Raw genomic sequence first — 144179 nt, 5'->3', positions numbered from 1 at the left:
TGTCTGATGGTACCCCACTTGGCCTCTTTTTAAAGCTGTGGCCACATTCCCAGATCTCTGCAATGACTTTGATGAGTACAGTGTTGTTGGAACTGATACAAACGATGGCCACGCCTTCTTTCTGACAGCTGGCACACCCCAACCACAAGGGATTCAAATAAACTAAGGAGGCCAACAGAATGCAGCTCGCTGAGTACAGCAAGCCAAACATGGTAACTGGTCAAAAAGTGTAACAAAGGACCCGTACCTGGTCAGCCACTCTGTAGACTTCATTCTTGTCGCTGCAGTCGCACAGATAGTAGTGGACTCTGGTGGCTCCGTTCTGTTTGGCCAGTTTAGCCGTTTCCTTCATCCCCTCCTGGTTAATGTCCCACAGCACCACCACAGTGCCATGAGATGCAAACTCCTGAGCCATGAGGCGGCCGATCCCACTGCCTGCCCCCGTGATCAGCACCACCTCACCAGATATGTTCTTCTTCTTCATGGGCACAAAGAGGTGGATGAAAGATTCCACATTGTACCAAATGGACAACAGGAGGACTTGGATTGTTTCCAGGAAGAAATTCATAATGGATCTAGGAAGGAAGGAAGGAAGAGAAAGAAAGGGGATACATTAGAGAGACACATAATGCGAGGGCATGGTATAACTGAAGTAATGGGTTTTAACATTTACATAATGTTAATGTTTACTTTTCTACTCTCAACTAATCAATCTTTAGCAAACATGAACCCGCAAGTGGTCACAAAAACTTACATAACAGGTCCTGACACCTGCACACAGCACACTGAATACACACACAGTGTTTAGCAGCACCAACACAATCATCACTCCACAGCCTCCTGAAACAGGCGTGGACTGGCCATTGGAAAATTTGTGAATCTTCCCATTGGGCTCCCAGCATTATACAGCCTATATATTTAAATATTCAATTCATAATCACTTACTTGCAGCAACATGGCTGGTGCAATCTGTAATATCTAGCATTTGAGCAGTTAGTAAAACAGTGGCACACTCCAAATGCTAATCTTTATTTTAAAAAAAATAAATAAATAAAATCAGGAAATATCACGCAAGTCCCAGTTCATGGAAACAAAACGGTGTAGGTGGACAAGCATATTGTGTTGTACTCTTTAACAACTGACTTTTTCCTGTCTTCCGAAAGTTTGTTGTAAGTGTAGTGTGTGTAGTCTGCTGGTTGCCATTTAGTTCCATGTTGAAACACTACTGACTGACTGATCACTGATAATGAAACCAGGCTTTTAAGTCAAATTAGGTGTCACGTGATTATTGCATTAATTCAACTCTGAGTTTTTGCTCTCTGTGCACATGAATATGAGGAAGAAAACCTTGGAAAGTGAATTTCTTTTACATACTGAACTAAAACAATACAATTCAACATTTTTTTTACAGTTCTTTCCCGGTCACAAAAATGCGTGAGGGATGAAAAGTTGATGTGAACAGTAGTAGAGGTCTAAAACGCGGTCATTTAAATGACAAACTAACAAACAAAACCAAAAACGAGCTGTGCATTTTTACGTCTTTGGGAGGGATTAGCCTCGTTTGGCTGCCTTTAAAAGCTACCACATGCCGCCAAGTCCTTTGACATTTACCACAAAGGACAAACGAAGCGTTTTTTTTTTTACGAGAAACCGGAAATCAGCTGAAAGATGTTTAACGGACTCATCCTGATAATACGGCGGTTTAACTGATTTTAATAAGCGTCAAACTTACCGAGATGCGAGTCCTGCCGAGCTAACGAGTACGGTTAACCCCGCTGCCTGTCCCCGCTGCCACCCAGTGCATCAGCTGTAAACAGGACCTTTGCTCTCCACACAGGCTAACGTTACAACACACAGGCTCCTGCTCTTATCAGGCGAGTGTTATCTCATCCAGGTTCATACAACCAACCAACCAACACACCGTGTGTGTTTACAGCTCCCGGAGCCGGTGAACCTTACCGTGGTGTTTGCTCTGTCAGGGTGAAAGCGTTATGTCTGACAGTGCTGTGCTCGGTCTGTTGGTCCTGGCTGAGGCTCGGCGGTTTCAGTAGCCTGCAGGGGGGGGAAAAAAAAACAAAAGCTGGATGTCAAATCAAACACAGGCAAAGCGGCGCTCTACGGGGGAGACGCCAGATGCATCACGTGACACGCAGTCCACCATTGCCCTGCCACGCGAGATATTATGGGACTTTGAGGGTGTTTTTTTTTTTTTTTGTTTTTTTTTTGTTTTAAATTTAAGTCAATTGAACTAATTAAATGAAACACGCATAGCGCACGACAGTGTAACTTCACAATATGGAATGTGTTTTCAAAACTTAGCGAACAAGCGGGAAAGACGTAATAATTACTGCTGTGAGAAAATGTGATTGAATAATCTTTGAGTTTTACAACCTAAGACTTTATTGCTTTTTATGTAGTGATCGGATTCATTCACAAGCACTATGAACAACGCTGTTCAATCTTACTGGTTAAACCCCATAATTGTCTCAGATCTATCAAAATGATAAAATCGAAAATTTTATTTATTTATATATTTTTATTAGAAAAGCCAAATCAATAGCTGCTAAAGACATCTGTTGAAGAATGCCAATATTATTGAGTATTTATGGGTAATCAGCATCTTTTTCCTTTTTAAATTGCATTTCATAAGAAATTTATAATGCAAAGTAGTACACCGAATTCCTGCATAGTGGTAACACAGGCGGTAAACAAAAGGGGGAGAGGGAATACTGACGTATCTATATATATAAAAAGAACAAATAAATAATCACTGTAGCCCACCACTGTGCAGTGGTTACCACTGTCGTCTCACAGTGAGACAGTTCTGGGTTCGGCCCTGAACCAAGACTTAGTTGTGTTGTATTAATATACATCATGTTTATGTATTTATTTACTGGTTTGGACCTTATTTAATGATCATACTAATGTTTTTTATCTTTAATGTACTGACCTCAGGAAGATTATGGGCCAAACATTTAAATAAAACAAACGTTGATGGAAGAGAAAAGGCAGTATATGAAGTATGACAGTCATGTCAAAGATAGATTTTCATGGCCTTACAATGGACAATAAGGTTTTTCTGATTCTGACTCACCTTTAATGAAGGTCAATATTTAGTCACATTTTAGATTTAAGAAATTACTAACTTGTTTCACAAGATTGAGGTTTAGTATTTTGTCAATATGCTTTTATTGGGGTGAATGTGGTTTCATGTAAAGATTGGACAGTTCCCTGTAAAGGAGGAAGTATGAGCTTTACTTCCTCTTTTCCATACGGACTGTTTCTGGGGAAGGTATTTTCTTTTTTTACTTCATGTGTTTTTGCTCAATATGGGATGTGAAGTTAGCTCATTGACATTTTTACATTTTGAACTGCACTTATACTATAATTAGTACTATTATTATTATATTTTCAAGCATAAATCTTCTAATTAAGGGGGAAGATTTTTGTGGCACGTGCCAACCTCATTCCCATGATGTCAAACACTGATGCTTTGTCAAACTCACTAGCGTCTCACAGATACACACCAGGAACCCTTTGGGTTCTATATACTGGCCCATGGATCCTGAGTGTCTTAGTGAGATGATAATATTAGTGAGAATCTAAGTTGCTAACCCTGTATTTCACATACATACCTCTGGGACCTGTAAGGCCTGTGTGCAGGTGCAGGTGCAGCTGTACGTCACCAGGATGAGAAGGGCGAACAAGGTGTCAGTGCTGTTATGAAGTGGTGCAACATCACATTTTGTATGCAGTCCTGTCCTTACACCCTCAGAGTTTATGCAAGGGAGCTTGAATGGGTTGTAACAGTGCATCAAAAAAACCCCCACATCATTAAGGAAGCGCTTTACTCGGTTGTTAATTATTTAAGCAGTGATCCTTTCTTTCTTGTACTGGCTCTGTAATTTAGCACATTAACTTTGAAATGAAATGATAACTACGGTGTTTAGATGCTGACTGTGACGTTAAGGTGCTGAATCAACACCACAGGCTGAGTCCTAGCCCTTTATAGAATTAGCTCTGTAATTTCAGGGGACCATATAAAGATGAACTAGAACTGTTTGACTGGATGACAAATTGATATCTGCTGACACTTGAAACACTTGCTATCCTGGTGATGGGACCTCTGTCTGGTTTTCAGCAAGTGAAACACCCACTTAGGTGGAAAAACACCAAGCCTCAGGTTCACTAGGAGGAGCAATGTTTGCTCTTAAGTACTGCACATAGGCTATGATGTAATATCAAGTGACTGGGAGAACTGGCAGCATGCCTGTATATTCATGTTTGGATGATGTTCTCATATTTTGACCTGATCTGGTCTGGTCAGGTCTATTCACACCGTCATGGTTACAGCTACAAAGATGACATTCACATTGCTTAACTAAAAAATGTTACTCTAAATAGAGAACATTTATATACAAATCCCTAATGATATAATGTAGGGATTTGTGTAAAGATTGTGATGAAGTAAGTGTGGCCCACTTACACTTTTCCACATTCTGCAGTCTGTTAACAAAAACTTTGAATCACAAGAGGAATGGCTTTGTGGGTGGTTACTTATCATTAAAATCAGTTTACCTTAACCTTAACTGTGTTTTGATTGAACAGTTAATATAAAGTTATATTGGTAGCAGCTGATATCATCTGTTCAAATCCAGACTTAATGTCAAGATAGGAATTAATATTCTTTTTTAATGATGATCATTAATCTCCAGCTCAACCTCCAGATGTTATGAAGAAAGAGCCAAGTGACTGATTTATAGGATACATTCAGATCCTATCAAGGCACTTGAAGTATCCATTATATAATTTCAAATTAAATAATCAGGCTTTGGACAGACTCACTCATCTTCTTATTAGAAACACAACCAGCAGTGATTGCATAGACAGACTTTGAACCTCTCTCAAAAATCATGTTGCTATGTGCAAGATTTGAAAACTTCTGACTCTGACTGTTTTTCTAAGCCACAGTGGACTTATAAAAACAGCACACTGATCCAGGTGGGGGACACAGAATTGAAAAGCAACATGCAGCCTGCTCCAGTTTTCATAGATGATCTCGATAGATAGCAGTTTTTCTACCACAGCTAATGCTGGGTGTGTAAGTTAGAAGTGATCAAAGTGCCAAGTGGAATTATTAAAAAAGTTATCTGGTGTGATGGTGGTGTGATAAAAACTAGACATGACCTGTTCTCATAACAGAGCAACAGGAAAGAGCTGATGAAGAGAGAGCAGGTGTAGTTCTATGATCTGGACCAAAAGGGGAACAGATACGGCTGCTACATATGAATGTGTGATGATATAACTAAGGCACAGCTGTAGAGTTATAGCCACAATATGGATTTAGCTGTACACCTCCAAATTAGGCAGAAAGTTGATTATCCCACTGCAAGTGCTCACCTAGCATTAGTGCAACATACTGTCTGCACTGCTGTTTTTCTCTCTTTATTTCCAACACAGTTGGCCCAATCCCCATTGGCAGTTACCATAGAAACCTAGATTGAGAACAGGCCCTTGACCCATAGGACAAGACAGAGCCTCTGGTGAATAGCCTTAACGCCCCATAACGGCGACACCCCTCAAGCTAGCAAAAGTACTGAGACGATTGTCAACCAAACTGGGTGGAGGAGTAGGACATGGGCCACAGAAGAATCCATTAAAGGTTGGTGTGGATCTGTTCTTTCCTTAACTTTGCAATCATGCATCAGACATTCTTCACCTTGGTTGAGGGATACACTCAGCTGAGTATCACTGTAGCTTGTATGGTGTTCCCAATAAAGCACACTGAGTTTAAAGTTTAAAAAATCCTTGGTGGCTGTGATCCTTTTCCTTAGACCTTGTATGTGTGTTTTTATTGTCACTTATTTTATTGTGTTGTTGTTTTTAAAGGTGAGACAAAGACAAATTCCATGCTGTGGTGGGATAATACAGTTGTATTTTATTCTAAATCAAGGCCCAACCTGCAATTTGAGAATTTAAAGTATTTATCATTCTGGGATAGCAGCAGTAAAGCTCACAACATTTTATTTACTTCCAAAAACACCAGAAGCAGAATAACGTAAACTTAAACAGTTCAGTTTCAGCAATAACATGAGCAATGACAGCTGTGTACAGTTAGCTTACAACTATATATAAACTAACACAAACACATGGATGAATCATATTTGTGACCTATCAAATGAGACAAAAGTTCATTGTCTTCACCGGCTCTCACTCCGATCCACACAGACCAACACTCTCTGACTCACAGTAATTTCACAAGGCCTCACCTAAAATAAACACAACACAAAAAAAAAAAAATCAAGCCTTTCTCCTTGTTGCTTTAATGAGAAGGAGAACAACGGCTCATTTCAGTGTTGTTTTAGTGGAACTCGGGCCGCTGTTATCATCAGGACGGAGGACACGGACCGTAGATGTATTAAGAAAATCGAACAGTGAGTATTTAAGCAAAAATCTGTTATGTTCCATCCCAGCAGGACTTAATGAGCCCCCATTTCACAGATGAAAGTTAAATGAGCAGCTGGAGAGAGAACTGGACGAGAGGAAGAATGAAGGTTGAGAGAGGGAGAGATGAGAGAGAGGGAGGGATAATTGTGATCCGTGATTGAAAGGCCTCTGTCTCTATCTGATGTTCAGAGAAATAACAAAATAAATTCAGAGCTTTATTCTGTTTTTTTGCCAGAAAACATAGGGCATCATGCGAAAAACCACTCGTACCAACAGATCTGTTCTGAAGTCAGGTCACGTTTATTCATATAGCACCAAATCATAACACAAGTTATCTCAGGTCACTTTTCATAAAGAGCAGGTCTAGCTGTTGGTACAGAGGCAAGAAAAAAACTCCCCTTTAACAGGAAGAAACCTTGAGCAGAACCTGGCTCAGATGGGGGACCCTCCTGCCGATGGACGGGCTGGGTGAAAGGAGGAAAAGGAGGAAGATAGGACAGCTGGGAATGGAGGAGAGGAGGAGAAGGACATGCAGCATATAAAACATGATACAAACAGAGTTGGCAGTGAACAATGTTAGAGGGCCAGCATTCAGATTACAGAACAGTTAGTGGATACTGTGCTCAGCAGGTTACAGTTATGATAGGAAACACAACACAGAAGCAAAAAGCTGTCATGATTGGTAATTATTTACATTACAGTCTGCAAAGAATATTAATCCAACATGTATCTGTAGCAGAGTGGAACATTAAACATAGTAATTTGTTAGAAATGGATCATTGTAAACAATAAACAGCAGCAGGTGGGTGGAGCCAGGACCACAGACCACAGTTTTCGATCCTTAGCAGGGAGGTTTCATTAATCGGTGATAAAAACTGACAGGGAATATAATGGACCAATAGAGGAGCAGCAGAAAGAATCCCTGCCCCTAAAATACTGTCTATTTACCGTAAAGACCAAACTCTGAGGCACTTTCCTGGTTAAATAAAATGATAAGGTTGTGCAGTAAAAGTGATGTATTCAATAAACATTTATTTGACCTGAAAAGCGTTCCTCATGCCTTTGTCACGGCAGGTGATGAGGACGTGGCCCAGTGAGCCGGAGGAGCTGGTTACAGCGTGACTGGCTCTATCTCCGGTGAGCACGGTGCCCTCCTGGCAGTGGCTGTGTCCTGACCGTCACAGATCTTCAAACGCACACAATCTAAGCAGGAGGGACACCGCACAGCGCACACACACACTTTGTTTCAGACCGATCACTGGGTGGTACAAAAAGCCTGCCACCTGACACATTCACAGGCTATGCCGTGAGCATTTCAGTAGCCCTGTGGTGTAGTGACAGCTGAATTCACCCAGTGTGGGCATCATACCTGGTGCCTTTCTTTTGCACTCTCAGAGTTTGGAAATAGGTTGAGGAGCTGATGCCTTCAGGGACAGCCAATGTAATCTGAAAGTTCTAACTCTGATCAGTGACGTACCCATTGCACACAGTACCTGCCAGCTATTTCCTTCACTGCTATGTGTCAGAACAAAGGCCATTGTAGTATTATATTTTGCAAAGACTGTATCGTCTGACACCCTTCAGAGTCCTAGCAACCTGTGTCTATGTTTAAAAAAAAAAAAACATAGTTTCTCCCAAACTGTAAGGAATCATCATGAATCATCATGGACTGGTTTATTGAATGGCTTAAAAGTTAGTTTAAGTCAACACTACAGGCATCATTGAGCTCATGGATGTTTGTCATATTGCTGAGTTAGGATTTTACACCGTATTTAATATTCCTCAAATGGGACCAAACAAACTACCTGTCAGCTCATTTCTGTTAGCTTCCATCCATCTAGTCTTTTTAAGTCATTAGTCTTTGAGCAATGGCAGTGCATCCATCATGCAGCAGTACACACTATTCTGCACCCCCCCCCCCCCCCCCCAAAACACACACCCCAAAAAAAGCCTTCCTTCAGACAACAGCAGCAGCAACATTAAATGTCTGTCTTAAACTTGTGTCTGTCTCACAGCTCAGCATCATGTCTTCTCTCACAGAATCTTTGGTTTCTTTCTCAGACCCTGCACTGTAAAAGGATGCTAGATCCATGAAACTGTGTAAATACAAAAATCTGTGGATTTCTCTTCAGATGCACTTTGTTTTTAACTCAGCTTCCTCTCTTTCCTGTAGTTGTGTTCTTTCTGTCCTCTCTTCTACTCTGCTGTCGCTCTCTGCAGCTTCATCTGCCCTCAGAGTGTGGGCTGATGGACGTGGGCCACCTACTGCCCCTTAATTAGTCTCATTAATGATTATTACTAGTCCTGTTAATAGTCTGACTATTTGAAATGTTATTGTTTGTACTATTAGTCTTATTTCTAATCCTACTATTGTCTTCTTATTGTTATTTCTAGTGTTGTTAGTGTTAATCTATTGTTAATCAACAGCATTTTATCAACAGTACTAATCTATATATACAATCTAGCTGCGTGTTACCAACTTGGAATGAGAAACCAACTATCTTACAATCAAAACACAGCAACCTTAGCCTGAGAGACAACAAACAACCATATTCAACACATTACAATGGCATACGAAACACATTAATTAACAGGAGCTTCTTACAGAACCAAAACCAGAAACAGTTGCGGGTAGGGTTCACTACCTGGACCCAGTGTGCCATGCGTCGCCCTGTTAGCCTCATGCTGGCTATCAACCTTAGCACCGTCTTATTCACAGTCTTACAACATTTCTAAGCACATAAACGTTATGGGTCTTCAACTAACACTATCACCTAACATCATTATGCTTCATTTCCTTACCACCCAGAGGGCTTTTAAACTAAACTAACCTGTTAAACAGCTGAAGTGAAGAGAAAGAAGCGTTTTGTTGTCATTTGCTCTCGGCAGAAGTTACAAACGTCCCAAACTGCCCTCTACTGGCCATGACAGGACACAACACTGAGGTATTTAAAGATGGATAAACAAAATGCTAATACCAAAAAATAAAATTAATTCTACACCAAAATATGACAAACACATTGTCGTGTTTGGTCAAGACAGTTTGCAGAGTCTAACCCTAGACCTGGCTCGGACAGTTATATCTCTAGTTCCAGTGGTACAGACAGGTGCCCAGTACCAGCAACAGTTTACTACATGACACATAATACCACACCATTTAACAGCTCGGACAAATTAGTATTACAGAAAACTACTCCACATCTTCTAAGTCTTTTGTAATTGTTAGTTTAGTTTCTCTTAAAGATACATAGATATATAGAAGTTATATAAACTCTTTGCGTCTTTCAATTTGTCCAAATTTTGTTACATGAAATGCCAAAAGGATCAAACTAGTCCATTTCTAGAGGCCTATTTAGTTCCCATTGTGTGAGTTGCCAAGCACTCTTTCCAACATTACATCTCCACGTCGTAACATCCAGCATGCGGTCTTTGTTCCACTTCTCCCATGGTCTCACCTTTTCACTTTGGGTGCTTGTGTTTCATAGTAAGTGACAAATGGAACAATAACAGTACAGAACATGTCTTTGTTCTTCCAGGTGAAATTTACCCCATCAAAACTGACATGCTGTGTCAGCCATGGGAGCACACGTCAGACAAAATGTCATATTTGTGAACAGTGAATCAACATCCATCCATCCGTGGATGCTTTTCCCTACCCCTCTAATAATTTACTGTAATATGTCTGTGATGAGCAAATTATTTTTTTGACAGGTTTGACGCACTTTTGTGTGGTGTCAGTCCACTTAGAGCCAGAGCCCTGTAGCAGGAGAAAAAGTAGATCCTCAGTGGATCCTCTCTGGCAAGCAGGGACGCAGCCAGAACACGATGCAGCCATGGTGGGCACAAGGTGTAGAACAGAGACATGACCATGTGCAGGATTAGCTTTCCTGAGAGGAGAACAAAGATGCACATCCTCCTGGGGGTGCTAACACTTGAATTCTTCACCTTGCTTCCGTGTTTGACTTTTAGAGTTCAGCTTTGAAATTTAAACCCTCCTTGTGTGTTGTGATCTTTCAATAAGTAAACAATAAACGTGACTTAAAGAGGCACTATAATACCACAGTACATCACAGCTGGGTGTGGTCAGTAAAACTGACCATGTTGATGTTGGTTGTAGTCATAGGTTCAGGAGATTTATACCTTTCAGTCCATAGAGACCAGGGAAGCTGTGTTTTCATTCCTTCCACAATCCAGTGTGGGCTTACCCTTAAAGGATAGGTTCACATTTTTTCAAGACAAGTCTGTTGTCAAACACAGCTCATAAAGTATATGTACACTGAGAAACTTTTTTTATGCAGCTCATACTAGCAACAAAGAAATTCCCTCTTGGTGTTACTCTCCCTCTACTGTGGCTCAGCAAGCAAACACTGAGGGAATTATGTGCTGATAACTAGCTTCAGCTGAACTTAAACCCGTGCTTCACTCTGCATTTGCTCACATGATCAGCTCAATGAGCTGTGCTCATGGCATGGTGAGGTGCAGAGAGCCTGACTGACCGCAGCTGTGTTTATCCCTGAGAGGAAAGGGATGTCTCCTTTCTTGTTACTTCACGGTGGTTCCCTTGATTCCTTCCTCTTTTCCTCACATCTTCAGAGGACGGGACTGAGACAAAAGCGAGGGAAACAAGAAGACAATTTAGACAAATGAAACATGCTCAGTGGGTGGCTGGAGACACTGCCCTAAATGCTCAGGAGGAATGAGAAGCTGGGAACAGCTGGGGTGGAGGCTGTGTACCTTCCTTTCCGATTTCTTTTCCACTAAATGGTTTATAGATAGTTGGTTTAAACTCTTCTTAAACTTTTCTTTAAGTTTGCTTGATCACTTGTAAGATCACCCCGATTGCTCTCTTGCGAAAGTTTTAAAGCTGCGTCTACCTGCGTGGTGATGTCATATAACAACCAAGAGAAATTACAGCAGAAAAAAAATTGCAGATTTAAGTTGTATGAAAAAAAACCTCTTTCTACTCTTCTTAATGATGTAGCTGGTATTATCAGATAAATGGAAAGAGACAGAGTCTGATCCGTATCCTCCAATCACAGCGATCAGGTTGGCATCTTTCATCTAATTTGTGCTAGTGACTGGTTTAAATAATCTAATAACAGAAATGAAGAAGTGGCAGAGAAGGATGATATACATAGGAAAACAGAGATTGTCCAATGAAAGAGAATCTCTCACTTTATTAAAGATAAAATGGCTTAGTTAATAAATATTTCTGCCTTGGTATAATTTGTAATTAGGCAAAGATACTCCAGTCAAAACACCGCGTCATCCAGTAGAGCTGGGGAAACACTTCAGAAAATTAAATGAAAGTATTAAAAGTTCATCCGAATTGTGAGGTAGACAACGATAAGCATTCTGGTGTCTTAACTCCAAAAATGCAAATCTTTCTGGTTTGTTCATGGCTCCTAAAAAGAAAAGGTCAGCTCCTACACGTTGCCCATTTTCTGGATCAAAAAGCATGAGAGGGATGTGGAAGACTTCAGGGTTTTGGGCTACTTGTTCGACCATGGAGGAATCGACCTTTACACAAGAGAAGTCAACAAAATTTTTGTTGTTTTTTCCAAAGACTGGGATCAAGAAACAACATTTGTAGAGAGCTAAGTAATTGGAAAGGAACGCACACATCATGGTGGGATCGATTGTCGAGAGACCCATCGTGTAGAAACAGGCTTGGAGATCTATGATCCTGAATCCTGCACATTCTGCAGACAGTGTTTGGACAACACTTTTTCATAACATGAGGAAGAGCACACCAACGGACATAAACTCCGCGCTCTGGTTTACCACTGTTTGCTTCAGCTTGTGAAGCAGAAGTTTGTCTTATATTGTTTCCCTTTTATGGTACATCACAGTAAGACCCCTGTACCAGTGTTACAGCTTGTTACCAGCATGTATGATGCCAACAGACCCTCCACCGACAGCATGTGTGGGTTCACTGCTGTCTATGGAAGCACAGAAAGAAGAAAGAATATCTGTTCATTAAAGAACAAAAATATTTAGATGTTAGTATCTAGAAATGAAATACAGAGTATACTTAGAAACCAGATTTATCTGCAGTTGTACCTACATGGCCCTTATGAAACAGTGTAATGTTCCAGTAACACTTTTAACAGTTTTTATGTCACAGCACAGATAGTACTGGTAAAATTATTTGCTTTTAGAACTAGTAAATTGAATGAGTGCTACACTTTAATGCTGTACCAGGTATGAGAAGGCCATGAATGTAGAAATACTTTGTATTCCAACCCAATGAAGGACGCAGACCTTACCTGAAATCTAGGTGAGTTATCTATCCTTCTTTTCACTTGTTCCCTACAGTGTCATCGGGGTGTGACTGCTGAGACCAGCTCATTCAGGTCTGTCTTCATGTGTCAACAGCCATGCATGGAGCTTCAGTTCATTACTCTTTCCTTTAAGTCAAAGTTGGAGGCAATGACTTGCCTCTTGCCTAAAACCACTGTTGCATCAACCAAATGGAAAGAAGACAAAAACTGTCCAAGAGAACTGTCCACTTGTATCTTGGTGTTAGTGACTGGACAATCACTAATATAACCTATCAGGATGAACACAGGTCCAGTTATAGTTGCCTGGGTTTAAGTTTATCTCTGCATTTTACCCACACCAAGTGAATGAAACACTCACACAAGCATGCATTAGAGACGCTGGGGCAGGGGGCTGCCTAATAGGGCGCCCAGGGAGCTGGGGTGGATTGGTGCCTTACCGGTGACCTACCTCTACCTCTAGAGGGGGCACGTCTCCCTCACCACCCATATCGGCTGTTGCACCATGGCCACCCAGACACAGAACATCTGGATTACATTAGCATGGTATTTTCAAAGTGACCCACATTCCAATACACTGAAGTAGACACTTTGTCCAAAAGATACACAATTTTAACAAAGTGAATGACTACTTTTACTTTTCCAGTATCACAGTTTATGTGGTGAACTTGTTAGCAAACAGCCACATGCAAATGCTGCATTCAAACCTAAACCAAATGAACTGCTGAGGCCTGCTACCAGGCAGCTGGGCTGAGCTCAGTCAATGTGTTTAGTAGTTTGAAACTTTGAAGTAGTTTGAAATATGTTTATTATGGATTTATTATGGATGGGGGAATTGAATCAGAGCTATTTTTCCATTTATAACGCCATTTACTGTAAAATCTAATGTAAAATCTAAACACTGAAAGGCCTTAGATGAAGTCAAATTGAACATTTTGGTAATGAGTTGTTTTGACTTATCTGACATATTGTTATTGTGGAAAAATAAAAATAATTATGCAGTCCTGCATTCTTACAGGACTGGTGCTGTCCTTATTTTCAGTTTGAGACACACACACACACACACACACACACACACACACACACACACACACACACACAAAGGTATATTTTGTACTTGTGATTACTCACTGCACATTTTTTGGGATATAAAAAAAATCTTGTATCTATATTTTGATTTTTAGGTGGAAAAGTGTAATTAGAATTTTCTCACAAAAATCTCTGTAAAGATGCAAATACAATGTGATCTGTCATTAAGTATCAGGTCCATCAGGTCAGGTCAACTGATGACAGACGTAACATTTCTGTGTAGATTATTGTGCGGCTATACTTGAGTGCAAATGCGGGAAATATTTGTGTATTTTATTGTTTGAAGAGCCCTCGACTTTATTGTGTCTCCCACTTCTGAAAACTAGACCCTCGCAGAGGCATAAACTCGAACATGTTGAATCACACACTCAACCAACACACCTTGATCAACAGATTCTTTTAATAAATAATATCATCATGAAAACCAAAAACAGACCAAAAAATGATTTGTGTACATCTGAACAATATATGTTTATCTTTTTTTTTTATCATTATAGGACAGATTGATCTGATGAAGGAGGCAGCAGCACGTTATACAAAGCCAGGTGATGCAATGTGATTAGCAGAGGGAGTGAGCAGCTGATTCAGACACCAACAAGTCCAGACTACAAGGTGATTGGTTGAAGAGAAGGGGTTGGAGGGATGGGAGGGGGGGGTTGAAGGGTCATAACGGTGGCATCCTAGTCCATGAACCCCCCGTACCTCTTCTGTAGCTCACTGCCGTTCTCCCAAGCTCGTTTCAACACCCCCCCACTCTTGCTGCTGTCCACTAGCCACTCAGGCCTGCCCACGCGCCTCATGAACCCTCCATAGCGCTTCTTGAGCCCACGGCCTAACACTGCCTCAAGCAGGTCGCTCTGCGCCACCCCTCCTTCAGCTCGACGCATGAAGCCTCCGTACCTCTTCATCGCTTCACCTCCCTGACCGTCTCCCTCACCACCGTGCTCGGCCGCCGCGTTAAGGATCTTTAGGATCTCCAAGCGAACGTTTTCTTCCTCGTCCTTGTTTCCAGGATCCTCCAGTTCTCCCTCTGGAGAGGACGAGCGGCGAGACATGAAACCACCATAGCGCTTCATGAAGCCGCCGTACTTCTTGGCTAGCTGGTGTTCTGGTGATGTGGCATCCTCACTGTCAGCCATCATGGCACCTGCTGCTTCCTGTTCCTGCTGCTGACGGGAGTCAGCATCCAGAGGAATGTGGTTTTCTTCCTCCAATAGGAGGTCCCGGCACAGGCGGAGCTTCTGGCTGTCCAACCCACCGTCGCACTCAAGTGAGCATGTCTGGAGAAATAAGAATTATAATTATGAATGTGGAGTCAGGATGTGGTTTGTATAGACGCTATGAATTACCTTGATGATTCAAATAATCATTTATCATGATTAAATGGATTTACCTGCAGTTTGTTAAGCGATGCAAGCTAACAGCTTGCAGTGTGGAGTTTTAAATGTGGCCATTTACCAGGCAAAATGTGTCTAATGAAGAAATGCCATTGAGTGGTCTTATGGGAAATGAAGGATCCAGCTATTAGAAGCTCTTCCATAAATCAGTTTTATGGTTTAAGTTCAGGAAAACATCTTTAATGCAAATAAGACTGGTGTTGATGTCTTATATCACTCTTGGAGAAAATACAAGAAAAGATCATTCTTTTAAGAAATGACTGAAGTATTTTAAAGCTTAAAGGCATTAAATGGGAAGCTGGTTCTCCTAATTGACAGCATTTAGTTATAATGGGTGCCTGAAAGCAAAAAAAAAAAAACAAAAACAAAAAAACAACAATCAGTTGACAATCAATCTTTTAAACAATAATTCAAAATAAATTCTGGATCCATCTTTGGGTTTTGGACTGTTGACTGCGGAAGAAAAGAAGAAACTGTCACTTTGGGCTTAAGGAAACTGTGATTATGAATCTCGATTATATTCTGTCATTTTATAGATCACTCTGAAATGTCACCTTACAAATGTATTATTTGAGATATGAAAGAACTGAATGTATCTTAGGCTGTATAAAATGAGTTTACATCAGCTTTGATGAATTGAGAATGATCCTCCCAACAACCTGTCAACTGGATTATGGAAAATGAAAACAACTCTAAACTGGATGTATTAAAATGTACTGTGATAGGAGAGCCATTTTTGGCTCAATAGCAACGGCATCACTGTTGTTTCATTTTTCCACCCTAGTGATATCAAACCATGACAATATGGCGTGATGAACAATTACTGACATTTAAATTGAGACAGAAACACACAGACAAAGCTCTGACATCCATGTTGTGCGCACTGCAACCAAGATTGTGTTCAGAGAGAAAACAACAGACAAAGACGACACGAATGAGAAAAACTATCGTCAAAGGAGAGATTGCAACAGTCAACAGATGGTTTGGGAGTACACAACAGCCCATTTTATCTGCGACATTCCTCAGTTACTCCCCAAGCAACTTAGAAAAATGCAATTTACCCCGTAAAACCATCTGTCCCAGCCTGTTCCTCACCCACTGACACAGCATCATAGGCATCTAACGGCATCTTCCCCCGATAAAAGCCATGAGTCCCCCACCTCACAACCCACTTATCCCAGTCATCCTTCAGCTGTGTGAGTCCATAGAACCCCAGGTGCAGGAATATAATCAGACTGAAGGTATCTGCTGGGCCTCAGGGGCTGCACACTACTGGGTTAACCTCATACTCTCATATGCATCATTGGATTTCACTTATTTCAGCCATCAGAAATTCCTGTCTGATGGCATGGAGGGAGGGATTCTTGCTGAGCTTTCAGTGCCGCTGGCATATGAAGACAGATTTAATGAACAGGAAAATTGAATTGAGGACATATTGGCACCTGAGGGGCTAGGAGAGTGGAGGGCAGCAGTACCCTCTGGTGGCCACAAAGGGAAGTTTATAACAAGTAACGGCCGCGCAAAGAGGGAAAGGTGGCAAAATATGGACAGATAGAACAGATAAAATATTCAACAGAGTTCTGTTGAGAATACATTTTGTCTGTTCTCATGCATTCTTCAAGACGAGATGAATCCCTTTAAGGTATTTTTAGAGGATCGAAGCATTCTCTATCGTTATGTCATGGAATTAAAACTGAACATGTTGTACAAATTAAGAGCTATTACATTAATCATCTAATCTAATCATTCTTCCATTTTTCTTGTTTACAAGGTCATACTAGAGTAAATATTCTATTTGAATAGGAGATAAAATGAGAGATTATAAAAATTTGTAGTTGTGAGTGAATTTTAGTCAGTCAGCTATAACGTTTCAAACAGGGAAGAAAATTATCTTTTTTGTCTGCTCATTAAATGAATTTGTATCAATTAACCCAGCTAGACACCATATGGGAAGTCAGCGAAATGTAAATGTACATGTCGGACACTCAACACATTAGAGGCATCAAAATGTAAATTAAATTTTGAGAACAAACTGAAATGTACTTGAAGTAAGTTTTTTTTTTTTTATCTATAGCATAAGGTTAAAATGATTACTCTGGTCAAAGGACTGACGCTACAGTGAAGTTACTGAAAAAGGAGCAAAAGAGAAAAACAGAATAAAGAGAAGGGGGAAGGGAAAACCCTCAGAAATAAATCCCTACAATGAAAGGAGAAAAGTGAAATACAGTATATTTTATTGCATTGAAGTCTAAGAGGCAGTATAACGATGACTAATACCTGAGGACAAAATCTGAATATAGGAAAAGAAGAGAGGTGGGGAAATGGAGGAGGAAAGGACGGGATGAATGGACTGTATAAAGAGACAGGAGACGGAAAAGTGGAAAAAAGGAAATGAAGAAAAATGCATTAGGAAAGGAACTGAGCACTCTAAGAATTAAAGGAATGGAGTGAAACACAGAAACTGAACGGGGCATTTAAAAGGAGAGGAAATGGAAGAAGCAACTATCAAGAAAATAAATCCCTAAAATTTATAAAATGTAATAATCTAAGTACTGCACTGTGTGCATTTTGCTTTCTGTATGGTAAGTGACAACATTACACTAATATGATTTTGTAAGAAGGAGAAACCAGACTGATGTACATGTTACAATGGATTCATCTCTGTATAAAACTGAGTTCATTTATGATGAAAAATTTCTCACAGGTGAGACGACTGACTCTCTGTAGTCTTACTCATTTCATATGATCAATTATTAGTTTGTCTCCAAGTGTATTAATAGTAAATGAACTTTACAGTAATAATCAAATATAGTGACATTACCAGGGAGGAGAAACCAGACTGCTGTCCCAACAGACGGTACACACACAGTGCACACTCCTTCCCGCAGTCTATTCCGACCACCAGTGACACACACGCGCCCAGAACCAACATCCACATACAACTGCTGTGTGCGGGGGCAGCCATGGACTGAGGACAAAAAAAAAAGACAAAACAGAAGAATTACAAAAAGTTCAAACTTTATCAGATTGTTAACATTATACTTCATATCAAACATTTCAAAGTAAAATATGAAATCTAATGATATGTACATATATTTTTTAATGTATTGTTTTAAGGTGAGAATCAATATCAGGATAGGGAGATGTAACCAGTCATTTAGCAGTTTCTACTACTATTGTCACTAGTACTATTGCTACAAAGTTTGCTTCTACCTCTACTACCAGCCTCCCACTATAACTAATAAAGCTGGTTATTAAAATGTAATATTAATAAGAGTTTTTTTAATGGACAGTGTAAAATCAATAATTTGAATTGATTTGTAAATATGCATATAAAGCACGCCATCAAAGTCCCCTAAAGTGAGTTAGACTACTGTGAAACCTGCTAGTGGTATAGGCAGCAGTAGCAGTAATTGTAGAAGTAGCAGCAGCAGTCACAGTGATCATAACAGTTGTTTACTGTAGATTAAGAAGTTATAGTCTTACCTCTGCGTTATTTCAAACGATACTACAGCCGTTCTGCGCCTTCCTCGTCCGCGCGTGCCCTCTGGGGTACCGGCGGAGTGGGAAACTGTTGCGTGCCTCGAGTTTGTGCACCCTATATATGTGCGCGCGGCTCCCTGTGTGGCACACGGTGGGCAGAGCGGTCACGGTTCAGCCAATCAGCAAACACACATAGACACACGCGCGCGGCGCTTTTCTCTCCCCTCTCTCTCTCACTCTCTCTCTCTCTGACTGTCTGCGCTCTGTCTCCGTTTTTTCCGTGACACAGAGCGAAGTACCGGACCGTGCCGTACGGGGTGTCACCGGTTAAAGCGAGGAAACAAACAGCCGTTCAACTCCTGTGGAGTCAGTTCAAAGTGCACGCTGTTGCACTGCGGCTCGTGGCGACGCGGCTTGTTTAAGTAGTTTGTGTGGCTTACGTCAGCGGGGATAATGGGGAGGGGGCGGAAGGGTTAATGAACGTGAAGATGTGACGTGACAGCCTCCCCTCTCTCTTCACCACACACACACACACACACACACACACACACCTTTTTTCTCACACACACAGGCTTTATCAAGTCATCTGTTTTATAGCTTCTCAGGAAGCTTTTGATATAGATAATAAATGGCAGTCTACCATGCAGTCTACCATGGGAATAATATTTCACATTAGCACGTTAAGTGTGTGTGTGTGTGTGTGTGTGTGTGTGTGTGTGTGTGTGTGTGTGTTGGGGGGTAGGGGTGAGAAATGGGTTTTACCCCTAACAAAGATTAATTAACACATACAAGATTTCTCATGTCATTGGGCAGGAGGAAGCAGCTCTGTTTGAGGTTATATGACATTTTGCTTCATGGATTGTTCTTTTATTAAGAATCCAATATGCTCCAGTCACTGGTTTCCTGACCACATGTAGTCGTAATGTTTTTATTATTACGATTTTCAGATAGATGTGATGAGATGAGAAAATCATTCATGAAATCGGATGAAAAACATGCCCAAGAACATCGATCCTTCCCCCTGAACCTGCCTCCATCTAATACAAGTTGTGAATGTAAAAAACTGAAAGGGCACAGAAGACAGCACCTCAAAACCACAACGCAGGGGTTTATGAGTGATTGGCTAAGTAGGCATTGTCATCTCTCATGCGATCAATAACTGTAGTCTGTTTTGGACAAAGAAATCTTCATCATGCTTGTAGGGAGTTCCCAAATCATTTCTTGTTAAGCCTCTGGTAATTTAGGCCATTCTGACTCCCTCTGCCCTCAGCTGCCATTTTTACCACATCACAGCCAGAGATGCCAGTATCTGTGCATTTTCAAAACCTCCCTTCTTGTTCCGTGACCGACAGCCTCGGCTGAAGGCGTTTGCAAGGATACACGATCAGTGTGCCCCCGCCAGCTAATCCCTGCCTGCCTAGCTTGCCCCCCTCAGCAGAGCCAATGTGGTTCAAAAACCTCTTAAAGGTCCATCTTTCCAATCCAATCAACATCCAAGCTCTGGCTGCAGAACTTTCAGCTCATCCCGACACAGGTGGAGACTGTTTCATTCCTGGGCTCCACATGTTATAAAAAAATCTCAATCAATCAGTTATGAAAGATCCAGAGTCTGTGTCCCAGTTACTGAGAAAAGAATTAAATAAAGGTTATGTTTGACTCCTTTTCCATTATATTATACTAGTCCTGTAGGCATCGCTACAAGGAAACACTCAGGGAAGAACGGATTCATTTTTGATTTATCGGCGCCATGTTCCAGCCCCTTTGCAAGTGTCAACAGTCTTATCCTTTCTGTTCCTTTTTCCCTTCATTATGCTACAATGGATAATGCCATCAATTGGCACCACTGCCACTGCCACCTGTTAGGTCACCTTGGCATTCCTCTCCTCTCGAATGAAAAAACCATTAGTCCCCTGACAAATTTGTTTAAAAGCCAATGAGGGTATCTCGTCAAAATGAAGGCATCTCACCCTGATGAGAAACTGCAGAGAATCCACAAATTCACTCAGTCTTTCACATCACCGGAAAAAAATTCAAAGCAACAGTTAAAGTCTTGCGTGATCTGGCCTCTTTTGTCCCAAATCTGGTGAGCAAATCTCACTGGATGAAGGCTGCTGTTCTGATTTACAACTGTGGTCCCTGTTGCTAGATCAACAGAGAGTTGTTAGCTGTCAAGCTACCTATTGGCCAGGCTTAAAACCTGATGCTCCAGAGGGTCCATACCTATGGAAACCTTCATCCAATCCAGATGCCATCTTGCCTCCGTCCTGTGTGCTGGCTGCCCTCACTTGGCAGGTGGAGTCTGTGGTTGGAAGGGCTCAACAGGTTTAACCTGACTCAGGTAAAGGTCCACCTAATGGCTTTTTGTCCCTGATTCTCTTTGTTCCCAGGTGTTGCAGTGGGCACGACTCCTGACTTGCCTGCCACCCTGGTGTCAGACTTACCCTGGTGCTCCATGGAATATGACCCGCAGGAGTACATTAGTATCTGCTCCACCTGTGCCGGGGCAAAGGCCTCTCTTTGTTCACCGTCAGGTCTGCTCAATCCACTTCCCATACCCAGTCAACTCCGGTCCCACATTAGTAACTCACATGTTCCACCCACATGGCATCTTTTTGGACATCGTATCAGACTGGGGCGCTCAGTTTATTTCACGTGTGGAAGGAGCTTTGTAGAGGTACGGACAACCTAACTTCTGGTTTCTATCCCCAAAGTAATGGACAAGCTGAGAGAGCTAACCAGGACATCCTTGGCGACAGCTGTGCTCCAACTCAAAGAACACTGAAAGAGAGCCATTTATTGATATAGAGTTTGAATTGTCTGTTTACTGAATCAGCAGCTTTTTCTGCATCCAAACCCATTATGGCTGCTTCAGTTTGCACCTGGTTTATCTGGTGAATCACATGTAAAGGTCATCTGATGTTTTGAATTTGGCAATGTTTGATAAAGCCTGTTTGGTCTTGATATATAATTTCAAGTAGAATTTTCTCCAGTCTTTTTGCTGGTATTGAGGCAAAAATCCTATATGTGGTTTAAGAGGCTTACAGGTCTGAAATATGAACAGTCCAGCCCATCTCTTCCCTCCTCATGGATAACTTTTACAACAGCCTCTCACAATCTCACCTTTCTGTAGCACCCAAGTGAATGTCCTCAGCAGTAGGAGAGTTAAAGGTTGTCTAAGTACCTTATATCATTCAGCTGTGTATCCATCCAGCCCAGGGCCTTTATTCGTTTTAAACCCAGAAGTAGTGCTAGTCAATTCATCACTTGTAATTACTGTCTTGAAGGCATCATTTTGGATACATAACACAAAATCTTCAATGTCACATCTGCCACCATGCACTCCACGCAAGAAATAACATCTTATTCATTTGTGCAGTATCCAGTGGTCACCAAAGAGCTTCAAGTGGTTTCCTGCTAATACCTCTGACCTGAAATTTCATAAAATGGCATTTTCAGCATTCTACCATGAAACAGGAAGTTGTTCTAACTCAATTACAGTAAGTTACAGAAAGTTCTTCATGCCCCAGAACACCATGCTTTCTTTTGCCTGTTGCCTCTCTGTAGCTGGTTTTCTAGCACTATTCTCAATGTAGCACAATGTGCTGTCCAGTTTCTTTAGCATGGATTAACTTATTCTGCTGGCTCCTGGGCATATTATGTGCCCCTACTATTACTTTAGTAGACTAAAAACAAGTACTGTAAACAAGTAGTGAGACACCGTTGGATAACCACTGCACCCTCCATGGAGCTCAGGGAGGATGCATGGCAGGGGGTGCGTGGCAGAAGTAAGCTTGCTGTCCGGTTTTGGAGCATAAATAGCCTCTGCAAATACTACATGCCAGAACTGAAGTAGAGTTTCAGGTGGAACTGTCAGGGATGCTTGATTCATCTGTTGTTCTAGTTGGGCCAGGACACTGATAAATATCCCTCAACAGAAGCAGGCCGATGGCTATTATCACAGTCTCACTGATCTGTCGTATGCATGATACATTTGCATCTTCCTTTTGTTGTACCACTGTGGGATTAAGAAGAGGTGACTGCCAAGGTGTACTCCCCGTACCCAAAGAGGATATGGATCTTTGTTTGGTTATAATGATGAATCCTGTGAGTAGTTGCTTCATTGTTGTGAATCAGATCTGGGTATTAGCTGTTGAGAGGCTGTTGAGAGGGACTGATATTTGCCTGTCGCAAAAACTTTAAAATTAGCGTGTAAAGTAGCAGAGCAACTGCTGCCCTTAACCGACCTCATCATAAGCATCATGTCTCATACCTCATATTTAATATTTAACAAAGAGAATCTTTCCCTGTCTCAACATATATTATGTCATCAGCACATAAAAGTAAGATCTAGGTGACAGGATTTGTTTTGTGATGGGTTTGCTTGATTGAGTGTGTAATTGAATTTCTGGTTTCATCAGCTCCAACCAGGCTTCTTCTGATTCATCCAAATTGTAGCTGTACTAATTGCCAAAAATGGTGCCAGCAGTACACACAATCTCTGATTTTCAATTTCTGTTCAGAATCTATGGGCAACAGTAGTAATAGTCATGATTTTAACCTGGTCCTAAAAGACATAAAAACATCAGCATCACCTCTAAGGACTCTCTACACTTTCTGGATGTACCTAATACATTTACAGGTCTAAGACATTTGTATTTAAAGCGCTGCTTTATTGAGACAAAGTTTTGTAAGCCCCCCCCCCCCCCCCCCACACACACACACACACACGCACGCACATACACACACACACAGAGTTTAATTTGTTGCGTTTCCTCTTGTACAACTCATACTCCCCACCTTATCTCCCCCACACAGATAGCTGTTATCTTTGGGGCAGGTATAACAAGACAAGCTTTTTAATTAAGAAAAGGCGTTTTGCTAACATCACCATGCCGCCTCACTGTTTGTTCCCAACACTTATTTGTCAGGAACAAGAGCCTCAATAAAGATTAACCTGCAATGCCAATCATGAGCTCTGTGTGTGTGTGTGTGTGTGTGTGTGTGCGTGTGTGTGTGTGTGTATGTGTGTGTTTGTCTATGTGCTTACTTATGGGGAACAAAGGCTAAACAACTAGAATCAATTAGAATAGCAACATTAGCCTGACACTGGCTGTGCCATACACACCGCTCTTTAAATTTGTGGACACTGATGTTTCACCATAAAACGGTTGAGAGAAGGAAATCTCCAGTTAGCGCTGAATTTTTTACTTTGTTTTCTGTGCACAAATGAATGCACAAATGGGTGGATGGACACCTAATGATAGACTGAGCCGCAAAACTGCAAGAAAAGCCAAGGACGGACATTTCTATTCAAATATCTGATTTTTAATCATTCATCTCTTTTTGCTTTCTCTTCTGGGGACCAGTGGTGTGAAATGATCAATTGATTGCTGATTAACTGAAATCAAACAGTCACTACGGTAATATTTTACACGTGAGGATGTACCATAGCTACAACTGAATGAATGTTACCGTGTTACGGTAAATGAAAAAACGGAGAACATTTTACTGACACAACCTTAACTCAAATGACATGCACACAGTTGTGAAAAATTTAGAACACTGGCTGTGACATATGTCAAACCATCTGCTGTGAGAAAGGCCCAGCCCCCATTTAGTACATTTTTTTTGCCTCTGTGAATGTGTGGATTGTGACGCTTGTGATGCATCATAAAGTTGATCCCAAATGGCAAAGAAGGGAGCCACAATCCTGTATATTCAATGTTAATCAAACAAATTAAATATAATAGCACCAGAGTCAAATAATCATCAGTACCAGGGTAGCAAAAAGTTCAATCACTCCAAAATATGCATTGCATTTTCAGTGTGTACAGTATATGGATTCCCTGTAATGGTTATTGGGACATATGATCAAAATCCATATTCCATCAGTATCAAAGGTTCTCCTGTAACATTTCATTTATGGCTACAATATACAAATCCACCTTTATTTATATTCCCCGCAGAGTATCTTTCTGTCGCCACATTTAATACCTGAAACTAAATGCCAATGAAAGATGATTCATCTCAGCAGAGGTCTATGGAGGTTTGCTCACGAACGCATCAAGACAGAACGATATTCATACTGACTGTTTCTGTAGATGGTAATATTTCAAGAACATCACCCCTGCAGTTGCAGAGGCCTTATTGAGATACAGCCTCTTTTAGATGTTTTTGATAATGGATAATACAAATAAAACCTTTTTTTTTTCATATTATTGAGTCACTTGGCCTGTAGGTTTGAACCTTGCCAAGTACCACCAGTGTTATTGGTTACTGTTACCTGCTTTGGCAGGAGACAACATAGATAAAAGCTATTTAACAGTGTGTTGACTGTAGAGCAAGTCAGGAGGAACAGCATTAAAAGCTTTGTGTTAGCCACAGGCTGCTCTGTGTTTTTACCAAATAAAGACACCAACAAGAAATGATACTGACGGATGATAAATACTTGTACTGTCTGCATATCTATACACACTTAGTCTCTACTGCTCACCTTAAAGAGAGTCTTTTTAGAGGGGCTCTTTTAATAACAGAAACTCGCTGGTAACAGAGTCTGTAGGGCTGGGAAACAAAAACAAGACTCAAACACGAGAGGCAAAACCAGAAGGCAAAGACAGGCAGGATCACAGGTACAAACTCAGGGATGACAAGTGGCGAACTGACAACAGGTATCAACACAGACAAACTGACAAAGACACGGGGGAAGCAACAAGACTTAAATACACTGGGACAAATTAGCAACAGGTGATCCACATTAGGGCAGGGCACAGACTGGGTCTGTGCTGCTTTGATGTCTTCTTCTTCTTCTTTGCTTTCCAGCAGACCAGGCACAGGAAGTGCATTTCAGTTGCCTTCAGTTGTTAAAAGCAATAACGCATTTGGTCTTTTCAAATTTCTGACCTGTATCTGCAGGATTTTGTGCATTGGAGACTTTGGGAACCACTGACCTGAGGTATAATAATTTAATAAGTTCCATAGGTGATGATTATCATGAGATGCAGTTGGTACATAAGTTAGGTACATAAACTGTTCTCAAAGGTAAACAATGAACTTCTATGTTCAAATTCAAGCAGGTAGTTCACTAATCATCTGTGTGGTCTGGTTTATTTTGTAATTGCAAACCTGCAGGTCTTAATGGCATGGTGTTTCTCTGAAAAACCAAACAGAGCCTAAAACAGCATTTAATGTAAAGACATTACCGCACACATCACCGCTGGATCATTACATGTAATTATCTTTGACTCTAAAAACATTAGCATCATTCAGGGAATCATGTTAGACATCTGTACCTCAGAGAAAATTATCCTTGACTCTGAGCAGTGTCATTTCCCCCCCCCCCGGTCCTTATCACCCACCATGATTATGTTGTTTCTGATGATGACGGCGTATTAAACATCAGCACCGCTGGCAGGTACCAGTCTCTGCTGCACATACACACCCTTTCAGAACGTACACATGTACACCACACTGTTATGTGCTCCTTCAGCCCACTTCACTCTCTGATGAGGCAAACAGAGGCTAAGCATAATGACTGCTGTTTACAATCGATCGGAGAGAGAGAGAGATGAACAGAGAGACAGGGCAAAAAGAGAAAGATTACAATGAGGAGGAGGATGAGCTGAACAGAGTGGGTGGGTGGCACTGCCACACAGTTTCCTTCATACCTCCCATCCTGGGCAGAGGAAATTGGGGAAATGATTTGTGCTTTTGCTCCTCAGGGAACAATATGAAGAGCAGTGGGAGGAAAGAGAAGGAGGACAAGAGGGGAAGAGAGAGGGGAATAAAAAAAAGAGAGATGGATAGGAGTTGAAGAGGAAACGAGATGAGAAAAATGCGGGAGATGATTGAGTGAATAAAGGTTAAGGAGTCGAGTGGTGAAGAAGGGTTTGAGTCAGTTGGAATCCTGACTGGCAACTGGGCTCCAGTATGTCTTTTATCCCAGAGGCAGTGTTAGTCGTGACCCGCTCTGGCAGCACACACACACCACATTCATGAGCAATACAGGCTTCCTGCAGTGTCAGTGGCTCTCTTACATGTATAAATGTGTAATGTGTGAGTGACACACTGAAAGATCAACCATAAATATAAATATCATCACCTCTGGAACAGCAGATCACATAGCATTAGACCCCTACTGCTACACAAGCCCACCTCAGAATATGAGTGAGAGATATATAACTTGGATGGTGCCCCGGTTAACGGAATAAGACACACGTGGACAAGGACTGAGAATATGGAACTGATGGAGTGCTTCCATAACAGCAGTCCCAGGAGACATTAAATGCAGCGTATGTGGGAAGGACAGACCCACGCAGACCCACTGAGCAACACTGGAGGGACAGATGGGAGAAAGAGGATATCACACAACACCAGTGCCAAGTGGCTGGTGGACCTAAGAGCAGACCACAGCAACTTCCCAGAACAAGAACCAGTCCGTATCCAACAGCTAGTCTCAGGCATGAAGGGCTGGACAGCACCGGGACCTGACATGGTCCACTCCTACTGGCTGAAGAAGCTAACAGCTTGTGATGATCGCCTGGCTGCACAAATGAATGAGCTGCTAACAGGCCCTCACCTATAACCCCCTCAGCCAGATCATCACAAAGAGTAAATAACATCCTCCCAGAACTTCTCCCACACCACAACTTCAAACTTTGCAGGTGAAATTCTGAGGGCTCAGGGAGGTGCAGTGTCGACTGAAGTTTTTTGGATGACTGGTTCTTGAAAAATCTTCAAACGTTTCTACATGTTACCTGACATGAAGAAAAAGGCAGAACTACTCTACGAATGGCAGTACAGCCAGAGCAGCTCCCTGTGGTTGCATACATGTGTTATACGTTGCACATTTTGGGATGTGTACTTTCTTGTGTGTATCCAAGTGTGACACCTAACTAGTCCCGCACCTTTCATCAAATGCCAAACCATACGGTTTTATTAGAAGATGATGTGAACTAATTTTCTCATCTAAATGTCTCACAGCCTCAGACATATTCAACGCTTGTCAGCAGTTTTTCCTCATAGGAAAGAATGGAGGGAACGTTCAGAGGCTGGAGTGGATTACATCACACACACAGTGGGCGAAGGTATTAAACTGTTCTGTCCTCGCTGCCACAAATTTCCCTCTTCACACAACCATTTTTTTTTTGTCAGAACGTAGGCAAATTTGTCTTCATTCACACAATGTGACTATCTAAGCAAACAGACTCACACATTTTGCTCCCTGAGCCTCTGACTGACAGGAGGACCAACTGCCCCACAGACTGGAAGACAAATTAAATATGGGATTTTCAGAGAAAAACAGAAACTAGTTGACTCCACACACACTAGACTTTCACACTAGACACCTCGATGTTCACAATGCAAACCAAAATAAATGATAGTAACTGTGAGGATATGCAGGATTTAAGTGTCAGCTTTTCCAGAAACCTGCAATCCCACCACAATTTTTCAGAAACTGTATTTTCTAGATGTGTAACTCTGTATTTACTGTGCTTTTGATTTGCAAACCAAGTCATCCATCCATCCATTTTCTATACCGCTTAATCTGTCAGGGTCGCCGGGGAGCTGGAGCCTATCCCAGCTGACTACGGGCCAAAGGCGGGATACACTCTACGGGCTAACACACAAAGACAGACAAAAACATGCACACACACACACACACACACACACACCTAGGGGCAATATAGAGTAGCCAAATTAACCTAATGTGCATTTTTTGAGGATTGTGGGAGGAAGCCGGAGAACCCGGAGAAAACCCACGCAGGCACAGGAAGAACATGCAAACCCCGCGCAGCAGAGCCCAGTTCGAAGCTGGAACCTTCTTGCTGTGAGGCGACAGTGCTCAAACCAAGTCATTTGCACACAAAATTTAAGGGTACGTTTAATGCTACATTGTGCTGTGCATTGGACGTTTCACCCATTTCACTATGTAGCGTTGTACCTATGGTACACATACAAATTGGGTCATTTGAGTGCAAGATTGTAAGGAAGATTTAGGGGACACAACTGTTCTGGCAGGTGTATTGCTCACGACCCGAGGAACTGCTGTGTCGATTGTGAAGTTGTTTGGCTGATGCAGGTCAAGCAATCAGACTGTGCTAGAGAGGCACGTGAAGAGCACTGCAGTAGTACCACAAAATGAAGGTTTGATGGAAGTCTCAGGCAGCAGCGTGGGACTTTCGATCTTAACAAAAACTACCTAAAAAAAGCTGCTTTGACACATAAACAGCCTTTGTGGGTTATTAGATAATGTTTTTTCTTAAGTATATTTTTCATTTTTTATATACACTCCACATTATTGTTTTTCCTCAGTAAGCCTTATCAACAAATATGGGAGATATGTCTTCCCCTGCCTCGTCAGGGTCAGTTCAGCTCAGCTGCAGGGCTGTCACTCCTCTAAACTCCACTGTCAGCCTACATGAGTCTGCTTTTAGGGGGCAGCCATAGTGTCAGTGAGGTAATTCTGCTCAGGTTTTGTGTGATATAAAAACCCCTCTTATCATAACTGTTCCACTGATCATCAAAAGTCAGTGTGATCTGTGAGATATAATTAGGATCAGGATAAACTGTTGATCAGCTGAGAGAAAGTCAGAGGCAAACACAGTGCTTCTGTAAATTTGATGATAAATTGAATTCATTTCTGTTCTAGCCATTGTTTCATGGTCTTTCTTTCTTTCTTCCTCCTTATTGACTGGACCATTTTTATGCTGTCTTTCATCTGTTCCCATTTTCTCTGCCTCTACATGGGTCTGAGTGTTAGACTGTGATAAAGGTTTTGGAGGCCGTAAACATAATGTAACCACCTTGGAAGCTGCCATCAGATACTGAGAGAGCACATTTCCTGTAAGTATCCCAACAACAATAACAACAACATAAAGGCCTGCTCCATTGATGAGAGGCTCTGGAAAATAATCATAAAAAAAAGATGCTTTGTATCAGAAAGAAAGGAGCCATTTTGTCCAAACAGCATTCATCAGGGCGCCACCAGCTGAAAAGATAAGTCAACTATTTTGTCTGTTGTGTTTGTATGATTGCGTGATTAATGCTGATGGCAGCGATTCTGAAAACCCTATTGAAAATCCACCAGTGGTTTTATTTGATCTTCCCTTTGACTGGCTTGTCTGTTTGCTTGGACAGACAGGAACATGATGTGGGTCAGCAGCACCAGTCCTGTACTACCTCAAATTACTCGTACTGCATTCACACCACTGCACACAACACAGAGGTTAGAAGGGTAAATAAATCTAAGCCCCACAGAACAGAAAGAAGAGAAATAAATTACATAAAGAATTCATGGCGCTTTACAGACACACTGGATATGATTTATTTGATCTTTTATAGTGATCATGTCCTCCAGACTGCCATCAACATGGCTTTGTTTATCACTCTCATAAAGATCTTTGAAGACTAATATATTTAATTTTGTATTCTGTAGTGTTATTTCAGTCAGTGTGTTTGGAAGGGGTAAAGGCGAACTCCATTTTTTTCAGTAACCCATGTCTGGGCAAATACTTTCTGCAGCTCAGATGTGCGTTCATTGGCCACGTTAGGGTCTCTTTCCCATTTTCAGAACTCATCAATCAAAAATTCATCCAAAGCAAACAAATCTGATTTTCATTATTCAAGAATTCTAAGTTCAGCTGTTCCAGAATTAGTATTTCTTAAGCAAGGATTTGCCAGTTAGGTTTCTCCTAGCTAGCAACTTCACGAACATTTGCATCAGTAATTTCATCTTCAGCCTTAACTGTAGGGCTGTGTGGAAATTGCTGTCACTGTAGGAGCCAAATTTTGATTATAGATTGAACCGCTGGAAACACATCAGCATAATGTAACCATTAACATCAGTGACACTACTCCAATAATCCTTCCTATTCTGGTCACTGTCCCCCTCCAAGTCCACAGGGGATCCCACCATGGTTCACTGTTTGATCCCACGTTTCTATGTTCATATCTTAAGTTCTTCAGTCTCTCCAAGGCTTTGGTTAGATTTCCCTCTTTTTCTGCGAGTATCAGAATAATCATACAACATTCTCGCTCCTCCCCAAAATGGTATTGCTGCTGCAGCTTGACCAGCTACTATCCATAGAGCTGTATGCTCGTCTGGTACACCATGATGTTCCTGATTACTCCTCCCTTGTTGATTCCAAACTCCATTTTGTAAACCATGGATTTGTGATAATCCATGGTCCTCAATTTAGAGTCACCAATTAACCTGATCTGCATGCCTCTGGACAGTAGGAAGAAGCCGGAGGAGTACCCAGAGGGAACCCACACAAGGCTGCCATTACCAGGAAGGAAAGCATTTCCCCTGCTGTCTGTGGGAGCCTTGGTAATAGCCTCAATCTGTCATGGTGCAATAAGTCTTTTGTCACCACTCAGCTGTCTGGACAGGTATTCAACATTTGGCAGAACTGTAGTTTGTCCTTGCTGACTTTATGCCCTCCAGTTGCTAAGGCAACTAGAGGAAATTGGCTGTACATCTCAACTGCCTCGTCTAGATCTGGGTCTTTTTGCTGTGAGGATATCTTGTTGCCACTCTTTGGGGCCATGGGTTCTGTTTTATAGTCTAGTCCTTGCGATTCTCCTCAGTGTTTTTCTTTTGCAGTTCCAACCTGTTTTTCACCTTCTCATCTCTCTCTCTCTCTCTTCCTGTCTCTGGCTTTTTTCTCATTTTCCATCCACAGCTCTTAATGCACAAATCTCATTGTTCTCTTTGGCGACTCTCCTCCTGAGCCTTCATCACTCCCTACTATCATGTCATTTTCACTGTAACCTTTCAGGTGTTGTCATCTTCTTTGGATAAAATCTGTCAACTGACGTAGATCTCAGCTTTGACTTTGACTTCTCTTTATTCTTTTCTTCACGTCCATCCTTATCTCCTTCAGTCTCACTATCTTGCTCACTTCTCTTCTGACTTTCACCTGCCTTAATCTCCACTGACTTCTTCTTGCACCCTTTTCATTGCTTTATAATGTTCCTCCCCATCTTCATACTCTTCTGGGTTTTTTCTTGCAACGTTTGTCAGATCTGGGTATACCTGCGACCTTTTCTCATCTGGTGCTGCCTGCACTTTGTGACTTTCTGTCCTCTGACTTATGTATCATTTTCACTGTCCCTACTAGTGGTCCAAACTTCCCCTACCCTTTCAGAGAAGCGCAACATGTCATCGGAAAAGAAGAAAGAAATAGAAGGCTGTGGCCAGGAACGAGGGAAAGACCCAAATGCAGACACACCAGGCGGACTTAAGAATGCGGATGTCTTTTAATAACAAAGACTTCACTGGCAACAGAGTCCACAGGCCCAGGAAACACATGATACATCAGCAGGAACCCCCAAAACAGGAGCAGGTGGGACATTGATCGGGACCCCGGAAGGGATGCGTCAATGGGAGTAGTCAACTCTGGTTCCAGCTGGGAGCTTAGCTGGCCTTTGATCATGGGGCTGGGCAGCGGAGGCTCTGAGTCGCTGGGCAGCAGAGGATCCCCAGGGCATAAAGATGCTTGCTGGCCACATTTTCTGCTGTGGTTGCTAGCTGACTTGGAGGCTGGCTGGAGGCTAATAGGCCTAAGGCTCACTGAATGGAAACCTTGGAGTCATTTAGGCAAGTGGCTTCTTAGAGACCTCTTTACCTTACCCTGCTGTGTGCCCTGCTCTGAATGTCTGTCGATACAGGAGCATTGAGCCTGCTGGGTCCATATTTGGTCGGTTCGTACTGTTGTGAGGTCCTGTGGCCAGGAACACAAAGGAAGGACCCAAATGCAGACATGCCAGGCAGCTGCAAGCATGAGCTCAAGTTTGCCTCATGTCATGTCATGTCATCATCTGCTGCTTTTCTGGGTCCAGGCCCAGGTCACAGGGGCGACTCCTGCCCAGTCCACAATGTACAGAAGTCCTACAGCACCTCCCACATGTGGTGAGCCCATGGGAGGTGGTGCCGTCCGGAGTGGGGCTCAAACCCAGACCCCAAGAGATTGTATCTCGTGCTCTACCAACTGACAATTATGATTATATGTCAAGTCACTCATGACTATGACTCAATTTTGACATGTAGATGTGTTAAGGCCTGCAATCTCATTAAGCACAACAAAAATTAAAAAACTGTCATGGGCAGGTTGTTTGTCTGAATGCTGTTCATGCCTCAGTGTGTCACAAGTTGAAATACAGCAGCATGAATTGTAAACTGGAACTTTTTTAATCAATTAAGTAGACAACTACTCAAGCTCAGACAGTGTTTTACTGTAATAACAGTAGCTTTGAGTGGACATGTCACATGAAACAGCTCCAAATGTCATTAAATTGTTCAAGTAGGCATTTGTCTTTCTACCTCCCCTCCCCAAAACACACCCACACATACAATATTATGTGCACACAATGTGGTACTGGCCTTGTTATGCAATTTCTGTTGGCTTGTGGTGTATAATCGATGTTTAATCTTACAAATAACTAGAGCCTTGGTGCTCTCTGCTGGTTTGAGAGGAAGGTCTTATTATATAAGCTAAAGTGTGTACAAGGATAGGCTGTTTTTATTTTTGACAGACTCTTCTGATCATGATAAGCAGAGCCTGTCAAAAAGTTTTAAATGACAACCAGTTTTCCCAGTGTTCTACACAAAAAGGTGTGTGTGCGTGAATGACACAGAAAATTAAATAATGTTTTTTAAATAAATCTTTAAAACCCTGAATCTACATGTACACACACACACACAGATATACACAGTTTATCATGAGATTAGCACACATGGACACACAGACACGGTCGATTAGGTGAAAGACAGTAATAGTGGGTCATTGCCATGTGACCTCAGTGAAACCTGCAATCTCTTTCATTCACACAAACACACTCATACACACACACACACACACACACACACACACGATGATGAGAAGGGCTGCAAGGGGTGAGAACCATGCTGAAGCAGGTGCAGGCACTTTTGATATCACATCTGTGTGTTTGTGTGACGCATGCTGGCACTGTCATTAGCTTTATTTCAAAGGGATAACATGGTAGCATTTGATTTGGTCATAATCACTGTGAAATGGAAATGTTTTCCCTCATAATCGCAATGAGGCACAATGACTTTAGCAAGACACATTCCTTTACTACATTTCTTTATTTCAAAACAAATATTTCATATGGAAAAATTAGGTAAAGTCTTACATTTTCAGTGTCGCCTCTTCTCTAGAAACATGTAGAAATGAAGGCAACTTCATGCTGTTTGCCAAGATATATAAATATGCATAATACATTAATGTACATGCTTCCTATCCAATCTGATGGAGCCTGAGAGGGTTCATTTTGTTTTGTTTAAGCCTTTATTTTGTCATGAATGGCTGTTTTTTTTTATTGTTCCATGGTCATTTTTCATTACTTTTTTCTTGTTTTAAATTGTAGATGCTAAATGTTTTTTAAACCTCACCATTGACTTATAAATGCTATCTTCTTAACTGAGCAGAATTACACATCTTGGTGGACTTGCCTGTGCTGATGTGAAACATCTTGCTTAAAATTTAGTTTAACTCAAGGTTTTCAAGAGTATATTCTCTATGGCGGTCCTGGAAGAAACAATAGGTCATTAAAAAAAAGGGTTCATCCCTTTGGTAGAATGTAAGGGCATTTTACCACAGTCTTTTGGTTTTTACAACAGTCTGTGTGATTAAATTATATCTTTTATGTAAACTTTTGTATGCATTTTGAAACATGGAAGCACCAAAGAGCATGATTTTGCTCAGTAAAATTCATGGTTAAAAGTTAGCTGTCGATCTAACAGTCACATTAGATGAAAGTCCAAGTGGTCACTAAAATCATCTGAATTCATCCCCTGGGGAACATGAATACCCTTTTCATATTTAATTGATTGACCTTTTAACTCTGATAACATTTTGTTGTGCATAAAACAGCATCGCCTTTCTCATGTATTGGGCTTTGATTTCTTCTGTAACTGGGGACTGTGCTAAAAATCTAACAGAAAAAGGTGTTTGGTTTTTTTTTAAGGATAGAAACATGCATTATTATGATACTGAAATAAAACACATGCAGTGCCTGTATCAACAGATGGATCTTGTGATGAACTCAGACATAAAAAACAGATACACAGCTGTAGGGAAATCTGCATTTGGATAGTCAAGACAAAAAAAAAAAAGGTGGGTGTAACCACAAACAGTCCATTCTGCTGAGGGGGTGCAGTGCCCAGCGGCCTCACAGCATGTGGCCTGCCCGCAGCTTTAATTCCACCCTGTCCACCCATCCCTCCATGTCCACAAACTATCCTCAGCAATTCTGACGCAGTCAGAAAACAATATGTGTATAAAAATAAACAGGTCACTGTCGTCACTTTGATGTCCTGAAAACATGCGTATTATGAGTGTGTGAGTTTCAAGGCTGTGGGATAAATGCTTAGTAATTACAGCTGCTCTCATTCAGGATATGTATGAATGTCAATATATGACTGTATTAGATGAAAGTCCAAGGGGTCGCTAAATCAGCATATATGTACATATATGTACTGAGTAAGCAAATTGAAGTAGACATATTCTGAAGCCTTCTCTGTTAACTTTGTAATTCTAAAAAGAGGTGTTGATGTCTTCCTTTGTCTCTGTCTGGCTCACTGGACATTGGACTTTTAGTGAAATTGCAAAGGTACAAAAATTTGGATTTGAATACGTGTGATGTTCAAAAAGGTCTCTGGTAAATGTTACAGCTATTTTATTTCTAAAGCATGAGTTAGACAAAAATTCTTACAGATTTTAGGAAAGGGGTGAAATAAAAATGGCAGTCACCTCTGTGATCATGGGGGTGTTGTGGATTAAAGGTTCACTCAAACAAAGAAACAAACAAACAAACTATTTTCACTTCAAATTTTTATTTGATTTAATTTATCTGGGTTCTGTAATATTTGAGTCTGAGATTTTTGCCTCCAGCCCAGTATAAATGCTGGTGAATAGAACTTTACAACAATGAGCCATAACTTTAGGACCTGACAAAAGGACCTGACAAGGACCAGAAGACTGGGTCAAGTGAATGCAGTGAAATACAACAGATTCAAATGCATGATGTATTTTTAAGGCACCATCTTTTTAACTAGGTCTGTCCTTTCACACAAACTCACACAAACAAGCGTGTCAGGTAAAGGATTGCACAATGCAAGCAGTGTGCTTTCAAAAGGATGCAAAAGAAACAGCAGCTGGTTGACTTTTCAAAAATCGTCACTGTGCAGTGATCTATCTATCTTTCAGATCTTGATACTGCAGCTACTAGTTATGGAAAAAAAGTTTGTCAGAAGTGCCTGAGACCAAACAGTAACAGTAAAAGGGCAGCACTTACATACTTGTTGTTTGTGCATCGCCATCAGTCAAAGGGTGCCAAATGAAGGAGTGGGGTATTTACTGTATGTCTTAGTGCAGCTACTACAGACTTCTACAAACGATGGTTTTGCGTGTCCTTGTTCCTCTGAACAAAAGTAAAGGAACTCGGACTTCCTCCAAGGCAAGACTCTTACTGACCCTCTCAGAGTCCTGGGACACAACGATAAGGGCTGTTGCACCAGCATTAACAACAACAATTCGGAAATGGACACCAAAAGAGGCCATACAATGTCAGCACTCCATTATGCTGAGACTGTGGGCCATGTTCAGCAAGGAAGAGCAGGGCTGGGCCTATGACAGGACAGACCCCTGTGGACCAAGGCAACCCCAGCAGAGCAGCGAAAGCTGGTGATCCAGGAAATCTGGTGTCAGGAGGAGGCCGCAAGATGTGCTAAGGCTGTCTCACAAGCCCGACAGGGACAGTGGATGAAATGAGAAAACATTGAAAAGATGAAGATCAGCTGGAAGGACAACATATGATGTCCTTCTCTCACCCAAGGATCTTAGCCACCAATGCCACTTCCCCTAGAACATCACATGCAGCTCTGACAACGTCTTTTGTCCAAGAAGGGGAACGAGAATACCAGCAGAAATAACCATCTCTACCCTAAGACCAGGCCAATGAGAGGAAGGTGCTGTGGTATATTGAGCTGAAGGTGTACACAGAATTAAAGGGGTGGACGGCAGCAGTCTGCCCAATGGAGGTAGGCTGGTTTCATCGCAAAATCTACTGTTAAGCTCCTTAAAGAGCTGTGAATCCGTGGCCAAGCCCTGCGCCACACCATCAAGGAAACATCAGGGACTGCTGAATGCTGCAGTCAATGGCTTTGGGTGAAGAGGAAAGGAGTTAGGGATGAAAACCCAGCCTGTGGTGGGTCTGCCTTGGCAGAGTATGTATTGCTGAAACACCTGATGACACTGAGGTACACAACTAATGATGGGTCCCTTCATCTACTGGAGGCCTGGCATAAAATCATTCTTGCATGGAGGGCCCTCAAAAGATATACAGGACTACTACCATCTTGTGCTATGTTCTGAAATTGAGGGTGGATCAAATTGATTTCTCGTTCATCCAAGGAATGAGTAACAACCAGGATCAAGATGACTGGAGAGCCCTAATCAGCAGCTTTGACTCAGTGGGGTAGTCAGCAATACCTAATTAACGAGGAGTGAGGAGACATGAAATAAGGTAAATGAGAAGCAGCAGCTGTCAGCTTTGTAAAGAATGTTTGAAAAAGCAGAGGGTGGATGAGGTGTAGAACTTTCCTGTTTTCAAGTTATATTATGTCACGACTTGGGAGGCAAGGACTAGGACCCAAATGCACGACCCCTCAGATGTAGTCAAAAATAATAATTTTAATTCTAACAAAGTAGCAAACAAAGATCACCCATAAAGGGGAAAAAGGCACTAAAACAAAAGTTACAAAACGTGAACACAAAATCACTTTTAACGAGGAGAAAGGGCTAAACAAGAAACAAAACCTAACAAGAAACAAAGTAACAAATTAATACAAAACCTGACCTGGGATATTATGAAGACGAGAAATCCAAAATGAAGCAAAAAACATGAGCCAAAGGCAAGAGACAAAACATGGGACACGGCGTGAAACACGGCATGAAACACGGCGTGAGACAAAAGCGTGAGACAAAAGCGTGAGACAAAAGCATGAGACAAAAGCATGAGACAAAAGCATGAGACAAAAGCATGAGACAAAAACAAACTGACCCTGGACAAGGGGAAACACAGACTATATATACACAACAGGTAAGAGGAAACAGGTGGAAACAATTAGGGCGGGGAAAACAATTACAAAAGCGGGAAACAGGACAAAGACAGGAAGTAAAACAAGACAAGATACACAAGGGCAGTGAATTCAAAATAAAACAGGAACTACTAACAAACTAAACAACCTAGACAAGAGTCCCAGTTTCATTTACCCTAGCATTAGATACCTGCTGCCATCTCTAGGCTGTTTCAGCTGCAGTCTCTAACTGGAGTGAGATCCTGCATGGATTGCATACACCAGGTCTACTGTTTAAATTTTCCTGGTGGTTTAGGAGCATATCACATAACTGTAACGTCTATGGTTTCAGCTCCTGGTTCCAGGTTCCTTTCTTGCATGTGATACCCATCTCTCTCTCTCTGCCCACATTTCCTGTCTCTGTTTCTATCAAATCACTATCACTATCAAATAAACTAAAAATGCCACAGAAACAGTCTATACTGGAAAAAAAGAAACCTCCAAACACATCAAACTTGAATTATGCTACAGTTTCTACTGAAAACTAAGAGGAGACACACTGAAAACAATTTAAACACTTCCTTCCTGGTGTCTCCGTTCCAAACACCAGGTAACCAGGGCAACAGCTCCATCCCTTATCCTCTTTTTAATGAGTCTGTGTTGCTCAGAGCTCCACATTTTTAATTAGAATATAGGTAGACATGTCTGTGATGACCAGCATGGTGTGATGGAGATTGTTCAGGTTACATTTTATAATGGTTTTCCCAGAAATAAAAGTCTGACATTTAAAGAATCCTAATTTCAGTGTGGATCATTACCAGGATCACATTTACACAGCAATTTGAATGATTTTGTTCCCAAATGTGCACACCCAGAGTATATGTCTCCAGGACTGAGGGAAACAACCCCAGAGGCATTTCTGAGGGCTTTGGCAGGTGTTTATGTGTCTGTCTCTCTGTCTGTGAACAGACTGCACAGCTGTACAAGATGCAGTCACGAAACCTGTCACAGATATGTAGCTAAGATCAAAATGAAGGCTGAGTTTTCACTCAAAAGCCAAGTTTCATACTGAGCTGATAAAAAAAAGTACAAAGACAAGTATTTTCTCACACAGAAAGAAAACTAGCGATCACTTTTTATATACGGTTGAAGTTGAAATAATTCCAGTCCAAATGGGGCTTTAGTCTCAAGGACTGTCTCACTGAAGGACTGGAGGTTTCAGCAGCAGGGGCCTCTGCAGCCATCCTGCAGAATGGCTGCACTGCAGTGGTGAGTGGCAGACAGCACGGCAAGACCAGTAACAGAGATCAGGGAGAAATTTTTTCTGGAGGGGAGGGTTTGTCATCCCTCCATCCATCCAAGTTATTTTTAGATTATTAACATGTCAGAAAAATCCAGCAAATTAGAAAATGAAACAATACTAAAACTGCCCTGCAAACACCCCCCACCCTTTATTTCTAGATTTATCCGTTATCATTTACCTCAGTTCTGACACCTGTAACAGAGGACTGATCTGGGCACAGCATGGCTCTTTCACTGTATACATGCTGTGGTATGTTCCAGCTGACATTTCCTGTATGGAAATGTGTTTTTATACATGTCTGTGGCTGTTTTAGATTCAGTGCCCGGGTTTATGTGTCATGTGGATTTGTGTTGATGCTCATGGACATGTTGTGTAGGTGTGGGCCTCCAGCTGGAGGCTTTAAGTGAAGTGGAGTGCAGTCCTCTGCATCTTCTCAACTGTTTATGCAGCACACTCCTCATTTAGCCGTTAGTCATCACACAAACACACACACACACAAACACACTTATATGTTCAAATGTATCAAAGTATACACCCATGTGAGTTCTCATTTTTATGCATGTAGTACGCATGGGACTGCATGCATAAAAGCATGTGAAAGCTTCCCCCCTTACACGTACATGTCAGCAGTACTAAGTAAGTGTGTCCAAAGCATTGTCAGACAAACACCAAAAATAACACAGATATCAAATTAATTCCCTCTCACACTTTAAATTAACCACTCCCCTTCATTTCCCTCCATCACTGCAGAATAATTAAGCTTTTTGATTCTGACTGATTGAACAAAGGTTTATTTAAATACTGTAGCTGCTCTAAGCTATAAAACTGATGTTCACAAGAAAGACTGTTCAAGTTATGATTATAAAACCCCTGCTCTTCTCTACAATATATTAAATCATATCATTATTGTATATTAATAATACTGATAATAACATAAAGCAATAAATACAAAATGAGCTCCACAGTTCACAACAGTAAATAAAAAAGGATAAATTACAACACAAATGAGATGTAAAAGAAACAAAAATCCAAACACATGAAACATGGTGGAAATGTACAAATAAAACCTTGGGCTAAATAAAATGCTTCATTAAAAAGAAGTGCTGTAATGTATGTACTGAGTGGGACATTCACCTCTAAACAGATTCAGCCATGCTGTTTTTGTGTGAGCTGAGGGGAATAATAAAGGCAAGGACAGCGGCCCTGAAACCACAGAGCTGCCAATCAAACCTGGTCTTCAGATCCTCATTACTCAGGGGGAAGTCTGAATACAGTCAACACACCTAGCAACACCAGCTTACCCACCAAACTTACATTATCATAAAGTGGCATCACTTCATAATGTGAGAGCCTCATGGTGCAGGTTACACAAGCCTCACTATCACTTCAACTTTAAGCTGATCGGAGTGGTGCCACAAGACCAACAGTGAAAACAGCTGGATATGTTAAAGCTCAAGTGTCCCAGAAACATCTGTAACAGATGAATGGATGAATAAACAGTGGCCATGATCTTTACTCTAATCATGGAGGCACCAATAACTAAACAGAACAGAGAGAAGGCAGGACAGCTTCAACTTCAATTACTGAACCATGAAGGAACACAGCATTATACACTCAAGCACTTGGAGCATCACATTTAAATTCTATATTCTCATGTGTGTGCAGTGGTAAAGTCACTCATGCATGATTACTCTGGCCTGGTCTGAGTCTCTAATAGGATCTTGTACATTGTGTCACATGACCAAATCACCACCATGTGGAGCTAACACTGAACAAAATGCTTTACACAGGCACAAGTGTTACTATTGGAGCTGCTTTTACAAAGACCGGATGGTTTTCTGTTTTCCTCACCGTCCAGCAACCACCAACAACACAGAATATGAAACGATGAACACCACGTTGGTGCCACTTTTTTTTTTTTTTTTTGTCCAAGTGATGAAATAAAATATTCACAGTTCACATGACCCAGATGAAATTTATTTGCCTATTCCAGTCATCACTAAAGTGTGTGTCATGCAAGAGAGCCAATAAAAACAAATGGAGTGGTCAAAGCTGTCATATTAACTTTTAAGGTGTATTGATTGCTTGACAGGAGCGGAGTTACTCAACCTTAACTGGACCCTTGATGCCTGTCCTAATCTTTATCTCTTTGATCATGTTAATCATTGTTTTTTATTGAATCCAGCTGTACTTGGACCCCACTTCCCACTTTCTCACCAAGATACCAGGTCCTTTTGTGTTTTAAATTGTGATGCAGGATACCCCAGGTGTGAGACACACCCCAGGAAGTCTGTGCCAATACCTGCAGCAGACAAAAAGGTGTGAAGCATACCTTAGGGGGCGTTCCTTAGGTATAATTGTTTAGGTCTTCCCCTGTTTGGGGTCTTACTTCACTCTGACCATTTGTGTGCTGATTGACCTTTTCTTTGCAAAAAAAAAAAAACCTCGTCGGCCGGCAGAAGTCTCTATTTCATTCTTCAATACAAGCAGAAAACTTCCACAACAATTTGGTGTCAGAAGTGGGATCCCTTGAGCGATCGTCTGGGATGGAACGTGGACAGTGACAGGCCATCCTGGAAGAAAAAAAAAAGATTTCCAGCCTAAAACCTCAAATCCTCTTCTGAGAAGGGAGGACTGACCGCAGACGCCCCAGATCATTGCCGCTGGGATTCCACAAACACAATTCAGCGAAATTCAGCCGGTGAACACTGAAATATTGACATTTAAATTATTTTTCTTTAAAATTTCAGTTTTTAATTTCTTGCAATATCCACAATTGATCCGCTTTTTATAACTTGTAGCATAAACTAAGTAATCCTTACAGAGACGTCTGTATTGTAATAGTTGTGCACGACTTCCACATTTGGAATGGGGAATAAGAATTCCGTCAAGGTTGGACCTCCGGAGGGAGCAATTGTGGATGTTATGAGAAGGAAATATGGGGATAGAAGTCTAAAATATTTAAATGTCTGGGCAGCTGAGTTTGGATTCCCAATAGGGGGATCCCTCAGTTTAGAAAACATATCAATATTAGAAGAAAAACTGAAGGGGAAAGAACAAGAAATGAGAAGGAAAAAGAAAGTTTCTGTTAAAAAATTAGAAATTTTGGAAAGTCAAAAAGAATGTTTACAGATGTGGAAAGAAGAAGCAGAGACACGAAATAGACAGAGTCATCCCAATCAAAATGCAGGATTCAAAATGCCCATGGTTGAAGAATCTGGACCAGAAGGTGCAACTTTAGTTTTCCGTCCATGGACTTCTGCTGACATCATAGCAGCCTCACAACATCTACCCAACCCAACAACATCAGGTAAAAAGTTTGCTAAGCAATTCTTCACATTTTGCCAAGAACTTAAACCCACCATGAATGAACTAAGAAGCCTCCTGATCACCAAGATGAAACCCACAGATTGGCAAAAAATAGCTAGAAAATTCCCAGATACTGACATCCGTTGCAAACACATGACCTGGGAGGATGAGTCTAATGTCCATTATAGAGATGCTGTCCGTCACCTCTGTGATGCATTCACTCAAGCTTTCCCTGTAAAAGTTAACACGGAGAAAATCACCACCTGCAGACAAAAGGATGGTGAAAACCCTGACGATTATCTCACTCGCCTGACAGAGGTATTCAACACCTACAGTGGACTTGAACTACCTGACGAGTTAAGCAATACTCCAGATGTGGGGGAGATATGTCTCTGCCGTTATTTCTTAAGCGGACTAAAACCGGACATTGCCTCAGCTGTTAAAAGTTCCTGCATTGGCTGGGAGGATGCACGCCTGTCCGAACTTCGCAGACACGCCATACATGCCCATGACCAAATACTCTCTGAGAAGAAGAAAAAAGAAGAGATAACACAGAAAGAGCTTCACATGGCAGCAATAGCCATGTATAACAAAATTCAATCAGATCATGAACGTAGAGGGAAAGGACACGGCCGGCGCAGGAACAAGGAAAGAAAAACCCCAAGTGATGTCTGTTTCCTCTGTGGCCAACGTGGACATTGGAGACGTGATTGTCACAGAAATACCTCATCAACCCCAGCAGACAAGTCGGACTGAAATCGGTTGAGGGTTGTCGGAGAGGGATGGACTCCTGTGGACAAGCCAAACCAACTTGTGAGGCCGGGGGCAGGTACTGCACCATACTCACACACGCAAACTGAGTAGATTAATACACAATCTATTGAGAGCTCAGACAACAGATATACAACTGCTCTAACATATGTTCAGTACACATCTGATCATTTCAATAAGTGTCCACAACATACATTGTATTCTTAGTTGACTCAGGAGCCACACATTCTGTGATAAAAGCTTTAGAATTCACAAAAAAAACTTAAGTGGAGATTATGTGTACTGTGTTGGTTCATCAGGTCAAACAATTAGAGAAAACTTTACTGTCTCATTCAAATGTGCTCGTGTCAAATACAAACATGCATTCTTGCTCTCTGAAGTCTGTCCCATTAGCCTGATGGGCAGGGACTTGATGTGCAAATTAGGCCTTTGTCTGATCTCAACCCCAGAAGGTGTCAAAGTTCACAGACTGTCTGACCTGGGACCAGATTTTTCACACTCCTTTGTCCACCACACCCCAAACCTGAGGTATGCATATCATTGGAAATTGCAATCATCAACAACCTCCTCTGAGCTTGTTACAGAAGCTAGGAAGACAGTGTCAACAGCTGCAACAGATTTAATCACTCCATGATTTCCAACCTGGCGACTGGGTGGTGATAAAGGACTTAAGAAGGAAACACTGGGACTCCAAATGCTGGCAAGGTCCAGGTGCTCCTGTGAAGATCGCTGAGAGAGCTACCCGGATTCACACCAGCCACTGCAGGAAGGTCCCTGAGCCAACAGATGTATGCTGTCAATGCGAAGACGGACAACGCGAGGACGAACGAGTGCAAGAGAGGCACAAGAATAACTCCACAAATTCAACAGACACCAACTAGACATGCAGAACTGACAACACAAAACTTTTCCCACGAGACTACACCACCTGATCCTGACCCTATCATGTTTGGCGATGCTGACTCTGACTCTGATGATGACATTCTGTGAATAATGTTTTCTTTTTTCTTTATTTTTCTCTTCTCTTCTAAACAACTGCCATGATGATACATTTTAAAATCCATGTGAATTAATGTGTTGGATAATTAAGTTGTGACTATTTTATTTTATTTTATTTTAGTTTAGTGTAGTTTATTTTTTATTCATTTTTGTCTTCGTTCTTTTTCTTCCTCCCATTCCTTTTTATGATTTGTTATTATTTTTTTTCTCTTCTCCTTTTTTATTTAGTGATTAATGAATGATCAAAAGTGGGGAATTGTAATTCCAATTTCTTTGTGAGATACCCTACTTCCTGCTTTCTCACCACGATACCAGGTCCTTTTGTGTTTTAAATTGTGATGCAGGATACCCCAGGTGTGAGACACACCCCAGGGAGTCAGTGCCAATACCTGCAGCAGAGAAAAGGGTGTGAAACATACCTTCCTCTGGTATAAATGTTCAGGGTCTTTCTTCACTCTTACCATTTGTGTGTTGATTCTTTGCAGAGAAAATAAAAACCTGGCAGAAGTCTCTATTTCATTCTTCACCACTTGCAGAAAACTTCCACAGCACATCCTAACCAGATGTTAGATCCCATTCCAAACCTTAACCTCTGTGAAAATGATGGTGGTGATAATCAGAGCCTGGTTTTATTTTTAATAACATTCAGAATCTTCAAGCTTTAAATGTTTTATTGTTTTGGTTTCAACTTTTCAAACATTTTTCCCCCTTTTTTTTCTTTTTTATGTGTTTGAGCTTCAGTATATTTGGGACTATTCCCAAACAGCAACTGTTATCTAGACTAAGACCTGTGCCAGTACCACTTCATGATGCTTAGATTTACCAGTTTAGTCCCCTAACCTAAACAAATATCCAACAAAGTGTCCTCACAATGCCTGAATGTCCTCACAACAATGGTTTCAAAATAAAATTTGTCCACACATCCATTCAGTGACATGTACACACACACACACACTGAACTCATAGCACCTAGGTGTTCCCACTCAGGGCTTAGTAAGGCCCCTTTGTTAGTCACGCTCTGCCTGTGGATTGCCCCTTCTTCAGCCAGTGAAGGCTGGCTGACTGACTGCAGCTGAGTGTGACTCCCAGAGAGATGAAATGGGATAGAGCACGGTATTGATCAATCTTCATTTGATTATCCATTTTGCTCATTCATGCGTTGCTGGATTTAACGTCAGATCTTATAAACCCCTACCACCATTTTCAGAATTGTATTGACCAGTGATTTTTTATATATATATATATATGTATGAGATCTTTCATCAATGTGAGTTCTTGGATATAAAGGTTTTCTGCACCTCCATTCATTAATGGATTGCAATGAAGAAAGCTTAAAAATTCTGATTCATTTCCACATGAATTACTTTGTGATATAGGTTTTATTTAAAATACTTTCCACATTTTTGTGCCTTATTAACATGGCTGAGATTGCTGAAATGGACAGTGGATGAAACGTGTAGGTGTCTGAGAAAGACACCTGCCGATCCCTTGGCTTTCTCTCAAGCATTCTCCGAGAGGAGGGGGAAATGACAAACACACAAATCTGCTCCGACAGTCACTATTCATGCAGCCCTCCAGCCAGGCACAATCAAACCAGCCTGCACTTAAAACTGGCAGGTAGGGGAGCACTGACGGTGTTGTGTGGGAGGTGAAAGTGTGGGGGTTTACATACTGAGTGGGGCATAATACCACCTTAAAGATGATGCATATCAAAGACGAGTGAAATTAGACCATTACATCCTTTGTTGATTTCTGTATATCACATTCGGAAAAGTCTTGACATGTACTGCATTGTGAATAGTGGGTCAACTGCCCAGATCAGAGTGACTGAGAACTCATCAGTACAGAAGAAAAGGGACTGAAAGTCTGAAAAGGGGAAACACAGTGAAGACTGAGCGTTTGGACAGAAGAAGACTTTAACAAACTGAGCTGAAAGAGACACATTTTCTTTCTGAAAACAGCGACAGGAGCACAGTATTTTCATTTGAAAGGAGTTGGATGGAAGGATGGAAGGATGGATGGATGTGTAACTGAATGGAGAGGTGTCACACAGACACAAATGGGTTGGTGGCATTTTTTTTTTTTTTTTTTTGCAAACAGACATAAACAGACATAAATGGTGTCTCAGTGTCACGGTCAGATAATGCATTTCAGGGTCCAGGCACACATCAAGGACCTTGACAGTGCATTCATCATCAGTGGTGATGAAAATAATGGGTGTGTTTAGCTAAGCAGAGTGAGACAAACAAAGAGACGAAAAATGTAAGAGAACAAGGCAGAAACATCTGCAAGTGCACAATGTGGTAGATCATATATGTGTATCTGGTCTCAGAAAATCTTTAGTACAAGAATGTTATACAGTGGGAGAAAGAAGAAGTACCTTTAGAAGTAAGGTACTCAAGTGTGTGTCAGGATATGTATGTCTCAGCTGCTGTCATTAAGACTGGGTGGGTTTAAAGGCTCTGATTGGCCATTTTGTGTCAGTGGCAGTAAACCTGACGCCCTGATACTCAAGAGAGATTCCTCGAAACAGAACACTAAGGGAGGGCAAAACACAGCAACAAGAGTAAGTCCACAAGAATGCAAGGATCAAACACAGGAGGTGAAACCAAGAGGCATCAAAGGTGCACAGCTACAAACATGACCACAGGAACAAACTCAGGCATGAAAGCAGCTACAGACTCAGGATAGACAACAGATGCCAACACAGGTGAAGTGCTGAAGAGATGAGGGCAACAAGACTTATATATACTGGGGGTAACTGGTAACAGGTGATACAAATTAGGGCAGGGCAGACAATCAACAAGGCGGGAAACAAGACAAAGACAGGAAGTAGGCAACAAACAGATACACAAGGCACACGGCTTCAAAATACAACAGGAAATGCTAAACCAAACCAGGAACACATACATAATATAGAATTACTGCCCCTCAACACTTCCCAGGATACATTGAAATTATTGGCTTGTTTACAACTTTGTAGCTAGTAACACCCAACCATCCAAACTGACACATCCTCACTGTTAGTCTGATGATCATCATGCAACAACTGTTGTTCCCTCCACCACCCCAGCCTCCTCTCATCTTTGATGAGTTTTGTTTCAGTGGTTTATTGTAAAAAAAACCCACACACATAGCATCAACACAATCATCACAGAAAATGAACAGCAATTCTTGCTCTCATAAGCTATCAGATCTATGTAGCCCACAGCTTTTTGGAGGAATGATGCATAGACTTGACACAGGTGTAGCATGTTCAGATGTCCAGACATCTGAGTCTGTGGAGCCAGTGGAGCCAGGCTACTACCAGGCTAAAGGATAGAAACACACTTGCACTGTACTTAAAACTCTTAAGTAAAGGTGTGGAAGTGACTTTTTCTTCTTTTTGTTTGGTTTTTTAATCGTAGCATCAGTATGCCACCAAGTTCATTAATGTACTTAACAGTACTGAAAAATAATTGGACAGAAAGGTACACTCTGTATTCACAGAACAATTCTGGCTGTGTAATTTGCTTTTCTGTTTGAAAACTTGAAAATGTAATGGTGCTGCATGTACTGTAGAATAAAGGCAGGCAGCGTGGTCTGTGCTAGATAAACAGTAATAAATGATCAGTGAGTGGAAACGTTCTTGGCCTGGGAACACATTTATGTTCAAACTCCCATGTATTCCCTCTGCAACACAGGGTGAAACATCCAATGATAACGATAGACAAATAAATAAATAAATAAAATAATACTAATGATCAATCATGTACGGCATGCTCGGTTGTTCAGGCGATTCTAGAAGTAGGCATATTTACATTTGCAACTTTCAAGCAAACTGTTTTTATAGGAAACAGTGGGCGACTGATTTACCTCCAAGATATCTTATGTTACAGGCTGTGGCCAGGAACAATATTAATACAAAATCACTGGCACTAAGTCCACAAAGCCAGGAACAAAACACAGAAAAGAAACCACCAAATTTTCCACAGTATGTGTATTAAGAAAGCAGCATTGTGCCAATTCAGCTGTGGATTTTCATTAAGTTTATCACTGCAAACTGTGTGTACTGAGCATTTCATGTACTAAGACGCAAGACGCACTGTGACTGCAGCAGATCTCACAGGCCACTTCAGAGGTGGACCTCAGACAAGAAATCATAATGTGATAAACTTGTTGCAGTTCAGCTCCACCAGACAACAACGATGTTGCAGTGACATATAACACAAATCAAGGATGCACAAACTATACAGAGGACACACTCAGCACTGAAGGAAAGAGAGAGAGAGAGAAAGAGAGTGATATTGATATGGATGTTAATGTTAGATGGAGCCTGTAGTGATTTTACATCATCGATGGTTAAGTTCAAATTGAAGTTTGATAAACAGGAACCACAGTTTCTCCTCCACTGCTCTTTTGTGTTATAGTTGTCACATGTTGTGTTCATTTCTAATCACAGAATGTTTTCTTTTTGGTTTCTAATAGTCAGGTTTTAGTTATACTGCAGTATGTTTATTAAATTTCTCTACCTCCTCTCTTGATCTGTGTATAGATCATATATATTTCTATATATATGTGCCTCCTCTGACTGATACACACAGACACGTCCTCTCTGAGCTGATTGAATGCACATGAAGAAGACAGTCTGCTCCTCTCCCCTCGTTCTCAGAGACCTACAATTACCAAACCCTTCTGTTCCAAATGACATCTACTTGACAGTTCTCAGTATATTCCTACTTCAGCGCTGTATGTAATTCCCACTGAATGAAAAAGTAGTTGAATTATGCATTGTGTTATGAGTGGTGCCTCTGATTTTTAAAATCACAAACATTAGCAACACAGACCCATTCTCAAATGCCGTGAGGTGCGTATGAGGCTCATGTTTAATGGGTAATTCATTTGGTGAGGAATAAATGGACTATACACCAACAAATATAATCCTGTCAGGATTATGTGGGTTCTGTCCTTCTGCTCATCATCTACTCATCATTTTCCATGGTTAGCTGTGTGAAAGACTTAGCCAGCTATTGAATTTCAGGGATACAGCTTTAAACAAACTCATTATGGCAAAAAAAATTTTAAATCCCCATGAAGAGGTCTCATGGTTTAACAGTGGTTAGGAGCCACTCCCTATACTCCTTTTATTTCTGAAACTGGACACAAGCACAAACACAAACAAGGGAAAAAAGAATAAGGGAAACAATATTTGAAAATGGACACGGTTTGACCAGTGGTTGTGCTGTCCTGGCAACGCATGACGCAATATTGATTGATGATTTTTAGTAAAGAAGAATGTAGAATCAGCAGGTGGGTAACAGCCAATCACATGAGCTCCTCTCATCCCCACAGTGCAATAGATTAAATGGACTGAGAGGAAAGTGGCTGCAGTGACATTAAAGAAACCAAAATTCACCTTTGTAGCAAGGAGGAAATCAGGTGACACAGTGTAAAGAACGACGGTCCACATTAGGAGGAGGCTGAGGGTAAATGGATGGGTTGTCCAAACAGAGGACGGTCACCAAAGACAATGCTGTTTCCTTTTCCATGAGAAACCAGTGGTCAGTGTTGTGTCTTCCATCTGTTCCTAACCAAATGGTTTCTGTGCTGAGCCAAACTGTGACTGGCCCATGAGCTGATCTGCATACATCCCACTCATGTCCCATTTACTGACATTAGACAGTGCTGCATTTACTTGATGAAAAAGCTCTTTTTCAGCAATATGTAATAACTTTGATACCTGGCAGGATGTTTACAGGTGAGTACTGTTTAAATCAAAGCAAAACAAAGGGGATAATGTTCTGTAATTTGGAGTTGGTATCCCTGAATTTTCACGTTGCATTACATTGCTTATCAAAGGAACAAAACAGACCTCAGCCATTCCTGAAATGAAAACATTTGATGACGTACTTCCTTTGAAACAGGTCATTTGGCCACAAGTAATGAGACAGAGCTGCTAAACATTTCTTTCATCTCTGCGACACCAACCTCCACATTCTGATGGACAGAAAATGGACACACACACACACACAGATGTGTGACCCCTGTAGATCAGGTAGCCACAGGAGCAGTTTCTGCCAGAGCTTTCATCACCGTCCAAGATAAACCTTTGATGATCCCTGGAAACTGCAGCAGCTTAGTGGCAACATGAAAGAAAAATCTAAACATGATGGTAAGAAGTACAATCCAGCAAACAATTTCAACACACACACACACATGCACACACACAGCCGTGTTGTGGAGTGTTTGTGGATCATTGTGAAGAGATATTTCAGCAGGGGAGGATTAAAAGGCTTTGTTGTTGTGACTTCAATCTCTTGTGAATCCAAGTGGATTACAGCTGCTGTCCATAAGATAGATTTCTCTTTAAGTATAATCTGATGGAAAGCAATTAATAATGTGTTACATGGAACAAAACACGTCCAGGGAGCAGCAGTTCTGCAGACGGAAACATTTTGTTGATGAGAGAGGTCACAGGAAATGGTCGGACTGGTGGGAGCTGACATAAAGGCTACAGATAACCACTTTTTTACAACTGCGGTGAGCAGAAAAGCATCTCGGAGTTCACAACACATTCAGCCTTGAGGCATATGTGCAACATCTCAGGATGGGATGGGTCACGCCAGCCCTGTGTGAGCCAAGAACGGAAATCTGTGGCTGCAGCGGGCACAGGCTCCCCAAAGCTGGACAGCTGCAGACTGGAAAAACACAGCCTGTCCAGATGAATCTGATGGAGGGGTCGGAATTTGAATATGTCCTCGCTGCACTTTAGGCCCATTCATACAATTCAATCACCTCCTCCATGCCACAGCCTGATTGTCGACGCTGACCATGTGCATCCACTTACTTCTAATGGCTACTTCCAGTGTGATAATGCACCTGGTCACATTTTGAAGTTTTGAAGCACCAACCCTGGCCTATAAATGTGGCACCTACTTGCCTCTCAGATCTCACTCTACATCTCACTCTACATCCTTTGCTGTCAACTGCTGTCCTGGACTGTTGTAGGTCCTGCTGTTCATTCGAATGCACAAGACGTCAGCTGGTTTTAGGCCACAGCTTTTTCTCTGGAAATCTTTAACGTCAGACTCATTCTGTCATGACTGGTAGTCATATGGCATTAACACCCACCTTGACAATGGTTGGTAATGGTTCAGGTTTAAGTGCTGTCAGATGGACATGTCAGTGAGCCAGCGTACGCAGTACCAGGGTCCTGGAGCTGCCACACTTCCCCCTTTGATCGTTTTAACTGTACATTGACAAAGTAAAATGATGACTGGCTTCTGATGTTAGCATCAGAAGCAGACATTGGGATTTCCCAGATGTTACATGAAAATATCTTAAAGCCTCTGTACTGGAAAACTTCTCAGGGTTAGAAATATGCGGACAGCCTAACACGCTGGATCAGATGAATGTTGGTCGATCGTTTCAGTCAGGCAGTTGTGTGTGTGTGTGTGTCTCCAGTTGAGCTGGGGTTAATGTATTGTGTGAAATGTCTCCTTTGAAGTTTCTCTCCTTCAAAATAATGAGACCCTTCAGTTGCTGCTCACTTGCTCTCTCCTCTCCACTCTCCATCCACACACACACGCACGCACCTTCTGATTTCTCACTCTCTTCCCTTTATTCTTGGACTCACCTCCTTCTTTCTCATCTCTTATTCTTTTTCTCCCACCTGCCTCTTTGCCATCCCCAACACTTCCACTTTTCAAAGGCTTCAAAGGCTTGTGTTAGGGTATCAGCTTTGCCTCTCCCTCTTCTCTGTCTTTTTCAGTTGTCTTCCTTTCCCAGTGTTTCATGTTTGTCCCCAGTGTGTTGCTATCTGTTTGTGTGTGTGTGTGTGTGTGTGTGTGTGTGTGTGTGTGTGTGTGTGTGTGTGTGTGTGTGTGTGTGTGTGTGTGCGCGCGCGCACTGGGTGTCGCCTCCTGGTTCCTTCTCTCAGCCTGCCCATCTGAACCAGGTAACACTCACCTGTGCCCCAGGTTCATCACGCCTTCCTGCCTGTTCAACCATCAGCCATTTCTGTCCTGCTCCGCCTCATCTCCCTGCTCATCCACCTGCCCTGCTCCACCACTCCAAGCCCCTCTGTCAGTCCCATTCCAGAATCACTCCGGCACCTTTTCAAACCATTCAAGCCTTCAGTAAACTGCCTTTAACCATCTTCAGCCTCCTGGACCTGTGTCCAGGTCCAACTGTTAGAATAGTGTCAGCTGTCTTCCATTTAAAAAAGTTAATCTACCACCAGTAATCAGTGTAATGATTATAGACTTTAACTCACTTTCTTTAGCCTGACACCACCATTTTTACCTTACCCATGCCCCAGTAAGGTACTCAGACCTCACACAGATGTTGTTTGCTTGGTAAAACTAATGTCATTACTAGCACAGGAATTCCAAGCTTTTACTCAAACCCCATTTTACCTCTGGTTTCTGTGAGTGGTACTGCGTTACCATTTCCACATCCAATAGCAGAAAGTCTGCAAAGGTCCAAATCGGTGCAATGTACTTGTGCACCGAGTATGTTTTCATCTGGATTTTACAGGTTTCATCTCCAGTCACAGCTCATCTTCTCACTCTGCTTGCTTTCTTTATTACATCTACCTCAGTTGTTTTCCATTAGCAGCACCAGGTTGCCGGTTTCCTATTCAGCCATTCTCTTCTGATTCAGCACCAGCAGCTAAGGTTGCCAGTTAACATGAATTTAGTTTGGTCCAGTAGGTGAAGAAGTCACCAGATATTTCACACAGTAGTTTATTCAGACACAGCTTTCTCTGCATTCTGCATTTTACTCCACATCTATTTATTGAGCTGAATTTTTTTTTCAATCTTTTTAACTGTCTGCAATTAGTAATTAAAAAATCCTCTGCAGTGAGTAGTGTACAATCCCATGAATGCATAATGAAGTTACTCCTAAAAGTCACTCTTGCTAACAGTAATGGAAATATTATTCCAAAGTGAAGTGATGCTTTCAAGTGCTTGTTTCTGTGATCATTAACACATTATTTGCTGAGAGCTTGGATGAAACAGTTGTTCTTTGGATGCTTTTGGGGACCCACTTAGATAATTCATAAGCAAGTTCCTCACAAGAAGATGAATATGCTTTTAGAAAGACATGACTTGCATGTAATGAATTATTTCGGGCAGTGACAGCAAGATTTAGGTCTTTTGTGCCGTGTGTGTGTGATTAATCCTGTGCCCACAGTTGTGCATTCAAGGCACACATCAGACTGAAGGCCAGAGAGTATACTTATCCCCTGAGGCACATTGTTGCATGTCAGTAGTAAAGATGAATCATCCAAGACAAACCCATCCCTGCCATATTTTTTATTTCCAAATCACACCACTTTCTGTAAACAAATGTCAAACCAGTTCAGAACGACTAACTATGAACAGTGGAAGAGACTTTTTGTTTCCCTACAGAGCAGCCAACACTTTCCCCCCAAACAACAGGGGACTATGTTCGAGCACTTTTACATTTACCTAATACCTTCAAGAAAAGCACATAATGTGTTATTCTGTTCCTCAATACTAAAATAGTGAAAGTACAGTGTATCTGAATGAAGTCATTTGAAAAAGTTTAGGAGTGACCGGATCCCATTAACATGTGTCTTTTTTTTTTTTTTTTTTTAAATCACTTACTTTTCAGTAAGAGTGTTTATCAAAGAAAAAAAAAATTAAACATCCAAATCAACACCAAGACTGGTAAAAATGATTAAGTATAACAATGATATGATCGCTATTAACAAGGATAGATTCCAATTACTACCTGCTGTTTGGGGATTTGGATATTCTTTACTCCCACATGAACATAAGGGCCCCAGGAGACTTTCAAAAGTTAAGGGCATACAAGTGCATTGAATCAGCACGGTGCTTATTTCTCTTCTAAGGCAAAGGGATGAAGCTCAGGCAGAAGTTTGTGAGACAAGACAACATGTTGATTGGGAAATGTACAGGTAACTGAGAAACAGAAGCAGTGCTTCAGCTGGAGATGTTAGATGTGATGTCTGTGTTAAGGTGGGGAGCAAGGACTAGGACCCAAACGCAAAAAACCCTCAAGACAGACCGAAAGGTAGAACTAAAAGTCATCAATGTAAGTCCATCAGGTGGGGAAAAAACGCAAGGCACAGGTACGGGATCAAACACGGGGAAGACACAGACTCAGGTACAGACTTGAGTGTTGACACAGGCATGGAAACGGGCATGAAAACAGGCATGGAACTCAGACGAACCGACCAGGACAGAGGGAAATAACAAGACTTAAATACACCAGACAATTGGCAACAGGTGAAACCAATTAAGGCGGGGCAGACAATCACAAAAGGAGGGAAACAAGACAAAGACAGGAAGTAGAACAAGACAAGATACACAAGGGCAGTGATCTCAAAATAAAACAGGAACTGTGAACAGAACTTAAACTAAACAAGAATCTGAAAAGGTCCAAATGTCCACAAAAGAGATCCAAACAAAACAAAAGAGTTCAAAGAACAGCCCTCTTAGGGGTTAGTCATGACAGTGTGAAGTGTGAAGACCATAACATATGATTCACAACATTTTCCTCACACATTTCTACAATGAAAATAAATGTACCACCATCTAACTCTTTCCTTTTGATGCTGTCAGTCAATATCTTGCTGTGGGATCAGCTGTTTCTGGAATCTGAACCTCTATGTTTCTGGCATCTTAAAGGAAGGAAGAAAAGGTTTTACGTTCAGGACTCCTTCAGACTGAAATAATGTACCTGTACATTCTGAGTCTCTGTTTCTCTGTTCACATCAAACATCAGAGAAGGCAGAGGAGAATGGTCAGACTGGTTAGAGCTGACAGAAAGCACTACAGCAGCAGAGACCACGTCAGGTCCCAGTCCTGTCAGCCAGGAACAGAAATCTGAGGCTGCAGTGGACATAGGTTCACCAACACTGGACAGATGAAGACTGGAAAAACATAGCCTGGTCTGATGGATCAGGATTTCTGCTGAGGCTGCAGATGGTAGGGTCAGTATTTGGCATCAGCAGCATGAATCCATGGACCCAACCTCAACCTCAACAGTCCAGGCTGGTGGTGGTGGTGGTGTGATGGTGTGGGGAATGTTTTCTTGGTTCACTTTGGGCCTTAATAACAATCATGGTCTGAGTGTCTCAGTCTGTGTTGTTGTATTGTTGCTGACCATGTCTGAATCCAGTAGAACACCTTTGGGATGTGGTAAACCAGGAGACTGGCAGCTTGAATGTGCAGGTGAGTGTGATGAGATGCAGTCCTGTTAACACGGAGCAGAATCTCAAGGGAAAGTTTCCAACATCATGTCGAATCTAATGAAAAATTGGGACTGTTTTGAGTGTAAAAGGAGGAACTACCCAGTACAGTGTTCCTCATAAAGTGCTCAGTACTCAGATTTGATGCTAGATTACAGCAACCAGGCACTGCAGTGTTGCAGCCATGGCTGGGATGACTAACAGTAGGCTCAAGTCCCTGTTCTAGTGCCTGTGGAGGCTCAGGGTCAATCCTGAGAGGCCATGTGATGTTTCGTTTCCTCAGTGAGTGCAAATGAGGCCCTAGTGTCATGTTCCATAATCCTCCTGCAATCAGAGGAGACATGCTGCCAGGAACATGGCAGCTCTCAGGAAGCAGCAGACAAAGACAAATTAATCTGAAATTTGATTTTACCAAGTCTTCTTTCTAATCCAATGCTTAAACATTCCTTTCCCTGATTTGCCAGCAATTAGGAAAGTTCATCTGCCTCTGGCTCAGCCACCAGCTGAGAGGCTTCAACACCTTTATGTGTGAGTCCAGATTGATTTGTGGACTGAAGCACATACTGAAGAACGCTCAGTATTAGAAGCATTCTGTTTTCAACACCGTGACAAAATCTAAACAGCCAAGTCAACGTGTTTTATTTCACTGAGCCGAAGGACAAACAGCAGCATGTGGTGCTGAGTTTGTATCATATTATAGTCCAACTTAATAGGATACAATTCAGTTCAGCTTTTACAGATATGGCAAAAAAAAAAAAAAAACATCTTTATAAGCAGAAGCATAAAATGTATTTTATCCTGTTTGTAAATCAATTTCAGAGCGGAAGCCTTAAAGAAAAATAGAAAGATGTGACCTTGCCTTCTCCTTTAAGAGTCAGATTTTCCAAATGACAGTACAGTAATACCCCACCCTCCCACCTAATAACATTCACACTCCCTAATCACAATAAACCTGCCCTTTTTATGAAGGTCTATGTTTCCTGAAGGGCGGCTGTCTGTGATGAAGATGCCTTCACTAACGGGGCTGCCCACTGTTCTGAGTGAACCTCAGCCTGCTGCTGAAAAGGATCATTCTGCCACAATCAGCTGGAGCAATGGCAGTGACAATAACAGGGTAATTACACACCTGTTATTCCAGAGGATCTACAGCAGTGTGTGTGTGTGTGTGTGTGTGTGTAACGAGCCGAGGGCAGGGCGGAAAGAATGAACGAGTAAACAGACACAGCTCCTAGAACACTGATTTCAATATCTGCTGAATATTATAATAAAACAGTATTGTGCAGTGTGCATTTGTTTCAGTGTGTTAACAATATGACAGTATTAGCAGCATGGTTCAAAAATGTACTTAAAAGTGTTGACAAAGACAAGGAAAGGTCAGCTTTAACACAGAAAACACACACACACACACACACCAAGCAAACGTGTGAAAACAATACTGAAAACTATACGTGCAGTGACATCTTCTGCTGCAACAGGATCGGGATCTAGCTCAGCTCAGGTAACAAAGATTGATCATGTTGTACATTCACATCATGTTAATAATCAGAGCAGCATATTTCTATGTTAGCGAAAAAAAAAAAGAATGTTGTACTATTTGGGAAGAGTAGAGTCAGATGGTGACCGTCTGGTGTGGATAAGGAGGAAAACGTCAGCGCACAGGCAGGAGAGAGCAGACAGTCTGTCAAACAGCAGGCTGAGGTCAGCTTTGATAATCACCAGCGAGACCAGTTGCTCCGGTGTGTAGTTCAGAGTTTGGTATTTACACCTGGAGTCAGCTGACCTCGTTTTGCATCAATGATTCTGATCAGTTATTTTCAATCAGAGCACAGAAGGCTTGGCACAAAGTCCACAAAGTCCATGTTGAGTCTGCCACACACACTCACACCCTTTCCTTTCAACCTGTCAATAAAGGCAAATAAATAAATAAATAAAAAAGAGCACAGAGCTTCAGGTCTGCCTCTGTGTGCTCCTGCTGAGCATCCTATGAATCCAAATAATTTCTTGAAAGCAATGCGACTTTGTGATGTACGATTTTCCAGCAGACATTCTTCATTTGAAGCTGAGTGACCCCCCCCCCCCCCCCAACAGAAAGACCTTTCACCTAATTCCTCTGGCAATATCCAAAGAGATTTAATAGCTGCTGGTTAGGTAGGTTCTATAGCTCTTTATAATGTCCACTGAAATGTTCAATAAGCCAGTGATGCCAGACCACCAATGTACTTCATTCCACTAAGCAGAGGTCTGATTGATACAGCAAATTGATTGATTTCTTTTATATCCACGACAGTGTTTAACCCACATGCCTAGAAGGAAGGAAGTTAAATGAATGGTGACGCAAGACAGCCCTCCCATTAAATAAAAGCAAAGGATTGTTTCACAGGCTTTAAAGTATTTCATTGAGCGCTGACGTCACACACTGTAGCCGGAGCCTGGGGTTCCACACAATGCAGCTTCTCTCCAGTTCACCATGCATTAAAATGGCTCTCTAAATGCTTCCAGACATTAGCTGCTGATTCTGGACTAATGGTGGCTTTTTACCACATGAAAAACCACCATCACAAACCCACCAGTTGTCTTAGAACATGCTGTGTTGGGAGAAACCAGCTGTTGGTTCTTCTGATTCTTCTGATTTCCTGGGCTTTTGACCATATTCCTGAGGTGTTTTCTTGGATTCAGGCCAGGAGACTGGGGGAGGCCACTGAAATTTACTGAACTCACTCAGTCATGTTCATCTTCCTGCTGGAAGTAGCCATTAGAAGATGGTGAAGATGGTGGTATTAAGGCCCAAAGTGAGAAAATGGTGAAAAATCACACCACCACCAGCCTGGACTGTGGACACGAGGCAGGTTGGGTCCACCATGAAACGTTAGCTGCTGCTAACTGTGGCACATGTTGGGTGAATTATTATTAGCATTGGTGAAGCTGTAGCTGCCACAGCACACTAGAATGATACTCCACCACTTTTTCCTCTAATGAGGAAATAGAATATTCACAGTTTGCATAATCTGGTTGAAATTCACATACATAAAAAAAAACCCTTTACAAGTTGTAATGTACAGTACGTAAACTTGCTGCTGTAAGAATAGTGATTATGTAACCTTCCAAACAAGATCCAACTTATCCGTGAGGGTGCGTACATGTGTGTGGGCGTCATAGGTGTGTTCCTAAACAAATAGTTCTGTACCTGTACCTGTACACAGAAATCCCCTGCAAGTTGATTGTTTATAACTCCAGGATGGAGTCTTGAAACTCAGTTCCACTGGCCTTTCCCTTGATGTAAATTAAAAAAACAAAAAAACAAATCAAAACAAAAACAAAGAATGGCATCAAGTTATATGCCAGGCGAAATAGATCCAAGCTCCGTGTAACTGAATAGTCAAGAGGTTAATTATCAAAGCCCCATTAATTCTAGTCGTGTGTTTTAATTAATATTCCTCAGGTTTGTTTACAGAGTTGTGGGTAACTTGAAAGGTTAATAGACCAGCCATCATCCCCCCCAGTGGCTCTGGATACTGCGGCGTCGTGATAAAGGGCTCTCCAAGGTTGACGGAAATGATCATTTGGAGAGGGGATTATGTAGTCTTGACTGACTGGATGTGTGGCTTTCCATTAAAAACTGAGGCCCAAAATATTCTAATCGAAGCTCCTTCACGACTCAGGAAACTGATAATTATACACAGCTAATGATCATTTTCTGAGTTTAATCTGCCCTAAATTTATTCCGTTTATTAGCTGGAAAGTATTATCACAAGTAGCTGCTGATGAACGAACAGAATTAGACAACCAGACAGACTACACGTATTTTATACTTATTCATATTTCTGCTTACTGTTTATTTACACTGTACAAATTGCTTCTGCACATTTTACATAGTACAAGTATATAAATATCTCAAAACAAAACCTGTTTCTTCGCAGACATTGAACACATATTGATAACACTGTGCAGAGTTTTCAGTCAAATACATAAAAGCAATAAATTAATATTAAAAAATATATAAAAAATGTATAAAGAAAAGCATACTTCAAGCTAAAGATGGAGATCCTACATATCTTATAAACCCTGTATTTTCTTGTGCACGTGTCCTGCTTAGATTTTCCATCATTATGAACCCGGGCCGGGGTTTGATGTTAGTTTACACGATTGGTGAAAGTAAAGCTTTGGCTGTAACTTAATTAGTTTACTGTGTTTGTGTTTCTTCAACTAGAATAAGTGTGATTAATAGCAGTGTTTAAAGCTGGGTGTTCAATTTCTAATTTAAAGAGCGTTTTGAATCGCTGCGTGCCTGAATCGCCAACCCGATCCCAAGTAGGGTTTTTTTTTTTTTTTTTTGGGATGTACAATTTACAGCAACACAGGCTCGTGAAAGAGCTAGTTTTTGAAAAGGCAACTGACTGAACGAGATTCAACTCATCCTCCAGGTGGTTACACCAGAGACCATAAACGCTGCTGAATGTATGGAGTATTTACATGCTGCTTTACATGAACACACACACACATGAAGCAGGAAGTGTTCAGTGAATAATAGGTTTGAGGGGATTACATTAAACTTTCCCTAAATGATCATTAAAGCATTAACTCCTTATCGTTTTGCTCAATGTGGCAGTTTTATGCATGGAAAAAACTGCAGTAGCCGACGTTCGTCCAACTCATCAGTGGTACAAATTTGGTGTTTTGTTAATGCTCCCAGAGAAGCAGCAGATAGACGGTGTCCACAGCATCCCCTGGTGTCGGGCTGTGGGTCAGATGGATGATGGGAGCCCTGTTAAGTGTTTGTTTTTAATAAAGGTCATATGGAGTTCAGAGAAATGGATGAAGGCAAGCTTCTCTAATTTGTTTGTCGTGATGCTTTAAGCTCTTCACATATTGAAGTGAAAGCTTTCTGTGGCGAGGTTAACCCTTTAGTAGTATACTGAAAGTTGAGTGCATCCATTACTGCTGATTGAATGCATCCATTAGGGCTGAGGGGTTCATGGTCACAAAGGGGACTAAAACTATGAGTTTTCATTATTGTTCAGGGAATACCTTCAATCAGTTGACTAACCACTTCCATTCAGGTGAATTTACTCTCAGCCCTAAACACTCTGCATTTATTTTTTGACATCTGAGCAGCAGTAAATGGGACTAAGTCACTTCTTAATGTTCAGTTTTTGTCGATGGTTTGTAGGCTTTGGCTTGTTCATCTCAGTTGTTTCTCTTTCTAAATCCAAAAAAGATTGTTCTATTCTCTCAGAAACAAAACCCAAGACACCGATTTATTATACAAAGGAATATGCAAGTGAAAGTCAAACCCCAGTTGTGATGTCCGTCGTGTCTGTGCAGCTGCATGAATGTAATGAAACAGGACCGGCACTCTCGCACAGGCAGGTGTACTTTAATCTGCACTGTCAATCAGAGTGGAAAAGGTTCAGACAGGTTTCCTGAGGCTCAGGAGGACAAAGACCAGTCTCGCATTTTAGGTGACAACCAGTGGATGGGGGACCTGTGGCGATGCTTGCTTTCTTTCTTTGTTTATCTGTCTTTTTGTCATTCAGGTGTTAGACAGCCCTACGGCAATGTGTGTGTGTGTGTGTTACTTTAAATGGGCACACTAAATTGTTTGCTTCACCCAAGTCCAGAAGGTAGGATGTACACGTCTTCTGACGTTCAGACTGAAAGAAACCACTTATCTCTGTGCACGCAATCAGACCTGTTCCTCTGACCAACTCAGCAAATCTAATTTACAAAAAAATCACCCTCTCTGGAACTCTTCAGTATTTATTTTATTTGGCTCACAGCGAAGAAAATAAGGATTTAAAAACAGCATTTTGACTTTGACTTTTTAAACCAGTTCAGTTCTGAAAGGCTTTTGTCACACGTATGACAAGCTGCTATAAGTTTGTGTTGTCTGTTTGATGTAACCTGATATGGTTCAGTTAGCTTTCTCCATCTTTGTTGTGATTTTTGTTTATTTCATACGTGTCTATTGAGAGAATTTTAGCAGGTCAGGTTCATTTTGATCCGATTTCACACAAGTGTCCATCACTCCATCAAATACTGCAGCTCAGAGTGTTTTTGTGTCCACTTGAGTTTCAGTTTTGAGCTGTAGTGTGCTGCATTTTACGTCCCCATTATGGCCTAATGGTCTTTTCAGATGCTTTTTATTGAGATGTTAATGTGCCTCTTATTTAATGTATTTAGATTTTATTCATTTGAATAAAATTTAATGAGGCTAATGAGCAAGAACATGCATTATTATAAAAGATCAAAGAAAATGAAAAAGGTTACTTTCAAATGGCTCGAATGATGTGCTCTGCCTCTCTCTCTCTCTCTCTCTCTCTCTCTCTCTCTCTCTCTCTCTCTCTCTCTGTTTTTTTTTTTTTTTTTTATTCAACACTGATCAATTTGCAGAAATTTGTGGGCCATACCCACTCCCCTAATCTCATCTTTGGATTTGCATAGTGTCATGTATGACGTTCCACCAAGCTTCTTCATGAACATGGGAAAGATTCAGTGGTTTCCTTCTTCTTCTGCTAGTGCAGCTTCACTTCTCTCAGGTATCGACATCAGTCTGAATCATTCATGATTTCCTTGTGACTTTAAATCAAACACAGTATGTACATTTACCTGTCAAACTTATGTCATAGTCGTGGAGGCGACGGAGCCCTCTGACCCCTCAGGAAATATCTGGATTTTTTCTCACTGATTTTTTTTTTTTTTTTAACCACCCAGTTGTTGACTGTCTGCTGTTTGGTACTGTCAGATGTCGTGTACACTGGCACCATCAGAACTCTTCTAAGGATCGCTGCTTTCTTAACAGTGAACACTGTACTTCTCTGATATTTTTGGGGTACTAGAATTTTCTTGAGTGTTTTGGTTTTACGTCATTTTACCCTTTGGCGTGGTAGAGTTATGAAACTTTTGCCCATCTTCATTCGTTTTTAGTTTTAAGGTGTGAATGGTTACAGATTACTCCACCTGTCCAAATGTTAGTATTAATCACTGATGAAGAGCTGAGCATCTTTGAAGACGTTTTCAGTGCATGGTTATCAGCTGGCTCTGCTGACAGGGCCCTTACAAAGCCTGGAATTCAAACATTGTTTTTAACCGTCATTTTGAAATTTGACATAATTAGCACCATAACTAAACACTGCTACTGTCAGCTCAATAATAGTTTCACAAAAAAAAGTTCTCGTATCTAAAACAATATTAGAGCTCCATCATTGTGTCTGTGTGGGGATCATGAAAGAATGATGGCTGCATTTTTCCAGTGATGTGATTGGTCTGTTGGAGCAGATGAATCAGAATCCAAAAGAAAAACATAATCAACTTCTGTTAAAGGCTGCACGACAATTATTGGGTGGGGTGTGTTCTTGTAATGTAATTTGTGTTTTGGCTGAAGGGAGGGTCAGCTTCCAAATGAAACGGCAGTAAGTATGTTGTGTGTCCATGCCCTCTACAACAACACACACACAACCGCTTTCTGATCTGACACCGCTACTGGCAAGATGACATCCTCTGTGCTTTCCAAAGCTGCTACAAATTAGTGTCACTTTCATGACATGAAAATACTGTCGTTAAGGTTTAGTTCAGGAACAAAACCACAAGGTGAAGTTGAAAGATAATCTTTTTCTTCGGTTTTTGTTTTTGAGTCACAGGGGAAGACCTGCAAGACAAGTACATGTCTCGCAACTACAGCCTCTAATGTTTTTAAAAGTGGCACGCACTGTCAAAGAATAGTGCAGTCACACACACACACACACACCAGTTCTGTTCTTCACCTGAGATAAAACGGTGGGGAATGTTGTCGGGGCGGGAATGGACTGGACACTGGTTTGGGTCCACACTTGTGTGGGTGGTAACAGTTTTAACAAACGGGGGAAACATAAGCAGTCCCTGCACCATCACAGTGGCTCCTCCTCCTCCTCCTTCTTCTCTTCCTTCCTTTCCCTCCCTTATTTTCTAATCTAATTTTGATCTCCCTCTGATTTTCTGACTTGTCTTTGATGCCTCATCTGTTGAACAAATCCCATCAGAGGATCAGAGAGAAGAGAACAAACATGAAGTACTGCCGTTGTTTGTGGAGATTAATGATTATCTGATACACTGTATCGTGTTAAGTAAAAAAAAAACAAACAAAAAAAAAACAGAAACAGTGTGAAAAACATAACCACATTGCGTAGTTTTCCATGGAAATGTTGTTGTTTCTCCAAAAATGGCATCCCCTTTGCTGCAGTGCTGTATCTGTGAAACTGTTCTGAGGGCTGAATTGAAAGGACTAGTAACCGGAGGGGGGGGGGGGGGCACAAACCAGTAGGTGGTATGAATAAAAGCTCTTCAGTGCTTCTTGACCTCTGACAAGTAGCTGTCAATCTCATATGTACAGCCATGTTGAACGTATGAGAGTGCTGTAACACCAGCTGCTGTTTTGTCCAAATAAACAGCAACAATCATCATGATGACCACCACAGTTGGCGGGGGGTGGGTTGAAGCAGTAAACAAAGAGCTTGAGGGATGGACAGTTTCTAAAACATTACTCTTCTAATGTCCTAATGATCTTGAGCGCTCAACCGGGTCATCTATTCTTACTCGATTTTGCCCGTGTTTCTCAGCCTGGGGGTCAGGCATTCGTCAAAAGGTCACGAGATGAATCCGGAGGGGTGGGAGTGGGGTGGGGTGGGGCACAAAAATGATAACTCTGAGAAAGGAACAAAGGCAAGTTCTGCTACACTGGTTTCATTTTTGGGACTTTTCTGTGATTTTTGCTCTGAAATATGCTCTGACAAATATCCCAAACTGTGACGCTGTGTCTTTGTAAGGTGTCACCTTGCCATTGGAAGCGTGCTGTGGTGGGCGGGACATCAGAGGGGTCAAAGTTTAATGTAGTTCAGCACTGGGACACAACTCCAACAGGAAACTCAAAGCAGTTCTTTACAAGGCTTTTGTATATGTTCAAGAGAGCTTTGAACTGAACAGACTCGCTCTGCAGTTATTGTGTTTCTGGTGCTGTAAAATCTCAGTGGTCAAAGTTATTCATTCATTTATTTGCATTTAAAAGATTTCAGCAGGATAATGATAGGTTGTGGATGTAGTTTGTGTCCATCCCAATGTTCTTTCCTGGCTTGTGAGACATTTACTGTTTCTGTTTCATCCACATTTGTCCATCTGGACCACTGGAGTTACACAAGACAGAAACCCCTCACTGGCAGCTGATCCCACTGTTTTGTGAGTAAAACCTCCTTTAGTCTTTGGCTGCATATCTACAGGTTAAAGCAGAGGTGTCCAAACTGTTCCACAAAGGGCCGTGTGGCTGCAGGTTTTTGTTCCAACCAAGCAGCATCACACCAGACTTGAATTATTTCATCAACTGATCTCAGTCTTTGATTGGTCAAACTGTGTGCTCTTGATTGGTTGAAACAAAAACCTGCAGCCTCACAGCCCTTCTAAACTGCAGAATGACAAATGTTCAATTCAATTTTATTTATATAGCTCCTTCCACAAACAATATTGTCTCAAAGCGCTTTACAGAGACACAGAGTCTGACCCCAGAGCAAGCACTTAAGGAGACAGGGACAAGGAAAAACTTTTAACAGGAAGAAACCTTGAGCAGAACCTGGCTCAGATGGGGGACCCTCCTGCTGATGGCCGGGCTGGGTGAAAGGAGGCAAAGGAGGAAGCTGGGAATGGAGGAGAGGGGAAGGACATGCAGCATATAAAACATAATGTTGTCAACAGTGCTCTGATCATTAGAGAGAATATTTTATTCTCCTCCATTGTATTGTGGCAGAAGCACACACCCCAATACAGTGTAATTAAAACCCTTGGCAAATAAAGATATCTACATGGAAAAATTCAGCTGGAAATAAGTGAGAAAACCAAGTATTTCAGTTGTCAGCTGTAATCAGCAGTTAGAATAACACAGATCTTGGCTTGATTTTGGTAAGTTTCAGTGAGTGTTGTTTTTTTTTTTTTTTTGGACTGTGTAACTTAGAGACTTGACTGTGCAGTGACATTGACACAGTCGTCTACAGTGATGCAGCACACTTAGTGTGAGCAGATCACTCTGCCTTATAGTTTCATAGCTGGGGGGCAGGGACAAGACAGAGGGGGCATGGCTGCCACCCTCTGATACACAGATGGCAAGACTAATTGTTGGAGCACAGGCCTGCAGCACACATGCGCACACACACACACGAACACACACTCAAAACACAGCTTTTCTTTTGTAGTGTATGCTACAGACTTACGCCTGATCCCACATCATCAACTCATAAACCCTTACTGGGGCACACAAAAAGTTACACTGACATTTTGATTACATTTCTGAAAATGTAATCTGTTCATTCACACCAATGTAATCAATTGGTCACACCATGTAAAATAAGAAGAAAGACAATAGTTTGTCTGTCTCCACCCTCACTGAATACTATAAGTGCAGCAAGGTGAGGCCAGACATGACACAGAGGGACACAAGCAACTGCTCCAAGGCTAACTGGGAGACAGGGGGACCCAGTCTGACACTGCAGAACAATCAAAAGCCGCTCTCAGGCACAGAGACATCTGGTCTCGGACGAGTTGTCCCACTTGGCACTAAGAGGTTGTTGGCTGCTCTCCATCAACAAGAGGACGCAATGTGAAAATGCAAGGGCAGTCTCACAGGCCAAACAGGGCCAGTGGACAACATGGGAAAACCTGGAGCACCACAAACTAACCTGGAAGAATCTCTGGGAGGAGGAAGGAAGCAGGATCAGCTTCATGGTCACAGAGGATATGATGTGTTAACAACTGGCTTGTGGTGGTGTTAGAAGCCAGTTGTTAACATATGTGTTAACAACTGGCTTGTTAACACCACCATCTTTGTACCAGCAGGAAAACTCCAAATGCTGAAGTAGGGAATCAAGTCTGCTGGTCACAGCCCGTGAGAGGAAGATGGAGGTGGATCCGGATCAGAAGCTCACCTTTCTGCCAGAGACCATGACAAGAAATCGACCTGGTCTTGAGGTCTACCTCACAGAGCTAACTGTACCTTGGGAGGCAACAGTGGATGAAGCACATGAACAGAAGAGGTTGAAATACGCACACACGACAGCTGAGGTTTAGTGATCAAATCAAACACAAACACGTCGGTCTCACACTAAAGTTTTCTTGGAGTTTGACCTCTTCACTTCAGACGTAGGTGAAGTTGTGCCCAATCTACAGAGGTTGTTCATTTGTGGACATTTTCTACAGGTACCTCTGACGTAAAATCCATGACCACGACAAGATTTTTGTTCTTGTTGTTAGTAAGTTGTCTTGCTGAAAGTAAAACCTCCAGCCTTCTCTGTTTGACCCTGTTAGCACGGCAACCCCAAATGCATTACGTTGTCTGAGACACACACACACACACACACACACACACACACAGAAAGAGAAAGCAAGAGAGAGAGAGAAGGTATGGTAAAAGACATGTAGTGTTGACAGAATGGTGGAGACCTTGAGAAATCCCCCATCTCACACCCATCCACACACACACAAGCTTCAAAACTGTTATACATATCTACAAATGACATGGATTTACAGTTCAAAACCCACACACCCACACACACAGACACACATTGGTTTCTCTTGCCTCTGGCATGGAAAAGTAAATTCTGACCCGTGGCTTGCTAATATCTCTCTTTATGACATCAACAGAGGAACAAACGTTCTCGGCGGGAAGTTAATTACTCGTTACAGTCAGGGTCTAATAAAAAGACAGAATGATATGGTGTGACACCTGAAGCCATTATCCCCAACCCCCACAACACACACACACACACACACACACACACACACACACACAGGGTAAATGAGCACACACATGCACACTGCATGAGCGGCTAAATGAAAATGCTGTGTGTTTAGTCACTGTCCAGGAGGTCTCTGTCACCTCTGTAATAACACCATCCCAGGGGTGTCAACCAACTTAATTAAAAAAATGCACACATACACACAAACAAACACACACAATGCATATGTGCACACATACACACATACACCTGATGCCAGCAGATTTAATTAGGTTTAGCTACAACAACAGAGAAACACATATTTGGGGCTTGTGGATTTAATTTTCCTAACAACGTTTGGATGTCAGCTCTTCAAAGCTGTATTACTGTAAAAAACTGATGGGTGTATGTGTGTCTGTGTGTATTTGAAATTATCATTGTCTTCCTCAAAGAACTTTAGTTCAGTTAAACTAAACAGCTTCTAAGAGTTCACTGACATTTAGTGACACTGATGAGCTGGTGCAGGCAGAGACGCTGCGGTGCTTTTATTTGGCCATTTATCGGTTTGTTTCGGCTCGTAGCTCAGCACAAACTGTCTTCAACAGAAAACAGGAACTGTTATGAATTCAAATAACTAAAACAGCCTATGTTTGCGGTTTCCACTCATCGACCTCTGGTTGTCATGTGAACAGTGACTCTTGTCTGTCGGGAACAAAGGTGGAAAGTAGCTCGACGTTGTGTGGTAACACAACCAAACCTCTCGGGGAGAGGGGTGGGACGGATGCTTCAACAAAGTGTGCACTTACTACAGCGATGCAACAATCAGACCAAACCCAGTACTGTGATCAATACAATAAGTCTGATACAACCACAGATATTTAAAGATGTTAATAGAAAACTACCACAGTATAAACTGCAAACTCATAGGAATCTAAATTAGTTAAGGGGCCAAATTATTTCTGCATGAAAATTGAATCACTTCTTGCTTTGTCTCCTTCACAGTGGGGCTTGCACTGCGTGCTCCTGACCCTTGTATTTCTCTCAAAAACCAGTGCTGGTGTTTGAGGAAAGTGATGGCACCTTTGAATTGAGAGGCATCCCAATGCTGGCCCCCAGCTCCACCAAAAAAAAAAAAAAAAAAGCATCTTTTTGAATTCATTCTCCTGATTCCAGCCTGGATTAATCTCCATTCACACAACAAAAGCACTATAGGCCGACACATCGAGGATATACTGAGGAACTGACTCTTAAATGCTACCAGTTGTCTTTGTATCTGCACACTGAATAGTTCTTAATGAATCATTCTTGGATAACTCTGAATCAGAGGCTAAATGATCCAGAACTAATACCTACTCATTTCTTCCTTATAAGGAATATACCAATCACTCTTTGTGCCCCCTCACGTAAATTGGTGAATCATCCAAGCTACTAGGAATTCAACATATTGAACATATTACTCACCATTTCTGTGTCATAAAGTTTTTTTTTTATTACTTAGTGTCTCAGCTTCATGGACATATTTCTGCTGAGTAAAGTTCTGGAGCTCCAAATACCAACCATAAAATCACTGTATATGGACTGCATGGGTGCGACAGCAAGAGGGCGTGAAATGGAACAATGAAGGTCGTTTGATCAAAGATGCCCTCGTTGCTCAGTCAGCCAGAGCCGAGGTTCACTGAGAGAAGGAGAGGGAAGGAAAAGTAGTTGAGGCGAATCAGACAGAGAATGACAGAGACCCCCTGCACCAATCAGATGGCCCGAAACTGCAAAAATCAGCATTGCTGTTTGTTGCCTGGCAACCTGAATCCATTACTGGTCGCTGTATGTGTGTGTGTGTGTGAAGAATGAGCCTAACCTGCCACTTCTAAACTACCAGATGTGATTTTTTACTCTTTTAGCTGTGTGCTGAAAAAGTCACTTGACTTTATCAAGCTTCTCCTTAACCTCTGAGTCAAACATGGATCTTCTGACAAAGCCGACATTTGACCTGCATGACACTGCTGGGGTAGAAGAATGGGTCAACAAAACACAGGGCTTTTATTCAAGAGACAGCAGAAACTGATCATAAGTGTTTTTTTGGTTTTTTTTTTATCCTTAAGTGCATGTTTATTGCTGTAACCATGGCAATGAAGGTTCTCTAATCTTAAGAAAGTATTCATTTTAACCCAAAGAAAACCAAACCAGGACTTTTCCAAATGCTCAACTATGCGTTGATTGTTGTAACCATGACGACAACCATTAGGTACACCTGGCGCTATTTCAGATCAGAGGGTACACAAGGTACAAAGGAACCTGTTGAGTTTCAACAATATACAATGGGCGTCAAGGTCTGGGTTGGGTCCCCTGTGTGACCCAGGGTAACCTCACTGATGATGAATCCCAGTGCACTCCCCCGCCTCTCTCCTCATCTATTTAAGTGATAGGAGAATCTTAAACGATGGCATTACTGAAGGATTGAATGCTGATCACGGTCTCAAGGATGCAGGAGTAAGGATGAAAGGAAGCACACTTAGCTAAATGAAAAAACACCCACATCTACATGTCACACGTGGAAATAACAAACCTGCCATATGCTGCCGTTGTTGGTGCAAACACTGTCATCAGACGGACTGAACTGAGGCATTTCAGAACAACAGACATGTAGAGAGGCTGGCTGTTGGTTTACCACAGAGCAGACAGTAAGTCTTTTCAACCTGTTTTATTTCCTCACATCCTATGGCGCTGCTTAGGTGGAAGACAATCAAATCTCATTTGTGAAAATCTCTCCTCTCCTCCAGCTGGGCTGTAATAGGACTCTCAAGAATCAATCTGATGCTTGGGGAAAAAAAAAAAAAAAAGCCATTACTGCTGAAGAGACAAGGTAAAGCGACGCCTTTGTTTCATTGTCATGCAGAAAGGGACTCACATTATTTCAAATCTACATGTTAAATTATACTAGATCTCATTCTGCCCTCAGAAAGCTTACCATCACATCAGAAGTTCAACCAAACTAAACTTCAGGGGGAAAAAAAATCCCTGCACCTACATTACTGAAAAAACATATGTTAACAAATTATCTTGCCTCATTACACTGATTGTCATACAGATCACGTCTGTGACACTTTCCATCTTCAGTAAATGGATTTTATAGAAGCTTTAGAAGCTGCTAGTTTTTAATACAAATGAGACTAAGTCTAAAGAGGATCTGCTAAAATGGTCAGCTGTTTTCACAATGACATTTACAGATGACACAAAGGAGTGTTAATTATTTAACCTTTAGATGTGATGACAGACAGATTTTGGGGACTATCCTCTCAAGAAGTACGACGGGATCATCATTTGAACAAGTGCCACAAAACTGCTGATGTTCACGTCCTTATGACCTCCTGCAGGAGCTGGAGACTGATAAAAACACTGTTTGTGAGCCAAACGTTCTTGACAGCTGTACGTAAATCCAGGGAGACTCCAGCCCTCCAGTTGTATATACGTGCAGCCATCTTGTAGTTCATCCACTGTCATCATCGTGTAGTAAAGAAAAATGTGAGTGGTATCAAAGCAGTCATGTGATCTATGGAATCTGTTGCATCTGGGTGACCTTATATCACCGACTCCTGAACACGTATTCAGATGTGATTTATAACATATTGTCTTCATTGCTGTTGAACTGTCCTGTTTTCCTCAAGTATGGGCAGTAAAAGCTAAACTCTCTGTCGCTGATAACTGTTTTCAGAATGATCCTCTGATATAAATGGGTGCTCATGCGCCCTGCTCTGAATGAATCTAATGGAACACCGGTGCTGCATGGAATTGGGAAGGAGTTAGAAGAACAAGTGTGTGGGTGGAAGATGTTGGAAGTGCAGTCAGACAGCCTGTGATAAAATGAAATTAATGAAATGAAACCAAGAGATGACGGTGGCTCAGTCGTGACCTCTGGAAAATTACATAAGAAACAATGATCAGCAAGGTACAGGATGACAGGCCGGGGATACGTGCGACAGGCCACTGATGAACAAATGAAAATTACAGTAGACAAGAGCAAGTCTCTGCAAGTCTGAACATGAATATTTCAATTTCTCATCTGTCTTTCATTCACACCGGGGCAGCTTCATGGATCATGAGCCACATGGGGCTCTTTGCCTGCTTATATATGATACCCTGATGTCACAGTCATTTAAAATTATAATATTGGAACTTAACCTCACACCGAACAGGACCGAACATACCAGTACCATACAACTCAGCAAAAATTAGCTTCATGAATGGAGCACCATCTATGGTCTTAGATCTCTGTACATGTCTAACTGTGGGAGAGGCAGTCAAGAACAGTGCGAGTGTGCCCAGCCTCACAATGAAGAGGTTTATGAAGCAGTACCTGAGATTACACAGCACAGGATATAACGCATATAAAGTTTTGGTCTACACAGAATTTTATGCATCTGGTTCTTGGTGGCAAAAAAAAAAAAAAAAAAAAGCTGACTTCAGCCCACACAACTGAACCTGCTGGACCCGGTCACTTTTATTTGCTTACATACACTTGAAGAAGACCTGCCAAATGATCTTCACTGTGTGAAGTGAAAGAGCGCATGCAAAATAAAAGAAAGTTAGCCAGTTATCGTAGTTTGGCTGCTTGTCAGCACGATCAACACTTGTGCAGCAGCAGGAGAAATTGTAATTCTATTCTGCAGTCCTGATGAGATGACTGGTGCCTCGCTCAGTCGTCGTGAATGGAAAGTATGAAGCTAAGCCAGCCTTTAAACTAAGCTAAACTAACCAGCTTCACATTTACCAAACACACATAAGAGTGGTATCAATCTCTTCAGTCAAACTGATAGTCTTTTAAAATTTGACTGTATATCCACCTGAAGCCTCCTCCAGCTCCTCGACTGCAACAAAGCACGAAACACTGCAAGACCCTCTGAGACTGGCTGAAGGCTTTGAGATGCAGAACGCAGTGCATTTCCACTGAATTGTCCTATAACTGCTGTAAATAGAACAGTCAATCTGCTGTACCCTGCAGGTCTCTGGCCGTTTGTAGATGCTCCTCCTCACTTTAAGGCAATCGAAGGTGCATTTACACCACAGAGAGGAGAAAACCAATACGGGCCACTTCTCTCTGGGAAGTTCAATTTCCAACAGCCATGCTTTGCTGCACATGAAATTATTTCTTATTTGTTCACCTGATGTGCCCAGTGTTCTTGCTGATTGGCCGATTCAGAGCTTCTATTTACATTTCAGTCGGTCAGCTACGAGTAGGTTAGGTCTCTTTGGTTTTATAACTCAACTCAATTTTCAAAAAATGTACAAAAGTGTTGTCTTGTTTAAAATGTTTTCTATTTCTTGGTCTCCTCATATTTTCCTTTCAAGCCCACTTCCAGGCCTTCAGCGTGCCGAACCCCATCTCTCTCCTCCAGTTATTTTCTTCTCAGCTTCTTTGAATCCAGATGGTTTGTTGCTGCCATCTAGTGTTATAGTTTTACTGTTACAACCGCAGGCTGATCTACTTATGGAGAGAGCTTTCATGACAAAGGTCTTTTGCTTTTCTTCTAGAATTTCCAGACAACCACGTTACACAGTTGCCCACATACAGTATAGTTGTTACTGATTCCAGGTGTTAATAGTGTATAGAGGTTTGTAACTGTCTTTCAATTACAGCTAATTATACACATATCATTGTTTTTATTGGATAAATGTGTACAGTATATGGATATGGTATTACAACTTACAAAAGGATATATACAAAAGAATTTTAAATGTGTCATAATTTCTATATAAAACGAAGGAAGAACAATCTGCAAATAAAATGATCTTTAAAGTCCTACACTGCATGCCTACCACGCACTGTACTTAAAGCTGGCTGCACTGTACTGTATCTAACAGAGTATTACTGTCCCCAGCCTGTGCAGTGTACTGTTAATGAAAAGTGGTGGTTTACACAAAATAATCTGAATGCAAACTGCATTACAGGTGTGCATATCCAAACAGGAATCCCAAAATGTATTTCCTACAATGTTCATTTAAAAATGTAGTACTCTACATTTTGATTTCCATTTTAAATGTCATTTTTTTAAAAGAGCAGTCATCTGCCAGTTTAACACATCATAATTTGCATATTTTGTAATCCATTTACAGATGGTATGATCTATAATTTCCTATCCTTACTTGAACCAGTACATATAGTTGGACTGGAGAGCTGGGAAGCACATATTGTTGCTGCAGGTACCTCCATAGCTGGATGGACAGGCAGAACAAGGAATCCCCACCGTGTATGGAGCCTCTCCTATCCAGTTTCCTCTGCAGAAAAAAAAAGGAACAATAAATCACAATAAAATGATTTTCAGCAAAATAAAATTCATTTTCCAGACAGTTTTTGTGCCTGTCCAGTCTTTATACAGATTCAGACTCTGCCTTGTTTTCAGTTACAGGTCTGTTGTGTCTCTGAACACACCCAGTGTCAGTGATGTCTGTGGCAAACAGCAGCAAAAACAGGATTTTCACCTGCTGAGTCACTATTTCACAAAAGGAACAAATGTCCAAAACAGACTGCACTGAGGAATGGTTCATTAGAAAATGGTATATGTGCAGTGTGTTGATTCTTATTGGTAAGAAAATAACCATCTTTTCAACCACTGTTAAAATACATACCAGATAAAGAAACATCAACAAACTTAGAGCATCATAAAGACCTTTACTGCACAAAACTACATTAATTCCATCGTCAATCAGCAACAACACCTGAACACCTGAAAGGTCTATAAAAGAATGTAAAAAATGATGAATTCAGCCACAAATACTTTATTAAACTGAGGTCTGGGCTTTGACTCGGGCCACTCCAGAGAATACACCTTGTTGCCTTTAAGCCAAGTCTGCGTAGCTTTTGCTGTGCGCTTCAGGTCATTGTCTTGCTGGAAAATAAAACTTCTCCCAAGTCATAGTTCTCTTGCAGACTGAGTCAGATTGTCCTCCAGTTCAGTGACTTGGATTTTGACTTATTCTTTTCAATAACTTTTTCTCTGAGTTGCTTGCAGTGTTCTTTTGTCCTCATGGTGTAATTGTAGCCAGGAACACCCATTAACCAGTGACTGGACCTTCCAGACACAGGTGTCTTTAGACTACCATCACTTGAGACACACTCGCTGTACTCAGGTGATCTCCATTTCACTAATTGTGAGACTACTAGCACCAATTAGCTGGGCCTGTGTTGAATTAGTCACTTTAAAGGGGGTGAATATTTCTGCAATCACTTATTTTACAATATATATTTTTGATTCATTGACATTAGAAACAGAGTAGAGTGGAAGCTATTGACACCAAGGTTGTCCCCCAAATTTGATCACTTCTGGCACCAAAAACCCAAAATGGCCACAGACGAAATTACAAGAAGAAGAAATCAAAACCATACAGACTGGGTCTATTGCTTGGTGTGTTCCACGTTTGCCCAAGTTGTTTGACGCACTTGTACTCGGTTTCCATGGGTTTTTCCAAATTTTCAGATGTTGTAGACAAAGCCTGCATGTTATTTGAGATGTACGCAGAAGACTGCATTTGAGTAGGCCTTCCTTCAATGTGGCCCAGGATACATGTGTGTACACTGCTAAAAGACGTAGCACAGACCACCTCTGAATGTGGTCTGAGTGATCAGATCTCAAATGTGTTTTTAATGCATTCTGAGTGCATTCACCTTCACTTGCAACAGGATCAGATTAAAACCTAAGCTCCTGAACGGCCATGTGTTCACACTCCCCCCGTTTCCTGTCTACACAGTACCTTTAATCTGAGCTGCATGAAACCAAAATACATCAGACGGCACAAAGTTTAACACACGGAACAATCGTATATGTCCGGAGGGTCAACTCACTTAGGCGAGTAGTTGCAGACGAGGAAGGTGGCTTCTCTCCACAGAACTCCCCTCACAAACATGTTGTAGCAGGTCTGCACTGCACAGCCCACTCTGTTGGTGGATGCCCACACCATCTGAAACACAGCAAACATACAAGCAGTCACAGAACAATAACTTAACACACACTTACACATGAACCTGAAAGACAAGTGACGATGACCTTTCTCACCTGTGTGTAGTGTGTGCACATAGGCCCATAGCAAAGCAGGGGGCAGCTGGGATTGCAGAAACGAGGGAGGGGGAACATGTAGTAATTGACTTCATCATACCAAGGTTTGACCAGCTGCAGGATGGACTGATACCTGTGATGGACAGAGTGGACAGAGCTTGGGCTGAGCTCATGGGCTGTCAAGTCACACTTTAATCATTCCTTTCATTCTTCATTGTCTTATTGCGGTTTCTGGTGGACATTTTATGTCCAGTCATCATCTAAATACTGTTCACGAGACTCAACTCTGACACTGAAAGAAAAAAAAATGGTGACATTTGGTGAAACTGGTGAAAATGTTGCTCTCCTTCCTCCGTCCTCTGTGCATGTGTCTCTGTACCCACCCTCCTGTCCTGAAAGACAGGTTCTGTCCATAGAACTGTAACAGGTAAGCTGGTCCATGTGCCCAAATACACGTCGCAGCCCAGGCTTCAGCAGTTCTGGCCAAATCATTGTCCCATGCCTGTTGGAGACATGCAGGAGACGAGGCATAATGATAGGCAGACATTATTTACCACCTCTTCCCACAATAACAGTTTCAGTGCTTGAAAAACAAAACCAAAATAAAGTGTAGATGCCACTATTTTTTCATTTTAAAAGAAAGCTGAGTGGTCGATAATGTTAAACATGCTGTATTCTAATCATTCTCATTATTGCTATTACTGCTCAGCACATACTTTAGAGTGTATCACCCCCCACTGCACATTGAAATATGATTATGTGAGAAATAACTTACTGCTTTTGGGCTTTGAGAATACACTTCTATTCTTTGCTCCATTATTTCTTGGAACCAAAATGCAGCAGGGCATAATAAAGAAGAGGAGCTTCACAAAATAATGGAACACAGGAGGAAAGGTTTTATAGAAGTTTAAGAACAGCTCCTTGTAATTTAAGCTATTGTAAATCTACAAATCATTTTACAGCAGTTACTCAGAATCAGCTCAGATGTCCTCCAGCAGGACAGTGCACCAAAACAGCCTCTTAAAGCCTGAAGATAAACGACCTGTTGGAGGAAGGATCCACCAGCTGCGGGGGCTCAGAGAGGTCACGGCGATGCTGCGAGGGAAACCGATCCAGCTCCTCCAGCGGAGGTGGAAACATCAGCACAGTAACAGTAGTGCACTTCAAATTTATAGAGAATCAGAATTTGGAAGTTGCTAAAACAATAATGTTTTTTGATGAGTCTGTGTGCTTTAAATCAGCACCACAGACGGAAACAGGCAGTGACTGACGACCCACTGGCTGAACTCTGTGAAACCCCCAAACTGTTCAATTAATTATTAATTCAATGAATAACTCTTCAGTCTTTTTAATCTTCAGTGGCATGTTTCCAAACAACACTTTCATTTCATGTCTGGTTTTATTTCATAATAAGCCATTTTATTTCAGACTGTTTCCAGTCACTGTGTCCTAACAGTGGAAACACTAACACTGTTACACTGTGTCTTCACTTGAAACCAAGCTAACAAACCTAGCCTAACTTTATTTAGCCGGCTAGGTAAGCAGGCTATATGGTTTCTGTGTAACGCTGCTTCCTAGAAATGATGTTTCCATACAACTAAACTACAAATGCAAATCTGTTTTGTAGGAAGTATATTTGCAGTTGAACATAAATCAGCCTGTGGTCACGTTTCCTACAAAACACATTTGCTGTTGCAGGATAATTGTCTAGAAACTTTAAGAAATTTCTAAATTTCTAGATGGGGTTGTCTGTAATAAGCTTAAAAGTGTTCTTCTACGGAAACAGAGAATGGCCCTGCTTGCTCTTATTCTTTAAATTCCGTGATCACAGGTTGATTATTTCATTGTCTCAAGAAAACAAAGCTCATTTCTTCTGATAAAGGATTCATTTATCTTGTTATCTCGAGAAAGCAAGCTCTGTTTAGCAAGCTCCTGTCCCAGATTAGCCCAGGGCCCAATTTGAGCCGGATCCTGTCAGAACAGGACCCAGGACTTCTTTGCCACTGAACATGAAAGTTTGCTGAGCTGAGTTTCCACTGCCTGTTAGATGAGCCTGACTCTGCTGCACTCACACTTCTCCTCTGAATGGATGTTTCCAGTGGGGACTTCACTCAGCTGGCTCCTGCTGGTGTTTGGCCTGACTGCCAAACATTCTCAGCATGATGAAACTATAAGTCAGTCTAACATTTGATCGTGAGCTCAGTAATAGTTAACTCATGTATGTAAACTTGGTTATGTAAGCTTTGAAAGCAGGCACACTCATGCATGTGTATGTGTCATAGGTGCACTCTGGTACTTCAACAGATAGCACTACACCTCTGGCTGAAGTGGAGACAGACAGATTTTCTGATGCCTTCCATACATACATTGGACTGGACCTCAGGCTCACTGGGATCCCTGTCTGCCTCTGGCCAATCATCACCCAGTTTCTCTGTCTGTGTCCACTGCCAACCCTGTTTGTATCATGTTTTATATGCTGCATGTCCTTCTCCTCCTCTCCTCCATTCCTAGCTGTCCTATCTTCCTCCTTTTCCTCCTTTCACCCAGCCTGGCCATCGGCAGGAGCGTCCCCCATATGAGCCAGGCTATTCTGCTCAAGGAGTTTTTTCTTGCCACTGTTGCCTTAAGTGCTGATCTGGGGTCAGGCTCTGGGTCTCTGTAAAGTGCTCTGAGACGATTTTGATTGTGCAGGGCGCAATATAAAATGAAGTGTTATGAAGTGAAGTGAATTTCAGCTGCAAGTATGCAAGTATTTCATGTCAAGTATGGCCTTCTGGGCATCCCTACTAATCCATTTAAGATGAAAAAAAAATTCTGGTGTGAAGGAAAATCTATCTATCTATCTGTTTATTTATTTTTAAAGTAAATGTAGTAAACAGTTTCCCAATCACTGATACTTTTGTTTATCCCCCGCGATGATTAAAAGTATTCATTTCTTTGTTTTTGTTTACCATATACTCCATGTTTGCAGCAGGTGGGAAGACGCTGGCTCTGACTTGGTTGTGATAATCCACGATGGCCACCATGTCGCTCTGGCTGATGAACCGTTTCCGCCGCGCTCTGTGGACACCGCGGGTCCAGTTGGCTTTAATCACTCCGGTGAAATCAAAGTCGGACTGTGGCTGCTGTAGCTCCGAGGAGCCAGTGGAGTTTATAACGCGCCCGTTAACTCCGCACAGCAGGACTGCCCAGGACAGAAAATAAACGCCTCTCATGTTCACACCTTGGAAATATCCGTCAAACATGTTGCTGTCTGTGTCCTGATGGTCCTGTTTGTCTCCGTGATGTTCCCAGAAGCAGCAGTGAAGTGTAGATGCTCTTTATTCTGGTGTGGATCTGTGAAAGGTGACTGGGTTCGGCCTGCCCCCCAGTATCTTTCAAAATAAAACCCACTGCTTAGAGGTTGTTTCAGGAGGAGGAGTAAATAATGTTATTACACATTGTAGTATGATGCATATGTTTAATGTTATTTTCTACTACAAATTTGGCAAAATCTTGTCTCACAATTAAATAGTGTAACAAAAAGTGTATGATGTAAAACAATACAAGGAAATAAAGATTTAACATAAAGAATGTGGGTCCTTGTGTTTCTTTTTTTTAATTTTGTATTTTATTTAGGCTGTATTTTTATTTGATGTAATCATTACACTGTACACAGTCACTGTGTAAGCGTTTAGTTTCCTACTTCCTAAGCTTGTCTTTACTTTAAAATCATGTGAACCTGAGTATTTACCTGCTGTATGTAGGTAGAAGTGTGTCTGTTTATGTGAATTTCTTTGTCTTTTTTAATTTTGTTTATTTGATTTTCTTTCAAAGAACACAAATAGACAACAGTAGTACATATGTGCCAACTGGACACACAACAAACCCTTTATCTATATCCATATCTATATCTATATCTATATCTATATCTATATATCTATATCTATATCTATATATCTATATATCTATATCTATATCTATATCTATATCTATATATCTATATCTATATATCTATATCTATGTACTTCCAGTCATTAACTGTTGCAGTCTCCAGATCCTATTCCAGTCTTCCAGTGGTTTTGGTGAGATCTTTATCCTGGGTATGAAGGGACTTTGTAGGGGCCTTAAGGGCTACAGTCAGTCTAACATCTGGCTTTCATTCACAGACTAATGGCCAGGTGGAAAGAGCGAACCAGTATCTGGAGTCAGCCCTAGCGTTTGCAGCTGCCACCAGTCCCCTCCTCCTGGAGCACACACTTGCCCCTGTGTGCAATATGCCCACAACTCTCACTCCAGCTGGGCCATAGGTTTGTTAAAACTTGAAGCTTCGCTGGGTTTTTCACCTCTTCGACTCCTTCTCCAGGTCAGAAAGTTTGGTTCTTTTCTATTAAAGTATTCCATTAAAGACTGAATCGTTACATTGGCCCTTTTGAAACTGACAGTCAATCCTGTCACCATCAGACTAAAGCTACCTAAGACCATGTGAATGCATCCTACCTCCCACATGTCCCAAATGAAACCATTATCTTCCAGTTCAGTGCATCCCAACTTGTTTCTATTGGTCCCTTCCATACACTCAGCTCTGGTGTTGACTTTCTCTGAAGCTGCAAAACAACTTCAGAACCAGATGGGTTCAGTGTGGGGCAGCAGCTCTGCAGGTAAGATGAACTGATTCAAACTGGGCATAATAATGTTTTTAGCTACATTCATAAGTAATGTAGATTTGAAAAAAAAATGTATAAGAAAAAGTATGAAGCAAGTACAAGAGAAGCCCCCGCACTTTCACTGTGGACTTACAGCGCTATGAATTCAATTTGATCCTTGTAATAGATCTGTTCTGTGTGTGTGTGTGTGTGTGTGTGTGTGTGTGTGTGTGTGTGTACACGTGTGTGTGTACACGTGTGTAGGAGAAGGAGAGAGCCTCCTTTACTACCATATAAAGGCAAAGCTTAGATTTGGTCAGGAGGCAGGTCTCTCACATACATCTATATTTCTAATGTGTTTTTTTATGCCCATCAACGTTCAACAATCTGTTCCAAGAAAACTTAAATCATACCACACCACTCTGCCAAATTTGACTTTAGCAAGATGCACAGGATTAACAGCAGGACTGTAAGAACTGCAGAGAGCGACCTGCTGACATAAAACCAAAACAAACAGATGTCTTTCATCAGTAACTCTGCTGCTAACTTTACAGTTGCTGTGTCATTTAAGCACAGTTTACAGGTTCAGTACTCACCTTCTGCTGATGTCTGAGGCTGTTGAACAGTAAGATTCATTTTGATAATCTTAAATAGATATTGAAAGCTGGAGTTTGAATTGAAAAGCCATGATCAGGCTGGTCTCAGGCTGAGAACCCATAAACAGATAAGGTTCTGTAGAAAACAGGAGAAAAGGATGAGACAGGCGACACATACTTCTTTTCAATGCAGCTTCGCTCTGTCGAATTTATTTGCCAACATGCAAAATATACTTCTTACTATATTCTCTTTATGATTTCATCCATACAAAATTTCACAGTATCAAAAATAAACAAAATACTTAAACTGGTTACAATCCTCTAAAGTAAATCACAGTCTTCCTTACAATAAAAAAAAAAAAAAAAAAAAGTTCAACCAGTCTACTACTGTGTTAATGTGTCCTTATTCAGCATTTAAGCTGAGCTGTATTTACATTTAGTACACAATACTGCGCATTTAGGAGAAAACCTAAAAACTATCAATCATGACAACTGCATGTCAATTTAGAAAAGATGCATGAGCCGAAGACTTGCAAAGTAACTTTCAAAGGTGCTAAACAAAACCAGGAACACATTAGAACCACAACACGGTAACCGAAATAAACTATCACCAATAAGATCTCACTTTTACCAAAAATAAAATGTGCTGGAGCCAAAATCAGGACCATATTAGCATATTATGCTAATTTCAATGAAACGTTTATGGACAGCGCCATCTTAGGTTACACAAAAAAAAACTAAAGGGAAACAATATCCGTATTACAAAATCGATTTCACATTCATTTTAGGTGTTTGATAACTCATGTGTGTAGTTATACAAGTTGAAGAAAACTTCACAAAGCTATAGAAAACAGGAGAAAAGGATGAGACAGGCGACATTTATTTCTTTACTATGCAGCTTCGCTCTGTCGAATGAGGAAGAGAGCGAGTCCTCTTGAAAAAGAGGGTCCTTTGGAGAAGCACAGCGCCACACTGCCTCCTACTGGCGATACTGATACGCAACTGTATTGCAGAGAGGGCTTGCCGAGAAGCCAAAATTAACCTTTACAGCTCATATTCAGCTGTTTTCCTCACAGAAATAATACACAAGTAAAATCATGGATAAAAAAATATATTTTGTATACACTATAAAAAAAATATAAACAAAATTACAGAAAATGTGACCATACATTTTGTGTGCGTCACACAGACCTACTTCCAGTTTCCCGCCATCTCCTGCTCACCTGTCTCTAAGCTACTCCTGAGACACACCCACCGGCTCCTTACTCCACCCTTCACCAGATCGTCCTGCAAACCAGCTCAGATGAGCTATACATTCCACTGCTAGTTTTCCCTCTTGCTAAGACTTGTGTCCCAGGTTCACGCTCAGTGCTGTTCTTGTGCTCATCAGTCTCCGGCGGATTCCTGTTCTCCTGTCCACTGTCTTACCTGGATGCAAACCTGTGGTCCTAGCCAGTCCACAGTCTCACCCTGCCTGTCCTGCTCCAGCTCAAAGAACACAGCAAACTCTCCGGGACAGTAAACTGCAGTAGATGATCTGATCATACCATGGACCCATCAGACTCAGACCAAGACATCAACATGCAGAAAACAGGAACAGCATGAACACACTCGGAGAATAACCAGCTTATGATAAATCAAGTGAATCAATTAACAAGTCTCCCTAATAACATCTCTTTCTTATGTCCTGGTTCTGTGTGCTGAATGTACAGAAGATCTCTGTTAGATGAGCACGAACTAATGAGCTATGCTTTTACTGCACTAGTAGCATTGTGTTTGGCATTGGCAAAAAAAAAAGTAATGCTATTTCAAATGGAATGGGAGGAGAATGACCCCTTTGCTCTAATCAAACTGCATGTGCCTCATATAGTGCTGCCCTGGCAAGAAGAGCCTCTCACTACATGTCAAAAGAATGCATAAAACCTACAGCCCTGATCATGAGAAACAAGCTGCCTCCTCAAAGCCAAAGATCCCTGTCATGTAATCTCATGTTCTGGGCTTTTTATTGGTTACTCTCATTTACATTAAGCTGTATGGGTATACCTGAATTCTTGCTTGGTGCATTCATAACACACACTTCTTTCTGTTTCTGAAACCTAAAACTGGAAGCTTTAATGATGTGTGTTCAGCTTTAACAATCACAGGCTGCACCATGACAGCATGTAACATTATAGTAAAGAGACTGTACTCATAGAACTCACCCACCCACCCACCCACCGCTGAAATCATTGTTTCTATAATAGCACAGTGACGCAGCTCTCCTGTGTTTTCACAAGCCGATACAGTGGGGATGATAGAACAGAGGGAGAGAGGGTGGTAGAGAGACACTAGAGAACGAATGAGGCTGTGCAGGCTCTCTTTCTCACAGCTTGACTCCCCGTACAAACCCCAGTGATGGATGGTTAAGAACTTGCAGCCAAGTTGGCACCTCCAGCTCGATTTTTCCCAACATGGTCCAGTATTTTCCTGCTGTTGTTAATGGGAGAATCGGAGTCATGACACAATCCGGGTTTGAACCTTACTCTGATTAAACGTCATCATGTATAAGCTCCGTACCGAACAAGAGCTTTTCGGTTTTGAAAGCCAGAAAGCCTTCACACTCTGTCATTTCACATCTCTGTTTTCTCATTTCTTTAACTGTTTGGAGCCAAATGCATCTTTTCTACACTCCCTTGCTTAGTGTTTATCTGCTGCCTGGCTGTGGCCTTTCTGTGTGGAGTTTGCATTACTTCTTCCCATGAATGCATCTACCAATGCGGTGAGTTGACAAATGTCTATTGACTTATGGTCAGTGTTCACCAAGTCCCACACCATCAACCCATACCATCAACCAACAACATTTTGGTTGATGGAGATGTGTTTTTTTTCACCAATCTTACTCAGCAGGTGTTCCAGTAGAGACAGGTAGTTGTCTGGCTGCCTTTGTACTCCAGAGAGGCTGAGCGGGCAGAGAGTGGAGTGAATCCTTCAGATGACCAGGAAAGCAGGAGAGGCACAGAGCGTGGTGAGACTGGTCGGTAGGTGTATGTGAACCTGCAGCACAGACGAACAGGCCTCTCCCACATTCATCAACCAATATGACACTTCCCAAGGGCATGTGAACCAAATTTGGTGAAATTCTGAACAGTAGATTTTTGAGGTACATGTTTTTGGCACTTGTGGCGTCCGGCTCAAAATGCTTTTGTAGGCCTGTTCCTACTCAACATTCCAAGCAGGTCATCTACTAATTGGAAGGGTGGTTGTGCGATCCCCAGCTCCTCCAGTCCACATGTCCACAAGTATGTTTGGGCAAGACAGAAAATCTCAAATCGCCCTCATCTGTGTTTGAGTGTGTGTGTGTGTGTGTGTGTGTATTAATAAAAAGAGCACTGAATGTGTAGAAAAGAAGAGAAAGAATGTGTGTGTGTGTATAAAGGGGTGAGTGTGTTGTGTAAAGCACAAATGCAGTCCATTTACATTTACATTCTATGTTGATTTTTATGTTCCTACCAGTTACCACATGTTCCATATTGGAAGTATGAAACTGACTGAAAAATGCTACCAAGTCTCATTTTATTCATAATGTCTTCATGTCTGTTGATGGTAGACACCTCAACTGTAGGCACAAAATTAATAAAATACTGTACTGTCAGGTTCCCACACTATTCCACAAACCAGAGAATACACCAGTGAAAGACAGCAATGAAGAAGACTGCTACAGCCAGTGTGAACACAAATGGAAAGAAAGCAGGTTCCAGGAAATGTGTTTTGGAAATGCATTCAGCCCATCGCTCAGCCCTTTTAGTGAGAAGCACCAACTGTAATTATAATCATGTTTTGTTTACAGGAACATTCCTAAACAACCCTGATGTACACGTCCTGCTCAGCAACAAACACCTACGGACACATTATTACTGTTTTCATTTTGAGGCCAAGCTTTTGTGTTTGTATTTCAACCATCAGTCAGAGAAAATGAACATTGTTTGTAGAACTGGAAAAAAGAGCTGGAGTACCCTGAGCTGTGAAATCTACATGTTTCAGAAGATGGCAGTGTTTGACTCTGTATTGAGATGGCAGTCCTTTGCAATGTCCCCTGTACCTGTTGCTGCCTTCGGGAGGCTCACCTCACTGAGTTTAGAATCCAGGAGTAGGACTCATTCACTGCATTTTCTTAGGTTTTCTTAGGTCTTTAGGTAAACTGTCCAGACACTTGACATGATTGAATGTCATTTACCAGGACACTGGAGGGAAAGCAGATACTTGAAGATGTTTCACCTTCCATCCAAGAGGCTTCTTCAGCTGATGAGGAAGGATGATGGAGAGAACATCTAATTGACCACTTCATTAAAAAAAACCCCAAAAAAAAAATCACCATGCATTATGTGTTTGCATGCAACATGCAACCACAATAATTCTTCTCACCATCAGTGATATTTTATTACATTACTGTTAACATCAGTTAGCAGGATGTATTCACTGCTTTGCATGTGAAACACCACAAGCTCTCGGTCCATACAGTACTGTGTTTCTGGAGAATCATAGATTATGCATGTTTGTATCAAAGCTATGGTTTTACTGATTTTAGGATGTCCACCCTCAGCATGTGGAAGCTGTTGTATACTGACTGATGTGGAACTGTTTATCACCCTCTTGTGTGCATGTGTGACAGACCTGCACAGGTACACAGCCAGGCAGGTGGTCACAGTAAGCAGCACAAGCAAGTACAAGTTGAGAGCTCGTGTTTCTGCTTTCAAAATAAAAGCACATTTAATCCTTTTGGAGAGAGTACTGTTGCTGTTGACTTACAGCTGATAGGACAATCAAGACAAATCAACAACCGTCTCATTTACGACAATGACTTTCTTGAAGGCACTATTTATTTATTTCCACCGTAGTTCTCTGGTGCCTATGTTACCTGTTCTGTTTGAGCAACAGTGAGAACAGCTGGTGTCATTTCTACATTTAGAAATCAGCTATCTTAACAGCTTTGAATAGATGTTTTTTTTTCATGTCTGCACAGGGAATACTGTGGCACATTTAAATTTTACACTATCTAGTTTGTTGCAGACAGAATCTTGCAGTTCCCAAAAAGAAAACCAGGATTCTTTTTTTAAAATTTGCCCATGACAAAAACCTTATCAGCCCTTTAAGAGGCTGCTCTCATATGAGACTGTACATTTTAATTTAACGTAATCCATAAAAACTTACTAATAACTGGGTTAGGGTTTGCTGTAACTAGAAGAGATTGTCATTATGAATTTTGCACAGTACAAAATCCAGGAAGATCGCTTTAAAATTCCAGATTCATTAAATCAAGTAAATAGAACAGAAGCACAAAGAATTTCTCCGACAGTGATGGAGAAACAAGGATGGATTACCAACTGGGAAAAGTGGCCCCCAGGGCTGAAGACCCTCAGGAGTTCCAAATCCTTCAGGTCCACACTGGCACATGTCTGTAGAGAGGTCTTGTGTCAAAATACAAGACCTTACTTAAATTACTGGAAACAGTGTTGTTTACCCTTATACAGTTAGATTTGGACCCTGCAGTACTTCCAACCATCGGGTCAGTCTCTGGCTTTTAATTTGGAATGGCAAACAGGAAGCACTATCCAGGCTCATCACGGATAGCTTACAGGTCTTTACTTGAGTCAGAAGAGTGGGAGAGTCCTCCGGCACTCAGCAGTGGAGGGACTGTGGCAGTAGCGGCGGGTGCCTCTCACCCTCCCACGTTCCGCTTCCAGTAACCGACACCGCACCGCCGATGCGCCCAGCCGCCATCACACCCGGTTCCCTCACACCTCTGCCGAAAGCTCGTACTGTCACCAGGGCTTTCCTGTCAACATCACCTCGCGTCTGAAAAACACTTCTCACACTCTGGACTTCGCCTAAAAAGTAGTACTTTTACCCTCCGTTTCTGAATGACGGGCGGTCGGTTCGACTTTGACGATGGTGGCACCTACTGCGGAGGCTGGGAGGACGGCAAAGCCCACGGCCACGGCGTGTGCACGGGACCTAAGGGCCAGGGCGAGTACGCGGGCTCCTGGTCCAGCGGTTTCGAGGTGGTCGGCGTCTATACCTGGCCCAGCGGGAACGTGTACCAGGGCTACTGGGCGCAGGGGAAACGCCACGGACTCGGCGTAGAAAACAAGGGGAGGTGGATTTATCGGGGAGAGTGGACTCACGGGTTCAAGGGCCGGTACGGAGTCCGGCAGAGCCAGAACACACCGGCCAGGTACGAGGGCACCTGGAGCAACGGACTGCAGGACGGCTACGGCGTGGAGACGTACGGTGATGGAGGTGAGGGGGGGTGCTGATGCGAGTATGGGAACAGTGTTGGAACATATTCATGTGTCTATTGTTAGGAACTACAGCGTGGCACAAACATTGCACGTGTGCCCAACAACCACATATCAAAGCAAATCCTTCATTAACACGCACGTGGATCTGCTGTTGTTTTGTAATCATATTGTTTTTGTTTATTGGTGTCACATGAATAGGAATTCACTATTTTTTTTTTTTTGGTGTGTGTCAAGTAGCAGTAACAGAGCAGACACTTGTTAGTCAGATAAGTTCCAGAAAGAAAGATTGCACAACAAACTTACACCCCCCCCCCCCTCCCACCCCACCCCCTTCCTCTCAGAGCCCTCTGGAAACACCTGTTGTGGAACCTAACTTTGACTGAAATTAAATTTAGACCACGTTGACCGGATCGAACACACACACACACACACACCAACACAACTGACCTGCCTAAGACACACACACCGTTCTTCAGAAAGTTTGCAGTTCTTAGTTATAAGGCTTCATCCAAAATCCCTCACTCAGTCACCTCTCACTGTGTGGGAGTTCTATGAGTTTACTGAAAAAACATTTGGAAATACTATTACTACTTATTTCTTGCACGTAACTTGCAGGGGGAACCATCAAGTTTTCCTAAAACATAAGATAATAATATAATATAATTAACCAGTAATGTTTGTAAAAGACAGAATTTCATTTTAAAACACTTAACAATTCAAAAAAATAGTTATTTTTTTAAATAACAATTTATCACTGTTATAATAATAACAATGTATTATTGTTATAATAATAGCAGTTATTACCAGCTACCTGGATGTTGTCCATCCAGGTAGCTGATAGCCTGCCATTTTTGTTTTCATTGGTAAACAGAATCACAACTTGGGAGAGAAGCCAAAAAACATCTTTATCATTTAGTGGACAAAATATTTTTCATCAAGATGGATGAAAGAATAGAAGAAAGGGTCTTTGTGTTTGAGAACCTGGTTCACTTGAGTCCCGTTGGATGCCAGCTTCATCAGTTGCTTTTATCGATGTTAACTTGCAACAACATGAAAGAGTGGAGGCAACAGTACAGTTTCACTCTTTTTTGGCCTCACAGCTGTCTGAGCTATCATCTACCGATAGCCTGAAGGTGAGGTGTTTAGGGAACATCTGTAAATTGTAGCTACGGAAAATAACCTGGGTTACATTCTCCCCTTAAATATAAATGAATGCTGTTCAAATATTCTCTCATTTCAACCAGTTTAGATGATGACATACAGACTGTTGCTACAGCTGGTTCTCAGGCCACAGCTTGTGCTGAGATTCAGACATAATTAAACTCTTGCAGTGATGCTGTAAACCTATGTAGGGCTTTTTCTCCCACACAGAAGATTGATCAGCAATCATTAAGAGAACTGAATAAGAATCGGACCAGTAAGCAGAATCAAAAATGATATTGGTATCAATAAAACCTTATTAGTAACTAATTACCACGCCTAGTCTAGGGATATGGTTCGAACTATGTTAAGTGTTTTTAAACATTTTTATCAAATGTTTCATCAAACAGTTATCTTTTAGAGAAACTGATGCTTTCATCTGTGACCTGATTCACGCATCCTATCCATCGTACTGGTGTGATTGTTGTTCAGCAGTTAGTTATTTTCCTACCACAGTGTTCTTACAGTCAACACGCTGAGCGTCTCAGATTGTAGCAGGATGGCAGAATGTTGGTTTGTCTCATCAGTAGAGCTGGACGGCAAATCAGACTCAACTATTTACCAACATTATGAAGGACCTTTGTGTGTAATGTGTATTCCAATTTTATTTGCAATACAAATAAACTAAATGATCTGAATCCCATATAATAGCATTTATCCAAGAGGCTCAGCCGATTGATCTGCCCACAGTAAACTCCAGGAACTGTAATTACCCCAGACTAATGTATCAGAAGTGAATTGAACACAACACGAAGCATGATGCACTGATTGATTAAAATCCAACATTACTGTGTTTATCATAACGATTCGACACAGTTTCACGTGATGGTTAAACTAGATGAAGTGAGGGACACCAACAGGTGGTCGCCCATGTTCTGCAAGTAAAGGGGGATCAACCCTTCCACTGCAGGGTTAGGTTTACCCATTTAGTCCTGCTTTGTCATCATATTTACATATTTCAGATTAGAAATATGCTTCTTTTACACAGCAGATATTTATCAGGACATGGTACAGTACAGTACATTTAACATCGTTGTTAAATGTACTGATACTCCATATGTAGATAAGTAGATATAACTGATGGTAGCTTGAGATGTGGTTGAATATTAAAATCTCCTAATTGATTTCCCATAACAGTTTACACACACAGACCAGTTTATTAGTGGTGTTGAGTCCTCCTCAGCCAGTATTGACAGTTGTATAGTGTTCTCTGTGGCTCTGAAGGAGTTTTGTGAAGTCTAAGAAAGCTTGCACTCAAGCTTGGACTTAAAGCCCACACCTTTTTAACAGAAAGCATGCAGTTTGAAAAAACTGGGGTGTTTACCAGGCAGGTAGCATCTAACAAATGGTGGGAAAGTGCAAGATCCAGCATTTTTTGGAACTTGAGCCATACAGTACTCTTATGCAGGGCGCCAGACTTATTCCACTGATGGTACTGGCGCTACAAACTTTCAACAAGTTGGTCGCACCAGCTCATGTTTTGGTGGTATGCTGTGGGTTTTTTTGTGATTGGGAGTTCCACTGTCACTGTGTTATAGGTAGTGTTGAACTTAGTGACAATTTCATGTTCCTCCACTGAGCAATTATTCTCATCTAAGAGCTGAAGAGAGGTGGGGAGGCTGCTCAGTGTCTCAGGCGATGCATCAGTCCCTGCAGGTCCTTGCTATTGTTGTACAGCTTCAAAGTTTTAAGGTTAAACTGTGTTGACAAGGTAACAAGTTTAGAGTTGCCTGTGTGTACACACACACTAATGATGAAAGTGGATGCAGAGAGAGACAAACTGAGCCAGTGAAGACTAAGCTGTTGCATTAAGCACCATAAAATAAATGTTAACTTCCACATTTCATTATTTATTCAATAACAAATTCTTTTTCATCACTTTTAGTAAAAGCCTGTGCTCTTACCCTCAATATTACATTGGTGTATTCTTCTTCTACTGTGGCAGTATAGGGTTTGTGGAGCTACTTTTACCCACTACTGGTTATATGAAACCATTCCTACTTCTCAGCCAAGGGGCCTCTCCCTCTGCCGCTCTCTCTATCTTTAGCTCTGCTCTGCACCTTAATGTGGCAGGAATTAATTATCTTACTTTGTCAAACTGCCCTCAGTCAGTGCATTAGGATGTTGGCCCATAGGACTCTACTGATTATTAGTTGAACTGCTCATTTAAAAAAGCAGTGCCAGTGTAAAATTAGCCTGTTGAGCTCAGATCATGTATTTGCCAGGTAATGTGTTTACTACAGTGCAGTAAGTGTCATCAGTTTATTAGCAGGGGTTCACAGGGGTGGCATATATGTCAACTGGTGCATACAGCCATGGACATATAACTCCCATATAACTCAATTTTTCCACTCTGTCCTGTGGTAATATTTCTTTAAGGAAGTACAGCAGCCCCTTGAAGTGAAGGGTGGGGGTGAGAGGAGCTGAACCAAATGACCTGGACTATAAAAGCTCACACACTTAGTTCGGCTTCATTTGTATTTCAAATCATATACTCCGTCAGTTTAATAACGGTGTCATGTCTTATCCACCTCTCTGCTGCTGTAACAGAGAGTAACAGAGAGGCTGGTGGGGGTTGACTGTGAATGGTACACACAGAGGGTGGGTAAAATAATGAGACAAGGACAGTAAAGTTTTCATGGTCCGCTGATGTGGCGGGATGTATTCCAGCTCTGCCTACAATGCTACAATGAAATGAGATTTTATCCATATCCAAAAAAACGAAAAAAAGAAAAATGGAAAATCAGTTTTGTTCTTCAGTTCCCTTCCATGGAGGTAAAGCATTATGCTTCCTGAAGTTGCTGGAAGCATTTTATTGTGAAACACATGGAGGAAGTGCTGAGTTTGCATGAACAGTAAAAAAAAAAAACAAACAAACAAAAAACAACAACAACAACAACAACAAAAAAACACAACAGCAACGTGTCCTATTTTTTCCATATTTCAAATAGCAAACTGTCATAAACTGTCTGAATATACAGTATACATTATACAGTATACTCAGGTCACAGATGAGTATACAGTAGAGTGATATAGAGTATAGATTGACATGGGGACCATGTGTGATTTAGGAATTTACCTCCTGTATCTGTGTTTCATGTCACATTCAAATGGATTAAACTTTCTGTATTTTACTCAGATTTACTGACCAAGAAGAGAGGCCGAAAAATCATGACAAATGAACATAGGTCAGATTTGCACAGGAATAACAAAACATCAAGGACAAGTTCTGTATTTTTTTTTTTTTTTACTGAATGCGGAAACCCCCAGTTTTTACTGACCCCACCCGGCCTTAGTGAGTCTGGATCTCCCATCTGTATTGGCTACTTGAGTGGAAGATTCATGAAAAGTAAGCCTTCCAGCAGACACTGTGTTACTATATTTACCGGGGGAACTCCACTAAATGAATGAATTTGATCCAGAATGCTGTAAGTTCTTCACAGTGTACAATGAATTTCCCAGATGGGCTCTTCTGTTAGTTTGACTGAAACTTTTAGAATACAGGAAAACACAGTGTTTTTTTCTTCTTTCATTTTTTTCTTTCCAGAGGCTAGTCCAATGTCTTCAGTCTGCTACTGTGGAGAAGACTTGTTCCACATAGCAAGATAGCTGCTTGGAGTTATGTTTGGCCACCCAACAGACTTCCCAGTGTCTCAAGTTACTTCCATCTTTTAAAATAGAACGTTCTCACATTCTCCAGCTGAAGCCATCGGGCCAAGAGCCTGAACTCTCCTAACCAGGCCGCGAAGCTGTTTTATCACCTAATGATTCTCACTGGTGGCGCTTCTAGAAGCATAACTGTTTTATGTCCAGGCTGTCAAAATAACTCTGAGACTCAGACACACTCAGTGCAGGCGTTGGGCTCTGGGTGCTCTCTCTTGTTAGTCAGTGATTTAGTTTCCAGTCAAGCTCTGTAGATTGAAGGATTTTGTAGAAGTACTTAATGGAAATACAGTTAATACAGCCATGATCACCTTATTAAAATCTTGAATGTTCTTGTAATAAAGTAATAGTAACTAACTAACATCACAGCTTTTCAAGTATCACCTGTCAAATGAAACTGTACCTACATTATGTGCAGTGACCTGCATTCTGTTCTGTTTTGTGATACCAGTATCTGAGAGTTTCAGGGTTATAGGTTCATTTATTTAACTCTCCAACAGCAGCAACAATAGTACAACATATTGGACCTTGTCAATGACAAAACAATACAGTCCTGGACTTAAGTGGACAAATGATTTAGATAAGGATCTAGTGATAACTGCAGTAACTGAAAAACAATGATATATTATCACTTTTTAAGTTAATATGTCTGAACAGCAGACACAGAAACGTGATCATTCATTTGGAGTCGTGTTTGATGAATGTAAGTCCAATATTCACTTCCTTTTAGCTCTGCTTTGGTCTCCACCAACCTCTGGGGGGGAAAGATCTGGCTCTTAAGCTGCTAAATGCTCCACATGTTCAGCAGCTGGTCTGTGACTGTGTCTGTCTGCTTGGAGGAAACACCAAGTTTGAAGTGAGACTGAAATGAAACTGTCAAACTACAACAGTGAGATGAACGTCTCTCTAAAGCTCTGTGGAGCTGCACAGTTACAAGTAATGCTCTGTGGGTTTGTTACTACTAACAACACCTTTCATATACAAGTAATCATGTGATTGTTGTTTAAAAAAAAAAAAAAAATATATATATATATATATATTTTTTTTTTTTTTTTCACATGATTACTTGTATATGAAAGGTGTTGTTATATAGATATAGATAGATAGATAGATAGATAGATAGATAGATTGATAGATTGTAGTCTCTTTAAATTTAGTGAGCGGAGCTGTATCTCTGACACAGCTCATGGAGGTAATTACGGACCTGAAGCAATTTCTTCTCCATCACATCTGAACAGAAAGACATGATTCACGTATTTTTAGAGTCAGTGTGACTCACACTTTTCCAGGATAACATTATTTCAACGTCGTCACTAGCAAAATAATCCAATGATAGTTGTCTGTACATCCATGGAGACACTGCAGAAGGAACTGCTAGGAGCTCAATCAGCATACTCAGAGCGTGTTCACAGCCTCATACAATGTAAAGCAAAACTACTAAATTCTGTTATATTAACAGATTTCAGCATTGAGGTACAAATACATTCATGATTTTGCATAGGCCTACTAACCTGATTCATAAGAACCACATATTTTTCTTTTCTACCCCTTGAGTTTGTTAAGCTGAACCTTTGTAGCCAGCTGTATTTAGATGCTACAGAAAATACAGGGGTTTGAATTTTTTAATATAATGCATATGTTGATGTACTTGGCCCATCTCTGCCCTGGTTTTCTAAATGAAGGCTTAATGCCAGTGGAGATGGTGGGGGTGCAGATTAGCCTAATGAAGCTGTGAGACAGCCAGACTCAGGAACAGCTGATTGGCCCACTGATTAGTGATTAGCTCCTCCATGGCTGGGAGAGAAGGTTTAAGGTGAAGTGATTGACTATGGAGGGGAATTTACCTTCTTGAATTTAATGTGATTTGATAATAGCAGGAGGAAAGTGGCACGAAGCCAGGAAGTGTAGCCTCAGCCAGTAGAAAGTTGTGATTCAAAGAATAGAAATCTACTACCTGACCTTTCCCTTGCTGTGAATAATCCAGTGCTAGCATGACTTACCAAGATGTGATGTGAAGTATTAGGTAGCAGTGACATTTAAGACTTCAAGGCTGTCTCATACAGCTGTTTACATGTGATAGTTATCACTTACAGTGTTGTCAAGTTTAGAGAGAGCATTTTGTTGAAATGTTACATGTTTCATGGGCCTATCGTGTGTGTGTGTGTGTGTGTGTGTGTGTGTGTGTGTGTGTGTGTGTGTGTGTGTGTGTGTGTGTGAAAGATATAACTATCCTCTTAAATAATTGTTAGAGCTGGATTTTTGATGGTGATACTAATATCAGTATTTCCAATCCATATATTGAGACTGATTGTATGAGTAGGCTTGAGATGATCATTCAGATAAATAAAATATCTATAATTAATACATTTTTTAAAAAATGGCATTTGAACAAATTTCCACTGAACAGACATTGAGAGGACAGAGTATGAGGGTCCTCTGCTGGGACAACCTGTTACCGCTCTCTACCAGTATGATTCTGGCACAAAGTCCAAAATCTGAAATCCACTGTCCACAATAATCACGGTGATGATTCAGATCACAGTGAGCAGACAGTCTGCAGTGTAATGGCTTTACTAGGTGTGTGTTACTGAAAGGAGAAGCTTCCTTAGTCTTGTCTTCACTATCAACAGTCTCTGACATAAACTTGTTAGGAGAGAGCACAAGCAGCTCATCCTGACCAGTCACAGTTTGCCCAAAAGACTGACACCACACTGAAAATCACTTATATTTTAATGTAAATATATACAAAAAAAATCAGAAGGTTTGAGGATTCAGAAACATTTCAAGACATAATAAGTTATGTCATGTAAAATGAAGAAGAAATATTTGAGATTCCTTATTCTAGGTCAGAAAATTGGGGAATTGACCAACTCCTTTGCAGAAAAGCTCAGATTTTCTTAGCCTAAATAAAGAATGCAAAGTACTGTCAAAGGAAGGCTGTGCTGTAGTGGTCTCAGAGCCCCCTTAAAGCTTTGAGCTGTGTCTGGGCCCATTGTCCTGACTTACACTGTTTGTCTGTTTCTATTAAACGACTTCTGTACTGACTATAATCTATTGGTGGTTATGTTATTGCTATTTCATTTCTGTATTTTACAGTTCACTCATCATGTGTTTTTTCTTTCCCTCCCTCTTTTCTTGTAGGCACGTATCAGGGTCAGTGGACTGGTGGGATGCGTCATGGCTACGGTGTACGTCAAAGTGTTCCCTATGGTATGGCCTCGGTCATCCGCTCGCCTCTCCGAACCTCTCTGGCTTCCCTCCGTAGTGAACAGAGTAACGGTACAATACTGCGCGACAGCCTGTCTGACAGCCCCGCTGGCACACGTGGTGGCTTCGTGCTCAACTTCCACTCAGATGGAGAGGGTTCAGAGAAGAAGAAGGGTCTTTTCCGGCGCGGCTCCCTCTTCGGCAGCCTTCAGCGACTGCGCAAATCAGACTCACGCTCATCGATTTCCAGTAAGCGCAGCTCAGCGCACAGTGACACCACCATGAGCCGCATCAGTTCCAGCGACGCCAACTCCACCATTAGCTTTGGAGACGGAGACCCAGGCGATGACTACCTGACTCAGGAGGACAATGTGGATGCCACCACCACAGAGTCCTACATGGGCGAGTGGAAGAATGACAAGCGCAGCGGCTTCGGTGTCTCCGAGCGCTCCAATGGCATGAAGTACGAAGGTGAGTGGTTGAACAATAAGCGCCACGGCTATGGATGCACCATCTTTCCTGATGGCACCAAGGAAGAAGGGAAGTACAAGAACAACGTGCTGGCCCGAGGCATCAGGAAGCAGCTGATCCCACTGAAGAACACCAAGACCAAACAGAAAGTGGATCGAGCCATCGAGGGAGCAGTAAGAGCAGCGGCCATCGCCAGAACCAAAGTGGAGATTGCCATCTCCAGGTAAAATGTCCTGTGGAATATTAATCTCAGAAAACTGCAACTAAATCACTGTTTTCCCGATTTTTTTTTTCTGTAGCATTCAACTAAGTATTTTGGGGCCAAGTCTGCCTTTGTATTGGAGAGGGTGCTGCAGAGAGCTGACAGAAAGTAAGGGTCGAGAGTAAAGGGGAGGTGTCCCATACTGGCTGTTGTGAGCATTCATTACTGTTCTTGGAAAACCATGACCTGGATGATTGAGAACATCACCGTTTACACATTCAACATTGATCTAACATCCTTCCATAGTTGTGTGCACAGTTTCCCTGTACAATGAGGGATTATTATTGACTTTCAGTTTGACCTCTACATAAAGTGGTTTGGATAAGGTTTTCAGTGATGTTTCCTTGTTTGAGTTTGGCCCAGTTTTGGATGATGGTAAATATCATGACCCTCTGTGCAGGCTGATCTCCGAGGTGTTTGTCAGTGCCAGTGATACAGAGGATGCAGCACAGGTGGAGCAGGTGTGATTACATTTATTCTTCTCAGCGTTTATTCACCATGTTTTGAACAGCTGTCAGTTCGACTGAACTTTAGGCAAAGACCATGACAGTATAAAAACAGAGTGTACTCCTGTGCCATCATTTCAGATCCAAACAGTCAGAGTTGAACAGGTCAGATCTCCAGTGATTGAAGAAGTGCTACAACTCTGAACACAGCAACTTGGGAATAAATTGCCATATCAGTAGTAGAGCAGTGGTTAGAGTCAGCCTGTTCGAGTTAATGTGAGGCGGTGGTGCACTGTCAGGACAAGCAAGAAAAACAGTGCTTTACCGGTTGAAGCTAATAATAGACCTTTTATTAGATAGATTATAACGATACAGAAGTGGGAGCCATATCTCTCCTCACATCTCAGAGCTGCCTTCTGTCCCATAAAGGGTCTAATGCTTCTGTGTGTTTATCTTGTAATTTACTGCAAGTAAATGAGCAAATAACACTGTGATTGATCATCTTAGATCAGTATAAATTGTCTTACTAATTACTGTAGTCACTGTGTGCGATGCCAGGGGTGTGATGTGGAGCAGCTTCTAATAACTCCATGTTACACCAGCCTTTTTAATTCTGTTCAACTTTTTAAATGATCAAATTAACGCCTTTTCCTTTCGTTTACTTTTTGAGAAGTTTGAGACATCATATTGAGGGTTCATCACTTTTTCGTGTCCTCTGGAAACACCTCCGTTGTCGTCTGTGCTACTTGCAGCATGTTTCCCTTGTCTACTTTTCTGTCTGACTTTTACAAACAGGCAAGCAGAATCCTTATAGGTTGTTTTGTATGGGCTTGTGGTCATTGTTAGGTTTTTATGCATTATAAAATATTGGCTGATGTATTGCAGCAGGCAAACAGAGGCACTTTGCTGTCTGCATGTAGACATGACAGACATCTCGTGCTACTGTAGCCGCTACATACTGGTCCATGGAGACACTGAGGGACTGTCACTGGCTTTGCTGTGGAGGAATTAGTTTAAAAAATGGAACAGTTTCAGGCATGTGGAAGTGGTTAGATTTATTTCATGAGTGGCATCATGATCGGCGTCAGCCTGAGCAAGACTAATCAATCATGACATTGCACATTTGCATTTCATTCATTTATCAGAACAACAAATTGCAGCGTCATGAAAAAACAATCAAACTTCCTGTGCTTTTACCGGTTAGTGAGGGAGGGGGGCTAATGGTGCAGTTTGACTCAGTCAGGTGTGGATGAGTGAGAAGCTGAGTGAGTGAGTGAGCACCTCAGAGTCAGAGGAGAGCTGACACAGCAGGCTGAAGTTAGATTGAGTGTTTTTTTTTTTATTGTATAGTGTGTTAAATGTCTGTTGAGAATATTGAGGGTTTTTTTTTTTAATGTGTTGAAAATGTTTATTTTTCTTAAAGTAACATAGATGATGGCTAAAGCTATGTCTTGAATAGTTGTTCTATATGTGTTACTAAATTTATTCTGTAGACTAAATGCTTAGTATACGACATAATCAACATCAACAGTTTATACTGACAAGAAATGATTAGTCAGATATTCATTTTCAGCCATTTTGGTAAAGTTTTACGGTTACACAGTAAAAGTTATATTTAACGAGACAGTTATTAACACTGTCATCTGGTAATGAATTTGAACTAATAATGATCACAAAATGATTGAGGATTAGTCTGATTCAGCCCAGCAGTAGAGAGCCACTGATCAGTGGTCAGCAGCCAGAGCAGCGGCGTTGCATTCCTGTAGAACAGTGAAATCTGCAGCTTTGTTTCTTGTCTGTCTTTAGCCTTTCCAGTGTGCTTGCTCCAGATTTGCTCAGGGCACAGACCACAGTGCTGTGGTGCAATGACACGTCATTCATTTCAACGGAGGGTGAATGACAGTTAATGGACTAGTCTTCCATTGTAGCTCTTGTGTGGGTCATGATAACTGTCTGCTGTGGAGTCATTTAGGCAGGGATGCCTGGATACAGCAAGGACTAGTCTTTCGTCCATGTTGCTTTGGCAGTTCCTTCTAATTCCGTCAAGCAAAGAGCTGCTGCAGTGTTCAAAAGGTGAGGGCTGTGTCAGCTAAAACTGTCCATCTAAGAAGTGGAGGAGGTTGCGCACACAGTGCAAGGAGTCTGCAGCTTCCACAGGAGTCTTCCAAGGAGGTGGTGTGCAAATGGATGGAAGAAGCTTGCTGGGATTCTTTTATGTGTATATATGACCCCACAACCCTATGCAAACTGTGCATGAGCACAGAGGCACGGTGCTTATGCCTGCGATCGTGCTTGAATAGACACAGGCGTGAGTCTAAGCTCAGACAGTCCAGTGCAGAGAGGTGCTGATGGTAGAATGGAGGAAACGGGAGATGGAGTCTTTGAAGGTTGCAGTGCAGCCATAGCTGTTGAACGCTGGTCAGAGCTCAGGAACGTGTGGAGGGGTTTCAACTTGCATCACTTTTCCCGTCATCTGGGCAAACGGAGAGGGAGGGAAGGAGAGAGAGAGAGAGAGAGAGAGAGAGAGAGAGAGAGAGAGAGAGAGAGAGAGAGAGAGTGGGAACAAAGTGAGAGAACACAGAGAGGGGTCAAGAGAGTAGGTGAGTGGGCTGGAGAGAGAGAGAGAGAGAGAGAGAGAGAGAGAGAGAGAGAGAGAAGCAAGTAGGCACATTCTTGGCCAGATTGCCAGTTTGTGTGTGTGTGTGTTTGTGCGTGTGGGTTTGCGTGAGAGTGTGTGTGTTACACAAGTGCGAGCATGTCTTACCTGTGTGTGTTTATGTGTGTGAGTGTGTGTGTGTGTGTGCGTCAGAAGTAGTGCTTGTCTAAATAAGGCCAGGGAGGAGGACGCTTATCAACAGCTGACAGGAATACTGTGTACACACTGCCCCTGTAGCCCCAGCTACACACACACACACACACACACACACACACTAGCCCTTAACCATCAAAACCAAATGCCTAACCCTAACCCTCACCTAAACCTGATTCTAACCTCAACCCTAAAACCAAGTCTGAACCCTCAAACAGCCATTTTAAGGTGTGTGACTTTCCTTAAATGTCCTCACTTCAGTGGTTTAAAATTCAAACCAGTCCTCACATTGTATAGCTGTACACACAGTCAGTCAGTGCGTAGTGGGCTTTATCTGTTCTCCTTAATCAGTGTGGAAGAACAGTCTGAACTCTGCTGGTGACATGGCTGACCCTTGAAGTGTTTCTTTCTGTTGTGGCTCTAGGTTGATTGTTCATTGATTTTACCAGATAGTATTACCAATACTGATAGTTAATTTGTCATGTTTATGCCTCAGTTCATTTGTTCATGCTCTTTCTTCTTCCCTGCCCGGTTTGCGTCGGCCCAGCTCACCTGCAGAGCAGCCACCCCTCATTCTACACACCTGTATCGGTCATCAGCAATCTACAGCCTCACTTAAAATGCAACCAAATCCTGCACACTGGTCCTTTAAGACACAACTGTTTGTGTAAAGTGTGCATGCAGTTGGTCTTTCATTATTCTGTGTACAAAGGAGCAACTAAAAAAAAAAAAACAAACAAATGAAGAGAAATCAAATCGTATCTGACACACTGAAACAACAGCTGTAGCGACTAAAATCTGACATACTGTTTGTTGCCTGAGAGGTGAAGCCCAGGGGGGGGAAAAAAAAGCTTTCTGCTAGAAAAGCCTTATTGCTGAGTGCACAGTAATGATTGGAGAAGAGTGTATCAGCACTTTATTAGCTTCTGTCATCCCTCTCACAGCTGCACTGTCAGACGATGCAGTTTAGGAAGTTGTTAATGGTTTTTCTTCTTTTATGTGAGACTGCTTCTGCTGCTATCCTGACCATGACTCCCCTGGAAGAAGGGATCTTGTATCTCAGTGGGGACCTTCCTGGCTCAATAAAGGGGCCTAATGCACTGCATTACCCTGGAACGCTAGCGGTCAAGTAATGGACAAAATAAAACTGAAATATAGACTTGGGTCAGACCTCAAATTTGGCAGCACTAGCTAGGTTGAGTCAGGTCAGGTCTTAAAGATGCAGGTGCTGGACGTACCTGCATCTCATGTCTCAGTCTCAGGACAAAGCAACGCTCCTGTTTGACCATTTCTGAGAGTGGAAAGATTTGCACCATGGGTTGTGCCTGGTGTGCTCCTCAATAAACACCACCAATACGCACCTTGCCCACCTTCTTTTTACTGATGTGTGTTTTCACTTTACCTCTGCACAGTTTGGGTACAAATGCTAAGCACAATATTAAAGGACCAGTGTGTAGGATTTACTGGCATCTAGTGGTGAGGATGCAAATTGCAACCAACTAAATACCCCTCCCCTCACTCTCCCTTTCCCTGTGTGTAGGAGAACCTACGGTGGCCTTTAGGTAACATGAAAACATGAAAGGCTCTTCTCTAAAGCTAGTGTTTGGTCTTTTTTAAAAAGACCTGCTCTAATTTGTTTCTTACACATTTTTGGATCAATAGTACTACTCAGCTGAGTAGAGTCAGCTAACACAAAGCTCTATAAGTAAATATTTCAGCAGTGTAATGAGATGTAGTGTCTGATTTTTAAGTTACCATCTTAGGTAAAAGAGTCTGTCCATTACTTATTGTGTATGTTTGCAGGACGTCTCATGCTCGGGCCAAAGCAGAGGCTGCAGACCAGGCTGCACAGTCCGCTATTCAGGATTCGGACATTGCCAGAGCCGTGGCCAGAGAGCTCTCCCCAAGCTTCCATCAGCCAGGTACTGTAACAACAGTGATTATACAACAGCACATACAGCAGAGAAGAATACTGTAAACTATAAAAGAACAAAGTGAATCAAACTTTAAAGATACTAAAAAATATCTGTCTGCCTTCATTTTGCTTTATTTTGCCATTGGCCTCACAGGAAGTGTGATGTATAACCCTGTCTTTATCAGCAGACTATAAAGATGATTGCTGTGTGTTTCTCAGTTCTCAGTAGTACTAACATAATTTGGTCACAACTAAGCACTAAGTGCTGAGTTCGATGCCCAACCCTACTTATCACACTGTAGAAAAATCGGACTCCACCCTGCACTGTGTAGAGCTTCAACCTGTGAACACTTGAGCTGGTGTCAGCTGTGGGGACCCTCTGTTGTACAGCCTTCTAAGTGACCTTGAGCATTCTGGGAATGCCTGGAAGCCTTTAACAGGATTTTGAACAAGAGGCTGGGGGACGGCATTGAAATCCTACTAAGGTCAGATCAATTCCTTCACTGTGACATCATGGCCACAGATTTCTGTGTTTCAAAGAAAAAGTAATAACCATTTGGTTACCACTGTCTACACATCACCTGCATCACTGCAGCTGATCCACCCAGCCAGAAGTTTCACAAACATGAAACTCCAACAGCGTAACAGTCAAAATAACGCTCTTATTTATAATCCTTACTAGTATTAGCACCATGAAAGATGCAAAATACAGGAAAGAATGGAAAATTATACAGAGATACAGTAAATAACCTAATACCTTTGACACGTCTCAACCTTTCTTAGTCACCAATAGGCTTCATATTAAGCATTATATCATGCTATATAATACTAATTAACTTTGAGCTGTTCCCCTTGCATCATGTCTTAGTAAATACCCAACTGAAGCAAAAAACTGTGGTGATGCACAAATTTGTGCCCCCAACAGTAAAAGTAAATGACTCTAAACTTTACTTGAGCAATGCTCTTTGGCAGGAAGCCTTTTTTTCTGGAGAGAACCATGGTGCCAGGCTCAAGCTCAGATGACTCTTTCCATGTTTATATAGCTGCAGTTGGGGGCAGTGGTCTGTGTGACGTAAATTTTGTTTCCACAGGCGTCTTCAGAGAAAGTCTTTCCAGTCCAAAATGTACATGCTGACAACCCAGACGTGGGTGTACAGTTGTTGTTGTCTACCCTGCTATTGGTGTCGCTTTGGAGCGTATCAGGGCCTTTAGAGGAGTTGATCTCCGTTGGGATCTTCTCACACTCATCTGCAAACTGATACAGTGCACGTCAGAGGTTACTGTCTGTTAAACATGCAAGGATTGCCGTTACATGGTTCTAATCACTGGTGACGTTGTCTTTGGAAGGAGCGGTGCCTGATCCAGACAGGAGTGCGTGATAGAACCATCGCTGTTAGATCCCAAATGGCTCACTGTCACAGTCACTTGAAGGGAGCAATGTGGAGTTGAAGAGCGATGAGGCTCATGGTTAATGGCTCTTGCCATTGACGTCATTGAAGTCCACGAGACTCAGTGAGAATAACAGGAGGAATGTCAGAAGAGCCTGAGCAAGCCGAGACAAAAATACCAACTTGGCCACCCAGTCTATCAGAAAGTATTCAGACCCCTTCACTTTTTCCACACTGTTGTGTTATAGATTTAATTTGAACCATTTTTGCCCATCAATCCGTGCTCAATAACCCATAATGACAAAGTGAAAACCTTCCCGTCTTCAACAAACTCAAGCAAGTCCATTTGCCTTTGTATAGCTTTTGGGAATTCCATGACCTGGAGTTTAGATTGATGGGCGAAATGGCAGTTTTTTTTTCATTTACAATTAAATCTACAACACAGTGAAATGTGAAAAACAGTAAGGGGTTCTGAATCCACTGTACTGTATCTAAGTGAGATCTAACAAGGCTGGAGACTGACAGTGTCTGACAGTGAGTCCACTGCCCCGGTGTTCTGTCTGCAGTAAGCAGTGATTCTGACTAATGCTGACTAAGAAGGTCCGCGATGATGGAAATAGTCATCTTTAAGTGTGTACACAGCGTTCACTATATCAGGATACTCACATGATACAAGCAGGTGATTGACTCATCTGGTGACTCAAGGAAACAGAGGAGGAGATCACTGGATCTGCTTGTTTTTCTTTTTTAAATTTAAGGGCTGTGCATATTGTTTTTATCATCATGGATTCATACGATTATTCTGATGACTGTGATTCTCAATTGAGTAATTGCGTTATAAACTGTTTCTTACTTTATAAACTGTTTTCCATAAAAAAAATGTTTCTTGGTTTGCAACCTGTCAGATCATCTGACTTCAAAGTTTTCTGGACCTATCTAACTGATAAACATGATAGACAGATTTACAAAAATAAGACCCACATTGTAGTAATCCAGAATTATCCTTAAATGCTGGACTAGTTGCCTGCCAGACATAACTTGCTTTAGTGATTTCTCTTTCTTTAATCCCAGGCCCTGACTACATACGGCAGAAGTATAATGAGCCAGTAGAGGTGAAGGAGGCTCCTGTGGAGGAGAAAAAGGAAAAGTCTCCATCAGGGAGCCCTCATTTCTATCGGAAAGGAACAACACCAACCCAGTCTCCGTCTCAGAGCCCAGGTCCCAGCCCCACTCCTTCACCCACTGCTGTTAAGAAGACCTTTTTCACCAATAAAACTCCAGCCAACATCGCTCCTGCAAGGCCTGCTGGGAAGGAGAACAGAACCCCAACAGCTGAGGCTTTGACAACAGGTAAGCAACTGTGTGAGAAGGGTGTAGTGGATCTTCTCCGGGGACAGTGGGCATGTGTTTTACAGCTTCTGTAGAATCAGAGCATAAATGGTTTGGACTGGTTTGGAACTAAAGGAACATTTCAGTCCTTTCAGCCCCCCCCCAAAAAATATTAGTGCTTTGCTTAACTATTTCTCTTCCCTTTTCCTTATTTCGCCCGGCAGGCATAACAAAGGCAGCATCAAAACTTTCTCTCAGACAGGAAGTGAAGCAACAGGAAGCTCCTCCAGTAGGCAAACCAACTGTTACAACGACAATCAGCAGTTACCCCAGCAATGGGCAGATTCACTCTCAGTACCACGGTTACTATGTCAAAGCGGATGTCAAGAGTCCGCTACCTGATGAACCAATGGACGTAGAGGACGACTTTCATCCATCAAGCCTTGCACGGTTGCCGCCACCTGCCAAACAGATTCAGACGCCAGCGCCAAAATCTCTGCCGGCCCCTAGTCCTTCACCAGTTCCACCAAAAGAGAGCACCAAAGCACCGGAGCCTTCGAAGCCAAAAAGACTGGAATCAAGCAAACCAAAGAACCTCGCAGAAACCAAGAAAGCTAGTATGGAAATCGCTCCTGAAATTGTAGAAGAGGAGTCGGTGAGTCGAACCAAATGACTGGACATGATTTGGATTCTCACTTTTGAGTTTATTGATTTGCAATTTGCCCAAAGCAGGTTGTACGTAAAAGTTTGGCCCCTCATGGATAAATATATAAATGAAAAATTTTGTTGATTTTTGTAGTGATTGAAGTAAACACAATCCAAAATAGACAATAAAAATCAGCTCCAAATGTTAATGCCTTGGGTGGGGTGCTTCATATATAAATGCTTTATACACAGTATATGCTACTGTAAATAAATACTTAATGTAACAGGACTTAATGTAACTATTCCTGTCTTTCCACAGGGCCCGAACTCCATATTGGTGGCTCTGGTGATGCTGTTGAATGTAGGTCTAGCAATCATTTTTGTCCATTTCCTCACCTGACCAAATCTCAACTCAGGTAAGACTTTATGCTACATACTTAACGTTTGTTATAGTCTTTTTCCAAATGTTCATTCATTCAGAGCCACAGCCACACTTCTCACACTACTGTTGTGTCATGAACACATTTTTTCTATAATGTAATTTTCACTTTAACGCAGCAGTATGGTTCTGCAGACCGGTTAAACTTGCGTTAGCCGTCCATCAGCTAACCTGGCTTTGCTGGTCACTTTGATTTTGCCGTATTTTTGATGCAGGAAGTGTCTGAAGTGACTCGTCTTCATCATAGTTTGCTTTTTTCCTTTTTTTTTTTTCTCAAAGAGAAGACCACCTGACACCTCTGAGACACACGGCCTCCGTGTAACTCTCCAGGATTTCTGGACAATTTTAACCTTAATGCAGTGCATGCTGGGAAGTAGAATCAAATAAGCAAACAATATTAATCTTAAACTGATGAGTTACAGAAACAATCCATCGAACATTTGAACTCATGATGACAACTCTTATAACTTATAACTCTTGGGCCTTTGATGTAATGCATGGTTACTCCTGCAGGGAGCTAGTTAGCCCGAAATGCTGATGTGTGTAGCTAAACGAATTAGTGTGTTGAAAAGAAGTGGAGGTAAATGAAGCACTTGGTCACTATGTCAAAATTTATAGTAACATTTTTTTTAAGCGATTTCACAACACATTTTTAGTTGCACTTTCATCATTGTTTTTTGAGGTGTTACACCTCATAGTTGCAGTATGGCTGCAGTCCATGATCCCTAATCCCCAATTTTTCTGACCCTGCAGTGGACTCAACCAAACGAGCCGCCCGAGCTGCTAATCCCCCCACATCAGCCAAAGGGGCCTTTTAAAAAAAATAAAATGACAGTGGCAGTCAGAGCGGCAGTGGCGGGCAAAACTGACTGAAAATAGACTAGTGAAGGAGGAGGTGGAGGAGGAGAAGAAGTGGAGGAAAAAAAAACACTTGGAGGAGAGAGAGGGGGGGATAAAGCAGAGAGAGAGAGCGAAAGATGAAACCTCCACCAGCACCACCACCACCCCACCCGACCCTCTCTCTGGATGGACTGAATGTCTTTGGTGCCCGAGTCCGACCTGACTGGACTGGCGATGATTTGTGACTCCACTCAGAGTGCAGTGAAAGCTGAAGCAAGCAGTTGCTGGTTGGAAATGGGCCCCTGAGCCCCAACTATGGATTCTCTATCAGGGTTAGAAATAACAGGAGGCCCTGAGAGTAGAGTGAATGCGTATGTGTGTGTTTGTGTGTGTGTGAGGCCTGGCATCTGTACCGGCTTTACGTGCCTGTAATGTGTTTGCTTGTCCGTCTACAGCTCCATTTCCATCCGACTGTTCAGCAAATGTGGAAGTTTTTGAAATGCTGCATTAAAAAAGTTTGTGCCTGGTCCCAGCTGAGTTTGAAGAGAATTTGTTTCCTTAAATGATCCACCAGAAGAAGCCAGAGCGCCTTCACAGCCCTGATTAGACCTGGAAATGTAAACCACTGCTCTTCAGTTTGAATAATGTTGTTCTAATGACATGCTGTTATTCAGCTGAACGGCCACCAGACCGACTGCTTTCACTGTGGAGACGCAATATTTAGAAACACGTTTTCAGGTTAGGGTCATCATATGTGTTACGTAAAACATTAATGAACTGTAGTGCACTTTAATGGAACTGTTCACCAGGTCAGTCACACCAAGCCTTTATTGTTGAGTCAGTCGGTGTCTTTCTGCTGCAGGATGAGGTGTTGTGCGATGGCTACAGACTTTTAGTTGAATGCTGCTGCTTCCTCTCAACTTTTCTCTTACGTAAAGATCCACACAGAACCATCTGGATGGAAACCAAGCTCGTGCATATCTCAGTGTATTTTACACGTGTGTCTGCTTCTGCCGTTTGTGTGTGAGAGCGTGTGTGTGTGTGTGTGTGTGTATGTGTGGGTGGGCAGTGGACAGGATATGTTCGGAGATGCACTCAGAGCTGATGGAAGCCAACAGCTGCCTTACCATTTTACAGAGTGACGTGGTGGTGGGTGAGAAGGGCCCGGGCAGGAATGTGAAGCGCTTGGCTAATTCTCCCTGTGCCGGGTCCTGAGAGAGCGGCTCCATTTCTATCAGTCTGTCTATGGATCTGTTCAGACCTGTTGTGTTTTTTTTTTGTTTGTTTTTTTTATCTGGTTTTGTGTGTCTGTTGTCCTCTATAAAACATCAGATGCACATTAGACAATCATAGGAGTTTTAATCCAAAATGGACGGATGAAAACAACCACAGCCTCATAGTTTTTCCAGGGTTTATTGCAATTTTGTGAATGGTTTTATACTTTCTGTCTGGTTTGTAGGAGCAGATGTCACACTGTCATTTTGGAACTAAATTCTTCTTTTAATTAACAAGTGATAGATTCTTTTTAACATGTTCACCTTCTGTCTGCCTTCACTGATACTTAGTACTTAACCATGAAATTCTGGTTCTAGTATGACAGCTGTATATACCTCTGTATGTGTATGTGTGTGTGTGTTTGTGTGTTGGGATTTTTTGAACTTGAAAAAAGAAACTGAAACCAAGCCTAGTTTAATTCATTCAGACACACTCCCTGAGTGTATCCTCACACTCCCAGTTTCATGATGAAATGAAAGTATTGAGATAGTGAATTTTAATCTAATTTAATTTAATCTTAGCAGCTGAATTACTGAAATTCAGGGAGTGTGTTTTCAACCCAGAGCTGAATTCTTAACAGGAAAGCTGTGTGGATGTGAATAAAGTCAGTGACTACTCTGTGTGAGGTGTGTCAGTACAGTGCAGTATACACCCAGCAGTAGAGCAGTAGTTGTTGTTTTCAGTAGAAAGTTAGTAGTTAGAAAGTTAGCATGGTTATCTTGGTAGCAAAGTAAACCAAACTAAAAATAATGACTGGTTGATGACAGTTAAAACTGAATATTGCATATTGATTGTTAAATGCATAGATTGGACTGGAAGCTGCCAGGTCTGACCTGATTTCCCTCCCTGTAGTTTTGGTTTGGTTAGCTAAATGCATGCTAACGAAATTCTAAACTGTTACCTGCACGTCTGTCCTCTGTCCCTCTGTCCTGAATCAGGACAAAGGGAGACGAATGATGACACTATGATGTGAGGTCTCAGTCTCCTTTTTCAACACCAAAGCTGACAACATAACCCAAAACACCACAGTGACCATGTTCTGCATGATCGAAAGACGAATGTGTCCTACACCGTACGGTGACTGCTACTCACTGATATTCTGTTTTTCTTTGGAATATATTTTATAACATACTATATTTTGGAATATGCAATACACTAAGGTACAACTTTGTAAGCGTGCTGACAGTTTCAGTCCAAGAAAATTTTCTGCAGTTTTTTTTCCTCTTTTGCATTGAGCTCATGTTTGAATCTACTTTTGCTGAAGGGCTACTGTTAGCTTAATCATTTTAGCTGTAGGCTACAACTGTATTTTGCCATTAATTTGAGCATTGCTACACTAACAGTTACTCCTCTGTTAGGGAAAGGCATTTTCAGACATTGATGTTGAGTTGATAATGATTTCTCATCCTTTCACCGTACAGTTTAGGCTAAATCTGCTGTAGAGCCCTTGTCACACACAGTGAATTACTGCCAAGACCTGTGGTTTTACCAACACAGAACATCCAAGGAATCCTAAACTTAAATCCTTTGCTTAAGTATTTTGCCTTCACAGTTTATTTGCTAGAAAGGTTAGAGCTGTGATTCCGAATATATATATATACATATACATATACATAGTATTTATTTATTTATTCATATTTTAAAGGGAAAACATGCATCTTGCAGCTTTAGCCAATGAAATACTTTGTTTGCTGATACATACAGTGTACAGTCAGGTATACGCTCAACCTCTGAGATTTCTTTTTTGATTCTTTCAGTTTCTCAGTGAATATATTTAGAATTTTATTCTGTAGATTAATGAGGTGGTTTATTGTTTACGTTTAGATATAGATCAGATTTGTGCATGGGTTGGATGATGTTGATCACGTTGTTCTGTTGTGTGTGTGTGTGTGCGTGTGGGATCCTGTTCGGATTTGGCCAGGCAGAAGCAGAGACCGAGATTGTGATTGGCCGGAGGGCGTGCATTATTTTCAGATAACTGCACAGCTGTAATTTTAAATTCTGTTTGTTTCGGACCATAAGAAGTTCCTTTGAACTGTTGAACGCCCTGAAATGTGATCAGACCGTACTTTGGATCGTTTTGTCCAGAGCTCATGGTATAAATCTGATTAATCCACTCACCTGTAGGTTTATGGACAATGATACGGTGTGCAGAAGCACTTTGATACCCATTAGTGTTATAAGATCAATCATTTACATTGTGAGGAACGTTTAACATTTTCAGATGCTGTTAATGGAGTCAAAGCTGCTGGTGTGTGAATGCTGGTTTCAGAATGAAGTGTTGGCCCCTAACACGCATGATGCCATGTTGAATATGTTCATATATTTGAATGAAAGGTTTAGATAGGACTATTTGAACTCTTAATTAAGTTTACAGTAGGAAGAGGAAAAGCATTGTCTTAAACGTGTTTCCACCCTGATGGCTGGATTTAGCATAGTTCGTTTTTCTTATGAAATGATTGTGGTGCCTTGTTTAGCATGCGGATATTGGCTGCTTTTGTTTTGTTAGTTTGTTAGTGGGGGTCAGAGTAAAGTATTGTATAAAGTGTGTGTGTATTCATTGGTGTTAGTTGTCAGTCTTGACGGTTGGGAATGGATTAAAGCAAAAGTTTTTAGCTTTTATTATTATTATTATTTTTTAGATTAATAACCTGATGAAAAACTCTGTTTCCATTCATTTAAAGGATCCCATGGAAAGTCTATCAGAAACACCACTGACACACATCTTCATTCCATCACTGGTAATTTAGTGCCCTCTATCTGCAGGGGAATAGGCTTCCTCTCTCTGTCTATAAGTCTATAAATAAAATAAGTAAAGGGGCGTGTCCAAACTGAAACACAATGTTAAATTGTTCTTTAAAGGGTAACTACAGCCTCTCTCTCAGCATATCGAAAAAATACAATAGAGGGGGGCATCGACTGTAGGATCGTGGCATCAGGGGACACGTGGGACACCGAGAGACCACTGCTCAGTGCAGCATGGACAGCAGAGTAGAGCTGGTAGTTCTAACCAGCTACAAGAAGCTACTGTCAGACTCTTATTTGTGCACTGGAAAAGCAGAGAGTGTGGTGGAGCTTTGACAGCCACTAGAGGAACATTTGTGGCCCTTTGAGAGCTATAGCAGCTCTGCTATGAGATGCTCTCTGGTGTGTGTGTGTGTGTGTGATGCCGTAGTCCTGCTGCTGCAGAGTATTATTTCATGTACAATGTAGTCTTTCAGCTCTTAGCGGGCTTCCTGATGCTAATGCTATCAGCAGCTCTGTGTGAGAGGCACACTGAGGTGCCAGTTAGCCAGTGTTCTGCATTATACTTAGCACAGCAGCTGCTGCCACAGTTGGGGGCAGCGGGGCGGCGGGGAGGGGGGGGGGGGGGTGGTCAAAAATACAAAATAGACCCAGAGCAGAGTGTTTCCTATTTCGTCATGGTTAGGGAGGGGAAGGGGAATTCATTCGCCTGAACCTAACTTTCAAATCCAAGCACACAGATTGAAGCTAATTTTGATCAGAAATAGATAAATGATGGCAATAACAGCTCACACGAGGTCTTAAATATCACAGAACACCTGACACATTGTACACAGGCAATTTTATGGTGGAAAAAATGGTGTATTGAAGCTTTTTGCAAATTTCCTTACAGATTATAAATCTAAGTTTGGTAAATGTTTAAAGGATTTTCTTATCCCTGCTTCGGAGAGAATTCCCAGTTGACCGCTTTTCATCAAATAGCCGTTACATAATAATAATCACATATGTATATATTTCAAGCAATGTATTACAAAGGAAGATGCATTGTTGAGTTTTTCTTGTCGTTTTATATGGTTTTTACTTGAATTTGTTGCTGCCGTACTGGAAGGTGAGCAGAGTGAACGGCTGTTAAGGAACACGTACTGTCTGTGGGCGATGATGGACGGCGATGGCAAGCATGAATAGTTCTGTGCTGTTGTAGCTGTTAGAGGACCGGTTGGGCTTATTGGCGTTGTAGTAGGTGAAGCGAGTCGGCATTATGATATTAAAGCTCATAGTTCACATGCAGAAGCATGAAAGTCTGATCTCAAAACTGCATTAGACTCGCTCTCCAGCAAATTCATTCAGGTCGATCATAGGATTCTTCACCCGGTCACATCGGTCGACACCTTTCAACTGGAATGGCACTCGATGGAGGACATACCTCCACCAAAAACAATCCCACACATCTGTCTGGTTCCTATAATAGAAAAATAAAAGTAGTCTGATAACATAAATTATTTTGTCATAAAACATACGGATGATTCAAAACATGAGTGGAGGAGCCTCAGATTTAAAACTGTGTGTCTTCATTGTACACAGAGCAGAAACACTGGCATCTGATTGAGGTACAGCTCTGCCCATTGGTTTAAAGGAATAATGACATCAGCCAGAAGTTGCACAAGAAACGTCTGCTGTTATACTCATGTTTGTCACCACAGACCACAAAATGATTAGAATCCCAGTAACACTCCTCAGATAGAAGCGCTGAAATGAACGGACAGTGCTGCATCTTCTCTTTGTAGCAACCTGCCCACACAAAAAGACCCTTTTGCTTTTTTAATGCTGAGCTATTTTCAGCCTGAACGCTCACTTATTAGGAAGAAATCTTTGGGCATACCCTCGGCCTTCATCTCCCTCATCATACCCTGAGGGAGGCCTCTGGAGGACACAAACGTCTTCCTCATAAATAAGAACTACATGCTTTTTTTTTAATATATATATGTAAACTTTCGGTTCCTTTGCTGGAGTGTGGGTGTTGTACAGTTTTAAGCAGAGAAAATACTAACATCACGCTTTACTCTGGTCTGATCTTAGAGAGGAAACAGGCTTGTTACAGAGAGAGGTCATTTGAGTAGGAAAGAGGAAGGATTCAAACAACGCTGGTCTGAAACGTCTTTGATGAAATGTTTTTGAAGAGAACGGGGAAGAGAAGGGAAGAGGGTCCTATCAGGATGTATCAGGAATGTTTTCGTGGGTTAAATTTGAATTTGCAGCTCATTTGAAATTGAAAACCTGGCTCGTTTATTTTACGAGAGCAGTCAGCCTGGAGCGAGGTTGAAGCTCTTGTCCGTGAAATAGAAATAGAAAATGTCGGATAGTGGATTTTACTGACAAATGAAGGTGGAGCCTTTGATTGTTTGTGCGTAGAACGAGCTCCAGCGTTTTTGCTTGTCAAAATTTCGATTTGTACAGTTTAGTTTCTATTAATTCTACCTGATGTGCCACCAACAGGACAATCTATTGTGACTCATAGAAGTGAAAATGAAATTCTTTTTTTTTTTTTTTCTCTGTATAGGGTTTCTACATCACTGTATATTGTGTATGGTTTTTGAGGCATTTTGAGAGCCTTTTTCTAAAACTGTTCATGAATGTACTTTGAATATTTGGCTTGTTTGTTAAATGCTACTATCATCTCGACTGTTGCTGGTGATACAGTGCCCATCAGTTTATTTCTTCTTCTTTTCTGTTTTATTTTTGTTTTGCTTTTTGGTAGTTGTTCCTATGGATTATTAAATAAAAAAAAAGTGGGTTTACATTTAATACCATATGTTTGTGTATCCTTTGTCCCCTGACTGTGCTAATCGCTGCGGTTAAAATGCAATAAACATATGATCATTGCACTATTCTCATCTAGAGCAGTCAGACAAAGGCTGGGAAGAAAAAAAAAAAAACAAGGGGCATTCCCTGTTGCTTAAGTTGAGCGGGCCCCCAGCGTGCAGCGCTCTCTTCCATTAGAGATGCTTTGACTCCAAAGTGTGAAAGTTGGCTCGGCTCTCTTTATGACCAGAATAGTCCTGATGGCTGACAGCTGCTGGCCTGCCTGGAGACTGCAGCACAACACTGAAGGTTTCAGAGAGGTGAAGCTTTGACACAGAAAGTTAACATGAGGCCTACTGCGTTGTATTTACCAGGGTGGATAAGGTGGTGGTGGTGGGGGGTCAGCTTCACACTCCCCACACCTTTACAGCTAACTTCACTCTTTTAGCTCTCCTTTTTCATTGTCCATGCAACCATGCAATACCCTGTCTCCCTCCAGAGAGTTCTGACATAAACCAGCTCTTGATGGCCACTGGGCTCACAGTGCACTGCCATCTGGACCAGGAGACCAGAATCTATGTGTTGATTTTGCTTTTCACTATTATGGAATTGTTCAACGAATTAATATTTTCATTTTGCCCAGATCTGACCTTCAGTTTATACCATAGGTGGCAAAGTAAAGCAGGAAATCCCTGAGGGGCTGTAAATGAATTTTCTGTTGATAGAGTGACAGTGGTACACTGTGAGAGAGGTCATCATTGTATGCTTATGTCATATAAGCATATAACATTATGCTTATGTTATATAAGCATACAATGGAGACAAACATGAAACACAAGGAAGGGGAAGACCTATGGGAAAACACAAGGAGGAGGGAGAGGCAAAGCTGATACCCTAACATCACCCCCGGCCCTCTGAGAGCCATGAGGTAACCCACCAGACTTGTCAGGATGGGACCAATTGAACTGAACTCCAGTTGAACCAGACTCCCTGACTGGTAGTCCAAAAGGAATGACTGGTGGTCTAACCCAAGACCGCTCTTCAGAACCATATCCATCCTAGTCAACCAGATAATGTAGACCTCGTCTACATTATCACGTCCAGAAGCAGGTGGACAGAGAAGGCAAGCTGGTCATCAATGAGCTGCTCGGGTGGAGGCTGGAGGGCACAGGGAACTGGTAGCTGTGAGATGGGGTAAGTTGGGTGAATCTTCATGGAGCTGGACAGTTTTAACTAAACAATAGTTGAGTTGACAATCAACGACAATTATGCTGCACAGAAGGAAGCCCTGACTCACATCTGGTGGCCTTATAGTATTTTTGAACTCTTGTCAATACATAAGGTCTCTTGAATCCCAGAAACTATAACTCCCCCGCCCCAGAGGCAAAAATACATTTTAACAATGAGTCTACCTTTTCCAGACTGGCTGAAAACAGATCCCTGACCCATGAAGTGATTGGCTCAATTTACCCCGAGACATTTGAGGGGAGGGCCCAGACATTCATCTCTCAGAATTAAACCCTGTAGTCTGAGCAGCCCCCCTCCCCCCCCACCCCTGCCCCTCCACCCTATGGCTGGACTCTGCTGGTCCGTCTGTCCTGTCAGGAGAGGATTAAGATGAACTTAGTCCACGTTCTACGGTTTGGGAGGTACGGTATTTCAGTGCGGGAATTACCAAGGTCAAACGGCATCGGTTTCAGGCTGCCACCAGTATGTGAATGAGAGACAGCGTCAAACCTCAACCATCTCCCGATGCACACACCCTCTCTTATTTCACAGGTCATCACTTCTCTGCTCTGGGATACCACACATGTTAACATTTGCATCGGTTTTCACCAAGCAGAGAGCAAGTCGCCCAGTCTGACCCACGGTTCTGCAAATGCTCTTCGAACACCTCGCTCTGGAGCACCAAGCTTTACTGGTATTGTTCCACATGTTATAACCTTACCTCACTACCTACTACTACAACCTCACTAAGGTGTCCACACTCCAGAGACACCTCATGGAAGACACACTGGTAATAGTGTAAGTAAGGTAAATTAAGAGCCTCCATGTTTTTGTGTGAACTGATGCCTCAAAACAGAAGTTAGTGTTTATGACATAGAGAGTTGACCAAATGATGTGTTTGGTGTTGTTAGAACAACAGAACTGACAACAATATGCTGACAAATGAACACAAATGGACTTAGTTTTACATTTCAATGCCTTCCTTTTTTGCACCTGCCTTACTCCTATACCTGATGTCGCCGCCCCCCCCCCCCCCCATGTACAGTGTGCACAGCTGGTCCTGAGGAGGTACATCACCTTCAGCTCCTGTAACAGTGTCACTGTGGGGACACCTGTGTTGTACCTCAACTAGCAGCTCTAATGAGCAGCTCTCTGAATATAGCACAGTTATAAGTAAGGTCATGTGTTACGTTTACTGTCACTGAAGAGAAATAAATCTCTTTCATGTACAACACCATTTTTTTGGCAAACCAAGCCCAAACCACCAGCACAAACTGGGACCAGAGTTAGCCAGTGGGGTGTTTTTATACTTGGATCAGCAGCTGCTGCCACAGTCACACAGTCTGATAAAAGATACAAGCTAATTTTTTCTATACACTATGAATGCTGTTGGAAAAATAACCTGTTTACATCATGTGCCGACAAAAATCTTTGTGGTGTATCTTCAAATAATTTAGTGTATAGTTCCTTTAAAAGGAACCGCCCCATTTTCTAATGTTACGAAGGAAAAAGGCATATAAAAACCATTTATTACTGCAATGTAAACATGTCTCACCAGTGTAAACACCAGTGCTATAACATGTTAAAATAATCTGCTTTTAAATAATTGATTAACTTTCATAGTTGGTGCTTCTTGCAGGCAAATCAAGCACATGAAGCTTCACCTATCTACTCAGGACCTGAGCTCCTCTTTTTGGACCAGTAAAAGTTTTGGAGCACGTGTATGTGCATGTGTACGTGTATATATTGTTACTAACTACCCTCAGACTTGATTCTACATACACACACACCTCCCTGTCTTGTTGATTCTGAGAAGGACAGTAATCATATCTGGAGCTCAGAAGGCTCCTAATGAATGACGGCAGTGAGCAGCTGATTATGTACCTCTGCCGCCCTGTAATAACTTTATTTATAAAACACTTTCAAAATGGTCAGCAAATATAGATTAACAACCACACATTTAAAATATTTTTTATCTATTTTATACATCCATTTCTTTCTCTGTCTATCTCTCCCACCAACCATCCAAATGATCATCATCATGGGTCAGGAAGCTTTTTTTTTTTCTGTTTTCTTCAATTTCTCTATTCATTCTTTGGTCTGGTTGGTTTTTATTTGGCAGATCCAGTCTGAAAATGTGTAACTGTAGCTGTGACTAAAGGTCTGTTGAAACATGCAAAAACAGAAAATCCATATGCACTATTTTGCCTCACATTTAAAAAAAGAAAAAAAAAAGATATGTAATAAATCCATCATCAAGAGAAACATAGCGGCTGTGTGCTATACAAAACAGTGTAGAGAAAGAACATGGTCATTTGGGGAGACAGAGAAGACACCACACAGTTGTGATGATTAGACTGAGGCTGGGATTATGTGGGCTGGCATGGCACGTGGCAAAGATGGACAAACATGGACTGTGTGGAAAAACTGTGAAACACCTACTCCTAACAATCTAAACCTGCAATCTAATCCTAACCTGTGAGAGGCAGCACTGTGCCACAACGCATCACGCGTCTGCCGGAAACCCAGGAGAAGAAGTCGGTTAGCTCTCAGTGACAACAGAGACAGAATAGTACACAGTGTTTTTTTTCCCTTTGCTTTGCTTTGACCAGTCACCTGTGGAACATGTGGAGACTCCAGAGTCTGAAGGTTTTTATCAACCAGCGGCTGACTGCGGCAGTGGAGGAGGTAATTGGCCGTTTGGAGAAAACGATAACCGAGTATGAAGAGGAGATGGCGCACCGCCACCACAGGCTGTTGGAGACGGCGCTAAAACCCGAGGAGGAGCGGCAGAGAGCGGGTCTGTATCATATAAGACGTTTATAGCTTTGTTGGTGTTGTATGGAGTCAGGCTAAGCTAGCTGTTAGCCCCAGCTAGCTTAGCACAAGCTAAAGGTGTATGTTTACATGTCCATAAAATAATGGCCTATTCAGTTATACCTGAACTCCTGACCCACTTGCGGAAGACAGCAACTAGCTTACAGTGCGTAAGCCCCGTTGTGGACTGTCTTCTCCGCAGATTGGGGGACATAACACCGCAAGAGAGACAAGTGATAGCAAGCGGTGTAAATGGGTATTTCTTTGGTGAATGCCGGGTTCACATTAATAAAGGTGTGAAGCTTCATTTACACTTTGTGTCTGTATTTCAGTGTTTTGTGCAGATGTCCAGCAGCAGTTGGTGATTAAAGAGGAGGCTCTTTCTGAGCAGCAGCAGCAGCAGCAGCAGCAGTGGAGCCCCAGCCTGGACCAGGAGGACCCACAGTGCCCACACATTAAAGAGGAAAAAGAGGATTTCTGGACCGAGGAGGTTAGGAGTCAGCTCACAGGACTGCACGAGGACCATATCACCAAGCTCCCATCCACGCATGTGCCTGTGAAGAGTGAGGAGAGGGAGAAATCTCAGTCCTCACAGCTTCATCAGAGACAAACTGAGGACTGCCAAGAGACAGAACCTACAGCCAGCAGCTCAACTGGACAGGTGAAAACAGAACCTGATGGAGAGGACTATGGAGGACCAGGACCAGACAGGATCTTAGTATCTGATTTTAAATTTGAATCTGAATCTGATGGCAAGACCTCACACTCTTTTGAAGCCAGTGGCGATGACTGGAAGGAGATCAGGAAACCTCAGACGGATTTAAATACTGTGAAAAATACGGTTCCTGTGAGTGATATGGGATGCAGCACGGCCGTTAAATCATTCAGCTGCTCAAAATGTGGGAAAAGATTTGGCCAGAAGCACCATCTGCAGACACACATGAGGTGTCACACCGGGGAGAAGCCTTTCAGTTGCTCTCTCTGTGGTAAAAGATTCACTCAGAAGGGAAACCTGACGCAGCACCTGACGGTCCACACGCGGGAGAAACCGTGCAGCTGTCCGGTTTGTGGGGAACGATTTTCACAGAGAGGAAATCTGACACAGCACATGACAGTCCACACAAGAGAAAAGCTCTCTGACTGCACTGTGATTCGATTTGAATAACACTCATGACTGGTGTTACCTGAATCCTTCTGCTCTGATGTTTCATGGAATGACAGTGTTTGAACATTACAGTGAGATGACTGTACTTGCCTGTGTCAGGAAGCAGGGGGCGCTCCTTCACTGCTGTAGGGTGGAGGTGTGAACAAAACCAGCAGGGCTCTGCTCTGGAGGAGCATTTCTCCTCTACAATACTATTCACAACAACCTCTCACACTCACCGTCACACACACACACACACACACCCTACAGAGAGAGAGAGCTGGGTTTACACTAGTGTATCTCTTCATCTGGGAGGGGTGGGTTCAGGGATTTGTGTTTATGTTGAAAACCCAATAAACAGAATGATATGAGAATGTGAAGTATCTGTCACGTTGTTGTTTAAAGAAACACGGGCACAACAAACACATAATCAACTATGTGATTTAATCTGTCAAATCGTTTTGTGAAAGCAGCTCAGACCCTGTAAGTTTTATCATTTATTTCTGTAAAACTGTCACCGTCGTGATTTATCCTATAAACTAATATAGGATAAATAAAATTTATCCTATATTCGAACTAAAAACCCACAACAATATCAATCTGCAGAAAAGGCTTTAGAGAAGGAAGGGGGGGTGGGGGGGGGGGGTGAGAGGTCAGCTGGCTCAGTACATCACAGGGGATACAGAGGCCTCATGACCTATACAGCAAGAAGTCATCAAAAAAAACTCATCTGTTGAGCCATCATTCTTGAAGTTAAAGTCCAATAAGAGACTAGCTGTCACTGTCTGTGCAGTTCACTGTTCGAGCCTTTAGAGATTAAATCTGTAAATATGATAGGATTTCCTTCCTGTGCAGCAACACATCAAGATTTGGAAGGCCTCTATCTCTAAGTCCCACTGAGAGAATAGAGGAAAACCCTAAAACTGAGTAAAGACAGTGTTAATCCTGTTTCCATTTTGTCCACTATATATCACCAAAGCTCTTTTGCATACGGTGCATCACCCACTGTCTATTAAAAGGTACTAGGACAAACTAAAGGCCAATTGATGGCCTTATCAAAAAGAGCGTCATTCTCGCTGTTAGTGTTGTGGCTGTGCAGGTTTGTGGTTATTACAGAGGTGTGTGCTGTGTGTTTCCCATCTCTGCTCCTGTTGTTGTTCAGCTGTCGTTCACACAGTTTTTCATGTTTTGTTAGAGCATGCTTTTGAGTGCATATGTGGAACATATCTGCATATGCACAACTCCCTTTGTTGTATATGTCAGAGTCCCTTTCTCATTAAATAACCATCTATAATGTGAAGCAATGTAGTCTAGTCACAGAAGAGTCACACGAGGGAAGGTGTGAACTTGACCGCTGGAGTAAGAGGTAGAAAAGAGATATTGGTGTTAAGTTTGCTATATAAGTTTTGAGTTCCACAAAAGAAAACCCATCCGGGGCTCATTGTATCGGGCTGCTGTGAGACAGGGGAGAGTGAAGTGACACATCTTCCAAATCTGAACCCGTAAACTCACTTGTAAACTCACAATACTTCCACTTCCACTGCATCTATACACCAACCTGTAAAAACACAGCATAAGAAAACGTAAACTCCACTGACTCCACAGCAAAACGTTAACCAGTCTCTGCTCATGACAAACTAATGACCCGTTCTTTTGCAAAACTTGCAAAAGTTTGCAAGTTAGTGTTATAAAACCAACAAATCCCTCATGTGCAACCTCGACAAACACCGGTTTTGAATGACCACAATTAACTGACATGAGCTTGCGTTAGCCACAGGCACGTGTTGGCACGCGCTTGTGGCTAACGCGGGCCAACAACTGTGAACTGACAAGAAACTAACGTCAGCACATTAACACTAAGCAAACTTTAGCATTTAACCAAAGTGTTGTCCCTAGAAAGATCTTTCGGGTAAACAGTTTCCCCAGAAAGATTCCTACAAATAGCGGCTTTCAAAAACCCACAACTTTCAGCCACAGCAGCCAGTAAGAGAAGAGCAAATCAGGACTCAGCACTCACTCAGCTCAAACCTGCTGCTACAGGCAGCAGAATTTTGAACGGGCCCTCCTTTTGCAGAAATTTAACACGCTAGTTTATCTCTGATCAGAATTAAAAATAATAATAATAATTACAACCAAATCCAGGTTTACAGTGCGTGACATGCATTGGGAGGTCTCAGGTGAACTGATAGGGAATGACCCTGATGTTCTGACATGACACTGGGATAACTAGTATTTTTCAGTTGGACTATGTTGTATAGTTTGTACAAGTGACAACCTCAATCTCTGATCCTCTGGCAGGGATGTGCCTAAGTCCCTGCTCAGGACCAAAGGAAGCAGATCCAGACTCTGCAGCTCTGAGGGCAGATGAACCTGCAGAGAGCAACAGCAGAAGAGAGGAGAGGAGAGGAGAGAAAGAACAGAACTACAGGAAAGGGAAGAGGTTGAGTTAGCAACATGTATTAATGGGATATGGATGAGTACAGATAGAGAGAGGAGCTCAGTGCATGATGGGAAGATGTCTGAAAACTTGGGACAGTATCTGCATCATATCCACAGTGCACCTCCACAGCTGAAGCCACTTCCTGTTCACTTCAGATGCTGTAATAAAGTTTATTCTACTCTCAGTGAATTCAGCATGTCAGGAGCTGGACGAAGGCTTTCATGTCAGGTGTATGATGTGCTGTTGGGTGGGATGTCGTGACAGTGACGTCACTGTGCGGGAAGTCAAGCCATCCAGAAAAAGGAAGGTTGGAGGAAAAAAAAAAACACGCTTTCCACGCGACCACCGTCCCCTCTGAAAATGTCCACACTGCAAACACTGAAAACTTTTATCGACCAGCGGCTCTCTGCGGCTGTCGATGAGATATTCGGCCTGCTGGAAACAACAATATCAAACTACGAAGAAGAGATAAATCGCCAGCGCAGGCTGCTGGAGGATGAGAGGTCTGAGTTCTTGATGAGCAGCAAAGCAGGTTTGAAGAAGTTTTTCTTCGCTAACGAAACACCACCCACTCTTTGTTTGTCATTGAGAGTAAATGAGTGAACGGCCGGAAACGGTGTTTGTGCAGGGAGAATGAGAAAAGGTCAGTTAGCTTCCACCCGCTGCGTCAAGGTAAACCGAATTAAAGTCGGAAGTGAAGCGTCAAGGACCTTCAGAGTAAAAGCAGAAAAGTAACAAAGGTGTGCTGTGTTGTTGTTATGGGCAGTTCACGTAGGGCTTCAGCGCATCCGTTTAACAGAGTGTATTATTATTTTAAAGACGTGCTAATATCTAGTGTCCCGCGACCGAGGCTAGGCCTTCTACCTCATGTTTGGGGTGAAGGAGGTGACACCGGAAGTAATTCCCCAAATCCTAAACAATGGCACGAAGTTAAGTTTGCTAAACATTACAAGAGAAGTAGGTTTTTCAGGACCGGATGCCTGTACTATGGAGCAGGCTTTATGGTCATTGATTGAGGTTTGACCCTGGGTTTCCATGGTTACAGCAGTGATGGTACATCACCATGGTAACTCATCCTGTACACCTAAACTTCAGAGGATCAAATCAAAATCTGTCAATAGCCCAGCTACTGACCAATCAAATCACTGCAAAGCCAGAGTCATCTTTCCTACAGGATCCTGACAGGGACAAAATAGTTTACAATGAAGTGACAAATGATAAAAAGCATCAGATAGTTTTTAAAGATGAGTGGAATGGTTTTTCTTTTGGAGGCTTTTCATGTGTTCACTCTGGAGAGTTTATCACTGAATCATAAATCTCATAGCTTCATTTCAAGTGAAGTGATTCTTTAATCTGACAGAATTACAGACAGCGGTGATGCTTTGACTCTGATTCCATCAGTGCAGCTCAGCTGATCATCACCTTCACATGTCACTATATCTGAATTTACCTGCAGATGTCACTGTTTCTTTTCATACCATGTTAAGTGCTTTATTCATGGTCCTAAGGATGTGGCTTGAAACTAACACTCAGCCTCTTTCTCATGAACTCGCTTGTAGCCAGATGGATAAACCCAGAGTTAACTGAGCCAGCTGATAACCAGAAATATCCTAGGCATGTTGAACTTGCTTCATATTAGTCACAGAGACATTATACCACTGTTCTTCCCGGCTGAGTAATCCTCCATATGACAACTAAAATAACCTTTACATGTAAAATCAGTGGAGCGCCCCTTTAAATGTGATTAATGCAGGTTCCTGTACATCCTCAACATCCTCGGTCAGACTCAGCGTCTGCTTATCATTGAGGCCTCATTTACCTGACAGGGGCTTTAACAGGTCAGATATCTGAAGCTCTTAGAGGCCCGCATGTGATCAGTTGACCAGAAACATAACCAGCTATAACGACTTCAGCATTGAGTCAGGGACATGGCTGTTGTTCATCTGTCAGGCCATAAGATGAATTCAGTTTGAGGTTATGGCAAGAAATCCTGCTTTCCTGAGAGAGAGAGAGAGAGAGAGAGAGAATTGGAAGTTGTTTTGAACCAACAGGAAAACCTTTACCTGTCAGTGTGTGTGACAGCTCCTGTGTTTCCTTGATTTGCAGACATGCAACAAGCGATGAGATTTCGGGTTGTCATCGATCACGATGTCAAGAAAATAACTTTCCAGAACGGTGTCCCGTCGTCTGTGGAGGACATGATTAAAGTCCTTAAGCAAGCTTTTTCCATCAGCACAGACATTGGCCTTCAGTACAAAGATACTGACTTTGATGACTTCTTCACACTCAACTCTACAAGTGACCTGAAGGACAAAGACACGCTCAAAATTGTACAAGTGCCTCCAGGGATAATAATGACCACTGTCCCTCAAGAGCCGAACCCAGACACTTCTGACATGTCCTCGGGAGACGATAAGCTCTCTGTGGATTCGCAGGACAATCTGATTCCCAGTCCCCCCGCCACTGAGAGGCAGAACCTGTGGCCGGCCGCCTTTCCCATCCCCACCTTCTCCTACAACACAGAGATGGCTTTGAGGCAGGGCAATGAGAAGTTTCTAAAAGATGGAACCCCGCTGACGTCACCGAGCGTCAAATCGGACATTCTGGAGCGCCTGGCGGAGGTCATGTTCTCCTACACAGCTTATCCCAATGATCCGCAAAGGGCCGCGGTCGCACAGGCCCTCATCGAGAAGCATCCCTGCCTGAGGGAGCCCGGCTCGTTCAACGGATGTTACGGGTGGCAGCAGAGCCTGAAGTACAAGTGCTCAAACTACAGGAGCAAACTGAAAGCGCACGGAAACCCTGAACTGCTGATAAACACACTGAAACACAAGCAGGAGGGCGACAGGAAACCTGCCAAAAATATTAAGAAACCCAGGAAATCGGAGGTGAACTACCTGCCCCCGCATCCAGCCGGCGAAACCGATGACAGCCTGGAGAACGTGAGGCTTCAGCTCATTAGAGCGAGCAACACAAGGGACAACGGACAGACGGTCAACGACATGATGTCCAGAACCTACAGCTGTAGGAGGAAGGAAGTGGTCGGCCAGTCCGTACAGGTGGCAGAATTCAAGACGAGATGGCCTGCTCTCTTTGATCCAGCACAGGTAAACAAACGGACGGAACAATCCTCTCTTGGGAGCCAAATTTGATTGCAGTTACTTGTATAAGTTTGACTGTATCTTTTAGTTTTGACTAATTCTTCAGTACTTTTCACACAAGTCTGTGATTTTTTTTTTTTTGTAAAGTGACAAAGTTGGTGTCAAAAGATTCTGTGGAACCCCTCTGTCAGTATTTATCTCAGACAGTCAGGATGCCACCTCATGTCATGCTTGGACTCGGTTTATACCTTCTTACCTAAACATCTCTGACATTTATATTATGACACTGACCTTTGTTTATCAGCTAACACACACCAGTGTAATATAATAAGATTAACATGCTGGTAGTTAAAGGGACAGTTCACTCAAATCACACAACTTCTCATAGCATTAAAAAAATTTCTCTACTTTATATACATCTTCTTTACGTCTTCAGTGTCAGTGAGAAAATCCTGTCTTCCAGATAAACGAAGAGTTCCGACGGTGCAACACTGTCCCCCTGGAGTCCACGTTTATGTCCCAGCTGGACAGGCACACGCCAAAGTTCCTGGAGCTGTTCAGCTCAAAGGGAGGAGCTGTCGGACAGCGCATGAAGAATGTGCTGATGGAACTGATAAAGGTGAGGCCAAGAGGCAGCAGGATCAAATAAATAAATAAATAAATAAACAATAAATGAATCTGGAGCCAGGGGGGGTACATTCATGATCCAATGATTAACTGCAGGACCCGCACGCCTCAGTGGTGAAGAAGAGGGACGTGACTCTGAGATGCCTCATCGAGTACATGGGGGAGAGCGTGCAGGACCTCATCTCTGACTACTATGTAGGTATTGCCCTGATTACCGTACGTTCAGACTCTTGTTTACTTATTTTCCAGAACATATTTCTCTGTGCTTCTCTGTCAGTGGTACACTAACAGTACATAGAGGAGAGCGGAAATCAGTTTCTGATGTGTCCGATTTATTTTTAGACACTTTTCAACTTTGACATCTACAAAGGTTTTATGACGATTCATGATCGTTGTGATTCAGTGACTCAAGCTCGAAAGGCTAAGGTCGGGTTTGTTTGTTTTTTTTGTTTTTTTTTTTAACTTTGTATTGTTTTTTTGGAAAAGAAACCGAAAAGAAGGAAATACAACAAAATAAACAGAAGAAAGTAACAGACCAGACGAGGTCACCACTGCATGTATGTGAAAGTACTTTCCTGATTTTCTCAGAATAAATAGTTTATATGTAATTATCACACAAACACGCAGCTGCAAGCAGATGTTCCTCGTCTTCTTTCATCAAATGATGTAATTCAAACTGAATCAAATCAAATGGAATTTAAGGGTGATAATAACATGGGCTGAGGTTTTATACTGAGGCCACTCAAAGTCCATTAAAGCTCATTATAAGAGACAGCTCGCTAGAGCCGAAACAGCTATTTGATTAATCAATTAGCTGATCGTCAAAACAATAATTGGCAGCTGTGTTGATAAAGGATGAGTGTATTTGCTTGTGTTCCAGAGAACAGCAGAGGACAAAGTGCACGAGGACCTCAAAACCCAGAACATGAGGATCTACGTTTGTCAGCAGCCGGACGCAGTGGGCATCATCATCGATGGAACTCCGGCGCTGACGGGTCTGGATAACGTGTCCAGAGCCTGCTGCCTCCTCCTGGGCCTCACCTATGCCCTAAATCTGGATTATCCCCCCAAACTCGCCAAAACCTTTGAAGTCTTTCAAAGACTGTTTGTAGGACTTGACACGCTGCAGCCAAAACCAACCTCCAAGTACATCAACCTGAAAAACAAACTCCTCACCTAACCACCTGCTCATCCAGGGCTCTGTTTGTTCGTGGATTTATTGTTTTTCAGGAGCTCAGAAGGTTTCTGTTTATTTGATGATGGGGTTTCTGCCCAACGTTTGGTTTGTAGGAACTGTCTCAGTGATCAGGGCTTAAAAAACACTGAGCTGGATTTCAGTCCGGTTCAGTTTTAAGAAACTTCTTACTGGCCACTTTGTTAAGGACACATCTGGAAAATATCCACAGCAGTTCCAGCTGTGACACCTCTGTTTTTTTTGTATGTGAGACTGCACAGGTCCGTTCACCCAATAAAAAAAAAAACCCAAACCATCATTGAACCGACCTCCAGTGGTCAGTGAGTTTTAGTTTTATATGTCAGAGGAATTTCTGCCTCCGACCTCGTACAGTGGAGCTGAGTGGTGTTTCATTTACGCACATTAAGTCTGTTTCTTCTGAATTTTTTTTTTTAAATGTTACTAACTAAAATTCCATTAACCTCCACTGTCACCACCACGTCACGTTATGTGACATGATTCTAATAAAATATTGGTCTCATTGTGTCAGACTGTGAAATATCAGTCTCTCAGATCATGTGATGAACATGTGGTAAATTTTAAAGCTGTGATGGAAGCAGAGAAACATCTGTCGTGATCCTCTGTGAGCTGAAACACTGCTGAAAAGTCTCTGTTTGGATAGTCCTCTGTACAATGTAGTGTCCTCAAACCAGTGCGACAAAAAAATGATAGGAGCATTAGACTTTGGACATGGACATGTGTGTGAGACGCTCTAAAGCTGACAGCAACAAAAAGGGAGGCCACACAAAGAATTATGACACAAAAGTGATTTATTGAACTCAAATAACCAAAGTGTTGCATGGTGCTGCAAACTAAAGAGTCAAAGGGGATGGATCAGAGAAGGATGCCTCCCTTTAGAGTCCCAGCCCTGATGATGATCCCTGACATAGACCTCTAAGTGCCTCAGTGTCCAAATGAGGGTAAGCATTTCTTTCTGTAGAATCTCACAGCTCAGCTCGTGTAAATGAAACTTCTTCACCATGAGACACCATCCACCACCTTACTAACCACAAACTGTTTTAAAGGCTGGTCCATCCATGAGAAGCTGTGAGTGGAGCAGCTACTGAGGTCTCCCACCACAGCCTGGATGGAGGACAGCTCCTTCTTCATGGTGGAAACAGGAAACTGGTCAGTGGCTAACACCTTTGCTCTAACAGGGTGCACCTGACCCTGGTCTTACTGAGGTAAGTAAGTTACTGTTGCCTTAGCAAACTGGCACTTAGCCAGGTTAGTGATGAGGTGAGCCCAGGCCAAACCATCAGACAGAGCCTGGACGTGCTGCAGGTGGTCCTCCCACGAGGAGACACCAATTTGTTCATATATATGTGTTCAAGTTAACTTAGTCCAATTCAACTGTTCTGCATTGAAGTTAACTCTTATGGTGCCTATAATGTTCAGAGGTGTTCCTAATACTCTGCCTACCTCATATGTATGGAAATACTCTGTGATACAGCAATGATGGAATCTGAATGGTTATTAAAGGACTGAACTGAAAAACCAGTAACCTAATTCAATGATTCTTGTTAAGACTGAGTCAGTTAGTTTTGCTAATTTGTTTTTTTTTTTTTTTTTACAACATACAAGTGAGAGTAGTTAACTTCATCTTTTCCGGAGGTTGGAGATCGATCCAACAGTCGTGATCTTCTGCTTTCAGGCACCCATGTTTAAAAATGCATTCATCATTTTAGTATGTGTTAATATGTGTTAGTCTGTTTTTCAAACTCCTAAACTTTAGTGTGTCCCCGTTTAATTTTGGCAAAGTTGTTGTATCTTCTCTGCCAGTTCCAGGCAGTGCAGGATCCTGGTTTTCTCTCTCTGGAGCTCCTCAGGACTCACTTGGCCTGTCAGCTTGGCAGAGAAGTGGATCAGGTCCTGCATGAAGAGGCCCACAGCTCCTCTGGGTCCAGGAGGGATTTGGGTCAGAGTGCAGGAGTCAAACTTAAAGTTGATGTTCTTGGCCCTAGGTAAGCCCGGTCCCCGTTCCTCGATCCAGGTCAGAGGTCTAGAAGGACACAGATCAAATGAATGTCTTTTCATGTGACGTTTTGACAATTTTGACAACATTTATTCCATCCCTGCAGACACACGTGCAGACAGATGCTGTGTATCCTCTCCCACCTGTTGTCTGAAGTTAGCAGCTTCGCAGTCATCTTGCTGTAGTTACCAGCGTCGTCCTCCACGGTTGCCGCGCTTACTGACAGCTCCCCAAACAACTCAACCAACCAGGTGAGGCGAGCGATGCCGGTGAATGCTGGGAAACCAAACCCAGGCTTCAGAGATCCACCTTGAGTTCCAACAGTAAAAATGTGGTTATTGTAAGCAGAAAGACAGCTCTCCATATCAGACTGATGTTAATGTGACTGTAGCCTCAGACACTGGAAAACACCATCAAACCTTCAGCCATATTCTAAAACTAAATCCCAAACAAACTCTCAGTGCTCATTTTAAAATGGAGATGAGTGTTTTGGTTCAAATTCACTGTGCCAAAGTATTAAAGCACACACACACACACACACACAGACACACACTTCTGTCTCTTACCTGTAAAATGGAGTGTACCCTCCTGAAGGGTTTTCCCTTCCACCTCTCTCTTCAGTGCTTTGTAATCTTCTGTCAGCAGCTCTATGTGTTCCTCATGGAGAATCACTCCTGACACACACACACACACACACACACACACACACACATACATACACAGTCATTAATGAAGTACAAACAGGAGCACTGAATCTTTACCCCAGACATTTTCCTCCCTGTGGAACATGTAGTTCATTCTCCTCAAAACCAAACATGTGATCAACAGTACTGATGGTGACTGACACCCCCCCCCCCGCCCCCCGACCTGTGAGAGCGAGTGCCTCCACACTCTTACTAATTAGAATCACCTTTTTCCTGAGCGAGATCCCAGAGCTCCACAGCAGCCTTGTAGTTTGTGGTCATGGGATACTCGACACAGACGTGTTTCCCCGCCCGCAGAAACGCTCTGATGAGAGGGGAGGAGTCAATAGTATATGAGTATATATAGTATATAATAGTATAGGAGTTCATATAATCAGGTGAGATTTCGGTAAGATCAAGATCTCTTTTGTAAGAGAAATTCGTGTAAAGCAGAGAGAAAAAACCAGCACAACCAGACATAAGCAGAGCACCATACAGCCTCACAGCCAATCACAGACATCATTAAGCATTAAGCAGACAGACAGACATGTGGTCTGATAGAGCCTGTTTAGGTTATCTGTGGATCATTAGCAGGATCAATATGAAGATTAACTTTACTACCTGACATTGTCCTCATGTGACTCATTCTCTGTGCAGACGAACGCCACGTGGATGTCTTCTCTGCTCACGGCCTCGTCCGCTGAGATCTGACTCACTCCCTGCTCGGTGTCCAGGCTTCTCCTGTCGATAAAAACACCCCCCCCCCCCCCCCCCCCCCGGTTACAATGCTGCTTTGATCAACACCTTCATCACTCGAGGTTTAATGCAGTATGTGCTTTAAGACTATATAAGACTATAAATTACAGAAAGGGAAATGTACACTAAAACGAATGCAGTTTAATTCAACAGCTGTGCAGTAAATTAGGGCTGTACATAAATCACAAACTCAATACATCCGGTTTGGGTGGAGCTGGGAAGGAATTTGAGGTTGACATGTGCTTGTGGTTCATGGTTTTCTTATCTAGAAACATTTATCACTTTCATACTCAGTATTTCTTTGGGTTTTTTCTTCTACAGAGCAGCCGCCTCACACTGAATTCCTGGAACAACACTCTCATGTTTTACCCGTAAGACTCTTTAAAGCCGTTGCTCATCTTCTGTGATATGAAAATATCACATTATATTACAAATCCTTACAATAAACAGATAAAAAGATTTTGTCCCGGTCATAGTTCAGTTATAAAATCCTAGCACAACCACAGAGGACCTCTCCTGTGTGGCTCCTGCCAGGCCTCTCAGCCAGGGAGTCCGTCACACTGGATGGTGGTAGAAGGGGATGTACCAGCATGCGGTCCATAGTAGTTTAGATGACTTGGTTACATTCAGCACTGAACTGTTTTGAATCTGCGAGCAGAGACATCCTTATCACATGCTTCATCACTCATTCAGTTGATTGCATCGGGGCACACGCTCGTATGCAAACATGAATGATGGGCACAAAGTGCACGTGGAAGGAGTCTGTGCAGCCTTCCCTTACTTGTAGCTTCAGGCCTATGTTCTCTGTTACCTATGCACAGGGTCATAACTGCTTGTGTTTGTTTGTTTGTGTGTGTGTGCATGCTGGGCAGCGCCTGTGTGTTACCTGGATATGAATCCTTTGACGCTGAGCTTCTCTGCAGCACTGCCAGACAGGGGAGCTAACATGTCTCTAATCCTCACCCGACCTGCCGTGCCGATGCCAACCACCACCGCTCCGAACATGCTCACTGACAAACAAAGAGGTTATAGGGCAACTGAGGCAACTGCGTGTCCAGAAATTGAGAAATATAACTTTGGACAGCCAAGTGAACCCAAGGTCATAGCTTCAGTTTTGACATCCGGATAGTGAAATAGCCAAATGTGTGTTTGTAACCTTTGGTTAGGGAGCTCAAATTTGCCTCTTTCTAAGTTCTAAGTTTGCAAGTTAATGATGGGTATAGATATAAACATCATATCCCATATTAATGGAAGATGCTTTTTCATATATCAAAAACCGTTATGATGTTATGATTAATTTTTAACAGTCAGTGTAAACTGCACATCAGGTCACATGTTCTGTGGAAATACAGTTCAATCATGTTGCTTCTTTGAATGTTTTTTTCAGTGACATTTAGCTCAAACCCAGCTACGACAATACATGTTACACGCAGTGTGTACGGGAGTGTGATGGACGCAGAGAATGAGCTGGGTCGACTTTGATAACCATTCTTAGCATTTCCAAACTGTGAAAGTTGTGGTGCTGGTCAGATATAAAAATCCCGCCTCGCTGATGTAATAATAAGACTCAGAGGATGAACACAGACCGACATAAATCCATTAACAAGCAATAAGGGCTCGCCTCCCTGTGATGTAACCCTGATAGGTCATCCCTGATAACCACAATGTTGATGTTAATCAAAGAAATCGCTCTTACTTGCACTCTGACTTTAATCAGACGGCCTCAGCTGACAGCATAGTTCTCGCAAAACACAGCGTCATCCGTGCTGAATGATATAAATGAATTGATAGCGACTAGCTGCTTGTGCAGCGCTGTAGCTTAGCCTTAGCGATTTGTTTATGACATTCAGGTGGTCACTGACAGAAAATGAAGCACACATTGCTGCCTCCTTACCTGGTTTTATTTAGCCCAGCCGAAGAAATTCAGGCTCTACCGTTGTGCCTACTAGAAGTTACCTTTTTGCTAGCGATGACATAACACGTAACTAGCATTTAGCTAACCCCCTCCCTCTGAGTCTCACAGTCTCCACGCCAGAGACAGTTCAAACACACGAGACGGTGCAGTTAGCTGCAGGTCCTGGGTCTGCTCAGTCCACTGGGAGAACGGCAGCACAGACAGGGACTGATTCTCCCGCCCTCCTCCCTCCCATAGCCACCCACATGGACACTGCACCCATTTTTTTTTTATCACAAGCCACATATCTCCCGAACATTTTGACGCTAAAACGGCACTTTTCAGATACACAAATCAGGAGAACATAAACTTTGTTCGAGGCCTGTCTGTGTCTGAGCAACACACTCTCGCGAGATCTGGCAACACAGCTCCAGCTCCTCTCTCTGTTGGTTCTGGTCCGGTTTCACTGCAGTGCTGTCACTGACGTCACTTTCCAACCGGATAAACACAATTTAAAGGGACTTACTTGTGAAACCATGACTTAAAAGTCTAAACTGAAATAAAGCTTTTATTATCTGCTTAACCGATAGTGATAGTGTTACTTATATTGTTATTTAACTGTGTCTGGATGGGAAAAGGAATATTATTAGACTACTATAATGATATTCTGGGATAATATCAGATATTAAGCTAGCAGATGAACGCTTTGCGCAACAATTGGTTGTAATAACAGTTTTAATAACATTTTTCCAAAGGATGCAAACAGGTAAGTAAGAAATCTATACATCAGTACACATCCTCAGACTGTTCCATGTATTTGCAGTGTTAACTGTTTGCTGTCTAGAAGAATCTAGAAGAATGTTTTTTTTTTTTTTAATTTTTCATAGCCCCTTCAAGGAGTGGAAATGTTGGTTAATTGCCCACCTGATATCAAATTGACCTGTACAGACAATACAGTTTTCTTACACTTCAGTTAATTAAAAAATTAAATTCACTTTATACTCACAACACTGTCTACCGCTCCTGGGGTTTTTACCATCACTGAGCTGTTCTTGCATAATTTTAATCTTGATTCAAGAGTAGAGCAACTGTAGTCAAACTCTTTAAGGTGCTTTAGAAGAAAAGGGGAAAAGCATTTAGCATTTGCAATATTAAAAGGAAAGGATATTCCCAATTTAATTTTTTTCATAGTGATACATCATCGATCAATCAATAATCAATAATATTGCTTCTAAAGGAGGAGGAGTTACAGGTAAGATTGCTCTCTGTCCATATAATAGTAGTGAGTAATGCTGACTCCATGGGCAGTTCAATAGACACACCCGTGCAGCCCTCAGGGCTGTGTTACATAGATAAGATAGATTAAAAGCCGCTCCTTCTTGTTCTGTCAAAGGACGCTGCAGTCAGTAGAGCCACAAGCTGTGGTTTCTCTGGTGCATTCCGTGCAGTCCTTACATATTTAGTTTACACATGCATTCTTCCTTGACCACCTCCATATTATTAATACGTCATTGTCTCTGTTTCTGCAATTAAAGCATGCGGCAAATTAACAGTGTGAAACTTCAAAAACTTTAAAATCTTATTGTTGAAGTGAATTTAATCTAAATTTTCTGACTCATTCAACAACACACGTTCTTTCAGAAATACAAACCGAATATCGTTCAGAAAACTCGTCCTAACACTGCTGCAGATGTTCCCACAAACACGTTGCCAGGTTGCTTTGGTGTGTGAAGCCCACACGTCGGAGACACACGCCGGAGTATTAATCGAGCGAACCCACAGCCCACGTGCGGCTGGCTGCGTGACGTTTACGGATGTAAACGGAGCAGTACGTCGTGCACCAAGGTGAGTGTTTTCTTTGGTTTTAATTCAACCCGAGGAACAGTGTGCAGTGCTGAAAGCACAAAGCTGAGCCCCCAACACCGGACAGTCACATGAATGTGTCACTGCACGTCAGCTGGAGCGAGACTCTGATTTTTTAGGACTTATTACCTGTAGATAAAACGATATAGACATCTTACGCCAAAAGTTTAAGGAGCGTTTTTAGTTTAAAAGATTCAAAAATGAACTAAGATTAGCAACAGACTGAGAAGAAATAGCTTTGACGCTGTGTGTGTGTTTTGCGTTGCACAGATATCTACTGAAGTTAGCATACTAACCAGCTAGGACTGTCCTGTCCCATGTCGTAATACCACTTTGTACCACAAGAGGCGATAGTGAATAATGGTAGCGTCCAGTCTGCCCTCAGTGACAGGGTGAGAGGATGAAGAAGGAGCAACTACAGTCATCTAAAAGCCATAGTGTTTCAGTCGTCCTCTCTCAGGGACATTTGTCCACTCTCTCCTCAAGCTCAGCTGCTGATGTTGCTGCTCCATCTCCTCTCCCCTGTCCATCACCTTCCTCCAGCTCTCAGGGCTCATTCTCTACTCCTACCTCCACCACACCTTCCCACTCTGTCTGACTGGGCAGACTGGGAGTGAAATCATCATCATCATCAGTCTAACAGTAACAGGAGACATCAGCTGACCTGTTACACAGCCAGAGTGTGTCTCTGTCTGTGAACAGGGTGTCAGATGACTGTGAAAATAGTGCAACAGCCTGAGGGGTTGTCTGCAGTAATGAACCTGCACAGACTCATCACCTGAATTTGCAGCTTCTCTGGGCTTTGTGCAACTTCATAGTGAGTTTCATGGGGCAGTCCACCCTGCAGCTGGTTCACTCTCACTGCTCCCATAGCCTCATTTTTGGCTGCAGGAGCAGCTGTTTTCAGAGAATGAGCTCTAAGAGACCACTGTACACCACCTGGTCAACAACCAACAGCAGACAGACTTAGTTAGATTAGCTGGTGAACAACATAGTGGATTTTAGTGCATTTAGCAGCTCTTTAGCTAAAAGCCATAGTAAGAGAGTGAATATTGGACTTAGAAACACTAAAGAAGAGAGTAAAGGAAATATAAATAGATATATAGATAGATAGATAGATAACCAGAAAGTAGGTACTTCATTTAATTCAATATCACAGCAGCCACCTCAAGCACATCATAAACCAAATGAAAACAGGATGTGGCTGTTTGTCTTCAAATGTATCAGTGCGACTTAACTGTATTTTTGGCTTTTGTAAATTTAGTGTTTTGGCTATGGGCTCCTTCTGTGTCTGATAACATAACGTACTTGCTAATTAAAACTGGGCAGTTTTAATTAGAGCATCACTTACTAAATGAAAGTGACATGCATAGTTGATCTGAGCGAGTAGTGGGCTTCTTGCATTAAAGGATTTTCAGCATTTTTGGCTGGATCTTATTTCCCCATTATGAATTATGGATTTCTAGCAAACAGGGAAATGTGGCATTAATAAGAATGATGTAGGAAGTGATGTCATTTCAGAGTGAGCATAATATTATCAATAAAACTGTTGGTGGTCAGTGGTCAGCAATGTCTCTAGTGCACAAATGAATTATTAGGAAATGAACTAACTTCAGACGCAAAGAACTGGATATGCAAAGTGATTGAAAGTGAGGTAAAAGACAGACTGTCAGACAATTCAATTCAATTTTATTTATATATCCCTGAATCATAACAGAAGTTATCTCAAGGCACTATTCAAATAGGACAGGTCTAAACTGTACTCTTTATAATATTATCTACAGAGACCCAACATTTCCCCTGAGAGCAGCACTTGGTGACGGTGGCAAAGAAAAAAAAAGAACTTCCTTTAACAGGTAGAAATCTTGAACAGAGAGAGCAGAGAGGGGGGGGGCAAGAGGGGAGGAAAGAGAACATAGGACAATGCAGGTTTCATGATGACAGCAAGATTGAAAGTAATAAGAAGACAATAGTAGGATTAATAATAGGACTAATAGCAATACAAACAACAACAATAGAAGAACTAATGATAGACTAATAACAGGACTAATAATAATAATTAATGAGACTAGTAATGGGGGCAGTAGATCCACAGCAGCAGATCTAGACTCTACATCTCTGAGTGCAAGAAGTGAAGAAGCTGAGTTATTAACATGTATTAATGTGATAGGAATGAGAACAAATGGAGAAAGAGGGAGGGGAGCTTGGTGCATCATGGGAAGTCCCCTGACATGCTAAGCCAATGGCAGTTTAACTCGTGGACATTTAGATAAGATTAGATAAGATAAACTTTATTTGTCACATGCACAATTACACATAGTACAGTGTACAGTGAAATAGGTGAAAAGGTGAAAAGAACTGGTCCAAGCACTGAACCATGCGGAACTCCATGTCTAACTTTTGTGTACATGGAGGACTCATTGTTGACGTGTACAAATAGGTAAGACAATAGGTAAGACCTAAACCAGCTTAGTGCGGCTCCTTTGATGCCAATTAAATGTTCCAGTCTTTGTAGTAGGATGTGATGGTCCTGACTGAAAATCCTCCAATAAATGATTGTTCTGTACAAAGTCACACAGCTGATTGGCAACTACTTTCCCAAGCATCAGAGTCTTCATACATAAAACATTTATTATAGACACTACTTACAACATACAGTGCAACTAACACAATGAAACACTAGCTACACATACAATGAATATGCATGGTGGGTACAATGAATATATGGTGGCAGAACCAGTGTTTGGGGAAAGTATTCAACAGGCGAATAAACACGTGAGTTGCACGTGAAACACTTGAGACACAGGAAGCAGCTGGCAAAAGCGGTGATGTGTTTAATTGTGTGTTTGTGGAATGGTACAAAGATAAATAACTGTAACGAATAAAGATCAGGCGTCCTGGTGCCATTATGATTATCTCTAATGGTTATGGAGATATCACTGCGTGAGCCCAACAGACTCATGCAGTGATATCTCAATGATCAGTGGTGATCTAATCTCTAATAAAAGTAAGGATACAAATAAACACATTCAAAAAAATAAGCAATGAACTAATAAAGTAGTGGCATTATAGCCTTGATGATGTTTCTTCAGAGAAGAGTCCCTCTGTTTGGAGAAGAGTAGAGAAGTGAGACAGTCAGAAGGAGGGGGCTTTGAAATGTCCGATGCAGGAAGTGTCTTTCGAGTGAAGTTGGATTCCCTTAACCTTAGCTACTTTCTGTAGAGGAGAGTGGCCAGTATTGCCCTGCGAGACTGAGGTGGGGCTTTACCTTTGCGGGCACACTCCTCTGTGCAACTCATTCGACTGACTGCATGGCAGCTGACACTGACATGAATGAGCCTCTAACTTTCTCTGTGATCACGTTACAGGTAAATGCAACCGAAGTCACAGCACAGCCGTCGTCTTTAACTTGTGCGTGTGGTGATTCTGTGAGACAATGTCGTGGTTAGAAAATCAGGATTTTAGCAGCAGCAGCAGAGCAGCAGCTTGGAAATGTCTTGAAGTGGCTGCTGGTTCACACGGATCTGAATGGGCCTAGTGAAGCAGAACGGAAGCAGAGAAGCATGTCAGCGAGAACAGCTTTTATTATGAATTCTGTGAACTAAATGACTGTGTACGTGAGCACAGAGAGGAGGAGAGGAGCAAACTGATGAAGGGCTGAAACCAGCTGAAACCAGACAGAATGCAAATGCACCACGATGACGTCATGAATGTGCTAATTAGTGCATTACGCCATCGTGGACATCAATGACACTGGCATTGAGCAACTTTTTGAGCCGGCTTTTGCAACATTTCATTGAAAAGCAGTAGTTATCAGCGGTTGCACAACAATTTTCAACTATGACTTTCAGCATTCAACACAATCATCCCACAGCAGCTACTACGGAAACTCAGGCGCGTGAGAATCAAAACCTCTCTCTGCAACTGGGTGCTAGACTTTTTATCAGGGAGGCCGCAAAATGTACGGGTCGGCAACAATAGCTCACTGACCATCACGGTGACCGCAGGGGCCCCACAAGGGTGTGTGCTCAGCCCCCCTGCTCTTCACCCTGCTGACCCACGACTGTGTGGCCAGCTACAGCACCAACCACATAATCAAGTTTGCAGACGACACGACTGTAGTGGGCCTCATCACCGACAATGATGAAGCCAACTATAGAAGCGAGGTGAGCCAACTGGTCCAGTGGTGCAAGGACAACAATCTGTTCCTCAATGTGGAGGAAACCAAAGAGATCGTTGTGGACTTCAGGAGAAGACCTCTGCAGCATCCCCCTCTGCACCATCAATGGTTGCTGCTGTGGAGAGGGTGAGCAGCACTAGGTTCCTGGGAGTGCACATGCCAACTCTGCTGCTGCCATACTGCACATTCTGTATTGAACATAGGTTTTTCTTTTTTTTTTTAAATTCTATTTTATTCCATTTCATTTTTACTGAAATACTATCTGTACAGAGGTTTATTTATTTGTACATACGATGGGCTGGTCTGAGTATTTCAGAAACTGCTGATCTCCTGGGATTTTCCTGCACAACCACCTCTAGGGTTTGCAGAGAATGGTCCGAAAAAGAGACAATATCCAGTGAGTGAGTGGAAATGCCTTGTTGATGCCAGAGGTCAGAGGAGAATGGCTTCCAGCAGGATAATGCTCCATACCGCAAAGCTCAAATAATCTCAAACTGGTTTCTCTAACATGAGTTTACTGTACTCAAATGGCCTCCACAGTCACCGGATCTCGGTCCAATGGAGCAGCTTTGGGAAGTGGCGGAAACATATGTCATGCAAGAGATGCAAGAAAAACTAAAACCTTTCCTCTGGATGGATGTTTCCGATGCCACTTCATTTGCTTGACGCACGTAAATGAAATGGCTCAGAACACAAACTGTGTGTGCCCGTTGAAAATTGTGGCTGTTGGGCACCAAGTGTTTTAAAGGACCTTAACTGCCTCCATTAACTGTGTGTTCCAGCCACTGATGTGTGGGTGAACAGTCGAATCAGCATGCCAAACTACAATAACTAATTGCCAGTTGTTTTTAGGACACTGGCATGAAGTGTCTCTTTCACTTCATGCAGCATCTTTGCCTCACACCTCTCCCTCTGATCTCCCCAAATCCCACCTTCTTACACTCCCCCACGTCCCTGCGAGGCATGCCTCACAGTCTGAAATCCTCAGAGTCTGAAGCTATGGCTGAGATGGTCTGTGTATGCATTTTCAAAGTAAACTGATCACAGTGGTGTCTTTCTGTGCACCTTTACAGGGAAGGAAACAAAGATGAAAAGGGTTTCCACCAGTCATCTGCAGCAACTTGCCATCTTCACCACCATGCTGACCGGTGCAGGGGTCGGCACCATGTACTATCTGATGCAGAGTGAGTGCAAATGAGCTGTCTGTGTGTGTGTGTGTGTGTGTATGTGGAGTGAGGACATTTTTGTATTGTGAGACATTTTGGTTGGTCCTCACAACCACAGCTTTGAGAGTTAAGACTAGGTCTCAGAGTCAAGGTGAGAATCAGGTATAGGTTAAGGTTAGGGAGTGTGCTCAGAACTATAGAAAGACGTGTGCTTTGTTTGCTCTGCTACCAAGTAGCAATAGGCTCTCCACATTTCAGCAACCCTGTTCATTTTCACCATGTTTGTGTACTCTTTTTTTTTTTTTTTTTGGTCTACTGTTCAATTAGAGAAATTCGCTGGGTCAGACTACCACAGACTGGCTCTGCAGAAGTTGGAAGAGAGTCCAGCTGCCATGGAAAGCCTCGGGGTTCCACCTTTAAAAGTCTACAGCATCCATCTGACGGACAGACACAACCGTGTAGATCAAGAAACTGCACAGGTGCTGAGTTTTAGACAGTCATCACAGTTTGTTATTCTGTGTTTGCTCTTACTACTGTTGTGACATTGAAATGCATTCATTGAACTTTACTCTTCACATGGGTAACACAGCTCAGGATACAGCTGCAGATTCCAGCACGAGGTCTCACATAGCACTGGTCTTGATTGTGAATTTGCATTGTGTTGCAGATAAAGATCCCTGTGAGTGGGTCAAAGACTGGAGGTTACTTGTATACTTCTTCAGTTAGAGACCCTAATACCAACAGGTTAGTGCATTCTGTTCTGCTCTTGGTTTCATTGAAATGATGGTGATGATTTGTTTAAAGTTTAAATTCAGTGTATTGTGACATTATTATCTGATTACGACAGGATTTTTACTGAAACGTACACTAACATGTAAATGCTGATAGTGCCGATGGTTAGGCACACACGAAACTCTCTCCGACCTGTACATGAAGTAGAAAACAAAATTGAATGTTGAAGCGGGAACACTGTGAAATCAATGTATGGAAATCTGGTTCCTCAGTTCGTGAACTCCCTGCAGCCGTCTGAAGGCATCATAGTGCAAACAGTACTGTATCACACCAGTTATGAAGTAATGTGAGCATTTGCTCTGGCTGTTTTACAGCTGGCACAGCTGTCAGTAAGGTATGCCGCAGGGTGTTCTGTACTGAATTGCTCACTAACTCATGGTAACACAATTTCACATATTCTCAAACACATTCTCCCAGGTACACAACAAACTCCGCTCCATATCCAAAACATATCGGTGCTGGACAAAACTTTCGGTTGTATGACACAAAAAAATGTTTATGCAGTTATTTCATGCAGGAACACCTGGGGGGCTATTTTCAGATATACAGACCTCAGCTTCTCTATTTTTTTTTTTGAGGCAAAGGTTTATGTCACATGGTCAGTTTAGCGTTTTGTCAGTGCTTTGTCTGCACCATCCCTGAGTTGTGTTGGTTCTCTCCTTGCAGGTGGTGTCTCAAGCAGGCAGTGCTGAAGCTCCGGGAAGGGCAGACCATCAACCTGCTGACTCCTCCTCCACCGGCTGCAGAGCGCCTATTAACTTCAAGTACTAATGAGGACAATGAAATAGGGAATGGTGCTGCTTGGACAGGTGCTGGGTAGAAGTGGTTAACCCAAATAACTGGGAGCTCTGTGAGTGTCACTGGGCTCTAGAACAGACTGCTCGGGCTTGTGGTCCTTTTGTTGTGTGTCCATTTTTGGTTTCGAATAAATTATGAGTTACATTTTTTTCTTTTTGAATCAGTTTCCTTTCAAAACTTGTGAAAAATGTGGAAACTCTGAACCACAGGTCCAAACCAAAGCCTATCAACCTTTATCAAGGAGTATTTTGCCTTCTGGGATAATCACTTATGTTCCAGCTATAGCTATCAATCAATACAATTTTCTGGCAGTGAGAGAGAGAGAGAGAGAGAGAGAATGTGTATGTGTGCGTGCAGGGCAAACAGCAGGATGAATCATACTGCAGGACACAAAAATGTGGTTTTACTAACTTAATTTACCACAACTCTGAACTTCCTGTGCAGATGCAGCTAGAGGAAGTGCACCCACACAGAACGTATGCTTGTGACCATGTTTTATTACATAAAAATACATAAAATCATGTCTTACTTCCTGTGACCATGTTTTCAAAAAGCGGTGGTGTTGTAGGGTTCAAACTCTCGATGTGTTGGACTCAGAGTTCACAGTTTCTCTCTTTGCAAGTTTGCAAAACAAAAAGGTGTGCAAAAAACAAGATGTCTCGTAAAGAAATAATATTATCAAGAAACGCCTCACCAAAGTTCAATGCAGTGCATCAAATCATCGGTCTACACCTGCAGGAAAAAAAGAAAACAAATCTCTGTATCATGTTTACACCTTTTCTGATTTGACACGAGCTTGGATTTATCAGTTCTTCAAAAGCTGTAAGTTAAGTACAGCTTACTCATGGATCACTGACAAGACATTTTATGGTGAACCCCGAATATAAGATTGATTTCTTAGAGATGTGGTGAAAAAGGTTGTTCAAATTTTGGTTTTAGACTTAAAAAAAATGCAGGTTATTGAAAGAATCATCATGACCGGTTTGTGATTATTACCTGGGATCATTTCTGGTCTAAGGTAGAAGGAGATGAGTCGTAGAGCTCTTGTTACATGCAAATGATTCTGCAAAAAGTTCGAAGTTAATAACTTTTATTATTAACTATGTTATTAACATTGACCCCAAGGAGGTCCTCGGCCTGATTTGACGTGATTTGGCCCCTCAGACCATTTCTACGAAGAAGGGATCCTTATGCTCCACAGATTTATCAACCACCCTTTGAATGTGAACAGATCATCATGAATGTGAAAGCAGTTTTTTTATTATTCCACACTGTGACGCATCATCATTCCTACATGTCCTCACCTAAAAAACAGCCCTGTGGGTCGTCTGTGCAAGCAGCGTGTTATGATCCACACACTTCCAATAGCCCACAGCCTGGCTGTAACACATGAGCCAGATGACTAACATGAGCTAACAGCATCAGAAACGCAGCAGGCTAATGTGACTACTCGATCAGACTTGGCATCATTAGCAATGAGCACCTCAAACCCGAGCAGACAGACTCGACCCGTGTCATAAACTGCTCTAACTCTAACAGTGTTGTTCCCACGAAACTTGTCAGACTGTACTCAGCTGAGTCCACGGCAGGGCTGGGCGCCCCCAAACAACCTGTCCTGCTGTATCTCCCCGGAATAACACTGCTGTTTGTTTCCTCTTTGAAACCAGAAGTCATCATTTTGTCTTTCCACCATGACTGTTCCACAGCCTTAACTTGTGTTATTGTTATTGTAACCGTGACAACGGAAATCCTCTCCCCTTAATGAAGAACATAAAACGTGTTTTGAACCCACACCACAATTTTTTCCTAAACATAGCCAAGTCACTGTTGCACTTACATTTAACCAAACCGTGACCATTCCATCAGCATTAACCCTGTGTTTGTACTGTAACTATGTCAGTGACGGTTCAGTCTGCCTGTCTATGTAGGTTTGGCCTGTAGTGTTGGTCGCCACGGTAACCGAGCTCACAGTGAACCTTAGTGAGATGACAAATCCTGCTCTGTGAGACAGGCCCCTGCACATGTGACCTGTGTTTACACCCACTGTGTGTTCCTAGGGTCAGGACGAAACAAAGTGAAGCAGGATTCAGTTATTCTGCCCCTCACTTGTGGAATAAACTTCTGGAACACCTGAGGTCAGCCCAAACACTCAGTTTATTGAAGTCAGGCCTGAAAACACACTTGTTTACTGAAGCATTCTCTTAAATTGTCTTAAACTGCACTCTTCTTGTTTAATTATTTTACTATTTTCTATTTTTTCTATTTTATTCTATTATTTATAATTTTAATGTTATATGATTTGCTTTTATTCTATGATTTTAAAGTAATCTGTAAAGCACTATGAAATACCTTGTGCACGAATGGTGCTAGATAAATAAACCTTGCCTTGCCTTATACACATTGGATTAGCACCATGACAACAATCCTCATCTCCAGTTCCAGGAAAGGTGAGAGTGGTGAGATGTAGGCCATTATAGACCATCAGAAGGAATCAGGGCTGCTGACCAGCTGCTCAGTCACAGCCTCCAACACAAATACCTCATAAGTAGCCAAAATCTCTCCCTCTCTGAGGGATATTAGGTTAACAGATACAGTTTATTGGAGGAGGGGACAGAGCCTTAGATTGTAATCTATAACTGTTAATTAAGGGGAAATCTTCCAGATTGTTATGACTGTGCAGGGGTGCAACAAGGTTAACGAGACCTGACCCACATGCAGGACTCAGAGACTAGCAAGTGCAGTGTTTAGTTTTTATTGCAGAGAAATGAGATGGAGCAGGCGAAAGCAGGTTTCCAGAGATGATGACCAGATGAGTTTGACAGTGGCGTGTGGACAGGTGATCCTACAGGAACAGGATACAAGCAAGGTGAGCACAAAAATGTTCGGCAGGAATGAAAAACTAAGGTAAGGAATTTTTCTACAGCTTCATGAGCCAACGTGTCTACAGTGGACGTGGTTAGACGAACTGGCGAAGACAGGCTTACAACATGAAGTGAAGATGGGTGGGCTGATTGCTGATTCAGAACAGCTGTGTCAGTGACTGGCAGGAGAGAGCCAAACACACACACACACACACACACACACACACACACCACAGACCAAACAGACAATCGGGGACAAACAACACACACAAGGCAGGGAACATAAAGGACACAAAGGGAGAAGGAGGGAAACCCAAACTAGCCCTTATAACACAAATGATTGCATGCCATTAAAAAAAAAAAACCCAAAGCAGAGCTACAAGCAGTGAACAGATGACTCTTTGTGAGGGCAACCACAAACTGGCTAATGCTTAGTCACTGCATTTGTTCTTTCTTCATTTCACAGTTTGCAAGTGCATCTGAACTGCCCCGCAACAACACAGTGCAGTGGTTAACGGTTAAGTTTCTTTCCCAGTATAGTTTCTGTTGTAAATTGACATTTTTAAGATAAAAAAAAACTGTAATTGGTGATTAAGTTTGATTAAAAGATGATATTGGGTTCGACTGTTTATCTTTAATGGTTAGATTTAGACATTCTCACATAAATTGTGGTTCATTGTGCTTGTGTGGGAAGATGTGATGTTTCAGAAACTGAATGTCAAAGTAAAATTCTTTCAAAGGAAATGAGCTGGTGTTTAACACCTTTTTTTTTTTTTTTCAAAGGTGTCAGTTCCAGGAAGGAAATTTATAAAATTAAATTTCATGTAAATAATTTTGTCACGAACTTTAGATTTTTTTAGTGTATCTCCAACCTTGCAGTGTGTGAGCGCGTGTCTGTGTTAATGAGTTCAGTTAAATTAGTTTCCAATAAATCAGCTGCCGTACCATTTTTCCTATTGTCTCATGTCATAGTGACCCATTCAGTAATAACTCAGCTAATGCATTGAACCAGCAGACAGGTGTCATCTGTGGCATGTTAACTGATCAGGCGCACCTGGATCAGTGCTGTTTATTTCTTTTTATACACACACATTTGTTCGGAGACCTTTTGCTAATAACATCTGATGTATAAATAGGATCAATCCCTCCCTCACACATGTAGCTTCAGTTCAGCTCAGCCACCCCACACATGGCTCTCAGTTTTACATAAAATGTCCCATTTCGGTGTCTTTGTTCATCATCTGGGATGTGAAAACATCAGAATTCCACACAGTCGGAGAAAAGGAAGAGTAGGAAGGAAGAGTCCGGCGTCATGGCTAAGTTATGAAATCTGAGGCCGGACCCGGGAGCTGAGAGTGTGGGAGAGGTCCACGCTGCCCTGCATCCAGGTATTGTGCTGCCCTCTGTTATCCTTATCACAGTTAGTTGGGTGGTTCAGTCATTGTAGGACAAGACCCATTATCACACCTACGGGCAATTTAGAGTCACCATTTAAGCTAATCTGCGTGTGGACTGTGAGAGGAAGCTGGAGAACCTGGAGGGAACCCATGCAAGAAGGGAGAACAAACAGACTCCACACAGAAAACTGGTCGGTCCTGGCCGGTGGATTCAGACCCAGAACCTTCTTGCTGTGAGGTCACATGCACTCACTTGCGGTAACACACGCGCTAACTCATTCTAGTTTCCTGTGCACATCAAGGAATCTTTGCAGCAGTGGGTGTTGAGCAGAATGGAAATGGAAATACCTGAGGTGGCATACCTGACACATGGGGGGGGGGGGGGGGGGGCATGGAGGGATCTTCCTCTTCCTCTTCCAGACACTCCTCCAAAGACTAGCTGGTGGTGAGGTGAGGTGGCCTGAGTCCAGGGCACCTGGTCCTTCAGGCCCCTGCCTTCTGATTTGTGTTTTGTTTTTGTTTTTTGTTTTTTTTTTGTTTTTTTTTGTTTTTTTGGAAGCTTATGTGTAACAATGATTTTGTGCACAGCTGTGCTTTTTCCACTGCTTTGTTTCAAGGACAGGATGAGCTGCAAGTCTGGGGTTGTACAGATTGTTGTACAGATTGTAGCCATGATAATTTAGGTCCTGTAAATCCTGTAAAGTGCTTCTTTTAACCCGAAACCACAATTTTACAGCTGGATGGAGATTCAGGCTGTACTAAACCTTTCTGGTTTCTAGTGTGCAGGAAAGAGAACTGAAATACCAAGATGGTGGTAAAGAGGAAGAATCAAGGAAATTGCAATAGATAAGATCTGAATCATTTTAATCAAGAAATTTGCAACACTTCCCAGTACTGTAATATCTCATGTTTCTATGTTTTAAGAACGTGGAGCTTTATTGTTTCAGTATTAATTGTCTTACACTGAGCTTCACTGTGTCCCGGCTCCCAGTCTCTCTTTAAGACTTCAGTGTGAGTCCCTTCAGAATTACAGCATGTATCATGTCCTTTGTTAAACAGCTTAAAACTTGGCTGCAAATACCAACACTGATCAGCTGAAATGCTAAACAGTCAGTT

General features: G+C 42.0%; 7 protein-coding genes across 9 annotated transcripts in view; 3 read left to right on the top strand and 4 right to left on the bottom strand.

The window, feature by feature from the left end:
* LOC121193614 (epidermal retinol dehydrogenase 2-like) overlaps window positions 1-2098 on the bottom strand; it is a 27124-nt gene extending 25026 nt beyond the window's left edge. Inside the window, exons 1-2 of one of the 2 annotated variants that reach the window (XM_041056010.1) lie at window positions 1960-2098; window positions 248-575 (exon numbers count right to left, since the gene is read on the bottom strand). In XM_041056010.1, coding sequence (XP_040911944.1) covers window positions 248-568 — 321 coding nt within the window. In that variant the 5' untranslated portion in view covers window positions 569-575; window positions 1960-2098. Of the gene's footprint in view, window positions 1-247; window positions 576-1732; window positions 1891-1959 lie in introns of those variants that run through there. The other variant, XM_041056009.1, reaches the window with a different exon arrangement.
* Window positions 2099-14241: 12143 nt separating this feature from the next.
* Window positions 14242-19068, bottom strand: LOC121193267 (proenkephalin-A-like). The gene is made up of 3 exons (XM_041055494.1): window positions 18701-19068; window positions 18036-18182; window positions 14242-15097 (listed from the first exon to the last, which is right to left on the bottom strand). The coding sequence occupies exons 2-3, from the start codon at window positions 18177-18179 to the stop codon at window positions 14498-14500; spliced, it is 744 nt and encodes a 247-aa protein (XP_040911428.1). The 5' UTR covers window positions 18180-18182; window positions 18701-19068; the 3' UTR covers window positions 14242-14497.
* A 53748-nt stretch (window positions 19069-72816) lies between these two features.
* On the bottom strand, window positions 72817-78478 carry LOC121193274 (peptidase inhibitor 15-like). Its single transcript, XM_041055502.1, has 5 exons — window positions 78128-78478; window positions 75560-75678; window positions 75177-75309; window positions 74966-75081; window positions 72817-73401 (listed from the first exon to the last, which is right to left on the bottom strand). Exons 1-5 carry the CDS (start codon window positions 78419-78421, stop codon window positions 73266-73268), a joined length of 798 nt encoding a protein of 265 aa, XP_040911436.1. The 5' UTR covers window positions 78422-78478; the 3' UTR covers window positions 72817-73265.
* A 7563-nt stretch (window positions 78479-86041) lies between these two features.
* Window positions 86042-105352, top strand: LOC121192806 (junctophilin-1-like). The gene is made up of 7 exons (XM_041054698.1): window positions 86042-86673; window positions 94680-95439; window positions 100537-100655; window positions 103108-103386; window positions 103590-104020; window positions 104330-104426; window positions 105203-105352. The coding sequence occupies exons 1-6, from the start codon at window positions 86295-86297 to the stop codon at window positions 104408-104410; spliced, it is 2049 nt and encodes a 682-aa protein (XP_040910632.1). The 5' UTR covers window positions 86042-86294; the 3' UTR covers window positions 104411-104426; window positions 105203-105352.
* Window positions 105353-115859: 10507 nt separating this feature from the next.
* Window positions 115860-117607, top strand: LOC121193223 (zinc finger protein 519-like). Its single transcript, XM_041055437.1, has 2 exons — window positions 115860-116135; window positions 116485-117607. Exons 1-2 carry the CDS (start codon window positions 115961-115963, stop codon window positions 117315-117317), a joined length of 1008 nt encoding a protein of 335 aa, XP_040911371.1. The 5' UTR covers window positions 115860-115960; the 3' UTR covers window positions 117318-117607.
* Window positions 117608-125713: 8106 nt separating this feature from the next.
* Window positions 125714-130430, bottom strand: blvra (biliverdin reductase A). The gene is made up of 7 exons (XM_041054302.1): window positions 130007-130430; window positions 128999-129122; window positions 127978-128097; window positions 127584-127681; window positions 127240-127347; window positions 126817-126982; window positions 125714-126700 (listed from the first exon to the last, which is right to left on the bottom strand). Exons 2-7 carry the CDS (start codon window positions 129115-129117, stop codon window positions 126445-126447), a joined length of 867 nt encoding a protein of 288 aa, XP_040910236.1. The 5' UTR covers window positions 129118-129122; window positions 130007-130430; the 3' UTR covers window positions 125714-126444.
* Window positions 130431-131758: 1328 nt separating this feature from the next.
* LOC121192875 (cytochrome c oxidase assembly factor 1 homolog) lies at window positions 131759-138949 on the top strand. Of its 2 annotated transcripts, none has more exons than XM_041054822.1 (5): window positions 131759-131851; window positions 137123-137233; window positions 137543-137694; window positions 137883-137959; window positions 138674-138949. In XM_041054822.1, exons 2-5 carry the CDS (start codon window positions 137137-137139, stop codon window positions 138825-138827), a joined length of 480 nt encoding a protein of 159 aa, XP_040910756.1. In that variant the 5' UTR covers window positions 131759-131851; window positions 137123-137136; the 3' UTR covers window positions 138828-138949. The 2 variants fall into 2 exon arrangements, with proteins under 2 accessions (XP_040910756.1, XP_040910755.1); XM_041054821.1 differs by lacking the exon at window positions 131759-131851 and adding an exon at window positions 136040-136175.
* The last annotated feature ends 5230 nt before the right edge of the window (window positions 138950-144179 follow it).

The sequence above is a fragment of the Toxotes jaculatrix genome, chromosome 14 (genome assembly GCF_017976425.1).
Source record: "Toxotes jaculatrix isolate fToxJac2 chromosome 14, fToxJac2.pri, whole genome shotgun sequence".
Classification (NCBI taxonomy): domain Eukaryota; kingdom Metazoa; phylum Chordata; class Actinopteri; family Toxotidae; genus Toxotes; species Toxotes jaculatrix.
Note: the sequence above shows the minus strand (reverse complement) of the source record. Positions and strands in the feature narration are given on the sequence as shown.

What these genes read in the sequence shown, in the direction of transcription:
- LOC121192806 (XM_041054698.1), top strand. Translation starts at nt 86,295, where the DNA reads ATGACGGGCGGTCGGTTCGACTTTGACGATGGTGGCACCTACTGCGGA. An exon ending in GGAGACGTACGGTGATGGAG is followed by an intron (nt 86,674 to 94,679) that starts GTGAGGGGGGGT and finishes CTTTTCTTGTAG; the next exon opens with GCACGTATCAGGGTCAGTGG. An exon ending in AAATTGTAGAAGAGGAGTCG is followed by an intron (nt 104,021 to 104,329) that starts GTGAGTCGAACC and finishes GTCTTTCCACAG; the next exon opens with GGCCCGAACTCCATATTGGT.
- LOC121193267 (XM_041055494.1), bottom strand. Translation starts at nt 18,179, where the DNA reads ATGGCTGCCCCCGCACACAGCAGTTGTATGTGGATGTTGGTTCTGGGC. An exon ending in AGTCTGGTTTCTCCTCCCTG is followed by an intron (nt 15,098 to 18,035) that starts GTAATGTCACTA and finishes TTATTTCTCCAG; the next exon opens with ACATGCTCACTTGAGTGCGA.
- LOC121193223 (XM_041055437.1), top strand. Translation starts at nt 115,961, where the DNA reads ATGTGGAGACTCCAGAGTCTGAAGGTTTTTATCAACCAGCGGCTGACT. An exon ending in GGAGGAGCGGCAGAGAGCGG is followed by an intron (nt 116,136 to 116,484) that starts GTCTGTATCATA and finishes TCTGTATTTCAG; the next exon opens with TGTTTTGTGCAGATGTCCAG.
- LOC121192875 (XM_041054821.1), top strand. Translation starts at nt 136,082, where the DNA reads ATGTGGAGGAAACCAAAGAGATCGTTGTGGACTTCAGGAGAAGACCTC. An exon ending in TGGTTGCTGCTGTGGAGAGG is followed by an intron (nt 136,176 to 137,122) that starts GTGAGCAGCACT and finishes GCACCTTTACAG; the next exon opens with GGAAGGAAACAAAGATGAAA. An exon ending in CATGTACTATCTGATGCAGA is followed by an intron (nt 137,234 to 137,542) that starts GTGAGTGCAAAT and finishes CTGTTCAATTAG; the next exon opens with AGAAATTCGCTGGGTCAGAC.
- LOC121193274 (XM_041055502.1), bottom strand. Translation starts at nt 78,421, where the DNA reads ATGTTTGACGGATATTTCCAAGGTGTGAACATGAGAGGCGTTTATTTT. An exon ending in TGTGCACACACTACACACAG is followed by an intron (nt 75,082 to 75,176) that starts GTGAGAAAGGTC and finishes GCTGTGTTTCAG; the next exon opens with ATGGTGTGGGCATCCACCAA. An exon ending in GTCTGCAACTACTCGCCTAA is followed by an intron (nt 73,402 to 74,965) that starts GTGAGTTGACCC and finishes TTTTTTCTGCAG; the next exon opens with AGGAAACTGGATAGGAGAGG.
- blvra (XM_041054302.1), bottom strand. Translation starts at nt 129,117, where the DNA reads ATGTTCGGAGCGGTGGTGGTTGGCATCGGCACGGCAGGTCGGGTGAGG. An exon ending in GTCAAAGGATTCATATCCAG is followed by an intron (nt 128,098 to 128,998) that starts GTAACACACAGG and finishes TTTTATCGACAG; the next exon opens with GAGAAGCCTGGACACCGAGC. An exon ending in GGATCTCGCTCAGGAAAAAG is followed by an intron (nt 127,348 to 127,583) that starts GTGATTCTAATT and finishes TGTGTGTGTCAG; the next exon opens with GAGTGATTCTCCATGAGGAA.